This window comes from Pecten maximus, chromosome 11 (genome assembly GCF_902652985.1).
Source record: "Pecten maximus chromosome 11, xPecMax1.1, whole genome shotgun sequence".
Lineage (NCBI taxonomy): Eukaryota > Metazoa > Mollusca > Bivalvia > Pectinida > Pectinidae > Pecten > Pecten maximus.
Genome location: NC_047025.1, coordinates 11,053,538 through 11,197,716, shown reverse-complemented (window position 1 = coordinate 11,197,716; position 144,179 = coordinate 11,053,538). Strand labels below are relative to the sequence as shown.

Genomic DNA, 144,179 nt, shown 5'->3' with positions numbered 1-144,179 from the left:
AATACATTCTTCGACGTTAGTCACCAGAGAGGGGAGAATGGAATCGCAAAAGCTATATCACGGAAACTTTTTCTCAGAAAATGAAATGTACATGGGGGATAATAACTGCATCAGAAGGGTACATAGATACAACACACCTTCACGCATCAATAGCGTAGAAATGTACGGATAGTTTTTGAGTCAATATTGTTTTTTAAATTATTATAGACCTATGGTTACTGTTGGGAAAACATTAATGCAAATGCGCAAGACAAGGCCGATGCTAAATGCCATCCGAGTAACACGTCTTCACGGAAGGAGGAGACACACTTTCTTCGAATCTAATCTTTTTCGATGATGAAGACCCATCCTATAAGTTGACTTATGATAGAAACTAGAATACCAAATTTCCCTGTGATATGATTTTCGCTAATTACTTGCATTATACAACAACTGCATGATCCATGTCAATGTTGGACAAAGTTTAAATCCGTCTCTTCCAGATTACACAAAACAATCTATCCCAGACTGTATTGCAGACCCATGCATTAGATAGAGACTTTATCGGCATAACGCTTGCCTAAAGAATCACACGTAACATGGGAATGCTTCCACGGCTCCAAAATAGGATTTATTGCTAGAATATGTGTGTGAAAGAACTGGGAACTGTTAGGGTACTTGATAATCCACAGCTACTCCTCCCGAACAAAAGGCATGCTCCGTCATCTGAGAGACAGAGACCGTTTTCAACACTATTGACAAGCCACACCTTTCCGCTCTTTTTACATATGTTTACAAATATGAATAAAGATAGCGAGACCAAATTTCATAAAATGCTATTCAACAGGAGAATATTATACTAATTACATAGTTACTTTTATTCCTAAACTGATGATATATCAAGTCATTACAATAAAAATTTGTTGTAAAACACTTTCTTAGACTTTGATATAAAATATTGCAAATTTGCATCTGGACAAAAATGTCTTTCAAACAGTCATGAAAAAGATAAACTTGATCCGTGAACAAAGTAAATAGCTGTATAGCGGTACGTCAGGCCACAGTTTAATGAACGTTCCATCGTTCCATATCATTATGAAATTCCTTAACTTAAAAACTTTTCCTATGAAATCATAACAGAACTTAAGGAAAATATCTTAGCTAGGACACCTTCTTTAGATTAATGTAATGCTTTCTTATGGAAATTATTAAGTTAAAGAACGTTGATGAAACTGACCCTAGGTACCACTCATATTCCAAACATAATTAATGCAAATATATGTATCAGTTTTAGATAGAGAACAAAAACAAAACCAAACCAAACAAAAAAAAAACAAAAAAACTCTAATAGTAAAATTTATCACTTGCGCGTTAAAAGGAACAGGACATATAAGTTTAATTATAAAAGTCGAAAATGTTAGAAATAGTTTTACAAATTAGCATTTTCAAAGGGAAAAGTACATTTAAATGTAGTTGTATTTTAATGCTTTCCCGACAGCTGTCGATTCTACTGTCACATGTACGAAGGCTTTGTGGGTGAGAGTACGTCGTTATCAATATCATTGATAATAAAATATCAATAATTAGTCGAGTGTGGGGGGTGAGTTCACGCTTTTAGATGTCGCTTTTAGATGTGTGATAGATTGCTTTGATTTTTCAGACCACGCAACAGTTGTTTCAGGTCGGATATGACTGATGATGATATTAATATGTTAATACATAGAATTTATAATGACATGATAATGTCATATTAAGTTCAATATTTCCAACAAATGCATCATTATGAAGAAAAAAACGTGTGTAATGAACCATTCGATAATTTAGCCGAACGTAGGTACATCAAGCATCTGTCGTAAACTACAAGAATTTACTCGCGCGTGAACATAATAGGAATTCCTACGCATGCGAGGTAAAACGATCGCAACATATAAACAAAAATAGATACAAAATTAAACTCTTGGAAAAGAACAAAAATAATAGAAGTATGTGCTCATAAAGTACATACCGGAACCACTAGCCATATGAACGATCATCGAACACGCCTTAATACATACATACCGGAACCACTAACCATATCAACGATCATCGAACACGCCCAATAACATACTGTAACCACTAGACATATCAACGACTATCGATCTTGCCAAAGTATATGCAGGAACCGTAAGCCATATCAACGATCATCAAACACGCCCAAGTACATACCAGATTCACCGTCCATATCAACGATTATCGAACACGCCCAAATACACACCGAAATCACTAGCCATATCAACGATCATCGAACATCCCCAAGACATAGCGGAAACACTAGCCATATACGATCATCGAACACGCCCAAGTACATACCGGAACCACTAGTCATGTCAACGATCATCGAACAAGCCCAAGAACAGAGCGGAAACACTGGCCATATACGATCATCGAACACGCCCAAGTACATACCGGAACCACTTGTCATGTCAACGATCATCGAACACGCCCAAGACATAGCGGAAACACTAGCCATATACGATCATCAAACACGCCCAAGTACATACCGGAACCACTAGTCATGTCAACGATCATCGAACAAGCCTAAGTACATTCCGGAACTACTAGCCATATGAACGATCATCGAACACGCCCAAGTACGTACCGGAACCACTAGTCATGTCAAAGATCATCGAACACGCTCAAGCACATACCGGAACCACTAGCCATATCAACGATCATCGAATACATAAATCCTGAATCAACGATAATCGAACACGCCCAAGTTCATACTTGAACCACTAGACATATCAACGATAATCGAACACGCCCAAGTAAATCCCGGATCAACGATCATTGAACACGCCCAATTACATACAGCACAACAATCGGAAACCGTCGGCACTTTCCGTATTTTCGCGTTTACGGATATTGCCGACGGTTCCCGATTGACTGCACATGGAAATATAATAGCTGCCAATGAGATCAATATGTCAACCATAAAATTTTCCTTATGTCTTGATCAACCGGCCACTCTTTATTTACATGAAGAAATATACCCTGTGTAATGCATGGAGATAAATCTATGTTATACACCTAGCTGCAAGTCTGTATATCCTGGACAGTATTATACTCATCAGTGAATTACAATTTACACATTTCTCAAGCGTTTAAGATAATATTTTGAATTGAATTTCAAAAAATCCCCGTTTAAACATCAATAACAATGTTATACGTCTATCAAGAATCGCTGTATTGGCCAAAATAATCACGTGGTTCCACATCAATATAACATTCGTGGAGGCATCACTATTATGAGTTACATGACGTCATATCTATAATTGCAAAAAAAAATGGTAGTTTATAGATAATGATGGAACAAGCGACATGCAGGCATTCATTTATAAATAATGAAATCCAGGCGACTGGGTTGGACGCTCGATGATTGTCTTTTGTTGTTAATCACTACCAATTCATGGAAGCTTTTCACGTTTAACCTTTCTTTTATTTTTATCTAACAGACTCAATTTGACTGTTAGTGGGAGATAATATTGTGATATTACCCAACTTTTTATTTGTTATTGCGACCGCAACACGTATCTCTGATCGACTTTGGGCTTCTGATGCATGGAATTGATCGCCAGTCCTTATTCTTCAAAAAAACCTGTTTGCGCATGCGTGCATGACATATTTGAGTTCCATATACAGAGTGGAGCATTGTATTTGAGGTTCCCCTTATTCAGTGGGTAGTTTGAAGTTTCCCAGTTTTAATTGCAATTATAAAAAACTAGCGTATTGATTCTCAAATCATATCATCATTAGGATATATATTCTATCATTTGAACATACTTTTAATTTTGACATTATTGATATGTTTCGAAAACATACAGAGACTTTAAATATATTGCGATTCTGTTATTCAAAATATTATAAGTTATCAAAATTCTATCAGTGTTTTCGGAACATATCAATCATGACAAAATTACAACAAAATTTAACAAAAAAAAATGTAAATAAACCTTATACAAACGTGATAAAAGAGGTTGAGCACAGCCATACAATATCAATGTACAAAAAACAACTGTTTTAAAACAAATAAATCCTGATTAATACAAGCATTCCTGTTGGCTAAAAGATAAAGTATCATCCCATAACATAAAAATGGATGTCGCCTGTAGTAACGTCGACTTTTGATTGGCCAGAATAGCTGCGTAGTAATTTCTCATTGGAAATAGTTCGTTAAAGAAAGTAAAAAAAGCTTGCGTCATTATGTTAATTAACTTTAATTTGCGGTTTATTTCGAGATCACGTGGTTTCTTGTGTGCTTTCTACATCAATACAACATAAATACTACAAAACCTATATCTAAATGAAACATGGTAATGTATCATGCCTGGGTATCATACTTCAAACGCTATAATAACGTTCTTTTTAGAACGTGGATGTAGCACAGTGGTATAGGCTGAGAGTATTTCTGTCTAGGGGATTTAGTGCCGTACATCGTGAGTTAGAGCCCGGTCAGAGCACGGGTAATAAAATTGTCTCCTTCGTCATTTGTATTACTATGTTATATATACATTTATATGGAATAACAATTTCGACGACCAACTTACAGGCAGCTTTCGCCTTTTCCTGGGCTCTTCAGGTAATATTTTTCAGAGAACAACTCGATGACGTCATCAATGACGTGACCTCAAAATGTACGTGCGTTCATATATCAAGAATTCAAAATAGCGCATCTTTTTCAATTGCCTGTTGAGACTGGATTTTAAACATGGGTATTAATTAGTGTCAGATGACTCAATCATGAATATGCTTATTGACATGCAAATTTCGTAAAGAAGCTGTCTAAGTACACTTTGATTTACAATTCATATTTGCTTTTACTGTGAATTGTAGCCATTTTTAAACCCATACATACTACATTCTATAATCTTAGGGCATGTAACACACCTTGGGTGTCTTACATTTGGACACCCCTGTATTAACACCAGAATTTTCAAACTTAGAACATGTTAACTTTGTTTAAAATGTCTAGGTTATCGTCTATTGTGTGTACTACTAGTGTTGTTATCAAAAATGCTTCTCATACGGCTACTACTTCAACTCTTTACTTTTTTTGTTTTTATCACGGAATATACATTTAAATTTCGCGGGTTGAAGTAGAAACAATAGAAGTAGAAACAAAAGGAATGTAAAACCCGTGTTACATTTTTGTTAAGTTGTAAGTTGGTCGTCGAACTATATTTTGTTTCTACATTTACCAACTCCACGTGGACACAAACTTTTTTCTCACTATATATGTATATGGTTTGTTCTGTTAGGATTAAGTTGTTAATAACATTTTAGCTTTGAATTTTTTAAGCTCGAATCACTCCGGATACTTGCACCGGATTCATTTATTGACTCCAAACTTAATCTATTAAACAATGCTTCATATTATATTGATAACAATTAACAACAAGGGTACATGGCCCTGTGCCTTTTATGATATTCTAATTGTTTACACGTATAGGTGTGATAATGACCGCAGAGGTCAGCCAGTCGAGATAATAGAGTGTATCTCAAATATCCTCATAGGATTACTGGTATAACCAGTATTCTTACGGGGCTCACGTGTAGACTAGACAGGTGTCGATTGTCATTTAGCGATGATGACGTCATCATTGTCTGTGTAAGGTATACCTGTTCGGTGGTAAACCTACAGACGTAAGTATATTAGACCAACACAATGGATAAAGGTATAATGTTATATGGTTAATCAGCTGAATTGTCCAGGTAACATCGATCACCACAGGTGAACTTGTCAACTGCTAGAAAACCCTGATATATAAATTCATATTTTTTTCTGGATTTACACAATATCTATCTTATTAATTACATATATGCATTAGAACAGAAAAGGAGTGGCCTGTACGAGAGATGTTTTTTTTTTTTTTTTCACCAGCATTCGAGCAAGTAGGCGTTTTGTCTCACTACGATGCGAATTTAATTTACATTGATGTAAGAGATTCCATTGACCACATAAAATATTATGAATGATTTGATAGATAGAAAATAAGTTCTTTCCGATATTTTTCTTGAAATTGAAACAAGTTTTTTTTAATCTATTATTAGTTCATATTACGGTTGTATAAATCAAATAGTGGAAAGAAAACATCTACTTTTAATCTAGAAACTTTCCCTGACTTTTTCAGATATTTAGGAAATAACAATTATTCAAATCATGTCTAATCATTTAAAAAAAAAGAAGAAAATTATTTGTACAAGTAAAATATAAAAAGGATCATTCAATCACCGCACAAATGTTGAAAATGCTATGGTATACCAGCGCTCTTCAAAATGATGACATTTTTTCTGAATTGGAATCGCTTTCCCGTTTACTTTATCAAAAAACTATATACAAAAGAAATATATATCCACATCATTTCCTTTTTCGTAAAACACAAAACGACCCACATACTTTGATTTGCATCAAAATATGTAATCATCGTTGTATGCAGAACACATGTATTAAACACTGAAACATAACTGATGAATGCCTGAAGACAGTGGATGGGTACTCTACCTACCTTACTACAGCGTTTCGATATCTGATATAATTGTTAGAATTAGCATCGCCTGTAAAAACTTCATAAGACGGTAGATACAATATGTGTGTATCAGTATGAGATAGGAATACCGAGGTCCACTAGCTGATCTCGAGTTAAGAGAGAATATGCAATTCTCTACCCTACTGGGAACGTCGACAAAATTCTCCGTAGAAAACATGCTTCCTTCTTTCTTCTCATTCAGTGTGAGTAAACTGTTTTATTTTCGTCGTAACTTTTTTTTTTTTTTCTGTAAATGGATTATTTATTTTTTTTAGGAATATACCCGTATTCGCAAATAGCAAATTATATATCATATTATATAAGTCATATGTGGAATATTTCTAATAGTATGTATCTTCAAAGATATCTGGATGTTCTTAGAACCAATCATATATATGATGGTTTACGCAACACTGTCTTTTTTAGAATCAATTAGTTGTTATATATCGACAATTCTTTTTTTTTGTCTTCCCTATCCATAAGATTTACGAAATCATTTTCCCATATCCACATCAATTACACGGATCATTGAATTTGGACAGTGTTATTATTCAGACTTCCCAATTTCCAATTACTTTGGTGAACAAACCGCAACATGCTTAATTTATTTCTTTAAGATATAGCATACGTTTCATCACCGTCGAATCCTTTCTAATTCATTTCATCATACAATTTCGCATTTCAAAAGTGTTTTGGTTTTTTCCCCAATAAGCATATCTTTGAGAGTGCATAATAATAGATCTAGACAATCAACCAACATTTTAAAAGAGCTAAAAAGTAGCACTTATCTAAAAGTCAACATATGCTCAAATAAGTCAATAACATAAAAAAATACATTATTTATACATATGCATCGTTATATCATTGTGTGCAATACATCATCATTAAAGTAAACTTTACCTGAATCTTGCCCGCAGACGTCCAGGGAGAGATTATCAATCACCTTTGGTACTTCAGGGAATCTATCTTCCCATTTAAAGTAGGTACAACAAAATATGTTCACAATAAACCCCAAGGATATTATACATGTATGTTACCTCATTAAATCGGTATTGAGTATAATGTCCCTCGGGTGAAGCAATGCTGTCAGGGGAAGGGAGATGTAACATGTGTGTTCGTAATGAGAAGACAAGACATTATGCGTAAATAGAAGCGTGCATATCCTTAAAATATCCATACATTTAAAATTAAAGGAGCTGATACGGATGGGTAGATTGGCCCCCTGTCTTTAGAATATTAAAATCATAAATAAGATTGAGCTTTATGATTTTGGTTCCTAGGATATGTCTGACTCTAGATTTCAAAGTAGGGGCATATAATTTAGTATAAGAATTTAGCTTTAAAAAGTAATTTTTAGTAAGAAGAAAAAAAGGTCTGGTGGCCAGTCTAATGGATGGGAAAATTCTTCTGTTTCATTGACGAAACATGTCGTGCTGATTTAAGTCAAAGTCAAAATAATGTCATGTTCTCAAAAACAAATGGAGCAATGACGCGGGAAGGTGTAGCAGTAGGTCTACTTGTATCACTTGTTCACTCTTAACAAAAGTGCTAAGTTGTTAAATTGTTTGTGATCAGCAGAGGTCAAACTATATACGCTTTATTTAAGCATTGAACTGTTTTGTATGGAATTTATGATCTATTTGAATGCCAGAGCTTTGCAAGCAAACAACATAATGTGCGTTAGCACATTATCATTCAAATGGATCATAAATACCATACAAAAACAATTCAACGCTTACATTTACATTCCTTTAACTTTTTGTTTTATTATTATTTTGCTATAAATCATCTCTAAAATTCATAATCCCCTCCTTACCGACAGTCAGCAGATTTTTTGTCAGTCATTGGAACAGCCGGAACATGTTCGCGTGCTTTTTGGCAAACAAAATAGTACATGGGAAATTTAAAAAAGGAACTCAATTATGTTAATCATTTTATTATCAACGTAATGCGCAAATGGAATATTTATTGTAACAAATAATGTAGACAAAATAATCAGTCGTTAAACTTAATTATCTTGGATAATGTAGTTCCGGTTGGTGTTGTATTAATACGCTGATAAGTGTAGCGCGTGATGGATGGCATTTAAACGTACATCAATGTCAGAGCTCTCAAACAGACTATATAGTGACAATGCCAGACAAATGTAAATATTATTACATACATCCCCAATTAAAACGGTTCAAAATTCTGTATAATAAAGTCTTAAATAACAAAACGTTATGCTAAACAAAGATACATAAACATTTCTGAAATCAGGGTCGGCATAAAATACTCATGTAATATAAAAAAAAAATAATGAACAAAATAACACAGAACAAAACACATGTCATGAATTGGACTTGAATATACACTTGATCATATTTCAGATGTCTAGCTTTTAAGACATATTGCAAGAACACCAATGCAAATTTATAGCTTTGAAATGTTGCCTAGCTTTTAAACTTGAGATGGTGTAAGCAAATAATGTAAGGTGTGATATATAGCAGATTGCAAGAGCACAACTAGTAACCGGATCTTAGTTCAGGTTTTACCCACACTTAAACTGTCATACCTTAAAAGTAACAGTAAAAAAATGAAATATTTGCAAAAGAAATAATTAACCGGGCCACGTTCTTTTACGATGAGTTCTCATTCCAAATGTCAGAATGTACCGACAAACTGTTAAATCATACCATGTTTAACCACAATATGCATACATATTTGGTTTGTGTTCTAAACACAGTGTCAGAATTAATCGTAATTTCTTAGCCAGAGTTCATTATTCATAAAATATGGGTACATACATCTCTCGTCGCAGTTAAACTAACGCCCATTGTGTGCTCTTTCTAAGAGGATAAAATAGGGTATGAACAGCGATTATTATTAACTTAAAAGCTGAAATGTGTATTATCACAGATGATGGCCGTTGACAGCTAAGGTGTAGAGATGAATAATTTAGTTTCAGCGTTACAAACATTTTGTGAAAGTGTCCTATAGGAACACGAATAAAGATCTACGGTGAAGGTTTATTTATCTTAAGTTTAACAACCTTTTTCCTTTGTTAGTAGATTGTATATTAATGGTTATACATGTTATAATCAATGAGCAAAGAAATAAAAGCTAAGACTATACTACTGGAAACTATTAAAACACAGGGTTAAGGGAGTAAACTCCCGCGGAACACCTATCTGCTAATAGCGCGAACAAATGCAATAGTCATACACCTGTCAAAGGTTTATACATGGAAATAAAAACATGTAGGAAATTTCACGACATTTTAGGACAAACAATTGTTTACGTGATTTCCGTAACTGGAAAATTTCACTACAAATTAATAATAGATGTGTTATCCTAACATGATTGGTAGAATGGTGACTTCAATAGTGCTTCTTGAAAATTGCCATAAAAAGTCCAGGGTAGGCACAAGATGGTTTACATGCTAAGAAGAAACATATTTTTGCATTGTCATTGTATTGTCATTGTCTTTTCATTGTCAATGTATTGTCATTATCAACCTCCATACGAGTGGGGATGATGATGATGATGATGATGATGATGAAATTTTTCATGCAATATTTCGTCAATAGCTCATTTTTGACAACTTGCCCGTCACGTTCAGTTTTTGCATTACGGATATACTTTTTTATGTGAAACCAGGAAGGTTTTCGTGTACTTTTAATATTTATCACATTGCGTATTACATGTGCCGATCCAGGATGAACATTCTAAAGTGATGATTCATTAAGCGATATGAATAAAGATGAATTGCTAATCTTAAATGTTCATACAATTACTTGTAAACGAAACAATATTTCAGAAAAAAAATAACTTTACTCTCTATTTGACTGATTGTGCAGCACATACGTTTACCTTAGTTCCATTTCCGTATTTATCTTTGTACTTTTTCAAATATACTTTTAGCTGTTATATATTATACAGACGTTCCATATGTCAAGTAGAGTGATATTCATGTCAAATTTAATTGACAATCAATTATGGAATAAGTTTTTTAAAAACAATGCTAGGTACGGTTGATTTATTAAGTATAATGCATTAATGACTCAACAAGATTCGACAAAATTATCAAAATGCTTTATCCACAAATATGACGTATTTATATTTGAGAAATTAAATTAAATTGATCGCAATGATTACAAAATATCAGAAAAAAAAGGAAGGAAGATAAAAATGTGTGATGATTGGAGTTGGTTCATTTCTATTTACATGGTTTTATTCTTAATTCAACAAACAGAAAGTTTAGGTACTTGAAGCCCTGTGCAAGTCGCAACATTTCGGCCGATTCCACCAGGACTCTGAATTTATAGCCTTAATGGAATTCACCGAGAAGTTACGATAAGTCCAAGATATGAACATCTTTTGTTACAAAGAACGATATTGAAAACATCAAGACTGACAAAGTTATTGAAGTGAATTAGCACCTGTCTAACATATCCTACTATCATGTTCTATGATAAATAAACTAGCATATCATGATACACATTAATAAGTTTATAAAAGTTTAAGTAACGTAATTCTTATTGCACATTAAAGGGACTAAATGATTAGATTTTTACTAAAATGATATATAAAAAGGGGTATAAGACTTAAAATTATGCAAAACGTTATGCACTTTAAGTTAATTTTAAATTTTTAAAGGAGTCTATAATAATTTGTTTAACAATAAAGAAAAAAATAAAGATAATAAAATAAATATAAGTATTAAATGAATATTATGTAGCATATCATATAACACGTTATCTAGTCTATATAACATGTTATCTAGCATATCATAAAACGCATTAACTAATCTTTATAACATGTTAACTCGCATATCATATAACACATGAACTAACATATATAACATTTTAACTAGCATATCATAAAACGCATTAACTAGCATATATATCATTTTAACTAGTATATCATTTAACACATTAACTAGCCTATATAACTTTTAACTACTATATCCTCGTTTCTGCAGCATATTCTATAACAGCTTATCTAGCATATTCTTGGACACCTCAATTAATTATTACTAGTTACTCAATATTAATATCACAACAGTTTCATGTTGATATTGAATCCACAAGGGTGGGACATGGAAAAGTGCACCAAAGTGCATAAAGCATTTGACACAAAGAGTACGTAGATACCCTATATCCTATGGGTTACTAGGGGAGGAGTTATTTTCTATCAAATTCGTGTACTATTTATTTTCGTGTGGTATACCACAGGACGCTGTTCCTTCATGAAAAATTTGAAACCACTGAAAAAGATTCCAAATACTTAATAGTTTGTTATTAAGAGGTGGAATGGTACATCATCTTGTATACATACTGTAAACAGCCGTGTTGTCAGTGTAATATACATTTACAATAGCTATGTAATTGAGATTGATTTGCCTGGAATTTACTGCCAAGGTAATGTATCCATTGTGTATTACTAAATTATGTGCAGCTGTGCTGTATCCCGTTACAGATTAACAATTGGTATTTCATAAACAAACAATGAAAAAAACATCAAATGACCCTGGTTGTTTTGTTTTTGTTTTTTGTTTTTGTTTTTGTTTTTTGTTTTTGTTTTTTGGTTGTTGTTTTTTTTTAACATCTTGAGGTGAACGAAATCTTAACTCATCCCCCAACCCCAACCCCCCAACCTCAAACCTCAAACCCCCAGACATTTTGATAGTTTCATATGTATGACCATCCTCTGTACGTAATGGGTTTCTCTCACATACGCTTTCTTCAATATCGTCTTATGAAGAGAGCGTACGTGATCGTAACGCATGGAACATAGAGGATGATTTATGATTTCATTAATCTAAAATATAAACTACGATTTTTAACATTTTACTTCCTCAAACGGACCCTTTCCTTAAGAAAATCATTATGCAAATCGACTAACCAATCAAATGGGAGGTAGCATAAGTTAGTTGGGACGAAAAGTCTTTTGACCAATAAGATGCTTGTTCTTATCTGGCAACGTTACATACAATTGATTTTAACAATTTCATAACTTTTTTTACACTAATGTGAATGTATGGTGCATGAAGCCGTTGAATTTGTTATGATTAAATCCATTTTTCCTTGAACCATTAAAGTTTCAACAACAGAAACGATAACTTTAACTACTTTTGTCGGGTGTAGACGTTGCTGAGTCTCAGTTAACCAACGGTGAGAGTTCGATCCAAATGCCAACTTGTTTGGCTTAGAACCGGATCAACACCAGGACGACTCCGACGACGCAGCTGTCGGTCCTGCTGACCAAATGCATCCCGGCTTTAATCCGAACATTTGGCTTTCTACATACAATCAGAATGACGAAATAGACCAATATTTGGGCCATATTCGCGCATCCGGATTGTCGGGAAAGACGGTTTCTTGTCAAAAAGAAACAACAGGGCAAAGTAATTTTGACTACTTGCACAAAATAAAGTGTCATTTGATTTTAATCCGGGCAATCTTAATGCATACTTGATGTCAATGACAAAGGGCAAGTTTGGATCAAATCAGCAATCTAGCGCTGACAATACTACTGGGGAACAAGGCAACTGCAATAACACTGGAAAGGAATGTTTTGCCCCAAGTAAACTAAACGTCAAAACATTTTTCAATACTTGGCCTTTTTATTATTCCGAACGGAATGTACACTATGTCATCAATAAATCAACATTCTAGAGATAGGAAAATGCTATGCGGTTGATTCGGGCTCATGTCACGTGCATGAACATTGCAAAATAGCGTAACTTATTCTAAAATGCGACTTCATGGGTTATGTAATTTGGAAAAACCGATGGTGCTATGACTGAATAAGAACTTCCCTCTGGTTTTATCTATTCCCTAGGAGGCGAAGGTCTTGGAACGTCGGATGCAGTATCCACCGGAAAAGACCTTTTAGATTCCCAGAGCAGACTCACCACGCTTGAGAGTAACCAGGCTTTCAGCCCAGGCGACACTAGGGCCGTTTTCGTTTTTGCGGTCCAAACGGTTGGACTAGTTTGACGGGTGTTGTTCGTTTATAAATAAAGACGGACCTAGTGATTACATATTGTTTTTAAACGAGCCTTGAAAAAGACTTCCAAGGCCTGTATTAACATCTGCAGGTCCGTCAAGATATATGTTTAAAATATTACATTTAAAAACCGACGAACTGGTTTATTCGCATAAACGAAGAAGCCCTTGTACGTCTGCCAACCAGACATTTGTGGTTCCTGGTTCAATGGAAGCTATAAATACAGGTGAGCATGTTAATATTCTAGGGCCGGAAGGATTATCCGCTCTGGAAATGCACATAATGTACTTGAATATCATACAACATATATTGGAGGTGAAGGAGGGATTCCTGATTTGGCGTATATATCACTAGGGGGAAATCCATAACACATCAAGAGGTCGATGTTCTTTGTAAGCCTAACTTTGCTCATGAAAAATGGACTGGCAATCACGACCATTTATTCAAAACCTTCCATTTCGGGTGTCCCAGGTACGCACCGTACTTTTTTTTCAAAAATGAGATCAGTGGTGGAATAAAGACATCGAGTGGTCTTATTGACAATTATGTGTCTAAAAGTAGATTAGTGGCTCATGTCACCGGAAGTGATGTTGGAGAGCCTGACGGCCATGGAGTTGGAGGAAGCAAATGAATGTCAACAGGGGTTACCACACCAACAGGAGTTATTTGTCGAAATTGTTAGCGAATAGAGCAGTTTCTAATAAGAGAACAATTTACAAATGATTAAGATCTTGTAAAATTGGAGTATGGGTAAAAAAGTTTTTTTAAACGGAACATTATATGGCGCGGGAAGGATGTCATAATTAAATAATTTTGCCTAGGCATAATTCGATTTCTGCCTAGGCAATAATCGAAACAAAATTATTTTTGCCTAGGCAGAAATATTTCATTATGACATCCTTCCCGCGCCATAACATTAAACGTCACTGCAGCTAGGTTCCTCAGTTGAATTCAACATTTTGCACCAGTTTAATTTATTTGTAAATCATGATTTACCAGAAGTCTGGTGCAAATGTGTTCAAATCAAAAGTAGAAAAGATGATACTTTATCGACAATTTTTCCAGATTCTCAAATTGGAAAATATCGTGATCAATGGTGTCTAGAATTTGATATTTATTTTTGTATAAAAAACTCTTTCTAAAGGGAAGCATATTTTGATAGCTTCGACTTACGATTTTCCAGTCAGTATGAAAGCTCGGAATATCGAATCTGGAAAAAAAAACACACACAAATAAAATTAAATTAAATAAAAAATACAAACTTACCGCGAGCTGGCCCCTTCGTCCGCCATTATCGGACTTTTAGTGTTCTCATATCTGTTACAGGTCAAGTGTTTCCCCCATCTGAATAATAATGATAACAAGAGATCCCAGAGGGATCTTGGCGCCCACCATTGAATGATCTTTATAGGTTCCATGTCAGATTGATCTTTTCTCTACTTTTCCCTTCCTTTAAGTCTTATATTACTAATCTGTGTAAATTCAGAAACAGCCCTCTAGTACTTTTCAAACAAGGGGAACCTATATATAAAATATAAGATTTAGCGATAATGGCTGTCTGTCGGCCATGTTGTTTTCCGATTGGTCCCAAAATGCAATACCAGGGACCAAGGGGAACCTACATATGAAATTTGAGAAAAATCCCTTCAGTACCTTCTGTACAATAGCGATAACAAACTTCAATTTTCAAAATACAAGATGGCTGCCTGTAAGCCAGGTTGTTTTCTGACTGGTCTCAAAATCCAATATGCATAACTAGGCACAGAGGGCAACCTACAAATGAAATTCAGAAAGATCCTTTCAGCAATTTCTGATCAATAGCGATAACAATCTTCAATTGTCAAAATCCAAGATGGCTGCCTGTCGGCCATGTTGTTTTTCGATTGGTCTCAAAATGCAATATGCATAACTACGCACTGAGGGAAACCTACATATGAAATTTGAGAAAGATCCCTTCAGTACTTTCTGAGAAATAGCGATAACAAACTTCAATTGTCAAAATCCAAGATGGCTGCCTGTCGGCCATGTTGTTTTCAGATTAGTCTCAAAATGCAATATGCATAACTAAGCACCGAGGGAAACCTACATATGAAATTTCAGAAAGATCCCTTCATAAGTTTCTGAGAAATAGCGATAACAAACTTCAATTGTCAAAATCCAAGATGGCTGCCTGTCGGCCATGTTGTTTTCCGATTAGTCTCAAAATGCAATATGCATAACTAGGCACCAAGGGAAACCTACATATGAAATTTCAGAAAGATCCCCTCAATAGTTTCTGAGAAATAGCGATAACAAACTTCAATTGTCAAAATCCAAGATGGCTGCCTGTCGGCCATGTTGTTTTCAGATTGGTCTCAAAATGCAATATGCATAACTAGGCACCAAGGGGAACCTACATATGAAATTTCAGAAAGATCCCCTCAATAGTTTCTGAGAAATAGCGATAACAAACTTCAATTGTCAAAATCCAAGATGGCTGCCTGTCGGCCATGTTGTTTTCAGATTGGTCTCAAAATGCAATATGCATAACTAGGCACTGAGGGGGACCTACATATGAAATTTCAGAAAGATCCCCTTATTAGTTTCTGAGAAATAGCGATAACAAACTTCAATTGTCAAAATCCAAGATGGCTGCCTGTCGGCCATGTTGTTTTCAGATTGGTCTCAAAATGCAATATGCATAACTAGGCACCAAGGGGAACCTACATATGAAATTTCAGAAAGATCCCCTCAATAGTTTCTGAGAAATAGCGATAACAAACTTCAATTGTCAAAATCCAAGATGGCTGCCTGTCGGCCATGTTGTTTTCAGATTGGTCTCAAAATGCAATATGCATAACTAGGCACCAAGGGGAACCTACATATGAAATTTCAGAAAGATCCCCTCAATAGTTTCTGAGAAATAGCGATAACAAACTTCAATTGTCAAAATCCAAGATGGCTGCCTGTCGGCCATGTTGTTTTCCAATTGGTCTCAAAATGCAATATGCCTAACTAGGCACCAAGAGGAACTTTTATATGAAATTTGAGAAAGATCCCTTCAGTGCTTTCTCAGAAATAGCGATAACAAACTTCAATTGTCAAAATCCAAGATGGCTGCCTGTCGGCCATGTTGTTTTCAGATTGGTCTCAAAATGCAATATGCCTAACTAGGCACCAAGGGAAACCTACATATGAAATTTCAGAAAGATCCCCTCAATAGTTTCTGAGAAATAGCGATAACAAACTTCAATTGTCAAAATCCAAGATGGCTGCCTGTCGGCCATGTTGTTTTCAGATTGGTCTCAAAATGCAATATGCATAACTAGGCACCAAGGGAAACCTACATATGAAATTTCAGAAAGATCCCCTCAATAGTTTCTGAGAAATAGCGATAACAAACTTCAATTGTCAAAATCCAAGATGGCTGCCTGTCGGCCATGTTGTTTTCAGATTGGTCTCAAAATGCAATATGCATAACTAGGCACCAAGGGGAACCTACATATGAAATTTCAGAAAGATCCCCTCAATAGTTTCTGAGAAATAGCGATAACAAACTTCAATTGTCAAAATCCAAGATGGCTGCCTGTCGGCCATGTTGTTTTCAGATTGGTCTCAAAATGCAATATGCATAACTAGGCACCAAGGGGAACCTACATATGAAATTTCAGAAAGATCCCCTCAATAGTTTCTGAGAAATAGCGATAACAAACTTCAATTGTCAAAATCCAAGATGGCTGCCTGTCGGCCATGTTGTTTTCCAGATTGGTCTCAAAATGCAATATGCATAACTAGGCACCAAGAGGAACCTACATATGAAATTTCAGAAAGATCCCTTCAGTACTTTCTGAGAAATAGCGATAACAAACTTCAATTGTCAAAATCCAAGATGGCTGCCTGTCGGCCATGTTGTTTTCAGATTGGTCTCAAAATGCAATATGCATAACTAGGCACCAAGGGGAACCTACATATGAAATTTCAGAAAGATCCCCTCAATAGTTTCTGAGAAATAGCGATAACAAACTTCAATTGTCAAAATCCAAGATGGCTGCCTGTCGGCCATGTTGTTTTCAGATTGGTCTCAAAATGCAATATGCATAACTAGGCACCAAGGGGGACCTACATATGAAATTTCAGAAAGATCCCCTCAATAGTTTCTGAGAAATAGCGATAACAAACTTCAATTGTCAAAATCCAAGATGGCTGCCTGTCGGCCATGTTGTTTTCAGATTGGTCTCAAAATGCAATATGCATAACTAGGCACCAAGGGGAACCTACATATGAAATTTCAGAAAGATCCCCTCAATAGTTTCTGAGAAATAGCGATAACAAACTTCAATTGTCAAAATCCAAGATGGCTGCCTGTCGGCCATGTTGTTTTCCAGATTGGTCTCAAAATGCAATATGCATAACTAGGCACCAAGAGGGAACCTTACATATGAAATTTGAGAAAGATCCCTTCAGTACTTTCTGAGAAATAGCGATAACAAACTTCAATTGTCAAAATCCAAGATGGCTGCCTGTCGGCCATGTTGTTTTCCGATTAGTCTCAAAATTCAATATGCATAACTAGGCACCTGAGGGGAACCTACATATAAATTTCAGAAAGATCCCCTCAATTAGTTTCTGAGAAATAGCGATAACAAACTTCAATTGTCAAAATCCAAGATGGCTGCCTGTCGGCCATGTTGTTTTCAGATTGGTCTCAAAATGCAATATGCATAACTAGGCACCAAGGGAAACCTACATATGAAATTTCAGAAAGATCCCCTCAATAGTTTCTGAGAAATAGCGATAACAAACTTCAATTGTCAAAATCCAAGATGGCTGCCTGTCGGCCATGTTGTTTTCAGATTGGTCTCAAAATGCAATATGCATAACTAGGCACCAAGGGGAACCTACATATGAAATTTCAGAAAGATCCCCTCAATAGTTTCTGAGAAATAGCGATAACAAACTTCAATTGTCAAAATCCAAGATGGCTGCCTGTCGGCCATGTTGTTTTCAGATTGGTCTCAAAATGCAATATGCATAACTAGACACCAAGGGGAACCTACATATGAAATTTCAGAAAGATCCCTTCAGTACTTTCTGAGAAATAGCGATAACAAACTTCAATTGTCAAAATCCAAGATGGCTGCCTGTCGGCCATGTTGTTTTCCGATTAGTCTCAAAATTCAATATGCATAACTAGGCACTGAGGGGGACCTACATATAAAATTTCAGAAAGATCCCCTTATGAGTTTCTGAGAAATAGCGATAACAAACTTCAATTGTCAAAATCCAAGATGGCTGCCTGTCGGCCATGTTGTTTTCAGATTGGTCTCAAAATGCAATATGCATAACTAGGCACCAAGGGGAACCTACATATGAAATTTCAGAAAGATCCCCTCAATAGTTTCTGAGAAATAGCGATAACAAACTTCAATTGACAAAATCCAAGATGGCTGCCTGTCGGCCATGTTGTTTTCAGATTGGTCTCAAAATGCAATATGCATAACTAGGCACCAAGGGGAACCTACATATGAAATTTCAGAAAGATCCCCTCAATAGTTTCTGAGAAATAGCGATAACAAACTTCAATTGTCAAGATCCCCTTATGAGTTTCTGAGAAATAGCGATAACAAACTTCAATTGTCAAAATCCAAGATGGCTGCCTGTCGGCCATGTTGTTTTCAGATTGGTCTCAAAATGCAATATGCATAACTAGGCACCAAGGGGAACCTACATATGAAATTTCAGAAAGATCCCCTCAATAGTTTCTGAGAAATAGCGATAACAAACTTCAATTGACAAAATCCAAGATGGCTGCCTGTCGGCCATGTTGTTTTCAGATTGGTCTCAAAATGCAATATGCATAACTAGGCACCAAGGGGAACCTACATATGAAATTTCAGAAAGATCCCCTCAATAGTTTCTGAGAAATAGCGATAACAAACTTCAATTGTCAAAATCCAAGATGGCTGCCTGTCGGCCATGTTGTTTTCAGATTGGTCTCAAAATGCAATATGCATAACTAGGCACCTAGGGAAACCTAAAAATGAAATTTGAGAAAGATCCCTTCAGTACTTTCTGAGAAATAGCGATAACAAGAATTGTTTACGGACGGAGGGACGGAGGGACGGACGGACCACGGACCACGGACGCAGGGCGTCAAGGATTGATCAAATCGACCGTGCAAAAATTGCTCACTTAACTCCTTAAATATTTATTTATAATTTATTTATTTATTGATATATATATTTATCTAAATGAGTAACATTTTACTGGTTTAGATGGTTGCTTACCTCTGCCGACAAAGGCAGTACGAAATTATGTTGAGCTACAAATGTAGTTGTAAAGTCTTAATCCACATGTATATACACTGTATATAAATATCTGGGTATTTTTGGAGTCTGGTATAGAGGACTATAAAATGTCCTGAACCAGAAATAAACTTATCTTATCTTATCTTACAAAGGATACTGTAGTCCCCAGTAAGCCAGTATAGATCGGTGTTATCTTTTTAAGACGTTTAATATTATTATCATCATTTTTAATATTATCATCATCATTCTATACATAAACCTTGTGTAAAATAAATTGTCGACAGCTTGCCCGAAATAACATAAACCAGTTATTTACCTACTGGACATGTTAAAAAATGAATCACAGACGTTCAGCCCAAAGTATTAATTTATATAGTCTGATTATTATAGGACTCCAGGTAGACTCGGAGTCCACTCTGAGTGCACTCCAAGTTTACCTGGAGTCCAAACAGAGTGCACTCCAAGTCCAAATGGAGTACACTCGGAGTACACTTGGGTGTAACCTTTAGTCTACACTCAACTGTATATGGAAATGTAAAGTAATTATGGTACTTTACGACTACGCCAGACATGGTGTCAGGACCAGAGGAAACACGTGCCATAGGGGCCCTACATGTGTATATCTAATGCCAGATAAAACCTTATGAAATATCGTATTGTGTACTTCTTTCTTAAAATTTGTTTGATAACTACATCTTATCTTAGTAGAATGTGACGAATTTTAAAAATTGATGAAAATAAAACGTCAACTAACTGTATAGTTATTAACTAAAAATGCATTAAAGCGAAAGCGAAAGTAGCATCGATGTCATTCGGAATAAGCTTGACGGAACATCTCTGGTACTTTCCATACAATATCATGAATAAAACGTCTGTATGACCGCGATTAATGTAAACAAACCCATTGCACAACAAGCATAAAGTTATCAATCAGTCATCAGGGCCGACTAGAAGATTCTGGTCTCTATATTGCACGAACATTTCATCAGTTGATGACGTGTGATTCAAATAATATTTAGCATAGCTTGCATTTATTTAGGTACTTATATAGACTCAAGTGTTCCTTCTAGAAGAGCTGGAGTTGCGCCAGGCAGTTGCGTACGTACTGTGTACGTCTGTACGTTTATGCTGTGTTTTGGCAGCTTGAAATGGAATTTCCACAATTCTAGATAGAAGTATATATTTGTGTTTCTTCCTGAAAATGACATTTTGAGTCGATTGCTGCTGAATTTGTCGAGATTTATTCTAAAATGAAGTTGTGTGTTGTTTGTTTTTTTTGGTAAAAAAAATCAACTTTTTATCTTTGAACCTGCATACAACATGTCGCTAGAAAACAACTACTTAAAAGTCATCTTCTATATGGGAAGAAGACGATAAACGCTAGTCGTTGTACGTATGGCCTATGCAGAATAAATTGTCTTGGAAATGAAACAAAGCTAGTTGTGATTTTAAATACGAATACTCCATTATGGATTCCAATAACTTCTGTCTTTACCATAATGACAAGTTGAAGTTCCAACAGCTACATAAAGAAATCCAACATGCAAAGCTGGTCCCGCGGCCTTATGTATACAGAATGGGAATGGCAGTCTGTTCCTGCAGGAGACAAAGTGAGTATATATATATCATTGTACATAGTATTATTGGTCGAAATTTCCTCTTGACTTTCCACTACCTACATGTATATTGACAAAAATTCTGATGGCAGGGTATCATAAGCAAAAGTACAGAACATTGAAGTTTAATTGACAAAGCCCTTCAGACTGCATACATTTGTATGTAGCTTTGTATCTGAACATTAAAACATACTAAATTTAAGCTTTGTAACTCTGGTAAAATCTAGCTACAATATACTGCTTGGCTAGAAAGACATTCTCTTTAGTTTAATCGGTTGAGCATAGGACTAGTAAGCCAGAGGTCCCGGGTTTTATCCCTAGCTCTATTATATAATCATTGGCACCCATGTATAACATGTACACATGTACACAAGAAGAGGGAACTATATTCACTTGAATTATCTTACATGATCATCTATTTTACCTGATATATCTTGTCATGACCTACATGTACATATGTACCTTTAAACTAGAGGTCTGATTCAAAATGTAATTTTGTTTCACACACATGACATTTTACAGATACGGAAATTGTCATTTGGTATTGAGTTGAGTTCTTAATATTCTCTTAATGACATTTTAAGCCTGCTACTTTTACAATTCTGTAAATGATTTACAGAATTGTAAAAGTAGCAGGCTTATAAATACATTTACTATCTAATACAAATCAGGTCACCCCACAGGAAGGTATTTTTCCCTGTTCTAAAGGAAAACTAATTTGTCCAGGTAGAAACTATTTAAATCACAGCGAAAACAAGAAGAAACCATGTATTTTTGTTTACATTGAAATAAGTCTGAATCTTTTTTTTTTTATTTTTTTTTTATTTCAGACATATTCAGTTATTTGTTGCAAGACCTGTATTAAAAGACAGGTGAGGTTCAATTCCTGTAACCTATGTGAAAAGTAATATGGGGTCACTTGCCTGACATTTTTTTTTTTTTTTTTTTGGGAATGCTGGTTTTCTCTTGTGGCAGGTTTTGATTGTACATAGTGATATGGTCGCCTTCTAGCTTTGCACTAGGGGGAATTTCCCTTTAGCTCAGTCGGTAGAGCAGTGGACCAGTAAGCTGAGGGTTGCTGGTTGGATCCCCGGTGAAGGCACACTACTCTCTTTCCTGTTACACTCTAATAGTAAGACCCCTAGCATGATTTTGTCATTACAAGCATGATTGATATAAACTAGAATACTAATAACTTGTTTTGCATTTGCCGTCAATTGAATAAAATTTAATTTGATTTGATTTAATGATGTCTATAATAAACTTTTTATCTTTTTCAGAACCAGATCTACAGGGTCTTCTCCAATCATCAGACCTTAATACGATTGTTTCGTTCGCCCAACAAAAAATACATGACGAACAAAAATGTTTGAAGTCTTTTTTAAATTCTGAATTGGCAAAAGGCATTTCAACAAACAATTATAGTCTGTGTATGTTGTTATATGTACTTTATCAGTCATACCAGAACAGTTCTTACGAATTTCTACAAGGTACAAATGGGGCAGTAGAAAAACCACTGAAAACAAAGGTAGAAAAACCAAACAAACAAAAAGTGTATGAGATGGCTGTGAAAAGAAGATTGAAAAAGTTAAAATGGAAGAATTAGGAATCTACTATCCCGATTTTCCCAGGGAATTTGATGCAATTGAGAGAAAAAGAATTCTTCAAGAAATTGATCTATGAATATAGGAAAGATATTGTCTTGTTTTTCAATAAACGAGCCAATGAAAGGACCTATGCAGCCAAAACTGCTACTACACATGTTGTGATCCACTACAGTGACTTGGAAATGTTGCAGTCTTTTAAATCTAGACTAAGGTCAGCTGCTTTAGAAATACAGGATGAAATGGACAAGAAACGCAAGGGTACGTACAAACTGTGGAGTGAAATTTTGTTATTCTAACTAACTATAGTTAGCAGTATACCAAGGAATACATATAAAGGCATTATTTAAGAAATTTAGGGAAATGGGACATGATTTGAGATAACAATCAGGGTTTTGGCAAATTAACAATCTTTTTAGTTTGATCGTTTGCTAGGTTTATCACCTCATGAACATACAGAGTCATTTTGAGGCAGAGTTATGTTGTAGTAGTTAGTGGCTACCTCACCAAACATTATACAGGAGGTCTGTCACATGGTATCTAAAGCAATTGGTGTGAATTGTCCTGCTCATGGACACAACCATGACAGCACAAGATGATCTTTAATTTCAGCTTAAATAAGAAAAAAAACTGTCCTTTGGTATCAATGTCCAATGCTCTATTGACTGAGCTATGGCAATCCCTCAAAATAGGAACAAGTGGAATTATCTTATTTATTTTGTATTTAGCCCAGAGGGCCAATAAAGTCAAAGCTTGTCTTCTAGGGTTAGGCTTATTGCAGGACAAGGTATTAATATGTGTTAAAATTCTGTAATGCCCTCAAATGCAAAATACATCTTGGGTGGGTTTATTACCAGTTAAACTGTCAAAAACTGAAAAATACAAATATCATGAGCATATAAGAAAATAGAGTTTATTAAAAAAAAAAAAAAAAATCCAACAACTGTGAAGAAATGGATATTTTTAAGTAATTGTCCCTTTTCTTTTTCTATCTTATTTCAATTGCAGTAATTAAATATGAAATTATAAGGACCAATACAACAAAAGATATGAGAAAAGAGTAGGCGTAATAGAAAATTTATTGATGATATTGCAGCTCCTCAAAGATAAAATCAAACTTTGTACAAAAGAGGCATGATTGATGATAGATAGTTAGCATATATATTGAGCTACCGCGTAATCATATTAGTAAATGTGTACCTTGTATTTCAAGGGAGATAACTCTTACATATATCATAGAAGTACATAGCTATGTTTGGTTTGTTTTTGTTTAACGTCCTATTAACAGCCAGGGTCATTTAAGGACGTGCCAGGTATTGGAGATGTAGGAAAGCCAGAGTACCCGGAAAAAAACCACCGACCTACTCTCAGTACCTGGCAACTGCCCCACAGGTAGGTTTCGAACTCGCAACCCAGAGGTGAAGGGCTAGTGATAAAGTGTCGGGACACCTTAACAACTCGGTCACCGCGGCCCCTAGAAGAACATTGCAAAATATGATTGTCATATTAACATTTATATTATAGATGAAAAAAAAATGGTAAAAACTTTAGGAACAAATTAGGCCATAATATGAAAATTATGGTTGATTATTTTTGTTTCAGGAGCATCGCAGATTCAGGAGACGGATTTACAATGAAGGATCTGCCGAAATCATGGACCAAACAACTGCAGGTACACATTTTTAAAAAAGTGATGGGATGTTATCTTTGGAGTGGAATTGATAGCCAATATATCAATACTATTTCACAGTGAAATGTTATAATTGACTTGACAGAATGGATCAACTAATTAAAAAAAGGTCACATGAACAAGGGAATTTACAGTGTTAACTTTAAAAGGCTGCTTCTGTCAAGTAGGATGCAAGGGAGCTGCCTTAAATATTTCAAAAATTCCATTTCTTGCATTACAGAATTGATTTTTTTTATATCACAAACAATTTACATTATTCTTTTAAGCTTGTGCCGTGAAAGAAGAACGTCAGACTGATTTTACCAGGAAGTTAAAAAAGAGGTATGTATGTATTCTCACCCATTTACAAGGCTGGAGACTGATGCTGTTCATGATCATATTTCAAAATTCTAAAATAGATTTTTATCTTTATTTTGAATTCAAATTATATTACTCTACGTAGTCAAGTAAGAGGATTGTGTAAATGACACTTAAGATACATTTTGTATGAGCATTAATAAAAAAAAAAAAAGGGGAAAGGAAAAAAGAGGTATGAAAATACTGAAAATAGAGCAAAAAACATTAAACGATTGAGAACACTCAGAATCTGGATGGTGAAGAGTAATAGCCCCACGATTCGATAAATTTCACACCTTTCAATATCGGATTTTGTCTGACCTGTGCCACAGAATTATAAATTGTATCATCAGTTGAATTATTTATTTTGTGTGGTTTTAACAGAAGGGGGAGCCCACCGACATCATCCCCTTTGGCTGATGGTCAGTGTTTCAACTGCCTTGGGATCTTCGAAGGCTTAAGAGGTTCTGGTTCCTGTCAGCACCATCCTGGCTTTCTCAGTAAGTAAAACCTCAAATGAGATCCAATTGACAGTTTAGAGGAATTGACAGTGTTTAACATTGTCTTGTGTAAATGCATTTGACGTTTTTGACATCTTTTGACAACACTTGAAATGGTCATGGACAGGGTATGGTCATAATGTATTCATGGTTGCCATTTACTTAAACAATACAAGAGAAAGATTTTAAAGTTCCAACTGAAAACCATCAGTCCTAAAGTTCTTTTGTATCATGATAATTTTTCAAAGCATAATTTGGACTCGATGGGATTCATTTATATTCATTTATAACATTTCAACAGAAATGTATTGAGTAAATTTGACAAAACAATTATTGAATATGCTTTCAAGTCAGCTTTTACAGTAGGTTGGTTTTTTGTTTTTTTGTTCTTTCTTTTTTCAAGTTTTACACCAGAAATATGCATACCAGCTATCCGAGCAGTTAAGAATACAATAAATATAGTTGATATTATTTGGTGTTGTAGAAGATGTGGTTTGGACATGTTGTGGAAAAGAAGCAAATACAACCAAACCTTGCTACAAGGACCATCAGGAAACAGGGTAAGGTTATTTGATATCAAGTTCAAAAACAAGATAAGAACCATCAATGAATGCTCAGAACCACAAGTCAAACTTGTAAAAGATATTTCAGATGCTAACTTAAACCCCCATCCCACCCTTGCAAAAAATGGGCAAAACGCAATGTAACTTTGAAACTCTGTAGAAGTTTGCCAGCTATAAATCCATGTATATTGTTTTGAAATTCAAGATTATTGAGTTACCACACATAGGTGTCTGTTTTTATTCCACTTCAAAATTTCCATTTCTTTTTATATAGAACTTGAAAGAAACCATGCAAGGAACAGAGTTTTCATAAAAATAAAAAATTGGTGCTTTTATTTTTTTTAATTATGCAGACTCCTACAGACATTATCTGAGCATAAACAAAGAAATGATAAGATTGATAGATTTGGAACTCTGTGCATATGGATGTGTATCATATTAAATCTTTATTTTAAAAGCAATAATTTAATTTGCAGATGCAATGTAAGCATACACAATTGGAGGCAAAGGAAAAACAGTGGTCGGAAGTCGGACACTTATTCAAGGTGTACTGCCGCTGAAGATTACAAATTATCTCGTGCATGTGTGAAGCCTAATCTTCGCCATCGTACGCCTGGTCGTCATGTTGTGAACATGTGGGATAAACAGTATGGAACGAAATATTAAATTACAAAATCTTCGAGTTCAGTTGCAAAATATTTTATCTTGTATGTAATGCGACGATTGTATATATAATATGATGGTTGAGGAAGTGGCAAATGGCCTTGGATGACTGGATTATTAATGAAATATAAATAAAATGTACATGTTATATATATATATAACAGTAACATAACTGATGAAGGAAGTCAATTTGATGAGTAGTGCTCTGAGTGGGCCACAAACTCACCATCTTAGGGCAGTAATCACCTTGTCAGAAAAACCTGCAGCTTATACCACTGCGCCATATCCACGTTCTCGTATGTAAATGTAATGTATACACTTAATTGTTATTACTTAATAAAATTTAGAATTTGAATGTTCATTTGAATTCATTTTCTTCAACTCCAATTTCATACAAGTACCATATATTCTAGAGCGCAAATGTTAAATATAGATCATGATGAAAATTGAATTTACTCCAAAGAACATCGACAAATTTATGAACAATGACCATAATTATAATGAATTAGACCCTGTAAGCCAATGCTTAACTAATACCCTTTGCTACCCATCATTTTCGACCATGGCAACCAAATGACATCTATTGTTTTGTAAAATAGCATCATTGTTTTGCTACCCCTCAAAACCCTTGCATACCAATTTTCAGATTGAAAGGACAATATTTCAATTTTGACCATCCAGAAGCCTCCATGATGTTTTCATATTAACGGTTCTGGTTAGATTGTAAGCGTTTATCAGTCACAGCACTTAGCAAAATTTGAATTGAATTGATTAAAGTACTAATAGCTATTGACCATTACACAAAACCTGTGAATAGTGATCTAGTTACTATGGCAACCTAACCTAAACAAAAACAAAAACAACAAAAAAACCTCTATGCACATTTAAACATGGTCATTAACATTTCTTGAGTAATTTCATTGACATCTAATTATTAAACCTTTTTGAAGGAGTAGTTCGGACAACATATATATCATGATAGTGAGCTTTTGGTTACTATGGCAACCAAATCAAATAACATATTGTTTTGAAAATATTACCGTTGTATTTGCCATCGCTCACAACCCTTATATATATATACAAACATTCAACTTAATTGGTATACATCTCAGCTTCGGCGAATCAGAAGTCTACGTGTTGTTTCCATAGTAACGGTTCTGGTCGCCTGCTAGTATGGTCTGTTTCACTTAGTGGCTATAGCATTGTAATGCATCCGTGACCTTTGACCTTTGGATCCAGGACCTCTGAAGTTTCACCAATATGTATACATACTACATAATATTATTAACTGTTTCAAAGATAGTAAGTTATTACCACAAGAACTGTTTCATTTAGTGGCACCAAAGGTCCTAACAGGTCAAGGGTCATAAAACTGGTAAAAAATGTTTGAACTAAATGACATCAAGGAGACTCAAGGACTTGGCATGATCCATGCTGAATCCGAGGAGGGGATATGGAAGTGGTGTTTCCACTTTACCCCTAACAACCATAAATGAATTCTAAATAATGACGACATAAAGAACAAGAGATCCCAGAGGGATCTTGGCGCCCACCATTGAATGATCTTCATAGGTTCCATGTCAGATTGATCTTTTCTCTACTTTTCCCTTCTTACTAATCCTAATCTGTGTAAATACAGAAACAGCCCTCTATAGCTAGTACTTTTCAAACAAGGGGAAACTATATATAAAATTTAAGATCTGTCGACCATGTTTTTGGATTGGTCCCAATATGCAAAACTAGGCACTGAGGGGAACCTACATATGAAATTTGAGAAAGATCCCTTGAGTGCTTTCTGAGAAATAGCGATAACAAACTTCAATTGTCAAAATCCAAGATGGCTGCCTGTCGGCCATGTTGTTTTCTGATTAGTTTCAAAATGCAATATGCATAACTAGGCACCAAGGGGAACCTACATATGAAATTTGAGAAAGATCCCTTCTGTACTTTCTGAGAAATAGCGATAACAAACTTCAATTGTCAATATCCAAGATGGCTACCTGTCGGCCATGTTGTTTTCTGATTGGTCTCAAAATGCAATATGCATAACAAGGCACTGAGGGGAACGTATGTATGAAATTTGAGAAAGATCCCTTCATTACTTTCTGAGAAATAGCGATAACAAACTTCAATTGTCAAAATCCAAGATGGCTGCCTGTCGGCCATGTTGTTATCCGATTGGTCTCAAAATGCAATATGCATATAACTAGGCAACAAGAGGAACCTACATATGAAATTTGAGAAAGATCCCTTCAGTACTTTCTGAGAAATAGCGATAACAAACTTCAATTGTCAAAATCCAAGATGGCTGCCTGTCGGCCATATTGTTTTCCAATTGGTCTCAAAATGCAATACGCATAACTAAGCACCAAGGGGAACCTACATATGAAATTTGAGAAAGATCCCTTCAGTACTTTCTGAGAAATAGCGATAACAAACTTCAATTGTCAAAATCCAAGATGGCGGCCTGTCGGCCATGTTGTTTTCCGATTGGTCTCAAAATGCAATATGCATAACTAGGCACCAAGTGGAACCTACATATGAAATTTGAGAGTGATCCCTTCAGTACTTTCTGAGAAATAGCAATAACAAACTTCAATTGTCGAAATCCAAGATGGCTGCCTGTCGGCCATGTTGTTTTCTGATTGGTCTCAAAATGCAATATGCATAACTAGGCACCAAGAGGAACCTACATATGAAATTTGAGAAAGATCCCTTCAGTACTTTCTGAGAAATAGCGATAACAAACTTCAATTGTCAAAATCCAAGATGGCTGCCTGTCGGCCATGTTGTTTTCCGATTGGTCTCAAAATGCAATATGCATAACTAGGCACTGAGGGGAACCTACATATGAAATTTGAGAAAGATCCCTTCAGCACTTTCTGAGAAATAGCGATAACAAACTTCAATTGTCAAAATCCAAGATGGCTGCCTGTCGGCCATGTTGTTTTCCGATTGGTCTCAAAATGCAATATGCATAACTAGGCACCAAGGGAAACCTACATATGAAATTTGAGAAAGATCCCTTCAGTACTTTCTGAGGATTAGCGATAACAAGAATTGTTTACGGACGGACGGAGGGACGGACGGAGGGACGGACGGACGGACGGACGGAGGGACGGACGGACCACGGACGCAGGGCGATTTGAATAGCCCACCATCTGATGATGGTGGGCTAAAAATAGCAAGCAAAACTGGCAGACATCAATATTGTAAAACATTTATGGTGTCATACTGTTGGAAACTCGGCCCAACGCAAAATTTAAACAACATTCCATTCATGTCAAAAAAACGGTTAAACCCTTTTCCAATGACTGAACAGCAATGATATATAATTACAAAAGAAATCCCATGCCATTATCAGCATGGTCCATCTAATTAGTCAAGTCATTGTTAAACCATTGCTATCGAATATGACTGGACGGACGAAGGGTAATGTGGAAAGCCAAGTTGTCATTTATTCGTGGAGCAATATTGATCCAGTATTTTACTAAATTATATAAGATAGCTTTATGAGATAGCTGATATGTGTATGAGATATCGTATATAACGATATAAGATATCTTATTTAATTTGGTAAAATCCTGGATCAACGTTGCTCCGTGAATAAATGACAACTTGGCTTGCCATAGTAATGCTGCCTCTGTTTACGTCATGCGAGGAGTGCAAACTGTTCAACCACTCGTTGACTTGATTAGGGTTTCGAGTTCTAGATTATTGAATTTGTTAAATTTAGCATGGTATTAGAATGATTAAAAAGTGATCAATATTAATATAGTAATGCTACATGGCGAGGCATGCTAAATGGTTAATTAATCGAGCTCGTTAAACGTTGAGCAATAATTAGGGGTTTCTACATCAAGATTATCGAATTTGCTAAATTTAGCACGGAATTAAAATAATTCAAAAAGTGATCAATATTTAAAGCTGCATACTTGGTATTAAAATAGGTAAGTACAATGTATCTATTGATGGAAGAAGCATAACATTAGGACAAATAAATCGACAAGGTATAAAGAGACCTAATAACGGAGAGTTACTTTAACAAAAGGCATTATTAAATAGGATTGATATCGATTATTGGTTCTAGTTTAAATAATATCATAGAAATATGACGTCAAAAATAACCTGCGCGATTTCACTTTAATATTGTGTTTTGGTTTTTATTGCATTTGGAACATATGACGAAATTTTGTCGCCATTTCTTCACAGAGGGTTTTGTTTTGTCTTGAGTTTCGTTCTTATTAGCCAACATAATATAATATGACTTTTTTTCGGTAAACAATTCATTTACGATGGTAAATTAGTGAAATAGAGTAAAATTATGATAATTTAGTTTTCGTAGCACCCAACATAAAATGACGTTTTTATCACCTTTTTTTTGTTTTCGTAGCACGCAACATAAAATGACGTTTATATCAGCTTTTTTTGTTTCCGTAGCAGCCAACATGAAATGAAGTAAAACGGGGCTCGCCAAATTAGTCCAGGCGTTTTCAGACCATCTCAACGAGCCTTTTCAAGGGTTCATTATAACTAGTACACTGGATCTTGGCAGGTAAACATTCAATTTATTTTATGGACAATAGCGACGTACCTCAGACTAATTAAAGCTAAATTTATGTTAACTGTAAATCGAAGTTAGAAACGAAAAGAAGCATGGTTATTTCCGTGGTTTCCTCAGCGGGTTAAAGTAATGCAATCAGCAGTAGGGGAAAAAACAAGGTTGACTATATAGAATATAATGGACGACTAAAAGCCATGAACAGCGATAACAGCAAAGCGGTTTCAGCCTTTTTACTTTACGCAACAGCGGAAAACCACTTAAAATAGTGTTTTGGATTTTAATCAAACTTATTGTTATTGGCTGATTTCAGTGATTTCTTTAAATGGTTGGACAAAAGGCACACTAATGAATATTAACTATTAAGATTAGAAAATAACGAATACTCTATATCAAATTGTATCATACTCGGACTAGCGAGTGTTACCAGCAACATCTTACAGCCGTTTTGTCCTTCTAGGACTAGTCAGTGTTGCTAGGGACATCATACAGCTCTTTAGTTATTGTCAGACTAGGCAGTGTTGTAATAGACATCATACAGCCGTTTTGTCCTTCTTTGACTAGTCAGTGTTGCTAGGGACATCGCCCAGCTCTTTCGTTATTGTCAGACTAGGCAGTGTTGTAATAGACATCATACAGCCGTTTTGTCCTTCTAGGACTAGTCAGTGATTCTAGGGGACTAGTCAGTGATTCTAGGTGCCGAAAGTATATTTTTGCCAATTTTGTGATCCATGAAAATCCGCAAACGAAAGTAGCCTGCGAGCATATGTATTGACTTTTACCATAACCGCAACTTATGTCATAAAGGTTTTATCGGTTAAACATAATGTTTGCATTAGACATAACAATGACCCATTGGACTTACTCTCACCTTTCTCAGTTATACAATTACCTATTGGAGCTATGTTAGTGAAATAACTGTCAAAACATTATCAAGTTTAACCATGCATGTATGGCATTTGTATGTATAAACTATTGAATTCCATTTATGCCCCGTTGAGATGCATTAGGCCTGTTTTATACCTAGCGATGCCGTGTCAATATTTTAATTAGCGACCTTTTGTGCGTTATCTTCGTTTTCAGTACATCTAATGACTACTAACATTCTCCAAAACAAAACATTTCGATAAAATAGGATTCTAATTTTAAGTCATATGTACGAAACACCAAAAAAGATTTTTTTAAATAAATAATTTGTTGATCTAGCATATGAGTAAATGGCAATATAAAGCTTTTAAAGGAATTGTTTTAGTATTGTAAAAATTCGATATTCCCAAATGGCAAAATATATTGATTGGTTAGCGGCGAGAAAACAGATCTGTTATTGCTGACCGATTCGTACTGTATGTATATATATATATGTATCAATAATGCCAACAGACGATTCGTCACGTGGACTGTTTGTAGTATGTATGTGTCGTTACGAGTAAGCGGATATGTCTGAAGAGGAGATGGCGTCGACTCCGGTGAGTTTTCTTAATATCAGACATGCTTGCTAATAGTGTAAAGTAGTTTGTAATACTAAGTAGTTATGATATATCTGACGTGTATCACCTCAGGTGAGTTTTCTTTATAATACAAGAAGTGTAGTTTGTATCAGTTATGATATTTCTCTCTATATAAAAAGTGTATCGACTCCCATGAGTTTTCTTTATAATTTAAGAAGTGCTTAGCTGAAAGTGAAGGTTGTAACAATGATGATTTATATATAAAGTGTGTCGACTCCGTTAAGTTTTCTTTTACATTATAAGAAGTGCTTAGCTAAATATGTAGTTTGTAACAATGATGATATATAGTATATTTATATATAAAGTGTGTCGACTCCGGTAAGTTTTCTTTTATTTTATAAGAAGTGCTTAGCTAAATATGTAGTTTGTAACAATGGTGATATATATATAGTATATTATACATAGTATATTTATGAAGTGTGTCGACTCCGGTGAGTTTTCTTCTATATTGTAAGAAGCGCTTAGCTAAATATGTAGTTTGTAACAGTTTTGATATTTCTTGTATTCTATAGAGGAATTAAATGTCTTTAACATTTGTTTAAACCTTCGCTAAACGAGTTTCACTTCTATATAAATAATGATTGGATGACATGCATAAAAAAATATAGGATGAAAAACATTTGAATAGAATAAATACTGGACTAATTACTATGCTGTAATCACACCGATATAATGATATTATAGCATATAATTTTTACGCTTTGTTTTATTTTTGATCAATCTATATAGTTTGTTTTTTTCCTGAACTATATAAGTTAATGATTTAAGGAATTATAAATTATTTTTTATCTATATTTTATTTCTTTAGCATACAGAAATATAATGGTATTTCTGCTGTGCATGCTTGTGTGCATGACAAAATGTGAATAAAAACATGTTTCGTCTGGGGAAAATATACATATTAATTATATATTCTTGAAAATCATCAATGTACGAATTTCCGAAATGTGAAATAGATCAAAAACATTCAAGGCAATACAAATTCAATTAGAATACTTACTCTCTTTGTTCTTTATTTATGTTAGCGATTTTCTTGATAAATCGAAAATCACGAAGTCAGATTAATTTTAGAATGAGGGACTCATGAAAGTTTATACCACGAATATCTATCTTAATAGTACCCATGAATGCCCCATGTTATACTATAACATTTAATAGTTTTAATATCTCATAATTACCGAAGTACTTTCTCCACATTTGTATTCCGATAGATTTGTCCCCAACCATCTGATAAAAAAACTAAATCTGTAACAATTTTTTCATCTAAAAATGGTCAAGTGTGACCTTTGACCTTGACCGATGACCATCGATGTCTCCTGATATCGTGTGAATGTGAACTGTTTTGGAATTCATGCGATATTATTTTACAAAGTCATTTTTAATTTTAAAAATTGTCATATGTACCCTTTAACCTTTAACCTTGACCGATGACTACCAAAATTTAAACAGACGTAGACATAGGCAGTATGATGCTGTGGTGCGAGTTTGAACAAATTCTGTCCATGCGTTCGTGATCTATCGTGTTCACAAGCTTTATATCTTAGATGTGGTGAAGTGTCATATTTGGCCTTTAACTTTGACCGTTTCGTTAGTTTTCGACCTCAAACATAAACTTTCGATGATATCTAGCTGGGACGCAGAAAAGAACGATTTTTTCTATGCATCATATAGATACATTTATCAAGGTTAAATTTCAAGGTGGGCACTTACGTTATATTGCTAATAATCAACGTTATACCACAAAAACGGGACGTTCTAAAGTTGGCCAAATTCTTTCCAACTATGGCCTTGTACATAGAATCACAAGATATATGATAATTGAACTTACTTGAAGAGATTATGGGCCTAATTTTTTCAGGGAATAAATCCAAAGGGATACGGACGGTCCGGAAATAATGTAATGTAATGCTTGTCATATAAATGAAATCTTTTTCTAGGGAGAAAGATAGCATTTTAAGAGTGTTTCGTATGCCAATAAACCTTATGGATGTAAAAACACAACTGCGTAAGGACTTGATTACACAGTGCAGTATATGATAGCTGTTTGATGTTCGTATTTTCGATAAAAACAATTGAAATGCAATTGAAAAAAAAAAGAAGAAAAAAAAAGGTTCATGGAAGCTAGAGGGCTTTCATTCGCTGCTCTCAAATGACTCTATAGAGAATTGGTTGCAATGAAAAGTTGGAGTAAAGTACAACCGCCGGGAGGGAATTCGTTGTTGAGTTCTACATAAAACTATAGATTCTCTGGTTGTCGGTAATTGTAACTTGATATATTCACTACAATGATGATTGCTTGAGTAACACACACAGAGAAATGCTAGTTCTCAGCGGTAATCCATTTGTGTTGGTTGTTTTCTTGGGTCAGAGCTAAGCGTTGTAACAGCATCCAGAGTAAAATGTGTATGGTTGCCTAGGGGGATCGGACGGAATAAAATAAATCACAGGGAAGAAAGGGAAAGATTAAAAAAACAACGGGGACAACAATCAATTTGTGATTTTCATAATGTTCGTAAGTAAAATTGATGACAGTAAACATTTCTGCAGGGGCTCACATTAGTTGCCTCTTACGAGATATATATGCAATATGATGCAGTAGGGATTTGCATACTTGGTTTCGCCAATATTAATCAATATCGGACAGCAGAGAATTAAATCCCAGTCGATTCTCAGCCTGATAATGCTCACGCTGTGCTATAAAACCTGGATCAACTGCGCTTTCCATATCACTTACTTATATTTACCTTTTAAATGGACTGTATCAAAGGACATTTTCAATAATGAAAAATAGAAAGAATTAAATGTTACCAAGCATTCGATTTTTAGGTCACCTGAGACGAAGTTGATGGTATGTACATGTTGGCCCTAGTTGACCCCCAGGGGCTGGTGGGCGGGGCCAAAAAGGGTCAAATTAACAGAAATTTTAAAAATCTTCTTCTTACAGCCCAAATAAGGTAGAATTAAATACTCTTCACAGATCGAAGGGTCTTAAGGTGCTTTACCATAATTGTGAATTTCCTAGCCCTGGGGTCTTGCGTTTGCCCCATGGGAGGGGATAAACTTTACTATAGTTATAGGGAAATCACATTTTTGACTAGCATTTGTTTTATTTGTTTTGGATTCATTCTTTCATTCAAATTTACTGAAATATTTCAAAAATCAGGTGACCGTTAAGGCCCATGGGCCTCTTGTATTATTTTAAGTTTGGAAGTGATAACTAGTTTTGTAAGTACAAAGTTACACAGGAAATTATCATGGCCCTTTTTAGAATAGTAATAATACATGTTGACCCTATTGGATAATTCCTCTAAAATGTATTTGCTTATTTTAACAGGTTTCCAAGATCAATACATTCAGCAGATTCGATAATATTAAAGATGCCTTCTTGTCGATGACCCAAAAGCGCTCCCCCTTCTGGACCACCGGGTCTTAATCTCTCTATATTTTTCAAGTACAAATGTACCTCCATTTAAATATAAATCTTATGTATATTTCGTCATCGGTTCCTTGATTTTAAATAACAAGTAAGATTTAACACGTTGGCATTTAATATTTTCACCATACACAATCTTTCTTATTTTTTTTCGGCGATATTAATCAATTTCTTTCTTTCTTGTTCATTTGATATTTAATCGCATTACCATTATTTCGTTTCATCAAACAATAATTACCTACGACTTGTATTACCGAAAAAAAATCAGATTATAATCTGCGAACAATCGGCAACGAGTTTTCGACAAACTAGGATGTTAGCTCGATATTAATTGATTATGTTATTCCCTATAAAATATGAAAGAAAGCAGAAGAAACCAATTGATGACATGCTCTTCTGTGCCTAAAACGTATTTGCTGCTGATACTATATAATCTAAACAATTCCTCCTTACTGCCTCAAATGCCTTCTTTATATAAACAGGCCATTGTTGTTCTTTTTAACACTACACATAAATATATTAATGGGAGATTTCTGAACGGAAATTCAATCTGAGGTTAAGGTATGAATATACAATGCACAGCGACTGATTAGTGATATGTCTGTATAATGTGTTCCTGTTTATCATCTTTCAACAATAAGAACCCAGTGTGACTTGCTCCACCCTCTAAATAAAACCAATATTGATATCCGTGTGATACTAGATAGCTGTTATCATGATCTTATTGATCACTATTCGATTCCATTGTCCGATAAAAAAAGGTCGATGGTCATAAGTATGCCCTATTAGTTTTCCTTGTCAATTCATATTTGTCATGAAGAGAAAGTGACATACGTTCTAGGTTGTACCTATATTTACATTTGTCATGAAGAGAAGGTGACATACGTTCTAGGTTGTACCTATACTTACATTTGTCATGAAGGGAAGGTGACCTATTTTCTAGGTTGTACCTATATTTACATTTGTCATGAAGATAAGGTGACATATTTTCTAGGTTGTACCTATATTTACATTTGTGATGAAGATAAGGTGACATATTTTCTAGGTTGTACCTATATTTACATTCGGAGGTCGTCGACGAACCAAAGGCGCTCACCATTCCGGAACGCTGGATCTTTATCTTAATCGTTTTGCCGTTGTAAATAGATTTTTTTTTACATATTTTGGAATTGCAAGCAAGTGAAACAAATTTATTCATACAGATATGACGTCAGCCTACGGAAGTAATTGTTGAGTTGCCGCTTACATAAGTTATTTTAGTTTTAGTTTTAGGCGATTTTATTTAAGCCAAATGAATGTTTTGTTTTTTTAATGTTTAGTTTTATTCACGTAGTGGATATTTTCGTTAAGACGTGGGGAATTTTTGAAACCATTTTTATTTTACCCATATATCTGGTTCTTAATGTTACTATTAATGCTATTTTCGCGGTGTTGATATTTTTCTTAATACGTGAGGCATGCACTTGACCGCCAAAATACCATACCTTTAAACATTAAGACACGTGTTAATTACCTTGATACATGAATCTCATCATAGGGTTATCACCACCACCATGTACTCCCTGAAACAATTCAATGTTATCTGAAAAATGTTAATTTGGAAAAATGATTATTAAACGACTTTTGTAAATATAAAGTTATAAAGTGTATACCCGTTTTCTTTGTTTAGCGCTAGGTGTGGGAAATATGTTTGAATCGTTAAAGGACATTCGAGCAACACTGCACGCGATTAAAAACTTGTCAGCCGGAATAGTAATCACGAACATATTCTTGAAACTTGACTCTGGGGCAACAACTGCGAAAAGAATATAGTCTAGCTTGTTCGGGTCGTCGCGAAATTGTAATCACATTTAGTAACTCACGTAATTTTGTAGATAAAATTTTGAAAATGCAGACCCTTATATGAGACAAAATATAACTGGTCTACCTTTTGAAAAGGACCTTTCTGCAGTTTGAGATCAAAAATATCCTGTCATTTTGTTGGGTCATTTACATACTGCGACAGAAACCTTACCCAAAGAACATATAAGATGATCCATAGACGTATTGACATGCTAGTTGTCACAATTGTGGCATAACAACCAGTACAATTTATTTACAGCTTTACAAATAGGATGGCATTCAAAATTGTACATTCCAAGGCGACATTAGAATTGATTACGCTATTAGAATAAAAAAAATAAAAACCTAAGATTAAAATATTATAGATATCGCCAAACTAAACACTAAAATAAACCGAATTATTTTATATTCTTTACTTACAAAAGGGGGAAACGAGAAAACACATTCTCTATACAAGACAAATTGCATGTTAGAGAGCCCATGTGATACAATGCAATTGGCACGAGTACAAACCATTAGAATGTCGATAAAAATGAAGGACGAGCCAGTATATGACACCAGAAGTTATAATTATGTACCTATTCACCCTGTGAGCAGAAAAACAACTTGTAGTCAATATCATTTGACATTTTCGTATATGAGATATCCTTGATTACAATATTGACAATGAATGTAGATATTTGCTTAGAAAGTATTGACATTTTCAGAATACTCTCATCTATTGTAATGTCCTCAGCCCCTATTGATTTTCGTAAATGCTTTAGTTGTAGCTAATTGAAACTTCCTCTTCTACTTCAATTAATTTTCAGCAGCTTTGAGGTGGGTCCAGTTACAATAAACACCATGCAAGCAATGAAAGGACATAATCGAATATAAATAATTAGGGTAATTATGAATAATTAATCATGTACTATGGAAAATCGTCTCATTATTTGAATTTGAATCAACAAATTGTCAGCAAAATGATGTATCTTTAAGCAAAATACCTCTATAATTGTTCATAAATAAATTCCGGAATGATAACAAAATCGAACCCTTTGAGAAATTATAATTTATATACGCTTAAGTAAATAAAATATTGATTTCGTATCACTGTCAAACGATGATCTTTTAAAACCTATCATCCATTTGGCATACACTTTATTGACAAAATACTGCAGTAAAAATACGAAACTAGTATAAAAAGAAATCTAATACGGCATCGAGTTTGTGTAAATGATTTGTTGGTAGAAATAGCATTGAAATTATTTCTCATAAAGCTTTCAAGTTCGGAATAATTACTTAATTCATATTATTATTTGTAAATTGATTTTATTCAATTGGGATAATTTATTTTTGAAATACTAATTAAATCTGTCTATGTTATTTTAACAGTGACATTGATAAATTGTGTTTTGTATTATATACAGTAAACAGTTTTTCGTTTTCATTAGGTTTTTTAAAAGCTATCATAGGCGCGTTTTGTGAAATGTTACATTTTCATTGTTCTCATTGTATCGCTTTTGTTGTATTGTCTATTATCTTGTATTGTTATCTTGTCATATTGATAATTAATTTACCAATTGGTCTATGTTGAAAAACGACAATAGTTCTGTATCGTTATTTAAAACGAATCAGTTCATCGCAAATTTGTACAAGGCAATGAACAATGCTTCATTATCATCGAAACAAAAAGTAAGTAAAACTAATAGTGAAACCAAGTTATTTTCTGTAAAATAGATCGAAGTCAATCTTTTGTCGACAGTGTTAAACAATGCTGTTTAACATAAAACCTTTACTGAGTATAAACTTTCATTGTTTTCATGGTTGCTTTGGAACCACGAATATGAATACAACACATATTGTATGTATTGTTGCTACAATGGCTAACCACGAAAGTTTGTATCCGCGATACATTAACAAGTCCCAATGTTCCGGAAGGGTAAGCGGATTTTGCTTCATCGAACACGTCAAATTTAATATCGCATATATCTCATTGAGATCGTCATAACGACCCCAAAACTTTCCCATATTCTTCATCAACCTGCAGCATTTGAAATCTTATGTTGTAACGCTTATTTTTTGCCAGCCGACAACCTCTATAAGGGAAGTTGTAATAATTGGAACAAGTACCAGAATATCAAATGAACTGCGACAACATTCGAAAAGCGTAGGTTGGAGAAGTAGGAATGTTACTATCTAGAAATGGGAAATTAACAATAGAAAAAAAATTGCAATGTAAAATTATTTTTAGCAAAATCGTATGTGAAAGATATCGCCGGTCGAATTGCTAAACACTCTGATATATTCATCCACAAAAGAAGGGAAAATATTCTTTTTATAAGTATAGACAATATAGAAGGCCCAGATTTCCCTCCGTTGTATAATGTACTCATTTACCACACAGGGGTTATGTATCCAACCTCAAACATACACCGGACTTGGGGTTGGATTTATGCCAAATCCAGCCATTTATCTATCGTATCTGTATTGAAAGGAGCTCACATATAAATTATATGGATAGTTATTTACTATGTAAACCAATTAATAGCTAATTTCGATATTAATTAGTTGCTATTCATGTTGTTGTTGACTTGGGAAACAATTGCACTAATTAATTTGTAATTATATTGGAAATGTATTGAGAAATTATAAGACATCAATGGGTTGAATAGAAACATAATATGTCGATATTCATTCAACGATGTATGATATAATGTTTTCTGTCAAACTAGTTAATACTAAGGGTTCACAATATAGAGTCACAGTATGTGCAAAGTTACTTTGTAAATATAAATTAATAGGCCGTTGTATGGAGATGATTGTTTTTAATGATTTCAATACATCATTCACGCATATATCATGATATTGGCTTTTTTCCGTCTTACTATCTTACAATACTAACGAACATACATAAGTCGAAATTTACAATAAACACCATTGCAACTGTATTCGGACATTTGATATTGTTGTTTACACAAAAAAGGAGTTGTTAGAAATCAAACAATTATCAGTGATTATCAAGCTAGCAAAATATGTTTCTTTCATCGTGGGCGTAAATCTAGAAATATTACTGATAGTTCTAGGCCGATATTTGACAAAAGAATATACATGTATATTAAGTAAGCAAAACGACGATGTCTTACTAACGCAAGTTATACCATTATCTAATTCATGATTCTTTGAAAAAATTCTAGTTTAAATATGATTGAGTCCCTCAGTATCACATTTGAATGTAGGTAACAAGTTATGGAAGAAGTGCCTATGAATACTACATTGTGTTCGAAACGCAAGGAAATGCCCGTCACATTATCTATTTTAGATAAAGAACAAAACATTTCTTAAAAAAAAAAAAAATAAATAAATAAATAAGTAAAAACCATTTGACATTGACATAATATCCAATAATAACTTAAAACTATTGCCATAATACAGTTAACACAAGTGTATTTTTAATCAATATTATACTAATTGGTTTTGCTTTCAGATATTAACGTTCTTAATTAAGCCAAAACCATAATAAATTCCGTTTCATTTTACCTAAAGACAAAACTGAAAACACTGTATTTTTTGCGTCACATCTGTTATATGTTATTCTGAACAAAACAAAAGTCTTCAATAAAAGTTAATTATTAATTGTTTAGATATAATAAAGTCAAAATAATATTCATGAAAAAATAGAAACAGATAAATCTAAGCTTCTTCATCAAAGACAAGTGCTTTAAAATGAATATTTGCTTAAATATTAGATAGTTTATCAACATTATAACGTCTGAAAATAATTCCATCAAAAACATAAATGTTTAAAGCAAATAACAGAACGGGGAATGGGACACAATATTCTGCTACGTATTTACCTGAATGTTTATATAAACTTTAACATCAAAAGCAGCCAACATATACCAATACATTAACCATTAGAGTAGAATGCCTACAATATTTATGTTTATTCGCAACATTCAATTTATAACTGTATATAAGAATTGATTTTACACACGACAAAAATCCATTCTTACATCATCCTACCTACAGGCATTATTTAATAGTCTCCAGTAAATTGGTTCGTCTGTACTCTATGTACCTGGCATAGCGTGTTTGGTCACAAAGGCGTTAGTCAATAGTTCCCATGACGCTTATCTAAATACCATAGTTATACTGCAACCTGTTCTCTAACATACCATGATCATATTCATCATGCTTTATCAGTTTAACGGTAGATTAACTTTTACTTTAAATATGATTTTAAACACTTAATGTATATCGTGTTTAAGGATTCAAAGATATCAGCACTACATACAAAAGAAAGCATATATTTCTTAAGCCAACGCTTTTGAACGAAAATAGAATTTTCCCTTATCATGCCATTAAGTTGAAGTGGCTGTGTGAATCAGCTAGTCTGAATCAATACACCCAAAGTGCGACCTGTTGTTGTTATTGTTTCCTTTCACACACGTCACAACAGCAATCATTGACCCCGTGGGCTTACGACAAACAAAATATTTTTGAATATTGATATTTTTCTAAAGCTGGCAAAACGAAATCATTTCGGTGTTATATCTGGTAGTGAACATTTTGAATGTGTCCAGGTTGCTGTTTCTTACTTTTATTAAGAAATAATCATAAACGTAATGTACTGACGACATTTTCAGGGTTATATATGAATGTTTTATACATGTAGTTCTGGAATAATCTACACTATGCTGACATGTTTATGGCTACACCATGTATATCAACTTAAGAATATCGAGTGGCACATTGAAACACACTTACCTTTCACCTATACGGCCGTGGTTCGAATCCCCGTTCCGTTTTGTTCTTGCTTCGTAATTGTAACATAAATAAAGTATTCTAAGTAATATACGTGCAACAAACATCGGTTTATTTGAATCCCGTACCAGTTGATATCTAAAACCCAAAACGTCTTTCTGATGTGTTGTTTGATGTTGCTAACGAGAATCTCTGATGTCAAAGTACTTAGACTTGTCACCGTCATCTTGTGGCAAAGTGTAGTGAATTAAGGCGGAAATAAGTATAAATGAACATGCATGCACGAACCATTCCCTTGAAAAACAATACGTATACACCCAACTCTCTTGTTCTCACTTGCAACAAGGGAAAGCACTACATTGGTATCTATAACTGAGAAAAATGCGCACGAAGATATCTATGTTGGTAAAATATTACACAGCCAGTAACACTGACTGTGCCATTCTTATTAAATCAAAAGTCAATTAAATGTCCACAGTTGACATTAACATTTCGGTTAATTAACTTTTAACAATTAATTCTCAATTGATATGCAATTTGAAAAAATAAAATCCAAATGTTAACGTTTAATCAATTTTCAAAATTTCAATTCCATATTTTCAAGCTCTTACAATATGCTGAGCTCAAACTAGACAGTGTATATTTAAAGTATTTATATATACCATAGCTGTTTTATTGTTGGTTTTGAGAAATTTAATATATAGGCTGAAAACATTTTCAAAAATGTCATAATATATTAGTTTTAACCTAGGATGTTTTCTCCTTATGGTTCTATGGTATTCCTCATGCCAATCATTTTCGGACATATCTTACTTCGAAATTGACCTACATTTGTATGACTGGTGTAGTCGATAAGCAGAAGACGTTTAACGCCCCGGAACACCTAGTCTTATTCACGTTGTACTCTCACTATACAAATCTATATTCGTTCATATTTTGGCCACATTCTATCGATTTTTAGTTGGAATTACAGTTTCGTTTTCATGTAGGTATTTTCTGATATCTGTGTATATACATGTATGCAATACAGGATTTCATTAAAGGGTTGTAGTTTTACTATTTCTAGGACAGAACAAACTCGCGAAAAAGAAATCCCTTGAAAATAATTCTTGAAGAAACTATAGAAGAAAACAATATAACATTTCACAATTTCCGTGACAAAATATCACGCAAATTTTAAACATTCCTTAAAACCGCGAAAAGTTCAACCACCAAGAACGAAGCGTTTATCACAAGACTGGCCATCAGTGTTTAGCTTGTAAATTATTCATATACCTGACACTTTGACCAACAGTCATAACTAGTGTACTCGTGTGATTGCATTTTGAGCACAAAAATTAGAATACTCATTCTATTTGAAAACGATCATTTTGTCCTAGTTTTGATTTTTGTGACTCTCATTTAATGAAACCTCAATCCAAGATCTGTCTTGCAATAAACATGTAGGCAGGCACATCTTTACGTTAAATTAAAATGAAGTTGTTTTGTTTTGCAGGGGAGGATGTCAAAGGACGTTGCTGAGTCTCCTGTACGTCCTCGTAAAATCACATTAGCGGATTTTATTAGCGAAAAGCGCACAAATCCACATGTAAACTTCAACCTGAATTCCCGGACCCTGACACCCCATAGTTGTGTGACAAGTGTTCATGGTAGCACATACGATAATGACACGCATTCTTCCAATACAGACAAACCTACATCGACCACATCAAACCAACGAGACAGTTCTCGGACGTGTTCCTCTGGCGATGAAGACGAAGATGAAAAAGAAGACGACGGAAAGAAAACAAGACCAAAAAGGGCTGTGTTTGCATGTGATGGTCATGGCAAGCGAGAGTCGCGTTGGAAATCGGAAAGCATCAGAAGAATTCGCTTGAGTACACTCATCCAGAAGAGTCGTGAAAGTTCTGCCAAAACAGCTAGAGCATCTGAATTGGATTTATTCAATGATTCCCGATCCGGATATAGTTTGGACATGGTGTCGAGGCCATCTACAAGGTACCCTCCCACGTCTGGCGAGAGTAAACGGTCCAGACGAGACCGAGTTTCAAGGGGAGATAATAGACATACATCACATTCGCATCACTTACCGGATGTACACCGACAAACAAGGAAACGTAGACAGTCTTTAGGGGAAAGTAGGGGGTGTCAGACATCGCCAATTTTATATCACAAAATTAACGATAATAAACAGGTTACGGAAGAGGTCAAATCACAGCCAATTACAGAGGTTGATGACGAGTTCGATTACCCTTTGTCACAACTATTATTAGAATACCCCTATAATCCTAAAACCAAAGAGAAAGAAACAAAAACGTCAGAGACAGGTACGGAAATAGCGCTAACGGATCTCCAGGAGGTACGACGATCGCAGACAATTGGTATAGATATTCATAGCTCAAATGACGGCGGGAAAAGGATTTATGATGCAGACGGAACTATCATCATTGTAACAGCCTCTTCCGTTATCAATGCTGGGGAAACGGTAACACGCACGGACAAAAGGGATAATCGCCAAGGCATTGATGCCTCCGAACGGAGCAAACCTGATACTAGCTCTGAAACAAAGGATCAGAGCAACGTTAATGACAAACCCATTTCGAACAATACCAGCACGCCTAACACTGATTCACATAACAATAATCAATTTGAAAATACCTGCGAAACTCAGGAACCGGAAAAAGGTTTGAGTTGCAGCAATTTTGCAGCCACTTCAAACGCAAAAATTGACTCATCAACGGTTACAACTGCAAATAATGCGCTGTCGGATAGGGTTGACGAATCTACAGACTTATCAGTGCCACATGGTACGTTAAATTCACTTGAACAGGAGCACATATCTGATGGAACGACACAAATAGATAAATCTGAGGAAATGGACCCTACTGGTAACCTACCAGGAAAGGACTGTGAAAATTCGCCAAACATCGAAACAAGTAATGAAACATCGTCTAGCATTAATTCGAATGTTGCACCAACATCTGAAAAGGACACCAGTGTTGAGCTACAGCTTAAAACAGATAATAATGTTGACCGATCGCCACAGGACAAAGATGAAAGTGTTGAACCTTCTACCAACGAAAACGAAATAAATGAGTCGTCTTTGGAAAGTGATCAAGCATCGTCAGGGAACTCATTCACGCAAAAACAACAGTGCTGAAACATCTCCTGATGCAAACTTTATTGTTGAAACATTACCAGACAAAAATATAAGTGTTGAAACATCACAAAACAAAGACGACAATGTTGAAACGCTGACCAAAGTCTCGACCGATGAAACTTTACCAGGTATTGAAATGAGACCTGAACCCAGCGAAATCAGCACATCAGACCAAGACTGGCAAAATGCAAAATTGGAAGCACAAACTGAAGACGTTAAAAATGACCAACGACTTGATACGTCTAGTGTCGATGTAAGTACATTTTGCAGATTACAGTATCTAAACGGGATGCTTCAGCTCTCTTTGAGCTTATAGCAGGTAAAAATAGCAATGGATCTAAGCAAATACATCAACTTTACGTTTTCGCAATAATACTCATCACCATGATAACAATTAGGAAAAGATCTCGGATGTACAGACAACTAGTAGATAGGGGTATTAACGAGTGCACTAAACTATTTGCCTGTTTGGGAGATACAAACGTCTTTTGATTAGTAGAGACTAAGATATTACAAGTAGATAGGTAAATAGTGCACTGATAATAATAGGTTATTTGCAGGTACACTTGACTAGTTTGTGGGCTTTCGGGAGGTTTTGAGGTATAGTGGAGTCGTAAGTGGGTCTTCGGGAGGTTTGAGGTAGAGTTGAGTAGTTAATGGGCTTTCGGGAGGTTTAATAGATTGAATAACATATAAGAAATGTATGGAAATCAAAACTTGAGACTAGCTGTAGTTCAGATGTAAAGATACGGCTACATATAGCTGAGATTTTGTGAAGTAATGCTGTAGGCATCTGCTTTTATAAACCCTAACACTACCTGAATCTATAACTGATTGAAATTTTACAATTACGTTGGGTTTTAGTTAAATAAAATGGCATATATACGGCAGGTAGAAGTTTTAGTAGGTAAAATTAACTGGTAGGTGGAATATTATGATAAATGATAATGTTTAAAATGATTAGTCGGTTATTGCTAGATTAGAAGTGGCGTGTTGTTGATGTTTTTGGGTTGTTGTTTTTTTGTTTGGGTGGGGGGGGGGGGGGGGGGGGGGGGGGGGGAGTTGTCAATAGAGAACAACGTAAAGGTCCCTTGCAGCCCCCACATATTTTGCCTGCCACTTACTGGTCGGTCAGGGTAACTTCGCTTTAGCTCATTCTTTAGAGTATTAGTTTAAGAAACCAGAGGTCCTGGGTTCGATTCGCAGGAGAGACTTTACTTTAGTAAAATGAACCCTTGCACACTGATAAGACCTTCAATGTCATTCCTTTGAACAATCGTTATAGCCCTTTACCCATGAATGCTACAAACACAGTTTCAGGTCTCTGGGCCTCTTTGTTTAAATAGTTTATCCTTTGTATACCCCTGTGGCCTTGAGTGAAGGTCAAGGTCATCCGTTTGATCAAACTTGTTAACCCTTCATCCTAGCATGTTACAAACCAAATACCAGGCCTATGGGCGCTTGACTATCAAGAACAAATGTTTTAAAAAGAATTTAGCATATTTGACCCATGTGGCCTTGAATGAAGGTCAATGTCAATCATATGAACAATCGTTATAGACCTTCATCCCAGCAAGCTACAGACCCAATATTGGGTCTCCGGGCCGTTTGGTTATCAAGAAGAAGTCGTTTAAGGATTTTGGCATATTTTACCCTGTGACTTTGAATGAAGGTCAAAGTCATCCATTTGAACAAACTTGGTAGTCCTTTATCCCTGCATGCTACAGACCCAGTATCAGGTCTCTGGGCCTGTGGGTATTTGAGAAGAAGTGGAAAATGTAAATTGTTTACGACGGACGACTACGTCTCAGGTGACCTAAAAACATGATGAAATACAATGATGATCTGTATAAGATAACGTTTGTACATGTTGTTTAGGGTCGAGCACACAAGAAAGAGGTATTTGTAGAATTTTGGTAACTTTTTTTCATAACACCTCAAAATGTTTAGGAGATATAGCTTATTATTAATATGTTACGTCTGGTGAAACTGTAACACAAGTGAACACTACAGTTCCTTGGAGTATCGATTATGTTTTAGAGACATTTCATGGGGATAGGTAATGTCATTTAAAGCCTTTGTTCATTTTCTCGTATTTACACGGTCCATCAGGGTGGAATGGTGGGCGGGGACTATGTTGTTATTTACAGAATAATCTATACTATATCAAACACAGCTTATAATAGATTTCTTTTCTTCGAATGGTAATTAAGTCATGTACTATTTGCCTTGCATCGCCTTCACCGGGGTCATATTCCAGTACAACTGTGAAATTCCAATCAATTACTGAATAGGGTTTGGTAAACCAATTTATTATTATGTCAATTCGTGTTCGCAATTGTCCTGACATCGCTTAAATAAATTGCTCACAAGTATTTGTTGGTTTACAGCATTCTAAATTTGGAACGAATGTGATCATGTGATCAAAGTAATCATTCATTTAAGAACTGTCCTGTTATATGTACATTTATTTTCAGTATTGGTACTTACCACTTTTGACTCCTGTTGGCGTTTTAGCTTGTCTTGTTGAATTGATTTTTCGTGATTATCGGCATATATAATGTATTTAGTGAATTTCTTACCTTTTACAATTCTCGCCTTGTCCAATATCAAAACGTCACCCCATGTTTCTCGTTTCACACTCCCTAAAAGAATACTTCATTTATGCGTCTTGCCTTTTTGTGCCAACAGTCACGCCGAATTATGCTTCTTGCCTAGTCATTCTATAAAAAAAAACACAAACAAAAACTACACTTGTAACGAAAGGGGTCACGTGTCAGTAAAGGACTTGACTAAATGGGCATTAGAATGATCAGGGTATCTTAAATTAACGTTGAATTAATAAATAAAAACACTGAAGGGAACAGCTCGTATTCAGAACCAAATAAGCGTATTCATAATTGTAGTTCTAATCCGTTTCGCAAAAAAAAAAAAAAAAAAAACAATCGGGGAAATAATTAAAGATAAAACGTGTTGGTGATGAAACAACACATTGTTTGAACAATATTTTAACCCAAATACTTAATCAATAGTTATCACCAGACTTTTTAAAAGAGAACAAGGCTGAGATTTGTTGGCACGTTTTCAATATCTAAGATTCAAAACTGTTCATCTCGCATTTTTTTTTTTTAAGTTTCACTGACAGCATACATGTATTGAGCTTGCAATGTTAGAGCCAGTGTTTGTCAATGCAATTCAAATAAAAATTCCATGAAGTACTTCAAATTATGTCATGGCAGTTTTTAATTGCAAATCTGGAAAGTGGGTATTATTTGTTATGTACTTCATATTGTTGTTAAATGTTATCCATTGTGCCGTTTCAATCAACATAGTTTTACAATTAAGAGCTTATTCTCTCGTCAATATATAGTGTTATATATGTACATACATACTTACATCATATATTTGTATCCACTATAGGGCGCTTGATGAATGATCGATCGCAAGCTTGTCAAACAGTTTCCATTTAAACAGGGATGCTTAATGCATAGTCCATAAAAAGCTTAGACATTTTCATCAACTGGTTTTAAACATGAAAAATCAAGTTGTAATTTTAGTTTTTGGTATCGGTATTTAATTCGTTTTTATCTTGGACATCTGTTTTGAAGACCGCCACAAAATAACTATGAATCTTACTCAGCTAAACCTATCAATTTTGCAATCAATTTTTACCTTACATTATCATCAAGTTGAACAAGCTTTGGACGACCGAAATCAGATCCAATCTTTTTCCATGTATCAAATTATAATATAGATTGGTATTTGCATTTGAAATAAGTATTTATTTATTTATCAATTTGGTTTTGGAATCATAATCGTTTTATTGACTACCTTTCTCATGTTACGAAACAAACACCGAGTTTTATAATGAAGCCGTAACAATTGACTGTCAGGCAGATTTACTCTGTGGAAAGGTAGGTTTCATATTCAAGTTGTACTTGGTTTGTCTAGTCTGGTTTTAACTTCTTGTTTTCGGTTTGTTGTCTTGTATATTTCTGCTGTCATTTGGCAGCCGCTTAGACATCAGTGTGCGAACTAGCGTATTGAGGAAATGGTATTTTCCGATTTTGCTTCAAGTGATCTGTATGGAAGGACACTAATCGCCTGAATATCGTTTCTAATGATGACATTTCGATTTAGAACCAAGAATTACTGATCCACTGATGCGTGACTTTATTTATGTTTATTGCGATATAATTGTTTTTACCATTTAAAACTTACCTTTGTGAAATTTTGTTAAACAGGATCACAACAAACAGGAAATGAACCAAAAAATGAAATCAACGACGCGGAACGACGATGAAAAAGATGCTTCTAGACGCGATACCGTATTACTAGAGGCATGTAAAAAGGAGTTATCGGAAGAGGTCCAACTTGGCCAAGCTGTTCTCAACGTTATCCAAATGTGGAAAGACTCCGCTGTGGTACGTTCTATAAAGAACCATGAAAAGAAAAACGGCCGTGCTTCATCCTCCGCTTTTGAAGATGAAAGGGAGAACTGGAAGTCATCGTTGAATGGCCAGCGGTCTAGAAAATCTTCCGAGAGGGACAGAACTCCATGTGCTACAGAAAGACAGTACAAGCAACGTTTTAAAAGCGACAACGGCGGCAAAGTCCCAACAAAAGGAAATTCAAATTGTGATACGAAACCCTGGACGAAATGGCGTCTCTAATAAAGAATCTGCTGTTAAAATTGTGATAAAACTACCAAATGGTTCTAATCCAGCCGTCCCCTGTGAATATTCCTGATGCGACTGAGGCAAACGTCACTCAACCCAGCAACGAGACTGAAGAACCTGATCACCAAACAAACGTCCAGAGTCCAGATGTTCCTGAACAGGAACCAGAAGAGGTTCCAAATCAAGAACCGGAAAAACCTCCTGATCAGGAACCGTCACCGGATGTTGTTGAAATTCCCGTTAAGGAAATCAGTGAAACCCAAGTGATTCTACCACCTATAACAGAACCACTTGCAAGTGAACCTAACCGTGAATTTAAGAGATTAATACATGTGAACAATGGCAAACGAAGGGCGCCTTCTCTCATTTCCATCCGAAAGGCGACAGTAACTACGGCGTCAATACGCATGCGTGAAGTCGACGGAGTGTACTGTAGCAATAATGGCGTCTATATTGGTCACGACCGAAAATTATACAACACTTTTAAAGTAAGTATTTTAAAATGATATGCAAATGATCATAAAAAGATCATATACAAAATGTACTTTTAAAATGACATAGCAATTAATTTATTGTGAAATATCACAATTGTGTTTAATAATTATGCATAATATTTGCGAAAAAAATAGTTTTTGCGATTACTGTGTCATATGATATATTCATAAAATGATGATTTGTTGATTTGGAGGAGACTGAAACCATATTTTACGATATCATTTCTTCAATATTTCTTCAATATTCCTCGTTAATGAATTGAGACATGAATACATGTAGGTCTAAAGATAGCATATACAGCTTCATCTTGACAGGACATCTAATTAAAGTATAAAACAATGAAAATGAAGATGATCGCAATGCAATTAGGATATATAAGATTTCCTTAACTTTACATCACTGAAAATTATCATGGATATTGACAGCTTATCTTAAAAACTGACAAATTCTCATGGAAACTGCAAAAGGGCAGGTGAAAATATTCATACAGTTATGCAGAAACATAAAAGTGGGGTTAGGAAAATTCACTTAACTGTTTTTTAGAAAATATTTTAGAAGCTGTATGAATAAAATTGTATCAACTTAACATTGTAGGATGCATCACAGACATCCCGGGTTGATCAAATTCTTGAAAACTTCAAAGGAATGCGGAACGGGAACATTGGAAAACCAGAGTTTCTTTATGACCAAGCAAATGACGAAGTATTCCAGACTCACCTGGACACCTTCAGGCGAGGAAACTCCCGGAAATCAAGGATCAACGGAAGCGTTGTCTTGGCTGCAAGCAAATTGTACAGTCAAGCACGAACTCGCAAAGCAAAGGCTTATTCCAACCTCCACAAGAATCTAACAAGCGCCGTGAACTATTAATTACATTTATTTATACTTCAATATACTGTATATTTAAGTAAATAATGTTGTCATGGTTTCCGACATATTTGATGTCTAACATGCTGTATATGTTTTATTTGTTCAATATTTTCGCGGTTTGCAAAGTTTGGTGCAAAAAGGAAGACTTAAATTATGAAACGAAGCATAATCTTCATTATCAATTTCATTGCCTGTGATACATATATTTTAAACCTTTCTAAAATTTTTAAAAATCATATTCATTACGGGAAATATATGATTTATTTACTTATCAATTAATTTATATACCTATTTACTTATCTGTTAAGATCTATGTTTTACTCACATTTTATCGATTTTGGTGTAGTACTACGGTTTCGTTTACAAGTTTTTCTCGTTTTTTTGTTATTTTCTTTTTTTCGGTGGGAAATATTTATGTTCAAATATGTTGCAGATTTCTTCCAGAATGTAGTCGTGATCCAGTTTAAAATACATTATCATTATACTTTTCTTGCATCCGTGTCACCTTTTTCATTGTGAATACGTACCTGTAATCTTGAATATCATTGCCTTATAAAGAAAAGTTTCTCAAATTTCACATGAACTTTTTTTTAATGGGAATATCTATCTGTCTTTTACTACCTAGAGAAAATCATCTTGCATGTGTTTTTGCACAATAAACGTCAGAACTCAAATTTCAATGACGCCATTACGAGTGTTGACGGAAATGACCGATATGTTACGATTGCAATATAACTATATCATTTGGAGCGGTATTGTAATTGTTTGTTGTGCGATTTATTGGTTTCATAATTGCTGTAACTCATAGTATTTAACGATTGGTAGCGTGGAAGAAAAAAATACATGTACATATCACCAATTAAAGCGAGATGTAGACAGAAATATCAGCCAAGAAGAAAAGATTTATAAGTTAAGCTCATGGAAAAGACTCGTTGTAGACTTATTCAGGTTGAGATGTCACTGTCTATATCGCAGAAGGGGAAGTGCTTTAAGAACTATTGTTTTATATTTTCATACCATTTGTAAAACTAGCATAACAGATATAGTCTGTTTTGTAATTGTTATTTTTGTCGTGTTTGTTTTTGTATTAAATACAATAAATGAAATGGATGTCTGTTTCCTTTTGACAATAAAGCAAACGAAATAAAATTTATATACAAACATATCTTGATCTTTACTGCTTTGTCAAACAGTCTTAAGATGAAATCAGCCTGTGGAACAGAAACCGGCGTACCCTCGCAGTGCACATATTAGGCCCACACAGTTTAAACTTGTACTCATCATTGACTTGTTACGATTTTGGCTACGATTTCAAATTATACATTCCTTGATGTTTTTGTCTAAAACTGATCAGACTTTTAGAATTATACTTACTGCACATGCCCCCGTTGGATCATTTGTAAGAGATGACTGATTTCGGGATCTCAATTGTTCTCTTCTTTCTAAACAGCTTCCTTCTTCCTAATGTCTCCATTGGGACCGCCTCACTCTTGGTTTTAGTGTTCACTGTTCAGAGTTCGCCACTATGAGGGAGGCTTTGGGGTCTCTCTCGCGGCCACAGGAGGAAGACGCGGACATACGACTACGTCACAAAAAATAATTGTCCGGTGAAAAATTAGCCTGTGTCATACGGGTGGTCATACGGGTCATACGGGTTACGGGTCATACTTGGGAGAAACTAATTTTTCATCGGACAATTATTTATTTTTTTGTGACGTACGTCTGAGCCTACCCTATGTGCTCGCGGCCTCGTGACATATTGAAATGAAACTACTGTAAAGAAATCACAAGGAAACACCAGCAAAGTACTGGCGACATACTTCAGTGAATTGATACTTACGATGATTATGTTGGCCTCAAGATGTAGGCATCATCGTACTTTTGGTGATAGGACATACAATACAGCCAACTAGCATCGCTGTGTTGAACAGCACGCTGACCTCGAGCTTCTGTTACGCCGATAGGACCAGTTACGTTCGGAAATCCTGCCCTCGGATTTCCGTCGACTTTTTCTGTGGCGTTCAGACGTAAAACTACTTGACAAATAGTCGATTTATAAACTCTAGTCTAGCAAGCGGCCTCAAGTTATGAGCACGTTGGCCTTTTTCTGAACATTGGTTTGTGTTCAGACAAGGAGCCCCCCTCCTCCTCCCTGTTTTTTGTTTTATCTATGTACGTAACGCCAACGTTTGCCAGTTTTCTAGCGGCATCATTGGGAGATTTTGAATAAACTTGAACTTCACAGAATGATAAAAGACCATGAAATATCATACAAGTTTGAGTTTCAGGGTTTTGGGGTCAAAGTCACGGTCACTGTTACTATATTAGTTGGGACCGGTAGGGGACTTTAACAATACCCATTATGTTTTGTTTTTTTAATTTAAAAATAGATAACTATTTTAGATATTACGTATTATGTATTGGTATGGTTTATTAATTGGTATCAATTAATTCCAATTAAAAAGATGCTTTCCTCTCACTTTTGCATGTAATAATTTTGAGACATCTAGATGGTTTGTTAGTTAGTTTGTTTACTGGGTTTATCGCCCAGTGAACAGCCATGGCCATTTTGAGGCACGGTCTCCTTGTAGTAGTTGGTGACTACCTCAATAAACAGGAGGCCCGTCGCATACTATTCAGAGCAATAAGGGTAAAGTGTATTGCCCAAGGATACAACTACGACAGCATAGACTGGCCCTTTTCTCGGTACGATGGAATTGTTTTATTAATATGTGTTGTATCATTGTAACTGCTATACGATTTTTATTTAGATATATATATACATATAGTACAATCACAGCGATCGTTACAAATCCCTGTGGTAAAATACTTCTTTGTGATGAACATTAAACCAATGATGAATTTTTTATTTCCAAACTAGTCTGCATTACAACATGTGAAAACAACAACAACTTGAAGTATCAAAATATTTTATTATATAACAGTGCTTTCACACTTAAACAGTGAACAATGAAATATGCAACTTAGTAATGACAGAATAGTCAACCATGTCATATATTTATCTAACCAATACAAGATCCTAATTAAACCCACAGTACCTAAAATACATGATATTTTACATAAATACTATAGACCTTTATTGTTCTGACTTTGATGACATCATTTAAATAAATTTTTTTAAACACAATGCCATTTATATGTATATCTTTACAAAACTGACCATTCGGAAATATATAATTTTAGATAAGTGGACGGAAATAAAATTGAGATCACAGTCTTTTCAGCAGAATCAATGGTAGTTCATAGCCATAGGTCTTCCCTTTCATCTAGATTGTCTCCCTTTAATTATCTCCCCTGATAAAAAAATAAGGGAAGAAAAACACAAGCAAGTTTAATTCAATTAGACCCCTTGTTAGAATTCAGGCTGGTAAAGCATATTTGGCTGAGAAAACAATAAACAGTTCCACCTTTTAGGCGGTTAAACTTAATAGTAAAACATATCTGTTGCATTCCAATTTAATATCATTAACAATTTATGAGTGTCTAAGAATATTTTATATTTTTACAAGATGGCCAGCAAGAAGCTAAAACCATGCACTGAAAAATATATTCTTGGAGCAAAAAAAAATATTAAAAAAAAAAAAAAAGGAAAAAAATAACCCTGTTACAAAAAAAACAGCATTTCTTCAGATTATGAAAATACCTCTATATTTTATAGTAGGACAAAGACATTGACAAACGTATATAACAAGCTTTCTGATTGGTTATTCATTAATAATTTTGCATTCTGTGTTTTCATTGGCTTAAATCTAAGAAAGGTTTTTGGTGAAAAATATCATATGATATTTCAGTGCAGTGAATAAAAATGGTTTTAACTGTTAATAATTTCAACTGTTTTTAATCTAAGCAAGTTCTCACAAGTGAAATTATTTCATATTTTTAAGGAAGTTGATAAATAATGCTCATAAAACATTCACAATATTTCACTGGTAAAAATGTAATAAAGACAACAGTCACATTTATACAACAATTATATACATGTATAATCAAAATTATCATTTAAAATTAAAAATCATTTCTGATGCAATTGAAAAGATCACAGAATAGTTAATATCACAGTCAAAGGAATGTATTAAACATAGATCACAAAGAAAATGTTTGGCTTCAGAAAAGTTTATATGTAAAATAAATTTCTGATTAAAATGGAATTATATTATCATCAATAATTATTATATCTAATGCTTAGTCCTCTGCCTTCGTATTTTGGCATCAATGCTTTAGAAATAACCTCCATGTATAAACATATTCAGGCCACATGGTGTAAAGTTACCTGCAGGCTAGCTATGCCAGAATAAAAATTAATTTGATTCCGATATTGTAGAACTGAACTCTGATAAATATCATTTTATAAAACAGCGTTTTTCTTCTTCAAAAAACAGATTTCCATCTTGAATCAATTTGAATAATGTTTTCAAATGCATAGGACCCAAGGGTGATACAAACTACATTGAATTTGAGAACAAGAAAAATAATCTGTTGAAAACACATTTTAAAATTCATTCCACGAGAAATGAAAAATTTTGAAAAAGAGATATTTTTATGAATCAAAACATTAAATTATCAATAGAACCAGTATGCACTTATTGTATATATTATATAAGTATGTAAAATAATGATTTAAAGGCAAATATTTAAACAGCATAAGTTCAAAACAACAATTAATGCATTTTAATACATGTATCTACGAGTTAATGCTATAATGTACCAGCATTCTTTTAGATTATACATGTATTTCTCGCTTTTACTGTCTCTCTCTCAATTCTTCCCAAAATCAAATATTGGAAAAATGCTCCTGAATATTACTTAACGTGGTATATGTACATGCAGATACATGTATATGTTGCTTAGAATAAAAATAATAATTGAATTTATAACACACCAAAAGACATCTTGGCACCAAGAATATCAAAACAGTTAGAAATTCTATATTTTGGTTCTTATGGATTTTAGAAATTAAACAGAATACAAAAAAAACCTTTCAATATTCTATATGTATTTTCTCAATACTAAATTTCATACAGAATACATTATATAATAATTTTTAATATTCCATATATTTTCACAAAACCAATTTTTTCTCCTCATTAAATCTAACAAAAGGTTATAGAATTCAGTTTCTCCTGAAAATACTGTCAATACCTCAATATATTTGGCACTAGATACTGACATGTCTATATTATATATATATGTATATAGGGAACTTGTCCTGTTGGAAAATGACAGCACTGTGAAATTTCTTTGAAAAATAAGTCATTAATTATCTGGCAATAAGCACATTTCTCATAACAAGTCCATCCATGCTTATTGCTGTTCAGTGAAATTTTAACAAGATGCTATTTTTTTTGTCCCAAAAACAAGCCCCCATCCCAACCCTACTAACTTAAAGGCAAAGCGATCCCCCAACCCTACTAACTTAAAGGCAAAGTGTATGTATTGGCCCCTCGGTTAATAGCAAGATAAATGCAGCTTTACCTAGTACAGTCACTGTACCTTGATTCAGGCAGCATAGTATACATGCCATCTTCTTTTTTATCTGAAGATTTACATCTTGCATTTCAACAAAATCATGAAACATATGTCCGCACCTCAAATTTTGGTGGACCTTTTGAAAAATGACCTACATGCTAACAGCCTCTTCCCAGTAAGTAGTAATTTCTGGACATTAAAAAAAGTGGGTACGATTCCAAACTGACAAAACTTCTTCATCGAATTCAGTCTTTATAGATATTTGATGGCATTTTCTGATCCAAATTTTGAAAAAGTGGGCATGGCCCATAAAGGATGCAGTCTTGGTAAAGTAGGCGTGGCCTTTTTAGACATGGCAATGCGCTTCCTCTTCTGAACCTTAGTATGAACCTGTAGGCACGGTTTGGTAAATTAGGTGCGCAGTCGATCAAGTAGGGAGAACTCATATCTTTTGAATAAGAACCATCTCTGTATTTTGGTGACATTTTCTAGAAAACGAAACATGTCTTCCAGAAATAAGTATTGTATCAGTTTGCCAGTCAGTCGAACAGGAATTTTTACCTTCAGTGAGCAGGTGCTAATAATGGTTCCTCCAGCGTCGGCACCATCGACTGTGAGGGAATGAAATATTTCTGAGATGACTTGAGAGTAATTAAGACAGGTTCTTGGAAACGAGAATCAAACTCGTCAATATAGCTTGGGAACGGATTGATGTACAGTGTTTTCATTGGCAGGTTAATACTAGGACTGAAGCCCGTCAGTTGACCAGGAGGAGGCTGGTTTCCGCGATTCGTCGTGGCTAGTTGACGGTAATCTGAGAAAAGAAATAGAATTATAATCAATTAAATATCATGTTACAGTCATTTTCATTTTATTAATTCTTTTAGTCATTTTCATTTTAATTAATTCTATCAGAATTCAACAATACAAAATAATATTTAGTGGATAGAAGGTTAAGTCAATTTAGCATCAAATGTATTAGGAGGGTAAAAATCAATTGGCTAAATTAAAGTTATCACCTATGATCCACAATGTATAAAGGTAAGTGGATACTTAGTGAACGTGTGAATTAGGTCAATTTCATTACATCTATATCTTCTCTTTTCTCTAAATTCATGTAATCCAGACAATGTTTAAGCAAAGTTTGGATATTTTTTTGTCCTATAAGATGTTAAGTCAATGGGTTAAAAATCATAAAATCTGTGCTTTTGAGATATAGAAAAATAACATATGCAAACAACTGACACAAATTTTCAAGAAATAAGAAAAAAGAATTCTCTGAATGTGATATCTACATTTCCAATACTCACCAATATGAAGGTTGGTTTCACGGTGAGGACGACATTTACTGGTGTGGGTTTCACCAAGACGTACCAGAGCAGGTTTACTGCAATAAGATTGTATATTTGTGTAAAACCACTCCAATTTTTTGAAAATAAAATATTAATATTTTGAAAAAACATTTTTAATCAATGGCTACCTGTAGTTTATTTTTATATGATTTGAACAAGTTTGAGGTTAAAACGGTACAATTTCTTTTCTAAAAATGAGGAAACGACCATACGCTTTTATTTTCATTTTGATGATATTTATTTTTTCCAGATTTTGAATTATATATATTTTAAATAGAGCACCTTAAAATCAATTATTCTTCATCAACAGGTACAAATTTCTAAAGTTAAGGTAAATTTTAAAAATCTAAGCACAACTTACTGAGGGATTTTGGGTAGGACAAGAACAGTGTTCTTGGCCTGTACGACATTGTCCTGCGACCCAGCGCCACGCTTGCCTCCCTTTCTAACTCCATCCACTGCCTTCTCCATCATCATGTCACAGAAATAGTTCAAAGCATCCATGTAAGTCGCTGTCTCTACTACCGCTAAATCGGGCGGTTTGTCGAACGTCACTGACAACAAAAACACAAATTCTACTATAGGCTCTAGTTGTATTTATTAACGAACATACCGTAAACCTCCAGTTAGTTTGAACAAAATTAAAGAAATATTGACGAACCTGTTCGAATTATTCGAAATTATGCTTCAGAAAATAAGCGCGAGTTCGAACTATTCGAGTCAATATCGGCGAAAATCTCGGCAGAGTAAAATCATTAGACACAAACACATCCATCGTAAATCTGATACGTAATAACGGCGGCCTGAACAATGGCACATTTATAAGTAAGTAAAATGATAGTATTTCATTTAATTCAATGTTAATTGATCGTTAACGTTCTTCATTTCGTGATAACTACATGTATGATGGTTATTGCGCGAAGCCGCTCGGGCAATGCGTAGCTACAGTAGGCCCCAAAACAGTACCGTACACGTTTCATTTGTGACACAAAAGTTAAACATTTGTACAGTATAATCTTTGCATGGTTATATTTTTTTATCTGAATGAGAAACTATCGCTATATTATTATAATAAATGGTCTCTTAAATACATCAAAAGCAGTCTACATAACCTGTTGCGTTTACGAAAGCACTACTGTAAAAATAGGCGATATATGTTGGTAAAATTAGGTCAGAACATCAACATGTCTGCTTTTAACTATGCCCAGTCGTATTATCTACCAGACATAGTTGATACCTGCAAAATTATCCATCACTAATTGGGACACCTGTGGATTGTTTTGACAGGATATGAATGCTTTTCACGTCACTCAGCACGATCGGGCAGCCGATCCTTTCAACTATACAGTACCGCAAGCGACACCTCGCGTAGCATGCTTACCTAGTGTGAGGTCGCAGGTTTTCAGGTAATACTTTGATTGGCAGTACTTAAGAGATGTCCAGTCACAATTAAATAATCATAATGCTAAGTTAACACTAGTTATATGTGAAAATTCACGGACGATTTCTTAGTGTGCCATACACAGCACAAATACAAATATCGCATGTTATTTATACATTGTCGGGGCCTACATTTGCAATCAGCTGTCTCGGGCGTGGTGTATTTTGCAATGTAACAAAAACTAAATTAACGCTAAAATAATATGTGGCATATATTAAATCATAGACGCATTCTAATGATCACGCATGCAATCTAATAACCAAAACGTGCTTGTTGATCAAATTTAAATCTTGGCATTTTTTCTGGGCCGGTCATCGCGCCGGGTCGTCGCGAGCTTTCAATGGAGTTTGCCGGAAAAAATGTTACTTTACGTTCTTCATTTGACAAGTTCGAACTATTCGAAATGGTGTCTGTTATAAACAGCCAGAGTTCGAACTATTACTAGCTAAAAAATTATTGTTTTTCTAGAAAAAAATGTGTGTTCGAACTATCCGCGTGTTCGAATTAATCGGAGTTGACGGTAGTCTAAGAAAAAGAAATGGAATTATAATCAATTAAATATCATGTTACCGTCATTTTCATTTTATTAATTCTTTTAGTCATTTTCATTTTAATTATTCTATCAGAATTCAACAATACAAAATCATATTTAGTGGATAGAAGGCTAAGTCAAATTTAGCATCAAATGTATTAGGAGGGTAAAAATCAATTGGCTAAATTAAAGTTATCACCTATGATCCACAATGTATAAAGGTAAGTGGATACTTAGTGAACGTGTGAATTACGGTAGGTCAATTTCATTACATCTATATCTTCCCTTTTCTCTAAATTCATGTAATCCAGACAATGTTTAAGCAAAGTTTGGATATTTTTTTGTCCTATAAGATGTTAAGTCAATTGGTTAAAAATCATAAAATCTGTGCTTTTGAGATATAGAAAAATAATATATGCAAACAACTGACACAAATTTTCAAGAAATAAGAAAAATTCTCTTAATGTGTTATCTAGATTTCCAATACTCACCAATATGAAGGTTGGTTTCACGGTGAGGACGACATTTACTGGTGTGGGTTTCACCAAGACGTACCAAAGCAGGTTTACTGGAATAAAATTGTATATTTGTGAAATACTACTCCAAATTTTTTAAAATAAAATATTAATATTTTGTGAAAAAACATTTTCAATCAATGGCTACCTGTAGTTTATTTTTATGTGATTTGAACAAGTTTGAGGTTAAAACGGTACAATTTCTTTTCTAAAAATGAGGAAACGACCATACGCTTTTATTTTCATTTCGATGATATTTATTTTTTCCAGATTTTAAATTAGATATATTTTAAATAGAGCACCTTAAAATCAATTATTCTTTATCAACAGGTACACATTTTTAAAGTTAAGGAAAATTTTAAAAATCTAAGCACAACTTACTGAGGGATTTTGGGTAGGACAAGAACAGTGTTCTTGGCCTGTACGACATTGTCCTGCAACCCAGCACCACGCTTGCCTCCCTTTCTAACTCCATCCACTGCCTTCTCCATCATCATGTCACAGAAATAGTTCAAAGCATCCATGTAAGTCGCCGTCTCTACTACCGCTAAATCGGGCGGTTTGTCGAACGTCACTGACAACAAAAACACAAATTCTACTATAGGCTCTAGTTGTATATATTAACGAACATACTTAGTATTGCTAAAGCAATAAATGACCCCTACAAGCCCCCGCTAAAAATAGTAAAAATGACCTTGACATTACCATTATACCACTGTTTTACTGCAGGGGCATGTGGTGGGAAACAAATTTAATCTAATGTGTGAATTGTGTAATATGACTCTGAAACTAAACATCTGAGGATGCGTACCTGTGATACTTCGGCGACGATCCTCTCCGGGGACACGGGGTATAAACTCGGTCCCCTCCGGTAGTGTAGTTACGGTCTCCTGATCTTCTGAAATACCCTCTCCACCTCCCTGTAATATATATATTCATTTCATGTGAGGTTTTAATTATCTAACAAGTCTTAGAAGTTTTTATTTTGGGAGCCTTGAATAAGTTTTACAAATATTATACAAATACAGACTTTGGTTGAGGGCAATCCATGGTTTTAGGGACCTGACTTGGACAATATTCCCCGATGCCGAAGGCCGAGAGGAATAAAGTTCTGCTAAAAATATATCTCAGCACAGATGACATCATTTCTATTTTTAGCAGGAGTCAATATAAGATTCCTAGGACCTGACAAAACATTATATTGACTCCTCGGTGATGTCAGGAGGTATTTCCAAGGAAATAATTGATGTCATGTGATCTCATTAAGACCAATGAGTGATAGTGTTACATACCAATCATATAATAAAGACTAATACATACTCTGTACAAAAAAAACCAGATACAGTCGAACCTCTTTATTTTAAAGTCAGTGGGGTGACGTAGAGTCTACAACATATCATAGCATCTGAGGGAACTAAGTATGTTTTATACAGAATCTTTACTTGAACAACATACAGAAATCTGTCACATGCAATCAGGAATCCAGAGCAATTAGAGTAAAGTGTTTTTGCCAAAGGACATAACAACAGCACAGAATGGCCGCTTCTTGGCTTCCCGAGAAACACAAACCAATACCAGTTAGGAAGGTCGAACCCACACCTTGGATCTTCACCTAAGTTTACATGGCTGGTGCTCCAACTGACTGAGCTCTATGGGCCCCAGTTTGGTTTGAAGTGAATTGTTTAGTTTCTTCAGACTTACCACAGACTTTCTAAGGATGCTTTTGTTTCCTGCACCACGTTTCTTTCCCTCAGAACGAGAAAGCTTGCCGTGAATATTCTGTCCTTTCTTCATCCTCTCTATCGTGTCTGTCAGGTGGAGTTTGTACGACGTCATCCACCTGAAAAACAAATTTGTAAATTTTTACCATTCAAATATATATGGTTTTCTGCGATATCTTAGTTCAGTCAGATATAAACAAACCAAGATATTGCCCCCTAGTCCCATAAGTTTTTACTCTAGAACTTTTGGAATGAAAAAATAAAAGACCTTGAACTCTTTTTTTTACAAGGAAGCTGACACAACTGATGACAGTGAATATGATAAAAGCTGAGACTAAATGATGCACATACTGTATACATGAAATATTTGTGTGTACTTTTGTTAGTGGTTTGAAGCTTTCAAATTATTTCGTGGGTCCAAACTTTCATGGTTAGCCCATGCCAAAATAATATAAGAACAATATTTGTTGTATGTTTATTCCGGGTTCCTTAGCAACCATGGAAAACAACAAATATTTATACACAACAAAAATTTCAAGTTATACAGTACAGACGAACAGTTGGAGTACAAACCTAAGTCTCTAAATATGTTGACGTAAAATCTAGAAAATAATTTTTGTTCACAAAAACGTATGTTAAATTATAATGAAGTGCTTTGAATTCACAGGACAGGTCTGGTTATTGCCTGGGTAATTCTCCAAATATCAAAGAATTTTTTTTTCCAAATATCCCAATTACACTAGGAAGTAAGTCAATTATTTTATTTCTTCCACTCTGACCAAACTGACCAATGGTCAGTGCCTTTATAATTGTGCTGTACCTGTCCAGCCACTGCTGTGCCATTTTCCTGAGGTCAGCCTTGCGGTCATCTTCCTCCACATTCCAGATGTCCCAGGAGTCCAGCTCTTTCTGGATATGTTTGTGAGGATCCTGGAGACCGCTTGCTGCCAGACTCTCCACAATGGTCAGTCTGAAATACAACAGGTAATACAGATTTGGCAAAACAGATTTCCATTTCACTCAATCTACAGCACACAGACTTAATAGTTCACTAATTGTCTTACTATCTATCTTGTGAAATAAGTAGTTAGCCCACAAGCACCAAGACATATACTAGCCCGAGTTTCCTCTGGCCCTGACACCAGACTTGGACATTCTGACAGCTAGATGTCTACACTCAACGTCTGGCATTTAGAATGTTCAAGTATGTGTCAGAATGTTCAAGTTTGTGTCAGAATGTTCAAGTCTGAGTCAGAATGTTCAAGTCTGTGTCAGAATGTTCAAGTGTGAGTCAGAATGTTCAAGTCTGTGTCAGAATGTTCAAGTCTGTGTCAGAACGTTCAAGTCTGTGTCAGAATGTTCCAGTCCGAGTCAGAATGTTCAAGTCTGTGTCAGAATGTTCAAGTCTGAGTCAGAATGTTCAAGTATGTGTCAGAATGAACAAGTCTTGTATCAGAGTTGGAAGAAAATTGGGCCAAACATTATTGTGAATCTAAGTAAGGGGTGGACTTATTGCAGGACAATGTAACTCACCTCACTTCCTTATCGCCGTCCAGAAACTGTACCATCAATTCTGTGATGTATTCTTTATCATACAGACCAAACTTGGTCATCGCTTTTAGTGAGGACAGAATGAAGCTCTTCTGTGATGACACCATGCATGTAGGTGGCTCCTTGCTGTGGTTGAGGATTGCCACCAGGGTCTTGTCGATGGCCGCCACTGTGGATTCTGACATATCCTCCTGAGTAAACAGCATAGTGAGTGCATCGGTGATAGTCGTCTTCATTGGGTACTCGGCAAGACGAAGCACACGGCTCAGCATTGTGGCAAAGTTTTCTGGAGTCCAAGGTTTTGGTATACTCTGAGGAAAGATTAGACAATAATCATTTTTAAAATGTCATGAAAGTTGTTTTTTGGTCTTAAATCATCTGCATCCAAAATTCTCAGCTTAATTTCTACTTAAAAAATGACATCTATCTAATATATTATTATCAAGAGTATTTCAATTCTGATACATTTTGATGACATCAATGAAATAATCTTATAATAATGTGAAAAACACTAAATGATTTCTGTAGCAATGTAACTAACCCCCTCTTTCTCTGGTAATAAGTCTATGTCTGATAATAAGTCTATGTCTGGTAATAAGCCAATGTCTGGTAAATAAGCCCATGTCTGGTAATAAGCCAATTTATGTCTGATAATAAGTCTATGTCTGGTAATAAGCCAATGTCTGGTAAATAAGCCCATGTCTGGTAATAAGCCAATTTATGTCTGATAATAAGTCTATGTCTGGTAATAAGCCAATGTCTGGTAAATAAGCCCATGTCTGGTAATAAGCCAATTTATGTCCGATAATAAGTCCATGTCTGGTAATAAGACATGTCTGATAATGAACCAATGGCTGTTAATAAGCCCAATCTATGTCTATTGAAATTCAATGAAAAATTTTGATGAATGCTACTTCCTTGTTCTGCAATAAGCCCATCCCCTACTTTAAGTAAATGTTTATGTTGAATTTCTGGGCTTATATCATAAATATGGTAATACTTATTGATTTTAATGTCCTACAAAGATATTTTACCTAAACTATATGGAATTAGAAACATTCCTAAAATTACGATCAGTAGCATAAAACTCTATCATACTGAGCACAATTAGAAAGGGAGCTTACCTCCATACTGGGAAAGAATTTCTCGAACCAAGGTGTGCCATTGAACTGTGTAATGAAGTCTGGCACAGGTGTATCTGCTCGAGGAGGGGTCGGGGTCCTTGCCTTAGGGGGCGGGGCTGCTCTCGCCCTCTTCATTGGAGTTGACGGTGGGGTCTTTTCTACTACCTGTGGAGGGGGAGTTGGATCCTTCACTGGAGAGGGAGGGAGGGGCTTTTTCACAACAGGTGGAGGTAGCGGTTTGAATTCACGCTTGGGTAGAGGCGCCGTAGGTCTTTTGACTTCAGCAGGAGATGGCATTGGTTTGTCAAAGTCGAATTCTCTCGGAGACCTTGGAGTCGTGGTAATGGTTGAATCGTCATCATCCTGAGAAAAAATGAAACACAACTTGTCATAATTGAATTATTCAAAAAAAATTCTTAATACCTCAAATACTAATTAAGTTCTTAATATTTAAAGGCATGATTTTTAAGAATAGCACAAAAATTGAAACAATTGGGAATTTGAAAGAAAAAATAAACAGAGATAATTATAGTCTATTTCATAATTGCTACAAGAACAGACATTCCTTTTGTTAGAATTTTTTTTCATTTAACAGTTAAAATTTGAACCATTAAAAAAATGAAGTATCCATTCATTTCCACCATGAAACTAATGCTGTTGCAAACCAGCTGCTTTCATGGAACAATTTGTATAACTTATAATTAAAGATCATGTATATAAATAATTATATCAAATACAAAAAATGAGATAATCATACATATTGTTAATATAATTCACTGAATAAAATGTATAATTTAATCCACCATTCCATAAAGTATGATGAATGTTGTAACCAAACATGAAAACTCACCGCGGGTGGTTTAGCCATGGCACCTTGAAGTTTTGACAGAAGAGAGGTAGGCTCTCTAGATGTTATTGGTGGGGTGGCATCCTTATCTATCACATGGACAGTGTCCTTCCGGCTGAAGGTCACCTCCTTGGCATCTTTTGGCCGTATTGGGGGAGGTGATGGAGTTGGAGGTTCGGAAATGATGGGACTCTCCCGTATCGATTCTTCATCTTCCTTGGAGCCGTAGTCGAAGTACATAGGCTCTGGCGTGACTTCTCTTTCCTCCTCAACTTCCTCTGGGGGAGGCTAAAACAGTCGATAAAAGTATCAGAATTTTAAACTATACAACAAAATAAATATTATTACAGTACACTGTAGATTTGGTGAAAATCTATAAGAATTGAGCTAGAAGAACTGAGTCTGAACAATCCTGATTTTTGACTTACCCCATCAAATTTAACATCAATAAAAGTGACATAAATTATATGATTGTCTAAGCAAAAACTATTAAAAGTGTAAAACTGTTTCCTGATCCCAGAGCATGTGTATCAAAATTGGACCTTATAAATGATGGAAGCTAGTATGAATTTAAATGGTAACTACTTACCGATTCATAATGAGTGCCGCTAATCTCGGCCAGTTGCCGCGCGGTGAGAGCGGGAGGCTGCCACCGCTCCTCTTTTTTCGGTGGTGGTGGAGGTGGTGGTGGCCACAGAATTTTGACCATGACAGAATTCGGCACAAAGCCAGTAGCGCTGACAATAGGGTAGGCAGGCTGGAGAGGGGTAGATGTGGGCTCTCTAGAGATAGGAGGTAAGGAGGCAGAGTGCACACTGGACACTTTGGACGGTTCCCGTGAGAAGTGTACCACTTTTTCCTTCTTCGGTGGCGGTGATTCTGCTTGAACTTCTGGAGTTGCGGCCTTTGTTTCGGGTGTTTCTGGCTTTTTCTGTAAAATAGGGGGAGGTAACTCTGCCGGAGCAACAGGTGGCTGTTCCTCTGCTGGAACTGGTTTGACCTCCGCCTTGGCTTTGACCATGGATGCTTCTCTGGACATTCGTGCACTGACTGATCTGGACGCAGGGGGGAAGAATCCTGAGGGCTCTTTTTCTGGTTTATAGGGTTCTTCCACTAGAAATGATTTAGTATTTTAGTATAATTTATATCTCATAACAAGTATTCTTGCAAATAGATAGTTAATTCCTCAATGATAAGTCATTCATTATGGTTTCATTTAATTTTTTTTATTTAATATTTCTTTCTTTATTTTCAAGTCATTGCCTGAGAAATTTTTAAACACATATCTTTACTAATCATGAAAAAAATGTAAGTGTTCCAAAATAATGAAAAAAAGAGACATTTAAAAAAAAGGAAAACTTCTATTAAGCTAATTCAATTTTGTAAATTTTGTATTACCGCGGTAGCTCATTTCTGATATAACTGAGTGAATGAAATCTAATTACATTGTTTAATTTCATTTTTGAAACTGCAACACTTTCATAAACTTGCTCAGTTTTAACTTTTCAGTTTTTACAACCCTTTGCCTCACATATTTAAAATGTTTTGAAATAAATAAAGTTTACAAAATGTTTTCAAGTCTCCCAACTCTTAGAAAACAGAAAAACTGGCTTTGTATCTTATCCTATATCAATTTGTTAGAATGAATGATATTATAAAGCCAAGGTTTGATTATCAACAGAACGTTTACATGATTTAGGAGAAAAGTCTACATGTATATGAATCTATCCTCAAGGGAGATAACTTACCTTTCTCAATGGGACCTTTCAGTATAGCCTTGATTTTGTCTTCAGGGAACATCTCATCCTCAGGTATCTAAACAAGAACCATCATAGTAACAAAACAATTCTACAAATTACAGTCAGATGTGGGTCAAAGGTGAAAATGTAGGTCAGAGTGACCTACTTCCGATAATTAGTGACACACCACCTCATTTAGGTAAACTCATGCCCAAAGTATAAAGTTCCGAGTGACAGGCAGTATAGAAGATAGAGCCAAGAAAAGATTTGGGGCAGATGAATGGACAGACACAACACAATCCTATTATACCCTGCCCCTACCCAACCCCATTTTTTGTCAAACCTCCATTTCAAAAGTTAAAATACATATTGTATATATTAAACTATTAAAAGATGCGACTAAAACAAACTTTTGATTTCTGATATTATTATTTTCTTTTAAAAACTGTGACTAAAGTTATCAAAATATTCTGACAATTCAAATTTTACCTTGATGTGCCACAAAGCTGATATAATCACAAGTAAAAGAATCTTAAAGCGAATCAGTGTTAACATCTTGCAAATTTAAAGAATAATAATATTTAAATGTTTTACTGCGAGTCTTGGGCGATCGTAGTACATCTTCATGTAGTTCTTGAATCCATCTTCCTTCGTTTCTGGAGTTTTTCTGGGCTTCCTCTTAGCAGGTAACTGTGCATCTCTAATCTTGATCAGTTCTGCGTCCCTGGCAGCGATTTCAGCGAAGGCAGCCTGCTTCGATCTTAACTCTCGTGTGATTTCCTCCTCTTCTTCCTTGGTCAGAATATCCTCAAAGTGGTCATACCTGGGTCAAAGTAAAATCCCAAAAGTTTTCCAGGAGGGAAAAAAAAATTCAATTTGAGTTCTACTTACTTGAAGGCGAAATGGGATTTCTTGAGAAGAGTAAATTCAATTTTCAATTTGAGTTCAAAATGGAAGAAAACGCATTGACTGGGAATTGAATGGGATTTCTTGAGACAAGTAAATTCAATTTTCAATTTGAGTTCAAAATGGAAGAAAACGCATTGCCATTTCAATTGATGGAAATGTATGTAGTGCAAACTAATTCTGCCCCCAGGAAATATTCCAATATGTCTACGAAATTCCTCTATAAGAGTTCTACTTACTTGAATGCAGAATGGGATTTTTTGAGACGAGTAAATTCTCTCTTTGACAATTTTTTGACGCGCTTTTCATCAAGTTCAACGATTGGCTCAGGTTTGGGGTCCACAAACTTCATGGATACCATCTTGAACAAGTAGGTTTTTGGCAAATCTGATGTAAAATGATACAATTTTTAATAAGAAATAATTTTACAAAAGACCAAGTGGGCCTGTATCATTTGCTTGTTAAAACTCATATTACTGAAATTAATACGATCCAAGTGGGTCATTTTCAAATTCATTTTAATATTAGACATGATATTTCAAAGTAATACTTTTTTATGCAGTGATTTAAAGGAAATGTTGACATGAGACATGCGATGGACGAGATGGTCCACCTTCACTGGACAATCAATAATATACATTTTGTATTAGCAAAAACTCAAAAAAAATTCATAAGAAGTCAGAGGTCAGAGTCAGAGTATATATTTAAGCATTGAACTGTTACCAAATGGTAGTATACAGTCGATATGAATACAATTTGAGTGACAGATAAATAGAATGTCGCCCGTTAGGGCGACATGAAATATTTATCTGTTAAGCATTTCTGAAAATTCGGCAAAGAGCCCCTGTTGTGTGACGACATTGACAATTTGATTACATCGTATAGATCAAGAATAGCGCTTATAATAATTTTGTGTCCACTTCATTATTTTTATTATTAAATTACTCTCATAACTTGTGTTGCTTTATTTTTTTGTGGTGGTTTATGTAGATAAATGCCAGCATTCGAAAGCTCTCTAGACAAAATGTAACTGGCGGCCATTTTAACCTAACAGCTACAACACCTGGGGCTGTATTCCTACACTGACCGAATCACTGTAAATTGTAGTATACAGTCTCATGAATACAATTTGGTTTACTAACGACATATAGGCAAATGCAACACAGAATGTAAATATATACCCATAAACCTTATAATCACAGAATACTTACAAACTTGAAAGGGTACTCTATAGAGATGTGGTCCGATTCCAACAAGGAGGTCACCCCGCGAACTACAGAAACCAACACTATACGGCATCGTCTTCAGCTTCAGATGTCTGTATTGAGAGAAACATAGAGTAAATTATCATTCAGAAGAAGACACAAACACTTCACTGATCTGATTGTCCTACGATTCTCCCATCACTAACCTGGTTCTACAACTATATATATGTGTTAATATAATGGGACAACAAGATTAGTGGTGACTGGATATTGGTACAACCAGATTAGGGGTGACTGGATTGTGGTACAACCAGATTAGTGGTGACTGGATTGTGGTATGTCATGATTAGTGGTGACTGGATAGTGCTACAGCCAGATTAGTGGTGACTGGTAGTGGTACAGCCAGATTAGTGGTGACTGGATAGTGGTACAACCAGATTAGTGGTGACTGGTAGTGGTACAGCCAGATTAGTGGTGACTGGATAGTGGTACAACCAGATTAGTGGTGACTGGATAGTGGTACAGCCAGATTAGTGGTGACTGGATAGTGGTACAACCAGATTAGTGGTGACTGGATAGTGGTACAACCAGATTAGTGGTGACTGGATAGTGGTACAGCCAGATTAGTGGTGACTGGATAGTGGTACAACCAGATTAGTGGTGACTGGTAGTGGTACAGCCAGATTAGTAGTGGCTGGTAGTGGTACAACCAGATTAGTGGTGACTGGATTGTGGTACAACCAGATTAGTGGTGACTGGATAGTGGTACAGCCAGATTAGTGGTGACTGGATAGTGGTACAACCAGATTAGTGGTGACTGGATAGTGGTACAACCAGATTAGTGGTGACTGGATAGTGGTACAACCAGATTAGTGGTGACTGGATAGTGGTACAGCCAGATTAGTGGTGACTGGATAGTGGTACAACCAGATTAGTGGTGACTGGTAGTGGTACAACCAGATTAGTGGTGACTGGATAGTGGTACAACCATATTAGTGGTGACTGTGGTAGAGGTACAACCAGATTAGTGGTGACTGGATAGTGGTACAGCCAGATTAGTGGTGACTGGATAGTGGTACAGCCAGATTAGTGGTGACTGGATAGTGGTACAACCAGATTAGTGGTGACTGGATAGTGGTACAACCAGATTAGTGGTGACTGGATAGTGGTACAACCAGATTAGTGGTGACTGGTAGTGGTACAACTAGATTAGTGGTGGCTGGTAGAGGTACAGCCAGATAAGTGGTGACTGGATAGTGGTACAACCAGATTAGTGGTGACTCTGGTAGTGGTACAACCAGATTAGTGGTGACTGGATTGTGGTACAACAAGATTAGTGGTGACTGTGGATAGTGGTACATCAGATTAGTGGTGAGTGGATTGTGGATCAATCTATCAGCGGGCCTACAAGACTGATTTATACATGGTTGTAATTTGTTACATAATAGTTGTAAAAAAAAGTTTAATAAAATCTTAGCTCCTGCGAGAATGTAAGAACTGCAATCAAGAAAATAAATACACATGTCCAACGTCCAGTACCTTATAAGGTTATTCTGTTCATCCCAGATCCTGATTGACCCGTCCAGACTGGACGATGCATACAGCTTCATTCTCTGACAGCTGGTCAAGCCTGTTATTGTATCGATGTGGTCATCATCTGGTTTATGTTCGAACAGGTCTGAAAATCATACAGAAAGCCTCCTTCAGATTTGTTACAATGTATTATCTATTCAAGGTCTCATTTTTTCGCCATGTTACATTGTGGAATATTTCTGCTTCAGTCATGATAATAAATAAATAAATAAATACTGTGTAAATAAATTCATACAATGTAAATAAAATGCTAAAATGTAAATAAATAAATACAATTAGAATTAATAAACATATAAAAAGATAAATTTCTGCTTCAGTGACGATATAAGATCGATCACCAACAATTACATAAAACAATAGATTTTTAATGTTTCATCTCCATTCCATTGTTTTTCATAGGAATATATTACAAATACATTTATTAAAACACTTCTGTATAAACATAAAAACATATTTCCATACCATAAGTTTCAATTTTCATTTGCTGACTACAAACTATATTTTAATTACTTTATGTATCATATTTTCTTAATTTCAAATTTGAATAAATTTGATATTAAATCTAAATTAATTACAAGAAAATTTGATTATTGAATACTAAAACACAAACACCATCGGAAGGATTCTTGCTATATTTCTATTTGGTATTTAGCTGCCATACTGAAGCAGAAATAGTTTCAAAAATATTTCATTAGCTAAGAATGAGACCTATTTTTATTAGATTTATGCAATAGTTTTTTCATACATATATTTTTGCTTATTTCTTCAAAACTGAGTTTTTCCAAAATTAAAAATGTTTACAACAAAAATATGTATACAAGTCTATCATTTCACTTAAAACCCCCCCAAATTCCTCAGGATTAGATATCATCTAAAAATGTTTGTCAGTTTTTTTCATTGAATTTTATAAGGCCATAAGAAAGGTAGGTAGGTATTTTTTTGACTGTACATTTAAAATAAATATATGTTAATGAAATATATATATACATGTATGAGGATGTTCAGAACCTAAACTTAGCAGTGTTTCGGGTATGCACAAATATTAAGGTTTTGTTACAGAAACAGAAACTTTTTTTTGTCCTGTATATAAAAATATCTTAGTATACATGTAAATGTTGAAACATTTTCCACAAATAATTTCCAAATCACACTTTTTTCTGGACCAATTAATTCTATCCAAATAAACCCCAAATATTAAACAAATAGTAGTAGCTTTATAAAAGATTTGTCAAAGTATCTGACAGTACATGTATATACTTGTTATCAGCACAAATGTAATCCATAAATAAAAAAAAAAAACAAATCTAATAGAAATCAAAAAAAAATTTAAATAAAATTATAATAACACAGAGACATAAAAGATACACATATAACTGAAAAATATAATTAATGAAAATTCTGAAATTTTAAATCAAAATGATTTAAATACAAAGTTATAAAAAGAATTAAAATCTGAATAACGTATACTACAAAGGATATATTTATATATATATATATTTACATAACTAATGATCAACATTAAATTAATTATAATCATACATGTATTTCCATGGAGTTTTAAAATCAAAATAAGCAGTCGGTTTGGAAGGTTCTAAAGCTCAATTTTTAAAAAAAAATATGTTTAAATGATAAATCACAATACAGCCAAAACAATTCAAAGTTTGTCAGATTCAATATCATAATTATTTTTTTAAATATATTTTTCATTTCATTTACATGTTTATTTCATTATTTTTTCATGGATCTGATCTTTAATTTTTGTTGTTGTTGTTGTTGTTTGTTGGTACAATTCAAATACATGTACATGTATAAATATTGGTGAAAACATTTGTTTTAGTACATGTTCAAAAGCTACAACCAACCAAATGACCCCTTACAGCAGAATACAGTTAAATGATGTTAGGTAGGAATATTCCACAGAGAGATCAGTATGGAAGACGATCCATTGTTCAAATAAGTTTTGTTATTTGCAACACACAAGTAAGTCATTAAGTTTTTGACAATATGACTGAGGAATGACTGTAGAGCTAAAAAAGTCAATGTATTATAAATCTTCTGTCTCATAGACTGGGAAAATCAAGTTGTAGACCATACTACGAACAGAATAAAACTTGAAGGGATTATCAAGTTTCTTTGCTGAATACTCATGGCTTTTCACAGAAATTCTCAATTCTTGCAGAGTAACATGTTTTTCTATCAATTTTAAAGTTTACTCAGCTTTCTATCCACTGTCTAAAAATCAGATGTACTAGATCTTATTCATTCACAAGATTTTCGAATAAAAATTGTATATTAATATTGTTCTCAGAGTATGACAGATTTCAACATGACATATTTTAAAAGAGGACCATTAATGTAGGTAAAACATTTTAATTGACACGAGACACATATAAGCAAAAAGCAGAAAAGTTTATCATTATGCATTAATTTGTAATTTACGTTTTAATCTATGCTTCAAAATCCATTAATATGTATAATTATTGTTAATGAATCTACATGAATATAAAGGCTTATAATCATGGAGACTAATGTTTGTAGATATCACTCAAATAAAACCATTAATATTTCAATCACTCAAATACGTATCCATTCAGTTAAAATCACCCATGCATACACATTATCCAATACACTGCTATCATGTATATAGTATAAGCAGTTATTTTGATATGAAATATCATAAAGCTGTTATTTTTGTCACAGTTATACAAAACATTAATAAAAATATTTCTTTTAATTTTCAATTTTAAGCATGAGCATGTTTCAGCAACACATAGACACTTTACTTACATTCCTGCTTTTTATCACCATTTGTACCTACACAGGTATATATTGTGTTGAATTCTTGAAAATAACTGACATTAAAATGTATGCAGTGAAAACAAGAATTTCACAGAAATATGTCTCGCTGCCCTCGGTTTGACTTTCTTCAATGATTATGAAAATAAAGGATTTGGTGAGCAAAAAAAAAAAAAAAAAAAATGCATTATTACACTTAAATGGTAATATGCTAATATGTCAGTAGGTAACATATATATACATGTACATGTAAACTTCTTCTCAGGATTAAGTAATTCTGAAAATATGTCAGTAATTCTGTATATAAGTAGTGTAAATATGCAGACACATAAAGTGTGTTTCTGTGTGAATTGTATTTATTCTGTGTATTGAAATAAAGTGTTCTCCCCTTTTTCACCTAAGCGTTGACTTATGACCTATTTTATTACAATTCCTTTGTTCATATTAATTAGCATCAAAGAATAAATTATCAATGCAGTTAACGATTTGATGAAAAAAAACAAAAGCAAAAAAACAAGGAAAAAAATGAAAAAAAAATGTAAAAACTGAAAAGATAACAATAATAAAAAAAAAAATAAAAAAAGGGGTATAGGAACAAAAAAAAGCAAAAAAAAAATAAAAAAAAAAAACAAAAAAAAAACAAACAAAAAAAGCACATCAATGAAAAGAAAACATAAAGAAGAAAAAAACAGCCTCATTCCCACACATTTAAAAAAAATATATCATAGAATCAAGAATGACTTGTTATTGTATTAATCCATAGTAACATGAGATGAACAAGCAAAAAATACACATCCATAATTATATATACAAATATAGATACTGAAAAGATAAGTGTTAATATTGTATTCCATAAGGCTACAAAGTGAGGATACATTTTATGATTCCTGAAAGCCAGTATTAATAGTACCGTAAAATGGGTTTTTCATTTTTTTTTTTTTTTTTTACAACAAATCAAATCATACCATTTTGATCAAACATGAGATATCTTTTAGCTGTGTCATTTTTTTGCATTAAATGAAGTATTAAAATACATAAATCATATTAGCATCAAAGACACATGTTTTTTTTCTTATGCATATTACCACAGAGCTGTACATGAAATGGCACCACATGTACATGTACAGTAGGAAGTACGAACTGAAGCATTATCAGTTCTAGCAGATTTTGAAAGAACTCTTACTCTATTAAGATTTTTTTAGTTTTTGTCATGTATACTGCCCCTGTCCAAAATATCTAAATCATTAATAAAGTGAGATTTACAACTTTTGTGTCTTCTATATCTCTGATTTGAGCTGAAGTTTCAAACCAAGGGGAGATAAGCATGGAAGAACTGAGCTGTGCAATTCTTTACAAAAATTAAGGGGCAGGTAGCCAGTGAATTTGCCATATAAAATTACGTTGAATGTTAGAAAAATTGGCAACAGACCCATTTTACAGCATTTTAATTTGAAATAATATAAAAATACAGAACATTGAATGTCTGTATACTATCATAATATTGCATTGTGCTTGTTAGAATATTAATAGAAACTCGAACATCCTTATGAAAATAATACTGGATGTTCCAATAACTGATAGAATACTAGTAGAAATTTTAATATTCGTTGTATATATGAAATAAAATATTGAATGTGCTTGTTAGAAAATTAAAAGAATCTCAAAAAACTGTAGCATGGATATTATTTTGTAGTAGAACTAATTGTGTCTGGCAATACTAAGATATAGATTCTTTATTAATATTTTATTTTTTCACAGTAAAGATGTGCAGAAAGTTCCACCTGTTTCTTTCTTGGGCATACTGAATACTGCAAAAGTTATACATATAATGATAAAATCATGGTATTTCTGGATTAAAAACTTGTGTCGCTGAAATATGAAACATCAATCTTTTCATTAATGATTAATATTTTTTTTATCTTTTGTCTTTAATTATTCTTTTCATTTTTCTTACTTTTTTTCAATATTTTAAAATATTTTTAATGATGATGTTACTATTCCATGTTCTGCATGACAAGTACATTTAATTTAACATCCTCGCAGTATTTTCCATATGCTGCTATGTAACAAACTACTCATGTACATTAACAGAAAAATGATAGAGCTACTTTATGATTTTATCTTTTTATGTCATTTTTCAAAAAATATATATAAATCAACAAACAAATATGTTTCTTTCATATTACTTATATACAATATTCTTTTATCAAGTCATGATTTTTTTTTATCAAAATCTATATTTTCACCCAGGAAATGTGAATTATCCAGTTCAAATTTCAAGGATTGAAACTTTTTTATAGGGAAATCTTCATAAGAAAATCATCATTATTTTCAATAATTATGCATGAAGGTTGCATCTGTAAGTCCTTATATCAATCAAAGAAGTTCCTGAAGACAAAAATCTCAAAAAGATGGAGGCATGTGAAAACCATTCACTTGACATATAAAAACTGTGTATTGCAACCAACCACCATATGCTGTGTGCCATTGTCACAGGTGATACAGGGGAGGTAATCAAACAAAAGGGAGATAATTGCTATACAGGGGAAGTAATTCAAGTTTTACATGGTGAAAAGTCACATAAACTGTGTATATAAAACAGTGTGTTATCCTTCCTTGACAAGTGTCACTTACTAGAGTGAATAAGTTTGGTCGATTCCGAACTGTTATCTAAAAAAGTATTCAAAACACACTTCAGCATCTCTGGCATTGAAGCATGAATCTTTTTTAGAATTAGCTCCAAGACTTCAGAATCTTGTGTCAATAATTGTCCAGATTGAGAATATCATGATTAATAATTTCAGTAAAGTCTCATGTAAAAATATTCCTTGATATTAGAAACAACGACTGCTAGCCAATACAATTTCTAAATCTGTCTTCATAACTTTAAAACAAAGAGTTAAAATAAATGTCTTTATAAGACAAATGCATTTATTAGGTTAATTATGGCATGTATAGAATTTAGAGGAGGCTTATCAAAGGAAAAAAAATGAAAGCTGTATTTTCAAAGTTTCTTTGAAACATTTCAACTAAACACCAAAACAATTTGTAATGCTTTAAACTTACAGCTATTTTCTAAAGCTTGTTTTATAAGTATTAAGACACATGTACCCAAGTGCATAAATAAATGTTTTCAGAAGACCGAGATTCTAAAATTTTCTCAATGAACCTCTAATGATTTCTAGCTAGTACACTACATATTCATTATAAAACCAATATCCAAAAATAGAAATACTAAAAAAAAAGGTTCAATAAAACATTTAATCTATTAAAAACCAACAAATCTATAAACCAAGCTAAATTACTACATAAAAATTTCTAAGAAAAAAAAAAAAAAAAAATACTGAAATGTTGTTAAAAAAGATTTGTCTCCATCTCATACTTACTTCTATCCTTGAGATTGTATATAACGATACTGTACGTGGCAGTAGAGTGATCCTGAAATGCTACGCATAGATTTGTCTTCAGCATCGTCATGTGGACGGGCGTGTGTTTACAGTAGAACAGTAATAGCGGAGCTAGTGCCTCCTGGGCATACGGATATAGGCGCCAAACTTTTATGATGTTATCTGAGAGAAAAATGTTACATAAATAAAAGTAAAAAATAACTACATGAAAGAACACAAAAATTACTGTATATTATGACTTTCTTATGATGGCTGGGAATGGACTTCATAAAAAACAAATATTGCATTAAAACAAAATACCTATTGCAAGTGTACGAAATATTATTGTGTCAGAACAAAAAATTATTGTGTCAGAACAAATTATCATTGTGTTCCGAAGAAATATTATTGTATTCAAAGGAAATATGATGATTATATCAAATATACAATAGTATTTTTGCTCAAATACAATAATTTTCTTACACCATACCTTCTTGGAAAAGCTGATAAGATTTTTTTAGACTTTCCTTAATAAAAACTATCACCGGAGTTACTATCAAAGTTCATCTTCTAATATAAAATTTTTCACTAATATCAATGTACTATTTTGATAATTTCTGGATCATACTGTAATGACCCAAGTGATTTTATTATGAATATACTCATTGGTTCATTAAAAGTTGATGTGTATATTTCAGCCAATAGCTACATAGCTATAATGATTGACACCTGTAGTGATAAAAGACTTACCCTTCCCTGCAGAAATAAGCTGATCCTCCTTGGAGTTGGCTATCATGCTCAGCACACCCTTCACACCGTGGGCCTAGACACACAATGAGATTTTATAGACACATATGACTTACCTGTATATATATTATATAACATCAAAAATAATTTTATGAAGATCTATGTTTTACAGAAACAGCAAAATAGATATTAATGAGTAAACCAAACAATAAATACAACTAGGAATTGATAAAACTGTGAAAATATGAATGAAAGATCTTTGGATAAGTATACAAAGACAATAGGACCAGGCGTTCCAAAATCAAAAGCATATAATTAGCATCTTCATTGTCAAAACAAATCATACAAATCTAGGTCATATCCAGGTAAAAGTTCCAAGTCTTAGAGGAACTAAAATTTAGAAGGAATAATTTGTTTACCTCAGAAAAATTATTTCCCCCCTTTCTTTTGGCTCAGAAATATCAGCTGTCAGTTGATAAACATACTCTTTCTCAGAGCAACTTAGCTTGCATTAGTCTGAAATTATTTGTGTTTTATTTTTTATTCTAGTGTTCAATAAAGTTGGTTTGTTATAATAATACAATCAAATGATGGCCATGCACTCACATCAATTTGGAATTCCACATCACCCGTCTCAAAGTTGAAGACACAGATGTAGCCGTCCTTCCGACCCCCGAGGAGGATGGTGCGATTGTTAGAGACGGGCTCCTCTGAGTCAGTAGCTTGGTTGATGCTCTTCGTGGCAAGGCCACGACGAAATGCTGCCCACGCATCACTCTTGAAGTCAGGCACGTACTCGTAGATCAGGAGGTAATTACATGCTTCTGTTGGGTCAAAGGTCAAGAGTCATAAATGAAACAGTTTGAAAACATCAGAGGTCAAGTTTGAAAAAATAATTGTTTATTATCATATTACCACTTCAGGAGGAGGAGGCTTTTAAAATCTTAAATACTTCCTCTTAGGTTACTCACATGGTGATTAGAAGATTTTTTTTTTAAAAAGCAACTGATTTCCAACTTTAAAACAAAAAAAATAACCACACATCTTAAAACAGGGATAGTTTTGGAGTGAAATTGGGGGATTAATCTGATTTTTACCCATAGTTTTGCTGAAATCTCTTTATAATTTTTGAATTGTTCCAGATTATACAGGAAGATCCCATCCAATCAGAATCTTCGAAACTCTAATATCCTCCCATAGCACAGATAGAAATCTGAGTTCTTCTGTCAGAGAAAGACAATCTTGAAATTAAAAGTATAAAAGTACCTCTGGGGTTTGAACATTTCCATACAGCCTCCACCTGAGCGGGATTGACGTCGGTCCGACATTTATAGATGTCCCCATTCCCAACAACTGTAAATAACTTCTCTGTAAATGAAATAAAAAATGTTAATTAAGACACTGAAATCAATGATATATTTAATCATTTCCTGATTTGGTTCAGAATACATGTACTGTAAACTCTGTTTAAACTGGATTCTGTCAATCTGGAAATCTGTATACACAGACATGTATAAGATTTTAATTCCAACCAAGATCATTTTGACTGGCTACAATTTGGAATTCTCTACAGAGACCATCCACACATATGTTTGTTCCCTGGGGATGAATTTTGAACTGATATAGAATGCTATTTATTCATTCTATAAAAGTGATATTTTTCACTAGTGAAAAATATCACTTTTGCTGATTTGACCAATCAAACTAATTATTATGTGGCTAATATTTTGATATTTTTCACTCGTGCTGCGCACTCGTGAAAAATATCAAAATATTAGCCCTACTCGTGAAATATATTTGGTATTACTGAAGACACTGTTAGATATCCTCTATATATCTACACTACTGCATTACCCCCTAATCCTATAATAAATCTATTTGTTGACTATGAAAACACCTATTGGAACACCTGTATTTATAAAGAAATTTGGTGGTTCAAATAATATATTGTTCAAATTTATCTTTTTTTTTCCCATGTTACTAAGTGTATAAATACTTTTTTCATGATTTTGAATATGTCATTGTCACCTGGGCTCCGAGGATGACACATTGTGTGTGGACTTATATAATATCAGTACTTGAAGGAAACACATTAATTGTGTAGTATTATGGGATACATTTTATACAATTTTACCTTCAGCGACGGCATAGGCAGCATCAACAATCCCAACCGATGGATCCAACAAGAGTGTCGTCATCACATCTCCACTAGGTGGCGTTATCAACCTGATACTACAGTCTCGGCTCACAACAAGAGAACGGATCGGGTAAAATGGATGTGTCGTCTGCTTGATGCTATTTACTCTTTGGCTGCAAAATATCAAGTACATAGATTATGGTAATTTTTCTTTAAGAAATATTACCTGATTTTGATTGGACAGTGTATACACAGATAGCATGCTCAAGTTGGGCCAGATATTAATTGAGATATCATAACTCATAACATCACAATGGTGTTATTTCCTTCGTGTCTTACAATTTTTAAGATGCATAAGGATAGTTGTTTTACATGTCACAGGTCAGCTATGTGGGAAAACCTGATGTAACTTGGTTTGCAATTATTGAAAAAATCAATGAAGATGAAATTTAAACTATTTTTAGAAATCACTCACCCAATGGCTGTAAAGATGTTGTAGAGATGCTGGATCTTCCACAAGTCCACTTGTTTATTGGCATAGGTAAAGAACACATCGTAGTTCAGCTCTGCAACTAACCCATCAACAGCAGTTTCCAATGTTGCTCTGAAAAGATAACAGTCAGTTATTTAACGTGACGTTTCTTAAAGTCTTGAAATATACATTATGTTCAAAAAGCTCTTTAACACATTTTCAAATTTTGTCAACTTTCAGGGTTTTCTGAGGGCTTTTTTTGGCCAATCAAGGGCCCTGTTGAAATTATTTCATATAAAGACAAATTCACAAAATCTGCAGTCAATACTCCTGAAAATTTCATCCAAATTCACCAAATTAGAATGTTCTTCCAAAAATGAGACAAAAAAGCCATAATCCACACAAGTGAAAAAAAACAAATTTATAATCATTAACTGATAATATGTAAGGTATTTTAGGTCATATTAAATAAATCTATTGTCCTTTCATTGAAGATTTGGTGTTTTAAAAAATTGGATGATAAACAAATAATTTGGTGATTGTTGCTTATCTTAATTGATCATTTAGAAAATTTATAAAAAAGAATACCTGTCCATCTCATCACATGAGTCGAGGTTCCACACACGGATTGTGCAGTCGTAGCTGGCTGAGATCACCGCCGGACCCTCCGGATAGATGGTGAGGATGTTCACACACTGAGTATGTCCAACAAAAACCATCTTCAGAAACCACTCGCCGTCCCAAACTTTAACTGGGGAAAAAACAGCAAAAATGCCAATAATTTTCAAAACACTATGAATTTGACTAACAGTTCTAAAGAGGAAGTTTTTAAAGGCATACAGGGTTGCCACCTCTCGCGTCCTCGATGGGAGACTCGTGATATTGAAAGCTTTCTCCCAAGCAGACCTGTCTCACGTGACTAGAGACAAAATCTCACGGTTTTCAAAATATTCTCCCTCTAAATCACGCTAAACCATTATTGAAAATCACTACACAAAACTAGTTTTATGTCATTAAAATGTCGCCGCGCTAAATCTCCCACTTTAAATAATCCCTTGGTGGGAGATCTCCCACTTCGGCATCTCAAGAGGATGGCAACCCTGAGCAGAACATGTATCTTTTGTAACCAGTTAAACTACTGGTAGTAAAGTAACCATTTTGGCTCACTAGGTTCTGATGTTGGATAATTTGAATTTACATTGAAGTTTTTGAAATCTCAATAATATCATTATCCAATAAGTCTCACAGAAAATGTACAATTTTTTTTTATAGATATATACCCTCTCCAGCTAGTTTTTTTAGCCCTGTACATTACAATATGAGACCTATTAGAAGTTTAATAGCGTAGACTTACTCGTTCCGTCCAGGGCTCCTGTTATTAGATATTTGAGGGGGTTGAAGTAGGTCAATGCCGTAATGAGTCTTTCGTGTAGGTCTCTTTTATGGATGAGCTCTTTACCCTCAAACACATTGTAGCACTAAAAACAAACAGGACAAACATCTGATTACATACATTCCAAGGTTTTGCCAGACAGAAAACAAAAAATTAATAAATCACATTAATAATTTTGCCAACTCTATTTCTACTTTCCATGTTTTTATTTTGTTTTTTGTTTTCTTCCTGAAAGGGCAAAGTCAAGGTGAAATTTGCAATTATTTTTACAGAAAATTTCTGACAAGTGATTCACTAGTTTATTTCTATGATAAAATCTACAATATACTTTGTTAACTGTTTCAGGAAGATATCTCTGAATAATTATTTAGTAATTGATACATTTCATCAAGCTGCCTGATAATTAACAATCATTTTCATGTTGTTTAGAGTTTTTTACAGCAACAACGTACCACTATGCCTGTGTTTTTCGAGAGATAACATTTCTGCATTCGACTGGCCGTCTCTTCAAGGACTATATGACGAAACGTTTTGTCATCGTTGTATCTGATCTTCGTCATTTTGCGGGGAATCAGATGCCTTGCTCCATACCTGAATGCCCAACACTGTAAAAAAGAAAGTAATTTACATCTATATATAATATCTAATTTTACCATGTACATGTAGTAACAGTAATTTTAATTTTTAATCTTTAAGAATTGAAGTAGCAGAAGCCCCTTCTAAATGACAATATTGAAGTAGATAAGACACCTACAATCTGAAATCATAATTTGTGACAATTTGATTTCTAAAATTAGAGGGAAAAAACTTGTTGCTGAAAAGGATGTGACTAAACCCTAGGTTGCTGCATAGCAGTATTTGTTTGTTATAGAATTGAATTAAATGCATTTTTTTTTTTTTCATTTGTGATCAATTTTTGTTTACTCGATTTTATAGTCGGATGGCATGTAATGTTTAATACCCTTGGTGGTCCTTCTGTCATAATTACATTTCCACTCATTAACTCTTTAACAGATACAAATATAGAATCCTAGTTTGGTATGTGGTTAGATAATGATAATATGCAGGTCAAGTTCTGTAAATGGTAGATTAATTTTTTTTTTCCCCAGAATTATGGCTATTTAACTTTAAGACCTTTAAGTAAAATTTTCACAAACACCGCAGAACCAAAACGGGAGATCCTTGAATAACCCCAGTCTCTTTGGTTAATGGTGAGGCATTTGTGTTGTTCTGACATCTCTATATTGTTAATCTTTATATACTGGTATTGATAAAATCTTTACATCACGTAACAACACCTTACCACCATAAACCCGGGCCCTATGGTGATAAATTCTTGGGTACTCTGGTTGTACGTGGCCAGGTTGATTTTACACGGTACTCTTGCTTGGGATATAATCTCAAACTCAGAGTTCATCAGCTGCAAAATCAAACAAGAAATATAAAATAAAATATTAATAATTGTTCACTTCAGATTTTCAGACAAAATGGCTAAGACATTCCTTTCATCGGAAATTATGACAAAAAGGAATAAAATGTATAAGATTGATACCAGTGGGCCATTTATAGAAGTAAACAATTAATTTCATATTAAAGATTTCTTCTCTAAATGAAGAAAAAAAAGTTCTAATATTTTGACTATATCTGACCAAAATTTACTTTTAGCCTTTATCATTCAATACACGTTGTCAGATGTTTCATCAAAAGACAGTGGAGATCAAGTCAGTGCAAACATGGACTCTAAAAGATAGCATTATAATTAAGGGGATTTGAAAATAGTTTGATCTGAATGCAAATCTCCAAATTTCTGAAAGCCTGACCTGCAAGCTGGTTTGTGCTGTTCACAAATGACCAATTCTAGAAATTTTAAAAATATGGTTACAATTTTTTTTTATTGGTTTGGATGAGGCCCTTATGCCTTATTTTCGAAAAGAAAATTTGTGAAACAGGGTGGAAATTTTGTATGCACTGCAATTGTTTTGGGGGTGTGGCTTAAATATGAAATAATTTCAATTGGAAATGATGGCCATTATCAGCCTAAAATTCACAAAGAAAAAGCCCATGGGTTATACTTACAAAAAGTTCATCTTGTTCACTGATCCATCCAACATATTGTTTTGTGTGTTTACAATGAACAAGATTATCAATGGGTTCTTCTGGGATGTAAGATTCCTTTTTACGACCATCTTCTAAGAACACTCGGATGTTTTTTCCATCTGTCGTGACATATTCCTATATAACGAAGACAAAAGTAAAACCATAATTTAAATTTGAGTTGAAACAATTGGATATTTTCAAACTTGGATAGACTATCCTACAAAATAATATAACATAACTCTACCAAATACTCAAAATTTTGAACAATTAAGATATATATCTAACACAAATTATCGATAGTTCTAAATATGGTCCCTATGGAAACACAGGCTTATTTTTACAAATGTGATGTATTAACTAAAGAGAAATTCTTCCTAAAAGAGAAAGTAGAAAATTACTAGCATTTTACAAGGATGACATCCCTTGCAGGAAAATACTCACTTCAAATGTTTCATGGATAACATATGGGTAAGATATTTGTAAATGTAACACTAATAATTAGTATTTCTGTCAATATTTCTCAGGTCCATACTGGACCAGGCCATGGCCACCATTGAACATAAGTCTTCATTTTTTAACTTCATCACCATAGGAATTTAACCCTGCCATGGTTTCATCAACGTTTCTAAAATTCAGGAAATTCTGTAACTTTTTTCATAGGAATGCATTATTCTATCTTAAAGGTGAAAGTTTAGTTAAGGAGTTTTCCATAAAGATCTGTAATATGATTTCCTACGGAAAATTTCAAGTTAGTTGATGAAACAGTCAAACTGGGCCAGAGACCTCTTAGGTTTTAGATAAGCTAATGTTTTACTGAATACAATAGTCACAAAAAATAGGCTATTTTCATTTTACCTTGGTATCAGCTATGTAAAGAACAGATTTGATAACTCCCGGATGGTTCATTTTCCTCATATGATGGATCCCATGTGAAATGACCCGATCTTTATTGTCAGCCTGAGTGACCGCTACAATTGTCCTACGGATGGAGTTCCTCAGAATGGACCAATGTGCCAAGGCTTTGTTTTTCTCTTCTTCTTTCTTACGATCCAAAAGGATCTTCATTTGTTTGCTCATTGGTTCATCTTCATCCAGAGAGATGGACCCTTTCTTGCTACTCCTTTTGGAGGAATCACTCAACATTCTCATTAATTCCATGTTGTTCTGTTTTTTTGGTTTTTGTTTTTATCTTATTGCAGCAGAAATAAATTAACAATTCCCTCAGAGACTCCACATGGTTCTACATGGCGGCAGACTAAAAGAAAGGATGAAGAATGGTCATGATTACTGGGTGTGTATAATTATGAAACATAAATAAAATCCTTAAATGTTCAACAACAGAAGCACAAATACCAATGAAGATCAATCAAAAATGACCCTCAGGAATTTTAAGTGATCTAGCCGCAGCAAAGACAGCAACTTAACATAAATATAAATTTGAAAGCATTTACTTTTTTTTTTTATAGGAACCTTTGTTAAAAAATATGGTTCTATATATATTAGTAGACAAGGCACCATATAATAAAATGTGTAGATTAATATATCATAAAAGGTTACTGTATTTGACCTAATAAGGGCGCCCCTACCTTTTTTCCAAGAAAAAATCTTTGACCGAGTGTCAAAATGGTGTTCAAATGTAATAATTCATGTGAAATGTTTGGCTACTTTATGTGTTCAATTTTCTTCAGCAAATTAAGTCATTGGAACAGAAGTTTTCGCCACATTTTGTCTATTCCTACGGATGTCAGTGCAAAGTGCACCCGAAACTAACCACACATACAAATAGCATAAGAGCCCATGTCTATAGTCTAATTTGAACAACATGCCCTCCTCAAAGAGATTTTATAATTAAAAGATCGAGCCTAGGCCTTCACTTGAAGAACAGAATTGGGTAATCTGAGATATTCAGTGAATTAATCATCAGTAAACAGCTTAACGTAAATACAATCGCAATAAATATTAGTAAGATCTTCCATGTTTTAACCACACTGATACCAATGGAAAGTTAATTAGGAAACCAAAAGCCTGATAAAAGTGCACCAGTGACTTTTAAAATTTGTAAAAATATACCTGTACGAAGTTTAAAATAGTGTCAATCAACTACCCACCTGACTTCTTACGATGACCCAGCGGAGAATCTGAGTGTGTTTTCAATGAGCAACATCAAAGATATTTGACTAGAATTCTATGTATACAAAGATATTTGACTAGAACTATGTATAAATGCCATCTCCCGAAATCGTCTGCAATATATGTATCTGTTATTGATAAGCCTAACAGTTTTGATCACGGTATCACAAATGTACATAATGATAAGCTATATTGCAGTGTTTTATTTCGTTTTCCTAAACTGACATTGTTTGTCAACAAATGTTTTTGGTAGGTAACTATTTTGAGTCTTGCCCGTGTTTGGATAGTGATCACAACTTAATTTGTGGACATATTCAAATCTATTAGGTTCAGATTATTGACAAGGATATCGACAAAAATGCATATTCATAATTACCGACGACGTGCAAGAATTATCCCATTTTTATGTCGTTCGCCGCCATATTGTATATAAATCTCCATGGATGTTGAAATCTCGTATGTGGCGAGAACTCGCGCGAGTCCATTATCTTAAGGCATCCTGCATCATCACTCGATACCAATATTGTAATCGATAAAATGTATTTTGTATAATTGAATATTTATAATGATATATTGGTTTTCTTATTCCATAATCAATTCTGAAAAAAATAATGACCACTCGATGTTTTTTTATCTCACATATCTTTTTTTAGACTCCTAAACACAAATATCTTTCCCAAACGTCCGGTATAGAGACTTTAAAAAAATTATGAATTTTGATTCGGAAGACCTCGCGTTTCATTAATAAATTTTGAGATACACCAAAAAGCCCGGGACAGTTGAGAGTGTGCATGGAACGAATAATAAAGAAGAATGGGAGGTTTTCGGTTTGAAAACGTCTACAATTTTCCTCGCTGCTCTGGAAAAGTAAGTGGACCGTTGTTTTCGAAGAATTGAATGCTTCTGAAGACATACTGATGGCCACAGAGTCCCGTACACCCGTAAACATCCCAAACATGTTCATACTATCCCTGGTGGTCAAAGTTCATTTTGCAAGTTCTTGCAGAGAACTCGATAATGCTGTTTTGATGAACAATTAACTAAAAGGTCTCGAGATTTCCCAAATTTGAAAAATATTGAAAGGTCGTTATTATAGGATTGACACATTCTTGATATAATTCGGGAAACATTTTTAGCTGTCGTTATCCAATTATAAGTCTAACGCAATATGCAGGGGCTGGGTAAAACCATTAACTTGCGTTTGATACGCAAGCTTGGCTGTTAGGCCTATGCACCACTGAGGTATAGATTTTTTACTTAAAATAGCCGAAATAATTTTGAACTGGTCTTTAAAACATTTTTCTTCAGAGTTGCATTTATTTACTAATTTAGTCATGAAGAATCATAAAAATTTGCAGGTAGAAATTAAAGTACCCAAACTTAATGCTATACTTCCATTAGAGTAACATAACATTTCTAAGCAGCCACCGCTTTCAGTAAACATCTTTTGATGAAATATCCTTTAGCTTTAATGTTGTAAATTAAAGGTGCTACACCTTCGACAGATAGTATTTTTTATCAATTAAATGACACATTTGAGTTTTTGTTGGAGAGACATGCGTTGTGAACAGGTGTATTAAAGCTATATATATATATAGGATGCATATTATAATAGAACATCTCAAGTTAGCCACAATGGATCCAAAATTGCTTTATGAAAATAACGGAATGATATTTAAACAAAAAAAACACTAATTTTTTTTCTGCTGAATGATTAAATTTTTCTGCTAAATGATTTTGGCTTATTAGGACAGGTACATGTACCATCTTTTACGCGGTAACATGTATCATGCCGTGGCTTGATGTACATTGCATCATCATAAGGCTTTGTATTAAGGATCTGGCTGAACTTATCTTACTAAAATGAATTTAGATCTAAGTTGGATCCCTTCAAACATATGAATACAGAACTGTCATTGTCACATATACTTGAGGTGCTAATTAACTTATCTATCATTAATAATAATTTAAAGAAAATCAAATACCTGGATAACACTTATTAAATAATGAATACAGAGATTAAGGAGAGACTCTGAGATTATTTATATTATTGGTCGTTTTGAGAATGTTTTCTCTGATGTCCCAACTGAAACCATACAATCACATCTCCCGTTCACATGTTCAAAACAGTAAACCTTCTATTATTAATTAATTATTACCAGCGATAGGTGCCATCAAGAGGTCAGTCGACCATATCAAAACATAATGGTAAGGCACCTTACCGAGGTCATGATTCGTCAATTAGGCCTAATTCACCTGTATCAGTTTTCCGCTTGAAATTGATACAAAATAGGGATGTATTTCTTTGTATGGTAACAATTACATGCGTGGCGGATCGAGTGAATTAGGCTGTGTAAGGGTGGCGGGTTGCCACGCTAAAACAGGCAATGGTGATCACTGGTGAAGGCTAGGAAGTTTGTTCAAATAAATGACCTTGACCCTGATTTAAGTTTGAAAAAAAAATAGATTGGACAAAATATTTAAAAGAGACACCTTAAATCCTCAAATAACCTTGAGGCCCAGAAATCTATACACTTGTTCCTTATTATGTTTATGTGTAAAACTGGAATCACTGGATAGCAGGTGAGAGATTCGGGCCCTTTGGGCCCTTGTATTAAAATTTCAAGTTATAGTTCATGTTGTTAACATATAAATTAACATATTCTAAGGGAAGTGTTTAAATTAAATAAACGAAACTGAAGCTTTGATTTTCATTTCTGAACAGGATGAGATTCCAGAAGGAACGTCACCAAAATGGAGATGCAGGAAGAAAGCAAAGGTAGGACAATGCAAAATATATACGTATATAGAATATCTTAAGATATATCCAAATTTCCTTGAAATGACTTCCTCTTTAGAACCAGATCCCATCAAACAGACACTTTAAAGGAAGACTTCTCACTAGCATAGACTGCCCAGAGTAATGATATTTGGCTGAAAGGAAATCCTTGAATGAGATCGAACATAGTGTTCGAAAATGAACTTGTCCCATATTAAAGGTCACAGGGGTAAAATTCCTTAAAACCTTTAAATAACTTTTTCTAGTTAACCAAAAGGTCAAGATTGGTGATATTTGGTTGAAAGATTCCTTTGATGGAGTATATAGGGAAAACATATTTTTAAATTGTACATACTTGGTTAGGATTATCAGGATGGGATGTCTATTGAATATTATGTTCATATTGCCACTGTCTGACCACTAGGGACTGAGGCGCGGGGCCAAAAAGGGTCATATTAACTTAAATTTCAAAAATCTAATTCTCAAGACCCAAATAGGGTAGAATTAAATACTCTTCATAGATGGAAGGGTCTAAAGGTGCTTTACCAAAATTGTGAATTTTATGACCCTGGGATCTCATGTTTGCCCCTTGAGAGTTTAAATAGGGAAGTCACATTTTTGAATATCATTTGTTGGATTTCTATTGAAATTCATTCTAACTTGTTTCAAATTAGCTATAAAACAAAACAAGACCATTATCATTAAAATTTACTACTTAATTCAGCAGTGGTGGAACATTTCGTTAGAAATAAGAATATAACTTTAAGGCCAAATTAATCAGTTTTTCGTCAGGAATCCCGCTCCTAAAATTTATGTCCATGTCCAGAAAAAATAAAAGCAAATTTTGTGCGTACATCCGGAAAATTGGCAAATGCGGATTTTTTTCTCTCTGTCATTTATAACACACATAGATGCTTGAAACATGAGTCGTGTAAGCGTCTCATTGATTCCGATGAATAATAACAAAAAATGGATGACAGAAACCATGAGGGAAGACGAGATATATATGAATAGGCCAACAACAAAATAAATGATACAAGAAACCGACTTCACTGAAAAGACTGAAGTCTTCGGGCGTACTTTTAGAATTAATATATGGGTGCTTTGATAGTAAGAGAACATAGGGGCGCAGCTGCACAAATGTCTAAACACGGCCATTGATGCTAACAAATCTACGATGATGAAACATTTTGCCATTTATTCATCAAGGCGATTAACACACGCAGCATCTGACATGTCACTCGATAATCTGGAGAAGATTAAAATATCAGCTACGCCTTTGAATCTTGAATCGATAGAAATATCTTATAAAACCACGGCTCTGTCTGTGTGTCCAGTATTAATATGTAAATTTGTTATATAATAATCAGTATTATCTTCCAGGATGTATACAATTTCACTTTGAGATCTAGTTAGCTCACCTGGTCCGAAGGACCAAGGTGAGCTTATGCCATACCGTGGCGTCTGTCGTCCGTCGTCCGTCCGTCCGTCCGTCCGTCAACAATTGACTTATTTGACTTCTTCTTCATAACCGCTGATCGGAATTTGAACAAATTTGGTCAGAAGCACCCCTATGGGTAGGGGACTCAAAATTGTATAAATGATAGGGCTGACCCCCTGGGGGCCTCTGGGGCGGGGCCATAAGGGGTCAATTTGGCGCTATTTATATAAACGACTTCTTCTCTGAAACCAAGCAATGGCTATCGCTCATATTTGCCTGGTAGCATATATATATATCACTATGGGGTGGGGATTCAAAATTGTACAAATGATGGGGCTGACCCCCCAGGGACCTGAGGGGCGGGGCCGAATGTGGTCAATCCGGCTATATTCATATAAACGACTTCTTCTCTGAAACCAAGCAATAGCTATTGCTCATATTTGCCTGGTAGCATCACTATGGGGTGGGGATTCAAAATTGTACAAATGATGGGGCTGACCCCCCAGGGGCCTGAGGGGCGGGCTGAATGTGGTAAATCCGGCTATATTCACATAAACGACTTCTTCTCTGAAACCAAGCAATAGCTATAGCTCATATTTGCCTGGTAGCATCACTATGGGGTGGGGATTCAAAATTGTACAAATGATGGGGCCGACCCCCCTGGAGGCTGAGGGGCGGGTCCAAAAGGGGTCAGTTTGCAGAATTGATATAAACGACTTCTCCTCTAAAACTAAGCAATGGATATCGCTCATATTTTACTGGTAGCATCCCTATGGGGTGGGGATTAAAAATTGTACAAATGGTGGGGCTGACCCCCCAGGGGTCTGAGGGGCGGGGCCAAAGTTGGTCAATTTGTTTAAACAACTTCTCTGAAACTAAGCAATGGATATCACTCACATTTGTGTGGTAGGATCCCTAGGGGGTAGCACCAAAAGTCAATTTCATTTCATGGATTAATGCACTTTTGGCATTTTTAGTATTAAAATAAAACCAATGTACTTGTTCCCATATAAAATGCTTATGATATATATTGACATAGCAATACCAGCAACAAATATACTTAAGCATCATTCTTGTTTCATATCTCATGAAACCAGGTGAGCGATACAGGCCCTCTGGGCCTCTTGTATTGCAATTTATTGTAATGTAGACACTAGTCAAGAGTAATTATTACAGTTCATTTACTTCCTCTGTTCTGTTTAGGTATGATACCGTATTTGACCTAATAAGGGTGCAGGGCGCGGGTAATTGACAGTGGGGGCGCCCTTATTAAGATTAGTTATTCTGAAGTTTTATGAAACAGACTAAACCTTATAGCAGAATACCCAAGGCTGTGGAAACGGTAAAATATTCTTTGGTTTGGTTTGTTTTTGTTTAACGTCCTATCAACAGCCAGGGTCATGTAAGGACGTGCCAGGTTTTTGAGGTGGAGGAAAGCCGGAATACCCGGAGAAAACCCACGACCTACGGTCAGTACCTGGCAACTGCCCCACGTAGGTTTCCAACTCACAACCCAGAGGTGGAGAGCTAGTGATAAAGTGTCGGGACACCTTAGTAAAATATTCAGTCATGAAAATATTCCAGATGAAGATATCTATTCATTATCATATATTAAGCTTAAACATCACTTGAATATTTCTGTAAACTTGTAAACCATGCCAGCTGATCTTTAGACCAGAGAACGTGTGTTCCACCATTTATGTTCAAATGGAACTCTTTTGTGTTCTATTTATAGACATAGGTGATTTCCCAGATCATATCAGACATCTCGTTTTCTTGGATTTAATAATTGATTTACAATGTCTTTTACTAGCTTTCTGTTCTGAACAAAAGTTATTTATCAACAAGAATGAAGTCTTTTACTTTATCTTCAAATAAAGTTATTATTTGTATGTGTGTTTAGTTTCGGATGCTCTATGCACTGACATGTCATCTGTAGGAATAGACAAAATGTGGCGAAAACTTGTGTTCCAGTTACTTAATTTGCTGAAGAAATTGAACACATAAAGTAGCAAAACATTTCAAATGATTGAAAAATGTAGCTCGATGATATTTTGTTATAACTATTTTATATACAATGTATAAGTAAACATTGCTGGGTGGATGGAAAATGGGTTGTTTGGGTCAACTATTTAATATTTTATATTTTTTGTGAATTCTTCAAAAACATTCCTCTCATTCACCAATATTCTGCTTTTTTACATGTTTTTTTTTTTTTTTTTTACAAATGACAAGTATTATTTTATCAAGGAATAGCATGTCAATAGATAGTTGTTGGATTTTGTAAAATGCAAATTATTGTTTTAGTTTAGTTATATGTGCATGAAATCTGGATTAATATACAAGTTAACTTTAAAAAATGGGTGAAAAAATATCGCTCGCACGACATCAGGACGGTCCTTCGCCTCTTAAAATCTCTAATGGAAATTTCTGGGGTGGGGGGGGGATTCCGCTCGCTCGATTGCTCCCTTTAATTTTTTCCAATTTCCCAAAGAACAACTTATTTATTTGGCGTGCCCTAAGTGTTAATACCAATAAAATTATTGATGGCTTCATGAAAACATGTTGCAGGTGTAGGTTGACTAAGGTACATTGACATTGGCTGCATCTGTTCTCAAGTCCATTTTGATGGTGTAATCTCAGTTAATTAATACAATATGGCAGTGTTAATTTGATGGAAAAACAAAACCATATCCTGTAATAACTACTGTTATGCTGCGGTCATTATGATAATGTGAAGGCGTATATGATAATAGTACTTTCTATATTCGTTGTCTCTCATCGTGTCACATCCCGTCTTGTCCTGTGCCGTCCCATCCCGATTCAATTTAAACACCTAGAAATTTCTTTCTTTGACAGATTTTCATCAAACTTTGTACACAGGTCATGAACAAGTATGAGTATATATGACCCATACATTGTACCAAAGCGTCCCATACATTGTACCAAGGTGTCCCATACATTGTACCATAGTGTCCCATACATTGTACCAAGGTGTCCCATACATTGTACCAAAGCGTCCCATACATTGTACCAAAGCGTCCCATACATTGTACCATAGTGTCCCATACATTGTACCAAGTTGTCCCATACATTGTACCTAGGTGTCCCATACATTGTACCAAGGTGTCCCATACATTGTACCAAGGTGTCCCATACATTGTACCAAGGTGTCCCATACATTGTACCAAAGCGTCCCATACATTGTACCAAGTTGTCCCATACATTGTACCTAGGTGTCCCATACATTGTACCAAGTTGTCCCATACATTGTACCAAGTTGTCCCATACATTGTACCAAGGTGTCCCATACATTGTACCAAGGCGTCCCATACATTGTACCAAGGTGTCCCATACATTGTACCAAGGTGTCCCATACATTGTACCAAGGTGTCCTATACATTATACCATGGTGTCCAATACATTGTACCAAGGTGTCCGATACATTGTGCCAAGGTGACGGTACAAAATAGTGCGTTAAATATAACTGTTGTTTGACTCATACACTGAAAGCTCTGAGACTATCGTACAATAATGTATTCCCTAAGATCCCGGTTATGAAATTTAAATATTTGAAATGACTGCAAATCAATGAATCCTAAAGTCAAGATATAATTATTCTGATCACCTACCAAAGAATCAGATCATGTATTAAAGCAATACATGAACCCTCAAGGTGAGACCGAACATGATCAATTATTTGAAATTTAAATGGATGTTTTAGGTAGAATTTTCAGCACATCTTTCATGCCAAAACTTTCAAATTTGTGAATTGCTGTTTATCATTTATATATTCCTTATGAATGAAATAAATCAATGTTATTTAATTAAAAATATATCAATATCTTGGATGATCGAAGACGAGGGTTGTTGACTGGTATTTGATTATCTAAGATGCATGAACTAGTACATTTCCAGTCATTAATTATGAGAGATATAAACCAGTGTACAGTATCTGGTGAGAGACCAAGGGTGTTAGAAACAAATAAAGATATTACATGTGTCACATAAAAGTTCTAGCTAATACTATCTTGGCTCCACAGAGAGGTTGCTTGTTCTCCACATGGAATTCCAGGAATGCCCTAATAAACAAACACAGGGCCAGAAACCCCATAGTTTTGGCCACCCTGCCGCAAATCTCCTCTTAGATGTGTCGCCTGTTTATAAACAGATACAGCTGATTTATATACTTGCTGGATATTACCTTGAAGCAAAGGCAACCTTCAAAAGACCAATTTCAAAGATCGAAACTAGAAGAGTATAAGAGGCCACACCATCCACTGGGACCTTATATTAGCTGAATTGCTATTATTGATGTGAAAGACTTGCTGAGTGGGATGTTTAATGGTAAACGTTAAATCTTGATGGTCGTGTCGCTTCAATATCGTTCTTGATTCTTCCGATTTTGATTTGAAGAAAAAAAGATCAGGAAAATTAAGTAAGAAGATTTTATATTATCCAGACACTTCCAGGAGATTAAATTGAAATAACTTGTGTCAAAAAGTCAAATTAATTCTTTCATTTTCTGCAGATCATATTTTTATGATACTGTAAACGTGGTTATTTTTGCAGGGGGTTAATTTCGCCATTTCGACACATATACTATACGCATGGGGGTAATTTTCGCGATCAACCCATCTTCGTTTGTAGTTTGAGTATACTCAAATTAATATCAAAATAATACACACGGGGGAAATTTTCGCAATCAAAAGGGATCTGCGTAATTAGCGTAAATTTCCATGTTTACAGTAATTGTAAATTGATATATAAATACATGTATAATCATCCCTCTGGTGAATAACCTGCTAAATGCTGATGATAATTTTGAATGAAGGCAATATTCTAGAATTGAATGTCTTTCTTTTTGTGTTCTATTTGATCCTGTTAATACGTATACCATATATATCTTTTCCATGCATGTGATTTCTGTAAATGTGACATAATTACTGTTGATTTGATAATTAATCTAGTTCATTATAAATTCTTGTTTATTGATTTAATTTTATTGTTAATATGAATATAATGCATTTCTGTATGATAATTAGATTCGTGTTGATATATTGTTTCATTGTGTCTGACTTCTGTTAAAATGATATTCCTCTTTATGTGATATTCTTTGCTGTTAATATGAATTTTTCACTCTCGTGTGATAATCCTGTTTTTATGCTCCCGCCATGAAATGCCACCATTATGTAGGGCATATAGTGTTACCGTGTTACCCATATCAGTCCCATCTCATCCCGTCCTGCCCTGTCCCGATGTACCGTGTTACCCATATCCGTCCCATCTCATCCCGTCCTGCCCTGTCCCGATGTACCGTGTTACCCATATCCGTCCCATCTCCTCCCGTCCTGCCCTGTCCCGATGTACCGTGTTACCCATATCCGTCCCATCTCATCCCGTCCTGCCCTGTCCCGATGTACCGTGTTACCCATATCCGTCCCATCTCCTCCCGTCCTGCTCTGTCCCGATGTACCGTGTTACCCATATCCGTCCCATCTCATCCCGTCCTGCCCTGTCCCGATGTACCGTGTTACCCATATCCGTCCCATCTCATCCCGCCCTGCCCTGTCCCGATGTACCGTGTTACCCATATCCGTCCCATCTCATCCCGTCCTGCCCTGTCCCGATGTACCGTGTTACCCATATCCGTCCCATCTCATCCCGTCCTGCCCTGTCCCGATGTACCGTGTTACCCATATCCGTCCCATCTCCTCCCGTCCTGCCCTGTCCCGATGTACCGTGTTACCCATATCCGTCCCATCTCCTCACGTCCTGCCCTGTCCCGATGTACCGTGTTACCCATATCCGTCCCATCTCATCCCATCCTGCCCTATCCCGATGTACCGTGTTACCCATATCCGTCCCATCTCTTCCCATCCTGCCCTGTCCCGATGTACCGTGTTACCCATATCCGTCCCATCTCCTCCCGTCCTGCCCTGTCCCAATGTACCGTGTTACCCATATCCGTCCCATCTCCTCCCGTCCTGCCCTGTCCCGATGTACCGTGTTACCCATATCCGTCCCATCTCCCCTCCGTCCTGCCCTGTCCCGATGTACCGTGTTACCCATATCCGTCCCATCTCCTCCCGTCCTGCCCTGTCCCGATGTACCGTGTTACCCATATCCGTCCCATCTCATCCCGTCCTGCCCTGTCCCGATGTACCGTGTTACCCATATCCGTCCCATCTCATCCCGTCCTGCCCTGTCCCGATGTACCGTGTTACCCATATCCGTCCCATCTCCTCCCGTCCTGCCCTGTCCCGATGTACCGTGTTACCCATATCCGTCCCATCTCATCCCGTCCTGCCCTGTCCCGATGTACCGTGTTACCCATATCCGTCCCATCTCCTCCCGTCCTGCCCTGTCCCGATGTACCGTGTTACCCATATCCGTCCCATCTCATCCCGTCCTGCCCTGTCCCGATGTACCGTGTTACCCATATCCGTCCCATCTCATCCCGTCCTGCCCTGTCCCGATGTACCGTGTTACCCATATCCGTCCCATCTCCTCCCGTCCTGCCCTGTCCCGATGTACCGTGTTACCCATATCCGTCCCATCTCCTCACGTCCTGCCCTGTCCCGATGTACCGTGTTACCCATATCCGTCCCATCTCATCCCATCCTGCCCTATCCCGATGTACCGTGTTACCCATATCCGTCCCATCTCTTCCCATCCTGCCCTGTCCCGATGTACCGTGTTACCCATATCCGTCCCATCTCCTCCCGTCCTGCCCTGTCCCGATGTACCGTGTTACCCATATCCGTCCCATCTCCCCTCCGTCCTGCCCTGTCCCGATGTACCGTGTTACCCATATCCGTCCCATCTCATCCCATCCTGCCCTATCCCGATGTACCGTGTTACCCATATCCGTCCCATCTCTTCCCATCCTGCCCTGTCCCGATGTACCGTGTTACCCATATCCGTCCCATCTCCTCCCGTCCTGCCCTGTCCCAATGTACCGTGTTACCCATATCCGTCCCATCTCCTCCCGTCCTGCCCTGTCCCGATGTACCGTGTTACCCATATCCGTCCCATCTCCCCTCCGTCCTGCCCTGTCCCGATGTACCGTGTTACCCATATCCGTCCCATCTCCTCCCGTCCTGCCCTGTCCCGATGTACCGTGTTACCCATATCCGTCCCATCTCATCCCGTCCTGCCCTGTCCCGATGTACCGTGTTACCCATATCCGTCCCATCTCCTCCCGTCCTGCCCTGTCCCGATGTACCGTGTTACCCATATCCGTCCCATCTCCTCCCGTCCTGCCCTTTCCGATGTACCGTGTTACCCATATCCGTCCCATCTCCTCCCGTCCTGCCCTGTCCCGATGTACCGTGTTACCCATATCCGTCCCATCTCCTCCCGTCCTGCCCTGTCCCGATGTACCGTGTTACCCATATCCGTCCCATCTCCTCCCGTCCTGCCCTGTCCCGATGTACCGTGTTACCCATATCCGTCCCATCTCCTCCCGTCCTGCCCTGTCCCGATGTACCGTGTTACCCATATCCGTCCCATCTCCTCCCGTCCTGCCCTGTCCCGATGTACCGTGTTACCCATATCCGTCCCATCTCCTCCCGTCCTGCCCTGTCCCGATGTACCGTGTTACCCATATCCATCCCATCTCCTCCCGTCCTGCCCTGTCCCGATGTACCGTGTTACCCATATCCGTCCCATCTCCTCCCGCCCTGCCCTGTCCCGATGTACCGTGTTACCCATATCCGTCCCATCTCCTCCCGCCCTGCCCTGTCCCGATGTACCGTGTTACCCATATCCGTCCCATCTCCTCCCGTCCTGCCCTGTCCCGATGTACCGTGTTACCCATATCCGTCCCATCTCCTCCCGTCCTGCCCTGTCCCGATGTAACTAGCTAAACTCATGATCAGGAACTGTTGATGTGGTCCTTACACCAAACTGTGTTTCAGGGTGTCAAGTGACAGTGGGGGCATTTATATCTTACAGATATTTTCTAGTTTTGATTGTGTACAGGACTTTTTCTGGGGTCATCTTAGGGCCAATAATAAGTCCCATTCACAACAGAAATTATTCTATGTTTAAGCAAAATTGCAAAATCTGCAGTTTCCTCCGAAAAATTTCCCGTTCATTTCATCACTTTTATTCTCCATATGAGACAAAAAGGCCACAAACCAAACAAGTGAAAAATATTAGTGAGAGTCCAGTTAATGAATATGTATATATTATTAAGTGCTTTGTAAATTCCTACCAAACTAGTTTGGGAAGGGAAGGGAAGAACACTATATAATAATAAATATGCATTGTGTTTGTCCATCTTTTTGTCTTTCCATCCTTTCAGACTTTATCTCACACCTGGCTTTATGACTACATGTCAAGGGAACCACACCTGTGGGATTCAGGATTTCACCAACCTATGTATTGAAAGTAGGTCACTCTGACCTACATCTTTAACCTTGACCTAATTCAAACAAAAAGTGCTTGGCATATCATGATCATTGCACATTCAACAAGGGACTGTAATTCGATGAATTGTCTTGTTACACTATTTTTCCCTCCGCCTAATAGCTAAGTCTATGAAATGCAGTAAGATTCTTTGCTGTCTTTTAGCATGTTCTCACTATAAGCTAACACACTCTAGTAACACTTTGCATTTCAAGCTACATTAGACTGGAACATTATGAGGTACTGTTTGGGTAGAGATAAGTCACCCTGTCATGATGAAAGATAAAAGAGAGCTAAGGGAACAGTATAAGAACCCTGACGTGTCATTTACTGCATTCTTGACCAGAGAAGTTTACGGCTTTTCACCATGTTCTGACAGTGCTGTGTAGATCTACAGCCGCGGTAGTACGTTACCAGGTCTGTACATCAGACCTTCCAGACGTCAGGTTATCTAAGTTTATCTGGCCATGGGATTGGTTCAATGTCCAGGCACATGCAGATGTTCACATTTTCTTGAGACACCAAGATGTTCTTTACAGACAATGCCCACAAAGGCTTTTCAGGTCATACAAGTAATTGAATTAGTATCGACAGCCAATAAGCTGTTTTCATGAGAAAATCTACATGTACAGAACCTGTGGTTCAGGCCAAATAAGTGGATAACTTCATTTTGAAGTACTATTCTGGATCTTGCTTGCGTTTGAATGTAAGGTGAAAATAACAGAAAATATTCAAGAAAATTACATCATAATTCTAATTCAAAATCCATAAAACAGTCAGGCCATTTAGAACATAACAAAGATTCAAACTGTTTTCCATGCTTAATGTTTATGTTTAGGTTAAAATCCACAGGGTAATTGAAGATACAAAAATAGCAAGATAATGATTAGCTATTGTTAATACAACAGCTGTTGAAAAATATCCCCTTTAAATATCATTACATACATTTGAATCTTATTAAGGATGAAATTGAAAGACAGCTGTAAAAAATATACTAATTATCTGTTATTAATTCAAAAATTGTCCAGTTGAAGAATTATATTTCTTTGGTATATGGTGCTTATGTAAACATGAACAGGACTGTTAAACAATCTGGTTGGATGAATGACATTTGATATTCACATATTGCAGTGTCATGCACACGTAATGTGAAATTCAAACTGAAGTGGCGACAGTTGCAGTTGGTTGGAGTATGTATGAGGTTAACAGTACTACTAACTCGGATTACGCCCATATATGGACATGGAAGAAAACACTTGCAGATACACAATTAAGGTCTTGTTTGCTTGATATCAGGGTTTTAGCTTAGTTTTTAGCAGTTTTAGAAGAAAAATGCTATTTCTCAGAAATCTGTAGAGTTGATCATGTCAAACAGACCAGTCCCTTTAAACTAAAGAGTAAAATCCCATATTTGGAAGTCTCTCAAATGTCTACATGAAGTCCTGAATGTGTATTGAAACAGTCACCATAAAAGGCCAATATAAAAGGGATTCAAGAAATCTGTAGATTGGTACGTTCTTTATTGAGTATATTGTCCTAGAAACAGCCACGGGTCTCTGTGTAGTAGCTGGTGGCTACCTCACTGAACATTAAATAGGATACCAGTCATACATGCTATCCAGATAAAATATCTAAAAAAAATGGGGGTCAAAAGGGTCATTTTGAGACAGGGTGTCTGTGTAGTAGCTGGTGGCTACCTAATTGAACATTGAACATTATAGAGAGGCCTGTCACACATGCTATCCAGATAAAATATTTAAAAATTGATTATATTATATAGGTGCACAGAATCATACCAATTCTTGATAAGTACCTGCATGGATTAGAACCACAAAATATGTTATTTAAAACTTTCAAGAAAGAGACTGATAATTTGAAAATTAATATTTAGGTGAATATTTTGTGATTTAAAAAAAAATTGTGATGTGTGGGTGCTGTAAATTTCAAACTATCACTTTATTAAGATAAAGATTTGTCTGGTTCTTATAGGAAAAATACAGAAATTCTCCTGAATTTTGGACCTTAAGATTATGATTACTAAGAAAATGGGACAGGTGAGAAGTATGAATACACATAATTCTGGTTTATTAATGCATATTTTACGTAAAATTTTAAGAGCCTGAAAAAGTTTCAAAATCTCTAAAGTATGTAAAGATTATAGTAAGGTGGTAAGCTGTGTTGTAATGTTCTCTATCATAAAAGTTTGGGAGAGGGGGGGGGGGTTGCTGCAAATCATGCTGGCTTCTCAGAGTTCTGACTGTTGGAGAATGAATGACTGCCGGAGGTGTTATGTCATCGCCATGGTTTCTGCTGATGGTACTGCACATGAATGTATGTATCTGTCAGACCAAATCACTGTCCTGTCAGATAGTATTTATTTGTTCCTTGATCGGGTGAGTGGTCTGTGACCCTATACACTAGAAGTTGATTATACATCCATATTACTGAAGGATGATAATTATATAACTAGGCCAACAGCTCGATATATATAGACAATATGAATAGCTATGTCACCACTGCAGCTAAGCATTAAACTTGACTTAAGTTCAAATCTTGCCAAAGCATTAGAACAATAAAGCTATTTTAATTTTCAAATTATCTATGGTATTATGATGTTTTGAGTTCTCATGCTTCGACAGAAAGTGACTGAAGCACAAAATTTGTCCTAGTTCAAAAGATTGCAAAAATTTAGAAGAAAATTACCTACTTGAATTTTCAGATTTGACCATACAGCAGTGAATTGTTCAATTCTAAATATAATCATGTCAAATCTCTTTAAAAAAACTTGATGTATATTATTGCCATTCACAATCTACAGATATCACTGTTCAGGTTGTAAAAGTAGTCACCGGCAAATAAATTCTTCAATATATGTTTGAAAACTTTTTAGTAGCTGCCTATAGCAAATATGCATTTGCCTATATATCGTTTAAAAAAAAGATATTTATGATGATATTTATATTTGTTTAATGATCAACATTTGAATATTGTCTTGAAATTATTGTCAAACAGAATAATTAATATTATTTGTCATGGTGTGGCAGGGAATGCATTGTAACCATTCAAACCTTAAGTTTGTTTCGTTAAAAGAGGCCAAAGAAAAAATCGAAAATTCCTTGAAAGAAATTTTAATTTGCCCCCTGCAAGGATCATCAGGTAGCCCAATGCAAAATGGTTACGCTAACAATTTAGAATCATTCAGGACATTAACATCAATGCCAAATTAATGAATTTTTATATACACAATTTTTAAGATACATGTTTGCATGAGAAATTCCCAAAATAACTAAAACACATTTGGTTTGAAATTGATGGCCAGTTGTTAAACCAAATACACTTATATGGGAAATATTTGGAAATATTTGGGAAATATTTTTAGAATTCCAAATAAATTCAACAATCAGTTGTTATTTTATATTTAGAAATCTAATATACTTAGAAACTTTAACTTCAACAATTTGATACAAAACGTTAAATCCTAAAGATGGTAAAATTAAAAGAAAAGAATATAATAGAGTTCGGTATATTTGTCGTAACTTTACCCCTAGACCACTAATGATTATATGTAATAAAAAGGAAGGTGGGGGGGGGGATGTATACTTGTGGAATTTTGCCCCTTCACCCCCTAGGTTACTGGGACGTCGCCCCTGAACCCAGAGTAGGTGGCCATACTGCCCCCTACACCCAATTTCAGTTCTATCTGCATATTAATACAAATTCACTTGGCTACACATCTGACTGATGATAATGAAACATTTTTATATTACCAGTATTTAACTATAAATGTTTAGGGTTGTATAACAGTGAGTATATGTAAGTCTTTTATGTATTTACAGTAAGAAAAATTCTATCTGCAGTAATCAAACAGATGTGCAAGTGTTTGAATAATTTGTTATACATGTATATATATATATAAACAAGTACACTAGATTTGTACCATAGCTGAATGACATCAGTGGTACTGACTGATGCCGGGGCAGGCCATACTGTACTTGCTACAGTAGATCTTGTGCATACAGCTTTTCTCAGTAGTAAGTCTGTGCAGGCTTTTGTTTCTATAAACACCGGCTTTATACTATATTAAACGCTTCCAGCCAAGGTATGTACTATCATTATTTTTGTCCTAATTTATTTTTTATTTGCTGGAAATTTTTAAAATTCGACATTTAATTTGACATGCAGAAGGAAGCAGTCAACTGGACATGTGTTTCAAATTTTTAATGTTTTTTCCACAGAATATTTTTAAATATCAAATTCTGTTTAATACAATTATCTAAATTCATAGTCTATTAAAGTAATATTTCCAATACACTGGGGGATATATGTGTATAATGGTTACCTAATTTTCAGTACTATGTAAACACAGATGTGTGAACTGTGTTATGGCAGTACAGAAAACTGTTTAAACAATATGTCTAAAAAAATTAAATACTAGAGTGAAAATAATGGTTGAAAATAAAATTTGATGTTCAAGTGCATTACATGAAAAATGTATGCTTGATTTTGAATTGTGATGTTATATATTATATGAGTAGAACTTTGATCTGTTTACACACATACGCACTCACAACACGCATGCATGTCGCACACACGGGAGACCGTCCTTAAATGACCTTATATTAGCTGTTAATAGGACGTTAAACAAAATAAACCAAACCAATCTATTTAGAATGACATTTGATTGGTAGTGACTGTTGTCCCACGCCAGACTGGCCCTCTGTCTCTAGAATATATAAATTATAGATAAAATTGAGCTTTATAATTTTGGTCGCTCACAATATGTCCAGATTCCTAATAAGTTTCACACTACAGGGAGATAATCTGGTGCGAAGATTTTCCTGGGCCATTCTGTACAAAAACTTACTGCTGGTGGCCTGAATCTACTGAGGAACTTGTGGACAACTCTTCTCTGTATTAGTCAGAACTATAGGGTGCAGATATTTACTTTCCATGATCCTTGGAGGTCAGCGACTTTATATATACTTAATGGTCTAGTAGTGGAAAAATGCAGCATACATATTGTGGTAGAAATGTCTCTATGTTACACCAAGTTGGTTTCAAATGCCCTGTAATGCTAAAATGCAGCTAATATGCTGAGATTAACAGTTTTGATTATCAAATTAACCTGTAATATAAGCAATCAACTAAGATAGTTGAATTCAAAGTTTTATTCATTTCCGTTGAATTCACTCCAAATCTTTCCCTTATTTCCCCTTTTATCATAAAAGTATCACAACTTTTGATTGCATTCCCAATTCTTTCCATAAAAAAAGGATATTCATGACACTTTTTGAAAGAATGAGTGAAATTATTTTAAACTTATTGAAATGGAGCATCCTTTGGGAAAGGTAATTCATTATTGTGTTATTGAAAGTTGTATGTAAAACATGAAGATAGTTTTCTTACAAACATTTTATCATATTTGTTTGAGAAATATTGAAAAAATCTGTAATGTATTCGTTAATAGTGGTAAAGGGTCATTGTATTTTCTATTAAAGTTCTATGCAGCTCAAAGATCTATGTTTTGAAGTCAAATTGGGCTTTAATTAGGTCACCTGAGACGAAGTGATACTTTAATCACCTTTCTATCTCCATCGTCTCTCCACAAACAATTAGTGACTTTTTCTCTAAAACCGAATGGCCAAGGGTCAGATTTGCTTCTGCCTTTGAACCCTATCTGTGGCCGATGAAAGTACTTCACTACCTTGACGAGTGGTGATAGCATTGAATGTACTGACACAGTTGGTCAGCTGTATCTCACTAATGTTACGGTGGCTGGGATTGGCTGTACTTGAAGTATAGGCAGAGATTGAATCAAATTTTGACAACACCAGAAAATGAAACATAAATTTGGCACATGATTTTGTATACACACATATCCACATTGATCAAAATAACAACACAAATAGGGATTTGAAATATCAAGTGGAACAATGATATTGACAGCGTATCCTGTTTGTATTTCAGTGGATCGAGTTCAAATTGTAGATAGAACTTTATCTGTGTTGCCATTTAACTGAAGTTTGATTTAAGATTGCGGTTTGTAACCTTGCACCCAGGGCTGTTCAGATGTTTTTATATGTTCAAAGCAGGGACACACATATTTGAAAAACACATCTAGTTCTGTGTGTGTGTATTAAAGGTTGCTAGCATAGTAACATTGGTTTAAATGTCAAATATACACAGACTTTTTAGCCTATCTTACTAAACTAGAATGTAGCTTTGTGACCTTCCTGTTCTAAAATAGCAACAACCAACCCATATGCCGTAAAAATATGACTGGCTGTGTGGCACAATCAGAAATTCTGGTGCTGTAGGTATGTACAGAGTACATTGGTATTACTGACACCAATAATGAATTATATCATCGACATGTGTACGAGGTATCAACCTACTCTATATAAACTAGCCTGGCCAAACATTACCATCACTAATTCTTTCTATCAGTAGTAATTATAATGACATGTATAGTTGTAGTAATTATTCATACATGTATAATTACCATACATCATTAGTAACCATGTTTTTAGTTCACTAAATGGCCCGAAGGGCCGGTTAGCTTATGCCATGGTGCAGCGTCCGGCAACATTTCCTTTAAATCCCTACTAGTCCTGAACGCCTGAATGGATTTTGATGAAATTTAGTCTAGAGCATGATTGGGCAAAGGGGATGAAACATTGTATAAACAGAGGGTGTGGCTCCCATGGGGCCGGAGGAGCAGGGCCCAATAGGGGAAATTGAAGTAAATCCTTTAAATTGCTACTAGTTTAAACCCTTGAGATCCCCAACCCATAATCATATATAGCATTGCTGGACATCAAGAGATAAACACAATCCTGTTATAGATATAGGCCCTGGGGTCTAACCCCACCTCTAGGGACTTAGTTTCTTTAATATATCTTTGAAACCATTGGGATCCCCACCCTCTAACCACATATAGCATTGTTTGACATCAACAAGGTATACGTATTAACAAATAGAAATTGAACATTGTTTTGATGTTTGGTCAAATCGACCAGGTGAGCGATACATGTCCTATGGGCCTCTTGTTTTGTTGTTTTTTTTAGCTCACATGCCCGAAGGGCAAGTGAGCTTATGCTGTGGTGCGGCGTCCGTCGTCCGTCCGTCTGTCCGGCCGTCTGGCGTAAATTTTTTCATTCAAACAACTTCTTCTCAATAACCAAGAGGCCCAGGGACATGATATTGGGCCTGTAGCATGCTGGGGTGAAGGGCTACAAAGCTTGTTCAAATAAATGACCTTGACCTTCATTCAAGGTCACATGGGTCAAATAAGCTATAATCTTCAAACAACTTCTTCTCAATAACCAAGAGGCCCAGGGACTTGATATTGGGCCTGTAGCATGCTGGGGTGAAGGGCTACAAAGTTTGTTCAATTAATGACCTTGACCTTCACTAAAGGTCACATTGGTCAAATAGGCTATAATCTTCAAACAACTTCTTCTCAATAACCAAGAGGCTATAATCTTCAAACGACTTCTTCTCAATAACCAAGAGGCCCAGGGACTTGATATTGGGCCTGTAGCATGCTGGGGTAAAGGGCTACAAAGTGTGTTCAAATAAATGACCTTGACCTTCACTAAAGGTCACATTGGTCAAATAGGCTATAATCTTCAAACGACTTCTTCTCAATAACCAAGAGGCCCAGGGACTTGGTATTGGGTCTGTAGCATGCTAGGGTAAAGGGCTACAAAGTTTGTTCAAATAAATGACCTTCATTCAAGGTCACTAAAGGTCACATTGTTCAAATAGGCTATAATCTTCAATGGACTTCTCCTTATAATAACCAAGAGGCCCAGGGACTTGATATTAGGCTTTTAGCATGCTGGGGTGAAGGGCTACCAATTTTGTTCAAATAAGTGACCTTGACCTACATTCAAGGTCAAAGGGGGTGAAATCGGCTTAAACCTGTAAACAATAATTTTGTGATAGCCAAGAGCCTCCGAGACCTGATATTAGGCCAAAAGAATGCTGGAAGGAAGGACTAGAAAATTTATTAATATGAATAAACCTAGCTTACTATGATATTTGAATAAAGAGGTAATCAGCATAGTATCTGTAGAAATGACCTCAATCAACTTCAAAGTTGCTGTAGAGCCAGGTGAGCGATACAGGCCCATTGGGCCTCTTGTTTTTTATCTAGACTGGTAGCTCTAATACATTTTTAAAGATGATTTTGTCAATAACAATACATGTTCCTGGGTATTTTGCATTCAAACTTTCACATTTGTAAATCCTACACTCGCTTTAATGTTTCAGAACACAACTAAATTGGCCCTTAAGAGTTTAAAACTGATGATAGGCAGTGCTTCAAATTACTTATCAATTGGAAAGTATGAAAAAAATTGTAATTCCAAAAAGAGGTTTAATCGGAACGTTTTGAAAATTGGGAATATCTTGATAAATACATCAAATTATAGAAGGGGTATTTCAGCTGTGGTCCATCTTCAATTTGGGCATTTTACATCATTTGTAATTCGTAAGTCCCCCAAGAATTCGTTTATATCTACTAATAAGTTCACTCGACTCAGTTACATGGCCTGGCCAACAGGAACAGCTTTTCTATATATATAGCTACATATACAGTCTACGCTAGCTTAAATTCAGTTTTAGTGTAAATGTATCTATTATAATTATATTGGCCAGGTCATCTACAAGAGAGAGTTAAGCACCACAGCTGTTATAGCCCTTTAGCCCAATGTATTAGTATAATAAATAGTCGTATAACTTCAGTCTGTGTTTGAGTTCTTTGTTCATAAATATAAATTTATGTGTTATACATAAATGCTGTTTATGAACTAAGACGATCTGTTGCTAATATCTACGATCCTTGTATCATGTATGTATAGTAGTAAGATAGTTAGTAGTAATAGCAGAGGATACATAGTGATTGGTCAGCTTGATAGCAAGTACGTGATTGGTCAGTCCAGTCACGTGATTGGTCATTCTCTTCAGCAGTTTTTTCGGTGAAGATAGAAGTTTTGCGAAAAAATTATTACCGCCACCTCCCCACCACACGACCATTTCAGGTGATGCCTGGGGTTATAGCAGCTGTTTTTTTATTCGAAATTCATAAGGCAGTCTAAGTGAGTAAACACTTGCCAGCTGTTTCCGAGCATGGACAAATCGTACCGTTTTTCCCCCTTCCTTATTAAGGGAGTTAGGGTTTATGGCACCCCGCTCTGCAGCAATTAATGATTACCGAGTGGGGCATTTTACATCATTTGTAATTCGTAAGTCCCCCAAGAATTCGTTTATATCTACTAATAAGTTCACTTGACTCAGTTACATGGCCTGGCCAACAGGAACAGCTTTTCTATATATATAGCTACATATACAGTCTACGCTAGCTTAAATTCAGTTTTAGTGTAAATGTATCTATTATAATTATATTGGCCAGGTCATCTACAAGAGAGAGTTAAGCACCACAGCTGTTATAGCCCTTTAGCCCAATGTATTAGTATAATAAATAGTCGTATAACTTCAGTCTGTGTTTGAGTTCTTTGTTCATAAAACCTTATTTATCCTGTAATAAATTCAGGGGCCACAAAGCTTTAAAAAGGGAGGGGTGGGCTTACTGCAGGAAAATTAAATAAGAGTTATTAGCATTTACTGTTAAATTCAATTGATATCGATTGGCTTATTACCAGACATGGATGGGCTAATTACCTGATGTATATAATGTGTTTGACGAAGGATCTTTCATTATCACTACGTAGTTGGATGATACATGCATGTACATAGGTTCTTGTTGTGTGTGTCTTTGAGTGACAGAAGTAAGTCAGGTCTAGATCTTCCGAGTGAGAGTAACTAGCACTAACATCACATGGTGAAACAATCAGACACAGAATCACGTGAAATAACTAAGGTACAGGAAGCTCTGAGACAGAAACAAGAACATAAATATTCTAAAGGCTAGAAGGATATACAATATAATACTTTAAAGAAGTCCTGTTTAAAATTGTGGAAAGTTCTGTAGATTAATAGTGATTTATTTTGTGTGTTTAGGCAATGGCTCAACAGCAAGAAGAAGAGGTTGAGAAATTGAGGTTGTCAAGTGCCGAAGAGCTAGATAACCATGACGACTCGCAGGATTATCACCGTGGCACGTGGACGAGGAAATGTGACTTTCTTCTGTCAATAGTGGGCTACTCCGTTGGCGTGTCAAACATCTGGCGTTTTCCCTACCTCTGTATGAGGAATGGAGGAGGTAAGTTTCCTCAGGGTCATTTTAAGGTCAACTCAAGGTCATCTCAAGGTCACATTATGTACACTGCATTTATATAAATTATTTATTTGCAGAAATCATATCTGAATTACTGTAACCTCTGAGGCATTGGTGGAAAATGTAAAAGTTGTGATTGTGTTATCACATCTCAAGGTCGTATTATGTTCGATCACTTTCGTTAAAGGTGTAGAAGTTTCCATGCAGATATTTTCACACTTTTAGTACTGAAATGTAAAAATTTTCTTTTGAAGTCACTTCATTTTTGGAATTTTCACATTTTGACTTTAAATGGTACTTGCAACTTGGAATATTTCACATTTTGTAAAATACCAATACGAATGTCCACATATTGACTTTCCATGCTACTTAAAGTTTAGAATATTCATATATATATATATTAAACTTTTAAAACTTTTACTTGAATTTTAGTGGTGATTGTTCCACTGTTTTTCTTATGTGTTGATATCTATACAGTTTTAACTTGATATTTTTATGGCTGATTTAATTGATACAGACATAAAACAGAATTTCCAGTTTTACCATGGTTTCCAAACAACCTTCTCTCTTAAATTTTAAAATGTTAATCATAATGCAGAATTTTCCCCAAGGTCTCAAGGTCTACCATGTTTCTCAAAGTCAACTATAAATCCCAAGGTCATCTTTGTATCTCAAAGTCAACTATGAATCCCAAGGTCAACTATGAATCCCAAGGTCAACTATGTATCTCAAAGTCAACTATGAATCCCAAGGTCATCTTTATATCTCATAGTCAACTATGAATCCCAAGGTCATCTTTATATCTTAAAGTCAACTATGAATCCCAAGGTCAACTGTGAATCCCAAGGTCATCTTTGTATCTCAAAGTCAACTATGAATCCAAGGTCAACTATGTATCTCAAAGTCAACTATGAATCCCAAGGTCATCTTTATATCTTAAAGTCAACTATGAATCCCAAGGTCAACTGTGAATCCCAAGGTCACTTTTGTATCTGAAAGTCAACTATGAATCCCAAGGTCATCTTTGTATCTCAAAGTCAACTATGAATCCCAAGGACAACTATTGTATCTCAAAGTCAACTATGAATCCCAAGGTCATCTTTATATCTGAAAGTCAACTATGAATTCCAAGGTCAAATGTGAATCCCAAGGTCACTTATGTGTCTCAAAGTCAACAATAAATCCCAAGGTAAACTATGAATCCCAAGGTCAACTATGTATCTCAAAGTCAGCTATGAATCCCAAGGTCATCTTTATATCTCATAGTCAACTATGAATCCCAAGGTCATCTTTATATCTTAAAGTCAACTATGAATCCCAAGGTCAGCTATGAATCCCAAGGTCATCTTTATATCTCATAGTCAACTATGAATCCCAAGGTCATCTTTATATCTTAAAGTCAACTATGAATCCCAAGGTCAACTGTGAATCCCAAGGTCACTTTTGTATCTGAAAGTCAACTATGAATCCCAAGGTCATCTTTGTATCTCAAAGTCAACTATGAATCCCAAGGTCAACTATGTATCTCAAAGTCAACTATGAATCCCGAGGTCATCTTTATCCAGAAATGATCCTGAGATAGTCTTGATCAAGTGTTGTTATTTTTCGGGTTGGTCTAAATTCCAAGATGGCCACCATGGCAAACATTGCCACTATACTTGCTACAGAGAATGCATACTACAATAGTATAAGGGTCTTTAATTTAGAGTCAGATGACCGTTAAGGCCCTTGGGCCTCTTGTTATACAGTATTATCGTATCAAATACCGCAGTAAGATTACTTCATTAAAATGTTACAGAATATACTTGACTGTTACATAATCTTACACAAAAGCTAGTATATATGAATATCATATACGACTAATGAGATTCTATATATGAAACGATTATCTATAATGTATTCAAGGGTAGTAAGATATTATATATTATTGCCATACTCCAATCAATGATCACCTAAACCTCAGAAGTCAACTTTGAATCCTAAGGTCATTGATGTATCACAAGGTCAACTATATATCTTCAGGTCATATTGAGGTCAACCATTTCCATGTCGTCTACTGTAAACATGCTAATATTGGCATGGTCAAAGAAGGATAGGGATATTATATTAGCACCTTTCAAAGTAAATTGAAATTTCTAGTTCTCTGTTAACCTAGAGTATTCAGACTTATCAGTTTAAAGCAAAAAAGAATTAAACCACACTGTACAGCTGCTTGGTCCAATCATCACTGATGCTAACAGCCTGAAGTGTTGATGATAGGACTAATAAGGTCATAGGTCAATCTCAAAATCACACCACATGTCTGGGTAAATTTTCACCCCAATGCTGTCTGTATAAATAATTGTACATATAAGAGCTAATCAATTTTCTTTTCTTTCAGGTGCATTTCTCATTCCATTTTTCTTCTTCCTGATCTTCTGTGGGATTCCATTGTTCTTCATGGAGCTATGTCTTGGTCAGTTTTCTGGGGTCAGTTCCCTATTTGTGTGGTCACTTTGTCCTCTCTTCAAAGGTAAGTCCTTTGTCTACATACTAGATTTAGTTTAGAAGTCCCACAGATTTTGTACTGGTGTAAAAATATAGTATACATGTATTTGTTTTAGCAATTTTTCAAATTGATCAGTAATAGATACTGCAGAGGATAATTAAATTCAAAATTAAAGTGAAAACAAGTTATGGTGAATAGTTAATGGTACACTATCACAATTATCTTAGTAAAATTAAGCCACTTTCAATGAAGCATCTATGATGAAATAACTGAAATTATTAAGATAAAAGGTGAGGCAGGTGTGTTACCGGGGGGGGGGGGATGTGTCTGTAGGTCACTGACCTACATTTTTACCTACATCAAAGAAAAATTTGGCCAAGCTCTATCACATATTCACACTGACCTATATTTTGACCTTTGACCAACATCGAAGAAAAAGATTGTTTGGCTGTATTTCATGGAACAAGTTTGTATTCTTGGCAAATCATTTCACAATCAGTAAAGTGTCTTGTTTATACAGCTAATGTAAATGTTATATATAAGATTACACACAAAAAAGTCAGAACTCTACCAAACAATAGATGACTGATGAAATGATTTTAAGAAAGTCTTTGGCTGATGATGATACAAATAAACATTCAGTATCAGTCATTATAATAATGTAAAGGCTGTTTTTTCTAGGGGTTGTATAAGGTATTCACTTAAAGATAAAATTTATTTAAAGTGAAAATGATGAATTAAATACCGGGTATATTCATAATATCTGCAAAACAAAATTTTTTTATGGAAACCTTTTTGTGAAACCACAAAAAATTTGAACCATCAAAAAAACACCACCTTTATAGTACCTGACGACATGTCACTGTATCAACAATACACGTCCCTTTAACCCTACATTTCTGATGTTATCCAGGTCTCGACTACCTAGTACCTGACGACATATCACTGTGTGTATCAACAATAACTTTAACCCTACATTTCTGATGTTATCCAGGTCTCGGCTATCTCATGGTCATCGTATCTTTTATGATGTCCTGGTATTACATCATGGTACTAGTCTGGGTCATCTACTACCTTGTCAACTCGTTCTACGACCCACTTCCCTGGTCTGTCTGCACCAATTCATGGAACACACCATTTTGTATCGAGGATCGAGGCAAGATCAACGCCAGCAAGTCATTCCTGAATAATTTTACCTCAGTTGAAGCCAATTCTTCTATGTTTATGGCATCAAATTATTCATTAAATGCCTCGGCAGCCAACTTTACACCAGCCACAGCAGCAAAGGAATTTTGGCAGTAAGTTTGAAAATTAGTCCAAGACACTTGATTAGATTTTACGTACATGTACTTCAAAACTTTTGGAAATTCTATTTTGGGAGATCAAATGGGTATGAAATTTCAAGTAGTGTTGGGAAACGCTTCATAATTCATTATCAATCATCACAATTTCTTAAACAATTGATGATCGATCATGACCAGAAAGGGAACAATCTGCAAAAATATTAGTCATACTGGGGGGAAATGTTGCAGATATTATGTTCTAAGATATCTAGTTACGTTTTAAAATGTTTTTTTAATGTATTTTGATCTAAATTTAACAGTAATTTTGTTCATTTAGTAATTTTTGAAGTTGTCTGTGAATGGATATCATTAACTCCTGAAAATGTTGATGTTAAATATATTCAAACCATGATTGATCACAATAAATCAATATTGATTTGTCATAGTCAGGGTTAAAACAACTATCACTGACAACCCCCCTGATTGTTCATGGGGCAGTAGACTCAGCTAACAAACCAACCACTTCAGTTTCTCTTTATTTGAAGGTAAATCAATTTCAGCTTTACAATGTGATGTTGTATTGAATAGTTTATCGTGTTGTGTTACAGATTAAATGTCCTACAGATTTCGTCAGGCTTCGGCGATCTCGGTGGAATACGATGGCACTTGGTATTAGCCCTGGCAGCGGCCTGGGTCCTCGTCTTCCTCTGCCTGATGAAGGGTGTGAAATCCGTTGGAAAGGTAACTGTTCAAAATTCTCTAATATAGTACAGTGGAACTTCGTTAACTCGAAGTCGACGGGACCACGAAAAAACTCGAATTAAGCGAGTTATCGTTTTTGGTGAAAAGTTTGGTCAATATTTGTCAACATTATATAATCATAATAACTCCGCTCTGTCGTTCATCAGTTAAGTGTAAAGACGGGTCAATACATGTAAATATATATGTAATGTTTAGTTATGTCACTTGTAATTTGGTGTAGTTTTGCCGATATACAGTCACGATAAAGTTTCTTTCACTTAATCACTTCAATAACGATCTGATGTGCAAGTCATGTTTGCAAAAGGTAAACGATAAAACGGAATTCGACAAAATAACAAGTTATTAATGTCAAAACAAATAACCGTTTAAGTTTAACACAGATTGCATACAAAACTTAACAGAACCATTACCTTTTATTGGACATATATAAAATACTGTTTGATCGGCCTACTTACTTTTTATTCATAACCACGCCATTTCCATGTGTATTAGCACCGGAAGTTGGGCTGCGCATGTGCGTATAAAATGTTACTGTAACTGAGTTGGCGTTTTATCCGATTTAATAGACAGCACTGACCGTTACAGTTGTACTCTGAACACCTCGGCAGTAATTACGCTATTGTTTCAGCAGTTTAAAGATTTAATAGGCGCCGGTGACTGTGTCATTTCTACACCTGTAAAAACATCAGCCGGGTAGATCTACCGGTGTGTCAGAGATTAGTTCCGCTTGAGCGAACGGGTAGATGAGTTGTTGACTATCGTGTGTACTGATATCGGCGACCGCCTTGGAAAATTACCTGATGTAAGTAAAGCAGTACTTTTTATCACCAAGACTTGTTGTTATAAGATTCAACCGACAATTTCTTTTATGAATTTATGAAACACTTATAATAGCATGTAGGTTAATAGTGCCGATATGTTCAGTATTACAAACGGAACTTAGCTCTTAAAAAAATGTCGGCGTTTGCCACCGATCGACGAAAATTATACTTTGAGTTATTCGAACATTTCAAGTAGGATTTTTATTGTTGGGACCAAATTTTTACTTCGTATTATCCGAGTTTTTCGAGTTATCCGAATTCGAATTATCCGAGTTTTTTTTTACTAAGATAAAGAGAGAATTCGGCCGGGACCGGCGAGGTACTTCGAGTTAAGCGGGGTATTCGAGTTATCCGAGTTCGAGTTAACGAAGTTCCACTGTACCAATTTTTGCCAACATACAGCTTATGCTCTTATCCGAGCTTCTCCCGACTCTCATTGGCCTATAGATGTGTGAAGTGAATTTTATCCTCAGATCTTCTTCCGACTTACATTGGCCTATAGATGTATGAAGTGAATTTTACCCTCGGAGCTTCTTCCGACTCACATTGGCCTATAGATGTATTAAGTGAATTTTACCCTCGGAGCTTCTTCTAACTCTCATTGGCCTATAGATGTATGAAGTGAATTTTATCCTCGGAGCTTCTTCCAACTCACATTGGCCTATAGATGTATGAAGTGAATTTTACCCTCGGAGCTTCTTCTGACTTTCATTGGCCTATAGATGTATTAAGTGAATGTTGCACTTTTTCTAATTGCTCATAACATCAGTGCACTGAACCAAGGGGAAATTTGATTAGGGGCTTGTTCCAAATTGATACCTAATGTTGGAAAGGAAATCAGCTTCCAACTTGGTTATTATGAGCGAGTTCAATCAGAAACCATAATGACACTATGGAAGAAATATTGAAGGAACGGACTCACTTTGGTGACATATAATGGACGTGTAGAGAGACAGGAAGTTATTATTTAAATGTCTAGTCGACTATGGCTCAACCAATGGGTTCATTTGAAAGCTCGGCAGTGATTGGTTGTTATTTATTCGCATATGTAAACACATTTGATGGAACAGCCTTACTATAGTAAAAGGTGGATCAGGACAATCAAACTCACCCAGTAATACACCAGTTTTTGAAGGTTTTGTATCCTGGAATGAGTAATTGACATTGTCAATCTGAAAAATTACAATGGACTAATTGTATTGTATATGTATATGTGTTAAAAGCTAAATCATATTTGACAGTTCACATTTCCAACATCTGAATCCAAGGTCATAGTTGCTAAAAATAGAATTTTACCTTTTTATATGTAAAACATGTGATTCTGTTCTTTGTAAGTAAAGACATTTTATATCTTTGATGGTTTTCTTTCCTAGGTTGTATATGTCCCTGCCCTCCTGACGTAGTTTATACCTTAAATGATTTTCTTTCCTAGGTTGTATATGTCACTGCCGTCCTGACGTAGTTTATATATTTGATGGTTTTCTTTCCTAGGTTGTATATGTCACTGCCGTCCTGGCGTAGTTTATATATTTGATGATTTTCTTTCCTAGGTTGTATATGTCACTGCCCTCCTACCGTATTTATTGTTGACCATATTCCTGATCCGTGGACTACTGTTACCAGGGGCAGTCGATGGTATCCTCTTCTATCTCACCCCAGACTTCAGAAGACTCCTCGACTTCCAAGTAAGCTACTATAAACTAGTTTATTCACATTTCATTTTCTGATCTTACAATGATTTTAAAGAATTTTTGATAATTTTGTGTCTGCACCATGAAGGAGTGTAAACATTAATAAAGCGTTAAAACATTAAGTAGCCACTCCATTTCTTAGAAAGTGTATGGCAGCAAAATTTGGTCTGTCGGTAGATCATGTATTATGTAACTTAAGATCAGTTCAAAAAAGAGATTTTTAGAAGTTTCGGAGGAAAATTTTAAATTTTGATGAAGTTTGTAAAGGCCTTCAATAATTGTACTTTAAAAAAATAAACTGATTTTTTGTGCATTCACTCCTGAGTTGCTAAAGTTTAGAAATCACAGCAGAGACATGTAATGTTCCATGGAATTCTTGTATATACAGGTAAATGCTTTTGTGTAGTAGATCAATCAAAGATTGAGATTTGTTTCTATGGTAACATGTGATTTTGTTTCTCACAGGTGTGGTTGGAGGCTGGAATACAAGTGTTTTACTCCCTCGGTCCGGCCTGGGGCGGACTTATAACTATGTCTAGTTATAACAAATTCACAAATAACTGTCTCAGGTAATATCATTAATCACAGTACTACTCATGTTATAAATTAGTGTGACAACACCTTTTATCACCATTCTGATGATGGTGGGCTAAAAACAGACTTTGTTATATGGATAGTCAATAATTGCATTTAAAACCGTATTAATTTGAAAATGAAAATGACTAAGATGTGAAATTTGGTTTTGTGAGAAATGAGAGCATGGAGAACCTTGAACCTACCATAAATTATATAGATTTTATTGTTTTACAACAATTGCGAAACAAATTATATTAACTGATATTAATCAGGCTTGTTGCCCCGGATGGAAGCGAGCGAGGGGTCTTACTGTGAGAGGAAATCAGAGTACCCGGGGAAAACCCACGTGGTCGGTCATGTGATCCAAAACCTTTTCACGTCCGATCGGGGAATCGAACCCTGGCCGCCTAGGTGAAAGGCAAGTGTGTTACCACTGTGCCACCCGACCACCTATAGATTGACATCATCATGCTATGAAAATTGTTTGTTACAGAGATGCCATCATTGGGAGTTTGGCTGATGCTCTTACAAGTTTCTACGGAGGATTTGTGATTTTCTCCGTACTAGGCTACATGGCGTACGAGTCTAAACTGCCGATCAAGGAAGTGGCCACCTCAGGTTTGTTTGTATCATGATCTACGACCCTGTTCTTTACAGAGTTAAGGCCCTTTGTTCTCTATGTGTCCATCAATATATTTGTTCTTTACAGAGTTAAGGCCCTTTGTTCTCTATGTGTCCATCAATACATACCTTAGACTTTGTATTTCATTCGCATTGTATAACCTCTACGTTATATGGAGTTGTTGCCCTTTGTTCACTAAATGTTTGTTGTATACTTCACACACTTTGTTACTCATTACTAATTGATATTTGATTAATAGATGATTTTTTTGAAATCTTGCTAAATGCTCCACTATATAGTTATGGTACTACTTTCATGTTGATTCATAATTGTCCATAACATATATAACTTTGTGTTACCAACATGTATTCATACCATGTGTATCTAGTACTCCCTAGGAATGTTGCATACTGCAATAGAGTAACACACAGGGTGTACAGTTCCACTAGCCAGACTCCCGAGGTGATTGGTTTTCAGGTCAGGGCTTGCTGCTCCATGGCACTGACTAGTCCATGGCTAGTGGGAAATTTTCTCAAAATTGTTTACCCCTGAACAAAGTTGTCCCTGTGTTATTTTTACTTAACATAAGCCGTAGATGGATGAATTGTTAACAATATATTTGTATTGTAGGACCTGGCCTGGCACCTGTACAGGGGCCGCGGTGGCCGAGTGGTTAAGGTGTCCCGACACTTTAACACTAGCCCTCCACCTCTGGGTTGCGAGTTCGAAACCTACGTGGGGCAGTTGCCAGGTACTGACTGTAGGCCGGTGGTTTTTCTCCGGGTACTCCGGCTTTCCTCCACCTTCAAAACCTGGCACGTCCTTAAATGACCCTGGCTGTTAATAGGACGTTAAACAAAAACAAACCAAATGGCACTGGCGTTGCCGGGAAGGGTGACATGATACATATTGTATATTGCATAATTATGGCCTTCTGTGTTGGGATCCATCCAGAATTGTCTCCCTGGGCAGGGTTATTTTTAAGGGATCACCCGGAGATTGTTGCCCTTGTACTGAAGTTCTATGACGTCATAATGGGACCCAAGAAGGGTTTTCACAGGGTTGTTGCCCTCATACTGTAGTTTCAGGGAAATGAATGTCTCAGTTATAGCATATGTCACATGGTAAAATCATATCAGTGTAAATATAAGTATAAGATAGTGTGATGTTGCTTTACTTACTAATATACATAACGTTAACTGTATGTAGACAATAACGAGTTGTACTCTGACTTGTAGGACCTGGCCTGGCACTGGTGGCCTACCCCGAGGCTATAACAAAGTTACCACTCCCCCAACTCTGGGCAGTGCTGTTCTTCCTCATGTTACTAGCCCTTGGCATTGACAGTCAGGTATGTGAAATGAAACTGTGATATGTCGGTTTCAAATAAAATTTACTAAATCTAGAATTAGAGAAATTTTAAGCTTGAAATTATGTGTTTTTATTCAAATGTATTTTAAAATTTTCCAAAAAATGTAAGATGGTCAAAAATGTTCAATGCAATTAAAGAAAAATTGTGTCTATGTGATCAAGACGACATGTTTTAGCCATTAAGCTGAATTTTGCAATGAGCAATATATATTATAATATAATCATAAAATCTTTGATTAAACTTGCAAATCAGGATAATCGGGAAGGTTAGACTGCTTCAGATGTGAAGTTTGATTTTCTAATTGTAAAAGAAGATAACCTGAGATTCATATATTCCTTCAGTTTGGTACATTTGAGACGGTGTCCAGTGGGCTGGTGGATGCTTTTCCTCGTCTGCTCGGCAAGCGAAAGGTCCTACTGACGGCCGCACTTTCCCTGGTGCTGTTTATACTAGGGTTACCATTTACCACAAATGTAGGTACAACATACACACACTTACTGTTCACTTTAAATCTACACAATTTTTATGCAAAGAACTTATGGTCTTCACCATTATATCCTGCCCTACTGTTCACCCCAGATCTAGAGGATTTATGCTTGTCTTACTGTTCACCCCAGATCTACAGGATTTATGCTTGTCTTACTGTTCACCCCAGATCTAGAGGGTTTATGCTTGTCTTACTGTTCATCCCAGACCTACAGAGTTTATGCTTGTCTTACTGTTCACCCCAGATCTAGAGGACTTATGCTTGTCTTACTGTTCACCCCAGATCTAGAGGATTTACGCTTGTCTTACTGTTCACCCCAGATCTACAGAGTTTATGCTTGTCTTACTGTTCACCCCAGATCTACAGGATTTATGCTTGTCTTACTGTTCACCCCAGATCTACAGGATTTATGCTTGTCTTACTGTTCACCCCAGATTTACAGGATTTATGCTTGTCTTACTGTTCACCCCAGATTTACAGGATTTATGCTTGTCTTACTGTTCACCCCAGATCTACAGAGTTTATGCTTGTCTTACTGTTCACCTCAGATCTACAGGGATTTATGCTTGTCTTACTGTTCACCCGAGATCTAGAAGATTTATGCTTGTCTTACTGTCCACCCCAGATCTAGAGTTTATGCTCATCTTACTGTTCACCCCAGATCTACAGAGTTTCTGCATGTCTTACTGTTCACCCCAGATCTAGAGGATTTATGCTTGTCTTACTGTTCACCCCAGATCTACAGGGATTTATGCTTGTCTTACTGTTCACCCCAGATCTACAGGATTTATGCTTGTCTTACTGTTCACCCCAGATCTACAGAGTTTATGCTTGTCTTACTGTTCACCTCAGATCTACAGGATTTATGCTTGTCTTACTGTTCACCTCAGATCTACAGGGATTTATGCTTGTCTTACTGTTCACCTCAGATCTACAGAGTTTATGCTTGTCTTACTGTTCACCCCAGATCTACAGAGTTTATGCCTGTCTTACTTTTTAGAGCATTCACCATGAATACAGGAATGATACCAGAGGATACTTCAACAAGATTTATAATAAGATTACTGCTCAATGTTTTTGTATGTTTGATATGTGAATGGTAAATCCTAACAATGTATACAGTACTTTCGATGACCATTCAGTTAACTTATTAATTTATGTTTTCCTCGTCTTTGTATCCTATACAGGGTGGGATGTACATCTTCCAGCTAGTCGACTGGTATGCTGCCTCACTGTGTGTCATGCTCACCTGTTTCCTGGAGTGTATCATCGTAGGATGGCTTTATGGTAAATCATTATTCACCTCTTAATCAAACTATCCAATAACTATCGTTGTATTTCTCTATTTCATTTCCTTTTCACATAAATAAATGATTTTCTTTTTGCTATAAACTCTTTCATGAAAATTCCAGATATTTTGTGATCAAACAAATTATATTAAACTACATGTATAACTTTATACAGGAAGGGGATGAATGATCTCCCTTTGAGTGTACAAATTATCTCCCTTTGAGTATACAAGTTATCTCCCTTTGGGTATAAAAATTATCTCCCTTTAGATGTATAGGTGTTTATAATCTATAAATGATTGTTATATATAACTTGTTGTTGTATATAATTGGTTAATTTATATCATTACGTGTTCATTTGTGTAGTAAGGAAAAGAACTTTAGTTTTCTTGCTTTCTACCTTTATAGATTCATTTCGAAACCAAAGGGTTCGACTCTTGATTCACCTATCCACTCTACATGCTAGGAACAATGGTCAGTCTGGTATAATCCTGACCTACATGTGTTTTGTTTTGTAGGGGCTGACCGTTTCAGTAGAGATGTAGAACTTATGATGGGTCGTCCCGTTCCTGTTATAATCCGAATATGTTGGTGTGTCATTACACCCCTCATAATGCTGGTAAGTTCTCCTAGATAAAAATGTGGCATGTCTAGATACTGGCATATAGGTGGCATGCCTAGATACTGGTATATAGGTGGCATGCCTAGATACTGGAATATAGGTGGTATACCTAGATACTGGTATAAAGGTGGTATACCTAGACACTGATATAAAGGTGGTATACCTAGATACTGGTATATAGGTGGCATGCCTAGATACTGGAATATAGGTGGTATACCTAGATACTGGTATAAAGGTGGTATACCTAGACACTGATATAAAGGTGGTATACCTAGATACTGATATATAGGTGGTATACCTAGATACTGGTATATGGGTGGTATACCTAGATACTGATATAAAGGTGGCATGCCTAGATACTGATATGTAGGTGGTATACCTAGATACTGGTATATAGGTGGTATACCTAGATACTGGTATATAGGTGGTATACCTAGATACTGATATATAGGTGGTATACCTAGATACTGGTATATAGGTGGTATACCTAGATACTGGTATATAGGTGGTATACCTAGATACTGATATATAGGTGGTATACCTAGATACTGGTATATAGGTGGTATACCTAGATACTGATATATAGGTGGTATACCTAGATACTGATATAAAGGTGGTATACCTAGATACTGATATATAGGTGGTATACCTAGATATTGGTATATAGGTGGTATACCTAGATACTGATATATAGGTGGTATACCTAGATATTGGTATATAGGTGGTATACCTAGATACTGATATAAAGGTGGTATACCTAGATACTGATATAAAGGTGGTATACCAAGATACTGATATATAGGTGGTATACCTAGATACTGATATATAGGTGGTATACCTAGATACTGGTATAAAGGTGGTATACCTAGATACTGGTATATAGGTGGTATACCTAGATACTGATATATAGGTGGTATGCCTAGATACTGATATATAGGTGGTATACCTAGATACTGGTATAAAGGTGGTATACCTAGATACTGATATATAGGTGGTATGCCTAGATACTGGTATAAAGGTGGTATACCTAGATACTGATATATAGGTGGTATGCCTAGATATTGGTATATAGGTGGTATACCTAGATACTGGTATATAGGTGGTATACCTAGATACTGGTATAAAGGTGGTATACCTAGATACTGGTATATAGGTGGTATACCTAGATACTGGTATATAGGTGGTATACCTAGATACTGATATATAGGTGGTATACCTAGATACTGGTATAAAGGTGGTATACCTAGATACTGGTATAAAGGTGGCATGCCTAGATACTGGTATATAGATGGTATATATATTATCATGCAGTTGTATTTAGTTTCATCAAAAAGGGGCGCGGTGGACGAGTGGTTAATGTGTCCCGACACTTAAGTGGGGCAGTTGCCAAGTACTGACCGTAGGTCTGTGGTTTTTCTTTGGTTCTACAGCCTTTCCTCCACCTCCAAAATGTGGCACGTCCTTAAATGACCCTGGCTGTTAATAGGACGTTAAACAAAATAAACCAAACCAAAGTTTCATCAAAATGATAAACACTTCAGGGCATTGTTCTCATAATTTGCTTCACCCACTATCAGTTTTCAATTGAACGCTCTTATTCATATGTACACAGTATATGGAAGGAATTAAGGATTAATACGAGTGGTAAATCGTTGAATGGAACTAAAAATACTGACTCTAGATTTTGAAAATATTCCTAGACTGACCCAGTCTCCTGATTATACAGATATGTGTGTACATTTTGTATTTAATTCAAAAATTTTATATATTAAATTTATTTTTTTCAGATCGCATTCACAGCAACGATGATAAACTACCAGCCCCCTACTTACGAAGGTTATAGTTACCCGGGATTCGCTCGAGCAATTGGCCTTTTAATGTCTGTCATTCCCATAATTCCAGTTCCTGTTCTCATGGCAACACAAATAGCCCAGGCTAAAGGGCCAATAATAAATGTAAGTATGTTTACGACGGATTGTGCCTGAATTAATGATAACTTTGGCCAAGTGGTGGGGCCCCTAAAGGAGAACTTTGGTGAATTTTTGCCTACTCCTCCTTAACTGTTGGATGCACTACATCCAAATAACATCTTTGGAGGAGACCAATCATATTTCATATAAATGAGGCTGGTGTGATCCATGAGGCCCCAAGTGGTTTGGCCCCTAAAAGGGAACTTTACTGTAATTTTGCTTTCAATATACTAATGACTCAATTGTCAAATGACTGTTAAGGGCCTTAGCCCCCTTGTTATTTTTTCAATTTTCGAGAGAGAGTTATGGCCCCTGATTAATTTATCCTAACAATTTTCCAAGCTTTTTACTGTCATATTTGAGTGTGCTACATTTACCTTTTAGTTATCAACTAAAGTTTGAGATATATGCCAATGAAACTTTGCTATCAGAAGTATTTTCTCTCATCTGATATCTGATTCCTTGTAGTTCTTCTAGATATTGAATCTGTTCTGCATTTATTATGATTCACACCTCCTCAGACAGTAAAGAAAGTTGTGTGGATGACAGTTGTCTGTGTAGTTTTATTGTTAATTACAGGGCAGCAACTATATATTGAATTAAATTAGATGAAATAATGTAAAGTCAATTACATATATACACATACCAAACAACTGTGTATGTGTTTTCAAAGAAAATTTGCAATTTTTTCAAATTTTATATCTAAAGTGATATATTTTCTGATATTTGATTAAATTTATTTCGTTTACAATTTGGTATGATTTATCTTCCAGCGTATATGGAAATTAACACAGCCGACATTGGAGTGGGGACCACACATCAGTAAATACAGAAAAGTGTATCAAACTACAGCTAAACAAAGTCTACAGGGTCGTGAACTTTTACAGGCTAATCTGTTCGGTGGGAAGCGATAACCAGTCTACTCTACCATGTGTCCGGTCTTGCCATGCTGTGTTAGGTTTTATTAGTGTCTGGCTACAGTTGTAAATGATTTTTCGCTTCAGTAGTGACCAGGTCACACAGCGGTAGTGACCAGTGTGTGAGTGGCTTGTCAGTGTATGGCAATAGTGATGACCAGTGTCCGACAGCATTGGTGACCTGTCTGTGACCAGAGTGTAACAGACTTGGTGACCTGTGATCGGCAGTCGTCGTGACTGTTGTCTGCCAGTAATGGTGACAGACACCTACTTAAAATGGTGACTGATCAGGATATCTGCTAACAATGGTGACCAACATCCGCCAATGATAGAGACTGATGTCTGTCCACAGTGGTGACCGGTGTCTGTCCACAGTGGTGACTGATGTCTCCTAAGCGGTGGTGACCAATGTCCACCAACAGTGTTGACTGGTGACCTGCAGTGGTGGAGACCGATGACCAACAGCTGTATGTGTCTGGACCGATGCTGACAGCCGTGGTGATCAATGTCCGACAGCTATGGTGACCAATGTATGACTGATTTGTGTCGAGCAACAACTATATGTGATTTGTTTAACTGCAGCACCCAAACCAAACATTCGGCATTTGACATTGATAATGACACAGTATTTGGACTATAATTTGCTGATTATGACTATATCAGCTCATTATGAAAAATGTCTCATGAAATGAATCTCTTATTCCCTCCCGATATGTTAGAATCTCGTAGTTCTTCTGATAATGCTGGAATCGATCCCTTATTTCCTCTGATCATTTTAGAATCTCTTATATCCCTGATTATTTTGAATCTCTTATATCCCTGATTATTTAGAATCTCTTATATCCCTGATTATGTTGAATCTCTTATATTCTCTTATATATACCCTCCTATTATGTTCAGTATAACAATTCTTTTTAAAAATCAAATCCAAAAATTGTTCACAATATTAAAAGTTTACGCTTTGAGAAAAAGAAAAACATTGTCTTGTGATAGTTGGTACATTTTGTAGCAATAGTTGATGATGCAAGGTGTTTGTGAATTGTCATATTACAGGTACTTCAAGTACTGTTTATATACACACATGCAAATGTCATCTTTTCCTCCATGCTTCGATCTCATATTTAGCAATATACTGATCAGCATGTATGTAGACAGCTATACCGTGGTACTAAGTCAAGCATCTGTAGGTACTTTGTATTTGTTAGATTTCATGGAGCTAATATTTTGCGGTTGGTTGTCTGTGTCAGACCGAGTTCACGGGTATTACATACATAAAATTTGTGCAACCACACCTTATCAACATATTGCATTAAACACTTATATTTATTTTTTTGGACATGTATCATATATATTAACTCATTTATTTTTCACACTATATTTACTGTTATGGCCGTAAATATAACAACAATAAATCCTCCACTAATATTACCAAACAAACAGTATGTGAATGTAGAAAATCTACAACCAACAGTAACATTGTTTACCTTCTTACCATATTTATTCTCAAATAAGACCCCTTTCTTAATATAAAATTTTTGTATGGTATTTATCCTCAAATAAGCCCCCTCGCCTAGTGTAAAGTTTTAGTATAGTTTTTATCCTCAAATAAGCCCCCTCGCCTAGTGTAAGATTTTAGTAAGCCCCCTCGCCTAGTGTTAAGTTTTAGTATGGATTTATCCTTAAATAAGCCCCCTCCCTTAGTGGAAAACTTTAGTATAGTTTTTATCCTCAAATAAGCCCCCTCGCAAAATGTAAAACTTAAGTATGGTATTTATCCTCAAATAAGCCCCCTCGCCACGTGTAAAGTTTTAGTATAGTTTTTATCCTCATATAAGCCCCCTCGCCACGTGTAAAAGTTAGTTCTGTATTTATTTAAGCATTAAAGTTTGAGGAAGCCTTATTAAAATTATTGATTCTGTAAAAATGAAGAAGGGACTTGTTTGTGTGCAGATGCTTATTTGTGATATGGGCTTATTTGTGAGTAGGGTCTTTTTTGTGGGTACAGACTTATTTTGTGGGTAGGGGCTTATTTGTGAATAGATACAGTAATGTAAAACACCTTTTTCCCAATTCATGATTGTAATTTAAAAGTACTTATTCTCAGTCAGAACACATTGCCTTATTGCTCCATCAAACCTGTTTCAATGATCTCTGCCACAATTTTTTTTCTCTCACAAGAATTAGTCATAAAACAGTATTAACTTAACTTATTAGTATTTATATCTTGTTTGAAGATATCAAATAAATGTTGTATTCATTTGTTCAACACATATCAGCTTACCAGGTATTCATACCAGGTATTAGAATTTAAACTGACGAGTTATGCATTGTTCTAGTCGTATTTGCTGACTATATATACTTATTTACATGTCAGAGGATGTTCATTATTAGCTCGCCCAAAAGCAGTCTAGGGGAGCTATTGATATACCGCTGGTGCCGGCTTTGTCTGTAGACAGCTGGGTTAAAGTTTATATGTGTATCAAACCAGAACAGTGTCAGGAGTAATGAGAATAAAGTTTAGGTATTTCACATTTGTGTTCCTTTTAATAGGACCTTTCTATTGGTACTACATTTGTAGACCTGCTCAAATTTACCTGTGACCTTTTGAAAAAGATGAATTCTGAATTTCAACAAACTCTGCGAGCTGTTGTCTTCTGGCAACTTGTTTCTGTCATTTTAATATTTTGTTACTAAGAATGTAATGTGACTGTTCATTTATTCTTGATAATGTAATGTTTCTGATAATGTAACTTACTGTTTATGTAATGTTTCTGATAATGTATTTTCCTGTTAATGTAATGTTCCTGATAATGTAATTTACTGTTAATGTAAGTTACTGTTAATGTAATGTTTCTAATAATGTAACTTACTGTTAATGTAATGTTCCTGATAATGTAATTTACTGTTAATGTAATGTTTCTGATAATGTAATGTTACTGTTAATGTAATTATCCTGATAATGTCATTTTGTTCTTTGTGTAATGTTTCTGTTATGTAATGTTCCTAATAATCATTATGTATTGGTGTTGTACTTTATTTAAGGCAAAGCAATTAGCATGGCATAATGTTAATGTATTACATGTAATACTATTGGGTTTTTTATTGAGTGTGTGATATAACATGTTTTTATTTTGAGTAAGTACATTGTGCAAAGTTTTAGTACCGGTGTGGTATGGTATTTTGAAGCATGGTGAAATGAAACGGGGTCAAAATACCATAATTCATTTTCAAAACAACAGAAATTCAGTATGCCGATCTACATATATCCACTGTCAATTGGATTACTATAGCTATATTTTATCTAGTATTTTTAGTAGTTTTTCTTTTTTGTATTGAAACAAAAGATAAATACTCATGTGAAGTACTTGTTTAATACTAAATTAAAAAAAAAAACTTTAAATTGGTTTATTTGGAAAAAACAACAACTTTAAATTGCTTTATCTTAATAAAAATTCAGAATGTTAATAATTATGAACAGGACATAGCACAAATTTTCTACCTGCTGTCTATAGCTATGTACACTTGTATATGTGTATATAGACTGATGTCCATGTACACATAATTATACATGTGAAATGTATATATATTATACATGTGTACATACTGTGTATTTGGATTCCTTACAAAGTCCATGCGGCTTGGCTGATAACTGAAGTCATTCTTCTGATATATGTTTTCCATCGTCGGAAACCCACGGTTGATTGCACTACGCTACGCTTCACTTGTCACTCGGTGATAAGTGTAGCGTAGTGCAATCAACCGTGGGTTTCCGACGATGTATATTTTCTAATTCAACCAATACTGCCAGTGGTGTCAGTTGTTTTATAGACTTTAAGATTTTCTTTATTCAGCCTGCTTGTTGTAGATTTTTACACCTGAGAGACTTTCCTTCAAGTTGGTATATATTCTCAATGCCATTTTTAAATTCTGCAATTTTTGCATGTAGTAAACATATCAACTGCGACTTAGCTTTATTTTTGCAGCGTTACAATGAAATATGAAGTTAAATTTGCAGCTTCCAAATTCTTATACACATGTTATTGCAGTTTTATTTATAAGTGATAGCTTTATGGAATTACTTATGTTACCATGGAAATCTCAAAAGTTTCCAAAGTAAACATGTAGATTGTTGTAAATATTATCAGTGTATAACAATCTAGAATTATCTTTATTCAAAATACTGAACATGTGCAAAATTCTTGGATTTGCCTAGATTGTTTTGGCCTTCATGAAGTAAAGAATTGGACAACATAACAAATCATCCAATCACAATTCTCTGAAGCATCCATCTTCAATATGAGTATCTTTTATAGAAATGAAATCCTGTTGAACTAGAAGCATAAATATACCAGATATATGTACATGTATAAACAGGTTTAAGTCCTGTCTACTTCATAGTTGTTGATATCAAGTAAAACTTGTGGTATGTACTAGAAGTCAGAAATGTATTGTTTACAAAATATGACACATATGATAAGAGAAAATAAAGTGCTATTTTGTGTAAACTTTGGTGTTTTTTATTATAGAATTCCATCTACCAGGGCCCTTTATTATCAATTGAACCCCAGTGTAGAACAATGTATGTTGTCTAATAACATTCAAATGAATCTCGAGTTAGAGGTCCAATAGAATGGCTTTTAAACACGTCTTCTCTTTAATTGGTTTGGTTTTGTATTAACATCCTATCAACAGCTATGTTTGTTTATGGTAATTGATTATATAAGATTCTTTTAAAGTTTGCTGTTAATCTGTAGGGGTGTAAAAATCTAATCGCCCGACACCAGGGGCTACTGAATGTTCAGCTTGGGCCAATGTCATACACATACTAGCCCTGGGCTTGTGACTTGCCCATGACGTTAAGGGGTGACCAAAATACTCCTTAAAAGCTTAAAAGTATCAGCAATAACCTTACCTAGGTATAAATGAGAATAATATGGAGCAAAATTGACCATACAAGTTCCCTGTTGTCACAATATTAATGATTATCAAAGTTTTTCACATGTAATGGTTGCTAATTATAAGTTTAAGTATTTGCAACATAATTATAAATTACTGTACTTAGAAAGTTTATACAAAAATGTCACACCACAGAATAGGCAGTTTTCGTTACCGAAATATTAAGTTTTTACATAATAATGCTGGATAAGAACTGTAATCCATCTCCCAAAAAGTCCATAACAAATTAAAGCCATGCATGCTGGCAGACATATTTGTTTTGAATCTGTACAGATTTTCAGATGCGAGACACTGGGGTTTGGGAAATATTATGGACAAAAGAAAATTCTTTCTTCAAATGGAAACTGGTAGACATGCCAAATGTATGAAAATTTATCATACAGAGCCTTTCTGAATATGTTTAATATTTTTTTTGTTAATTCGGGCCAGTAGATTGTGGGCGTCTACTAGCCCTTGGCTTGTGATAAGGAAAATGTTTTAACACCCCTGATCTGTCAGTAGTTCTTGATAATTTTCTAATATCAGCAATATATAAATGTAATTATTATTAAAATATTAAGTGTACACTGTACACTATATATATACCTAAAGGGACATAACTCCAAAAATACTGGTTGAATAATAATTTTTTATCAAATTTAAGCTTCTAATTCTGGTTAAGTTAGTTGGTCCATCAGTATATTTACTCGGGATGTTGAACAGATAGTGTGGTCCTGCCCTCCTCTATAACCGATATGTCGGTTCGACGGGGCATGAAACCTAATAACCACACTTGCATAAACAGCACATGCACTTTTCATTTTCATTCATGATTTGAACAATTGTTGTGCTAAAGCCAAATCATTTTTGAAAATAGAAAATAATTTTATAATATATTTGATGTCCCTTCATGAATCATTTTGTAATGGGTGAAAGGTCAGAAGTGTATTTGGCCAGCAGGGGATTTGCTCTTGATGTATCAAACATGTATGGAAGCAAGCATATATACCGGACTTGTGATTACTTTGACAGGAGTTTAGGTCTGTAACCAACAAAATGAATGAAACTGATGACCTACAATTTTGTAAGGATGCTGAAAGCCAGGACTAGGTACCTTAGAGTCCTAGGAAAGATCTTTAGACTCAACAGATTTAAGATATATTTCAAGATAGTCAAAAACAAGAGGCCCAATGGGCCTGTATCGCTCACCTGGCTCTACAGCAAATTTGCAGTTGATTGAGGTCATTTCTACAGATACTATGCTGATTCAGATAACAACTTTATTCAAATATCAGAGTAAGCTAGGTTTATTCATGTCAATATATTTTCTAGTCCTTCATTCCAGTATTCTATTGGCCTAAGATCGGATCTTGGTGACTCTTAGCTCTGAGCATGCTACAAACAGGCCAAATATCAAGTCCCTTGGCTTCTTGGTTATTGAGAAGAAGTGATTTGAAGATTATAGCCTATTTGACCCCTGTGACCTTGAATGAAGGTCAAGGTCATCTATTTGAACAAACTTGGTAGTCCTTCATCCCAGCATGCTACAAGCCCAATATCAAGTCCCTGGGCCTCTTGGTTATTCAGAAGAAGTTGTTTGAAGATTATAGCCTATTTGACCAATGTGACCTTGAATGAAGGTCAAGGTCATTTATTTGAACAAACTTGGTAGCCCTTCACCCCAGCATGCTACAGGCCCAATATCAAGTCCCTGTGCCTCTTGGTTATTCAGAAGAAGTTGTTTGAAGAGTATAGCCTATTTGACCCCTGTGACCTTGAATGAAGGTCAAGGTCATTTATTTGAACAAACTTGGTAGCCCTTCACCCAAGCATACTACAGGCCCAATATCAAGTCCCTTGGCCTCTTGGTTATTGAGAAGTCGTTTGAAGATTATAGCCTATTTGACCCCTGTGACCTTGAATAAGGTCAAGGTCATTTATTTGAACAAACTTTGTAGCCCTTCACCCCAGCATGCTAAAGGCCCAATATCAAGTCCCTGGGCCTCTTGGTTATTGAGAAGAAGTCGTTTGAAGATTATAGCCTATTTGACCCCTGTGACCTTGAATGAAGGTCAAGGTCATTCATTTGAACAAACTTGGTAGCCCTTCACCCCAGCATGCTGCAGGCCCAATATCAAGTCCTTGGGCCTCTTGGTTATTGAGAAAAAGTTGTTTAAATGAAAAAGTTGACGCCAGACGGCCGGACGACGGACGCCGCACCACGGCATAAGCTCACTTGCCCTTCGGGTGAGCTAAAAACCATGTACATGTGTGTTGAAAAACATGTCTAGATCTACAGCCACAATACTTGGTACACATGTACACTGGCAATGCAAATTTTTTAAATGCCTTGTTTAAGTGAAGGGTCAATCACCAGAGGGTACTTAAAGTGTATTCTTAGTTCAACTAGTCAACGTCTACCTTAAAGCAAGTACGTACTGTATACCCAACCAGATGAACCTTGATCATCTTTCAAGGTCAATAGAATATCTTGCACGATATATATTTTTAATTTTCAAGAAATTGCATCCACTATATTGCCATTGGTGTAAAGAAATGATCTTTAATTTGCCAACTTTAAAGTTACAGAAACTTGTTTTATCCATCTAATCTTAAAACAAGAATCTATGCTCATAGTTTGAAAGCTTTTTGCATTGGGACTCGTTCACTTGTGTACCATTATAATTACCAATGAACTATTTATGGTATTGACAGATGAAAAACACTGAAATTAACTTTGAAATTTATATGATTTATTATCATGAAACAATGACATTAAGATGAAGATGAACTGAAAAACATGATACATGTGGATGTAGAATGTTTAACGTGATTCCAATCACAGTCTGTACTGTCACTGGGATTTCTGAAGTCACTATAAAATCTTCGGGTCTACATTAAACCCACTGATCACTGATCCATCTGAAAATTATTCTGAATTTGACTCGGCTGTTACAGATGGTTCACCTTTTTTGCCTCCAGACATCACTTCAGTTCCATCCGTAATCCAAAACATTTTGAATTCACAGATAGTCAATGCTGTTGTGCTTTCCGTTTATCAACCTGCGGGTTTTTTATTGTTAATTAATCAAAATATCTATGGTGTACTTTAAATGAGGTTCTACCCCCAGAACTTGATCTCATAATTAAAAGTTGTATATCTTTTTTTTTCAAAAACGTAATCGGATACAAGAATGAAGTTATGCATTAAAGCCCTCAAAGCCTACACAAATTTGTTATTCTGCCATCCAGTATAATGCACAACAACTAACCTGGATAGAAACCCTAACAAGTAAACAGTTCCATTAGAAATGTTGTCAAGCTTTTCCCAGATTAGTAGCACCTTGACAAACTATAACATTTTTCCTGTGGAGATTTGTATAATCTAGTCAATAGTCTGTCCATCTCCACAAAGATCACATACAACACATATTGCAATGAAGTGATGACATTCTCCAGTTGGAAAACACTGATGGAATGCCGTCGTCTACCTGCGACCACGCCCCCTGCCTCCACGGCCACCGCCTCCCCTTCCACGGCCGCCTCCACGTCCACGACCACGTCCACGGCTCATGCCACCTAAAACACAATGTAGAATTTTAATAAGCCACTCATATTACACTATTACATATATGGCATTTTCATTATTTTTTTGCAGTCCCACAAAATTTTGTCAAAACGGTCCAATCATGTTTCAATTACTGTATATAACTATTCAGCTAAAATGTTCAAGGTATCATTCAACTGAAGAAAACAATTTAAAACTTTAGCTTCAACATTTGTCCACCTTTTAAATTAATTTAAAAAGTCTCCTTTGAACTATGAAGTGATCAGAACAAACATAATCTGCAACAGCCAAATTTGTTCTATGTAGAATAGCTTCCAGCTGGAAATGATGAATTTCCTTACCAGCTTCCCTGCTCTTCTTTGCCTTGGTCTTGGGTGTGTCGTCAATGAGAAGAGTGTCTAAGGGAAGGCTGTCGGGGAGGATGAAGTAACGCACATTGTTTCCACGAATACTCAGAGAGTCGATCTGTACTGGGTCTTTGTTCTTGAGTGTCATTTTCACAGCTTTTAAATGTGTGTTCATACTGATGTCTACACCTGGAACCAGCAGTATAAAGATTAGATGCATGTATCAGATTGTATCTCAGGTTAAATTGACACAATATTCATTAGTGTTCATTAACATGTCATCATGATAACTTATGAGAAAGGAATTAACGAATTAATATAAACACTAAGCTTGTACAATGATTGAAAAGGGAATAAAATATTGCTGGTATCTGAAAAAATTCAAAATTTTCGAAAATTTGCTGAATAAAGTACTTCTGAAAATTTGCTTCTAATGGATGATCAAATTTACCAAAAATACCCTCTATCTAAAATTGACATCTCGTGCATACTACGTATATACATCCCTTTCAGATTTTGTATGATGGACATAAAAAATGGTTAAATCTAAATGCAAACTATACACAGTAACGATCAGTTGGTAAAGTGCATGTTTGAAATGTCAACTAATAATGAATCTTTATGAACCGATATCGCATCATTATAAGAACAGGTAACCACTACATATTGACATTGTGAACCTGCCTGTTATGGTGCCGTGGACTTGTGTTCCATTTTTCAGCTCTATCGTCACCGTTTCATGACTGAGTTTCATCAAAAATCTGAAAATATACAAAATAAATATTTGTTATCAGTCACATTGAAAACATCTTTAGGTAAGCACTATGTACTCATTGTAGCTTTTTGAAAAAGAAAAAAAAAGAATTTAGCATGGAGTCAAAAGTGTCATGCTTCATTTTCTGCTACCATATATATCTATAGTAGACAAACTCGCTGTTGTACATGCACATGTTTAGTTATTTTCAACATTATGTACAGGATGCTATCGAGTCTAGCCTTGTATTATAGTACATAATTTAAGTGGACATTTCTTTTCACATTTATAATTGAAGACCTCTTGTATACATTCATGTACATCTGAAATTGATCCTGTTTATATGATCATTATATACATATCACAGCATGCCCCATTAATTTTTCTTATCAGGGGTAAAGTGTACCCCTCTACAGAAAATTTCAGGGGTACAGGCTGAAATCAACGGGTACAGGCAAAAATGCATAAATAAATAGTTGAAAAGATCGATGTTTTGATGTAGCCATGTTAACTTTAGCGTAAACGGGAATGATGTCACGCTGTACGATCGTAACATATGATTGCGAAAGATTGCGACCTAGATGTGATGCAGCGTAACATTATTCAGGTTAGGAAATAACCGAGATATGTGGGTCGCCATATATATATCAGCCAATCGAAATGCAGGATTCGCCGGAACCGGAAGCAATTGTGGCTGATAAAACATTGCGAGAATGATCGAAAACAATTCATAATGTGTTGTACTGTATCTTATCGTACTTTCTTCTGTCGACTGTTTATAATTTTAGTTTTTATACCTGATATTACGTGCGTGCATTGTACCCCTGTTATCAAAACTTTGTATGTGCATACTAATTTTGATGCGTACGTGATGGGGCATGCTGATATCAGTATTGGCCGGTCTTCCTTTTTGATTAATGAATTGTTATATAATTAACTGTAGTTCAAGGTGTTTGTACAAGTTGCCCATCGAACCTGGGTTGGTGGTCCAAAAGGGCGAGTCTGGTGCAGTTTGACGTATGCAAACTGGGCCCGACATGCTCCTGTTACACAAACAAGACTCGAACTATTTTATAAAACCATTCACAAACATGCAGCCATATATAGACTACGGTAAAAAAAAACCTCCCCACCACGGACTCCAGAAAAAGATGAGACGAAGCACTGTCCTATACATTCAAGCACATATCTGCTACTAAAGACATATTAATTCGCCTTCTTCCAACACACAATCAATTATGAACCTCCTCCCGGTAGCGGCAGTACAATACACCAAACCAGAGGACTTCATGATCAGGGCACAGATACCACATCCAGTCCTTGAATTCGAAGTCCTCGTAATATAAACAAACACTATGTCAAACACACCCTTATATTATTTTAACTGCTAATAATAATAAAAAAAAACATTTGAACTGTTTTTAACTCTTATATTACTTGCGCCCATAGGCGTGCATCCCCATATAAACTTGAACCCCGTATACGTATAACTACCAACATTCAATGAGGAAGCTACTTTATTTCTGATTTTAATTTCTCTTTTATCATTTTCACAAATAATCGCATGCAGTCTCTCGGATCACAAAATGTCATTCCTTCTAAAATCAACGTTTACATGTAGACTAAAGAACATTTTAAACGAATCACAGTATAGGAAGCGTGATTTTTTAAAAGACATTGTGGTGATTGTTACGACAAATCACATATCGGATACGATTCTACGTACATTGTACGTTATATGCAGCCGGTAACGTAAACAAAAACATTAAATCTGTACAATTTCAAGAATTAAAGTAATCCACATGAAGAAATACATTGATCTAGTCAACAACATACTGCGTAAAGCGACAACAAAATTACAAAGAATATAACTTGAATATGAAAACTGCTACCTGGTCCTATATCGTCAACGAAATGTAAACAACGGACACCGGCTTGATTAAAATGACGTTTACAAAATAAATGTCGTTCTAACATATAAAATAATCATCTGGATATAATCATCAAACATTACATTTGTTGTTAAAATGTTGCAATTTTGCATTCATACCTTACTAAATTCATGATTACATGGATTGTTTCACCATGTAAGATTCCCAAAAATGGCGCATACAATGCGTTTCAAATACGCTTCAAAAGCTATCGTTTCCTAGACGCTTGACCTCACGCTACTTGCCATTCAAACGCATATATGATTAAGATTGTGAAGTTTTACTATTTGCAGTCCCGAAAGTCAGGAAAAGGACCGCCTGATATATTATACACATCCGTGCTGTACTATTGCAATATGGAATGATTCAAAGATAATAGTTCGAAAGCATTTTTGTAGTCACTAAAATCTTATAAAGGATTTCGCGAAATTTGTCGTTTAAACGCAAAGTAAACCAACATAAAGTATGTTTAAATTAAGTTTATTTCCAGCACAGGAATCAGGATAAATGATAAATAATTCTTTTTACGGGACTTGAAATCATACAATCGTACATTTTCTACATGATACAGAGACATATATACTAAATTGATATAGGTCTCTGATGATATATCAAATAGAAATTATCTTAAATACAAGATATTCATGTTATTGAAATTACAAAATTATTAAAAAAAAAACAACCTGATATCTCATGACATAAACACAGAGAATTAATAAAATGTTTGATACATGTAGATGTCTATATGATATTTCATCAATATTTGAATAAGATGTGTCTTATTTTTATAATATACTTTAAGATCCACATTATAACGTGAATCGGCTTGTCATCGTAGCATTTTATCTAATTAAATTAAGTTTAGGTTGCCTAAATTATAATTAGTCACCCTAATTCGGCACGTTCAGTTTCTGCAATCATATGTTGTTGTTTTATCTAGGAATTGAATACATTTATATAAAAGATTTAAACTCATACTGGACGATCCTGCTTGCCGAAAAAACTATGATTTTATCCGGACCTTAGTGCGAAAAAAATTGCATGTGCGAAAAGTTATACATCGGGATGAATAGATCTTGATATGTATTCTTATACTCTTTCTTGCATACCTGTGTCTATGTAAAATAATCTATATATCTACTTTATGTTTATGCCAATGATGCTATCTCAATGATTTCATGTAATATATTTGTAGGTTGGGAGAGGGCGTCCATAGGTTGAAAAAAAACTTGTGCCTAATCCTTTGTCACAATTGAATTGGCAATACAATATGTTTAAAGTCAAAGCGGAATGAAAAATGGTTTTAATCAAATTCGGGTACGTTAATTTTCATTGAATTTCATTTTAATTGATGAAGAGTCCCCTATTGATAAAGCTAGACATATCTGCCGCAATAACGATAAACAAGTATACACCACGCTGACGTAAATTCTGATACATTTCATATCAATTTCAACATCGTTTGCTATGCAACATGCCATATATAAAAACGTAAACCACGCCCGGAATGGATTTCACATGTCAGTTAAAATTAGTGTGTCATGGTTCAACACCCAATCAGTTGTTCATTGCCAGCGAGCATGAGTGAAATTATAAAGTTGCCATTCAAAATTAGTCTCATATGTACACATTTTGGAAAGAATTAAGATGGTAACAAATGACGTTCTGACGACCCAAAAGAGTTCTGATAATGGTTAAATCATCCAAATGAATGAAGAATGCAATATATTTTATTGTGAACAATACGAGTCAAAATTCGGAACGTCCTTCAAATATTTCAAGACGACCCCTCACGAGTTGAGCTGGTTCCATATCCGAAAAAAATGTTTCACAAAATTGTTATCCCCAAATCCAACATAAATATGTGTTCACATAAGTAATACACGTAATCCGGACGGTTTGGACTGGGGACGAAGGTGTTCGGATTATCGAGGGTCCACTGTACATGTCTCGTGACTCAAAGCTCACTTTCATGATACTACTGGCGTCCAATTCTGTTTTGATTTTGGTAAGTCTTTTTCCATGTCCATGAAAAAAGTTAAAAGTGCATTTTCGGGCTAAATGTCGATTACTTATAATCTCTCGGCTAGAAAATAGAATAGTATTTATACATAGATATTACAAAGACTTGGTAAAATGATTAACAATATTTATTAACAAGCAAATAATTATCAACATATCAATGTATATAAGTAGATAAAGTCCTGTGGTGTCTGTGTCACGCTTTTAAATACAATCGATCGCCATTGTCTTTGAGCATTTGATAATTTCCTTATGGTAGGTAGCCTGTTTCACAACGGTCATTTCCTGGGCGGGTTCCGACATCTTGCTTTTTGCCAGTTGATGATCTTCCATTGTTAAAACCATGGTCCATGAAAGTATATGTCATATTTTGAATAATAATATTATTAAATCTTTAGTTTTCGCCAATCCATCGGTAAACAGATTCTCCATTTTTTTACTGAGACCTGAAGCTTCCAGACACAGGTTCCTGTTGCTGGGTTTAAAGTCGAGTGTCCATGGAGAAGATTAAAAAAATATATCAGATTATTTCGAAGAAGTGGTGGCTCTAGCAGATGCAGGCTTAATAGGCGGAAGCAGAGGATACAAAGGTCTGTTTTGAGGCGGAAGTGATGACAGCGCGGGAAGCTTTGGGTTGGCTTTTTTCGGAAGTGGCGACGGGGGTGGTGGCGGCGGACACGGGTAAATTGGATCATTGTCTCGAATCCAGCAAATGCCTCTTTTGCCCCGTGTGAGGATCGGGTATGTGAATAATATCTTCAGTCCACGTGGTGACGGAGCAAGTCCCAGACGGAAATACTTCTTGCCACATGGTTCCTGTGGTGGCACGCCTTCCATTTCTTCCTCGGTCATATAAGGATGTATTTTTGGCTTTCGCTGACGCCTCAGACACTTAAAGAAATCAAAACAGCCCATTCTTTTTCTTGAGATATATATCGTGTCAGTGTTTGTTGATGTTCAGGATATCAATTATGACGTCATGCGTATCTACGGATAGTCTATTGTGACGTCGTCAGCTAATTGTAATCTCGTCTTGGCGTGATTTGATGTATTGACAGCAGTATAGTAAAAGAGACGAATTCTGAATGAAATAAGGCCGTGTTTTAGGTATGTAAACATAGCTAGTTAACCCTACATATTACTTATACAAAATTCTATATGTGATATATATTTGTAATCAGTACAACATTTGCAAATGTAATCAAGTTTTGCAGACCTGTGAAAATCATGATAATCACATCAAAAACCCTTAATTGTTTTTGAAAATATTATGATTTTCACGGGTCCAAAATGACACAAGTTCCTATACATTTTTTTCTGAGGCCTATTAAAATAAAACATCTCTATTCCAATGAAAGAATTATTTACTCTTGTTTCGACATATGTATGCCAGGTACCAGGCGTTGCTGCAAAGAACGCTATCTTTTCCTTCCCTCGTATGTGTGTACACTTGCAAAAAATAACCTAAGAAATAACGGTGATTATCGAGTTCCTCGATTTGGGCTTTCTCAAACGAATCGCTCGTTTACACCTTCCACTATTCGTAGTTGGAACTATCGTTGCCTTCCCTCTTTAAACTCAAATGTACAACCATCTCCACATATCTACTACAGTTATGGTGAAAGAAAGTTCAATGTTTTACATACTAGATTTGCGGCACTGTGCACGTGCTTGTTTCTTTGATGTGTCAATCAAATTAGACTTATTGCGGGTTGCGATTAAATAAATAATATTTAAAAATGAGGTTTTAATATCACTTTTCAGCGTTTTATAAGGAAAATAAAATGAAAAACTCAACAATTCCAACAATCTGTCATGTGTAAAAAATCTTTTTCTATTAGCCAATTTTTCTGATCTCTCTGCGGGCAAGCCTCTTTAACAAATCATTTCTAAATCATAATATTGGACTTGAAAACGACAATAACTGTAATTACCGTAGCAGATATCATATTAAAGTGTAAAAACAAAATTGCGGTCTCCAGATAATTAAGTGGCGGCCGCCAGATAAATATGTGGCGGCCGCCAGATAAAATATTTTCGCATGCCATGAAAAACATACTCCAATGTGAGCCTAATACGCTTCCGTAGTAAAACGACCAATCAGTATCTGTATAATCATTGATTTAAACTTTCTGAAATCTGTGTATGTGTACATCCACATCTTACGATTGCATAGTTTAGCCGTGTATTTGGTGACGTTAAGTATACTGTATATACCGTATATATATATTAGGACAATGGTATCGTAAAGGTTGGTCCAGAAAAGACTCGCCGACAAAACGTAGTATTAAAGAGTTACTGACGATAATAAAATCTAACATAGAGGATGTGGTTTCTGTAAAATGGGTACATTCTTTTACAAGTTGTGTAAGATTGTATATATCAAGGTAGCCCGAGTTTTCTCTGGTCCTGTCACCACATCACATGGTGACAGGGCCAGAGAAAACTTGGGCTAATATCAAGAATATTACGTAAAGAAGCTTTACGTTAAAATCTCCTGTTATTACAATATTGGAGATTCCGGTGTTAAAGGCTCGACCGATGGATTGCTCAATTTCACTCCAGAGTTGGACATTGGGATTAGGGAGGTCTGTAAAAATTTCAAACAGAACATGTTTTTTTTTTTTAAGTTATTGCAATGCAGACACTTTCTACTCCATCAACATTAAGATCGTTACGAGTTGAAATATTATTTTCAAATGAACAAATGAAAATTTATTGTAACATCTTCAGTTAGATCTGACGTGGAGGTCGTGTCGGAATCGGATATTGGCCCAGGATTATATTCGCCATCTCCACATAAAAACGATAACAATACGATAACTAAAAAGATAAAATCAACAGCTAAGATACAGATAAGGACTCTACCTAAATTCAATTTTTTATTTTGAGACGTTTTGGGGGGCTAGATTAAAATTCGGTAAAAATGACACCCCCTGTGTTCATATATACGGCAAAAACGTCTCAAAATGTTCTATACACACTAGGGAAGATCCAAATACATGTAGACTGTAACTAATTCTCAAGTCCCTATGGTATACACTAGGGAAGGTCCAAATACATGTAGACTGTAACTTATTATCAAGTCCCTGTGTTTCATAGTGATGTATTGTACTAGTAATTGATAGTTCCGAAATCAACACATAGACGTATGAGAAGCTTGATTATTATTCAAACTCAGAAAATACAGATTTGAAGAGAGTATGACAAAATCTAACTCGTACGTACATCATACGTTACGTTTATGATAAGGTTTACAAATGATGTTATTTTGTTAACTTATATACCTCAGTTTGAAATGTTGAGACTTTGTTATAATTTAATTATTGATATGACTAATACATATATCATTTCAAATGTACACTTTGTTTGACGGTAGTTGTATTCACGTTTCAAACATCACAGTTATTGAAATCAATATAGGACTTGTATTCAATGCTTGAATTTGTGACGTCATATTACATGTACACTGTACATACACGTCTTTAGTTATGTGCATGGATATATTGACGAGAGAAATGGAATATGACATGTTAAGGATATATAATATTGAGATCTGATGGGTTTAGTTAGACTGGCCACCAGACCCTAAGTTCTTTTTCATTAAGAATTGCCAAGCTAAATTCTAATATTAGATTATCTGTCCCTAGTTTCAAAATCTAAATCATGAAGCTCAATTTTATTTAAATTTCAATATTCTATAGACAGGAGGCCAGTCTAGGGTTTAATATGCAGAGATGGGTATAGTTAAACAAATTATACTTATTGTGATTATACTGGTAAGTTTATACGCTTAGCCATGGTCAGGTTGGTCAGTATGTGACGAACGGCGCAATGATGCTGGGGTGGTCAGGACAATGACAATGCCAACATTTTATTATCATAAACATATAAAGTGTAGAGAATTATATACATACAAAAAAGACCAAGCCTACACAAGTCCTTCTCCTGGACACTTTGACGAATCCGATCATACCAATTCTTCACCATGACTTTACCATTCCATGTCCTGGTCTGGACCACCGAACTTGACCGGTTCTTGACCAACTGTCGACAATGAAAAGTAAGAGTGTCACGATGTTTTGTAGGATCCTCGTTAACAGAAACTGACTTGGTAGTTAGGGAATTCTTAAATTTGGTTGCGTGATTTTAAGTAATGTATGCTTTGCCCCAATCGTCCTAAGTCACATTATGATTTGACGTAGTTTATACCTCGTTTTAGTCTGACCTTTCAATATCGTCTGAGAAGACGGAAATATCGGCCTTTCTTATGACATCAAGGACCAGTGCAATGGTGTCTTCTGAGGGGGATTCAGGGATTCCTGCCATTCTGACCAAAGGCCTACAGCTGTATTGATCGACACCGTCCAGTCTTACCGTAGTTCTTGGTCAATTGCTTCAATTTCGGCCCTTAATGGTGCCATTTCCTTTTGAATTAAACCCCTTATTTCACCCATGAGCATATCACGGACGGCCACAGATATGTTCCTTATGTTGTCCGGCGAAAGGTTAACATTGGACGCTGGAGCGATATGACCCGGAGGATAGCTGGGTGAGGGTAGTAGGTACCAGGTGGAACAATATTACCAGGAGAGGTTTCGACGTGGTCATCAGGAGGTATAGACCACGTTGACCAGGGTACGAGGGGGTTAATTTGTGGGAGGGCTTTCCTCAGAGAAATAACCCCGTCTGGCCATCTTATGCTATGGTCAAAAGGATCGACCGGTATCCGGGGATAGAGGGTAATCGGGAGTACGCCGCTGGTTTTGGCCATTTTTCCGACATCGGACAACACCGGTCAACAAATTTGTCATACATCATTTACATATATGGCACCGTCCGGAGGCCGTCTGGTAATCGTACGGACACCCCCCCCCCCCCCCCCCCCCCCCCCCCCCCCCCCCCCCCCCACCCCTTTTTTCGGATGAGGAATTTTTTTATAGCCTTAAAAAACGCCAAGGCCAAAGCCCCTCCCCCAGCTTATCGAAAATCTTGTCCCCGAAAGATTGCAAAATTTGCTATAATCATTTCATTTTCCGAAATTTTGGCCCCCAGACTCCTGCCAAAAAAAAAATTCGGCCTACGGCCTACGGCGCTCGCATTACCACTAAATTACTGGAACCCCCTTTCAAATTCCTGGATCCGCGCCTGTATAATGGTACTGTCTGGTAGCATTGGAGACAAATTGTTCAAAAATGTTTATTGGAAGAAGCGGATAAGTCCATTGTGGTGAACCCGAAAGCCAATGAACATGTATAATTCAAAAAGTGTAAACAATCAGGTAGGTGAAGGTGTGAGACAGCAAGTCTATATGTTCGCACAGGTAAGGCACACAAGCGTCTTCAACAGGTGTGACAGGCACTGGCGTATACATATGAAGAAGTAAGTTCGCAAAATAAAGTATTCGCGAAATCTAAGTGATTTACAGTATACAACGAGACATTGTTCGATGCACACTCTTTCCTATATTATTTCCATTGACTTGTAATAAGGAAAAAAAGTTTCATTAAAAACATTTTAAAATCAATTCCTAGCGCACATATAGTGTCTGAGGTCTTCGTGGGTGGGGTAATTGGAACTAA

At 35.4% G+C, this 144,179-nt stretch overlaps 5 protein-coding genes across 8 annotated transcripts; 3 read left to right on the top strand and 2 right to left on the bottom strand.

Annotated features, from left to right (window-relative positions):
• Positions 1-20,597: 20,597 nt before the first annotated feature.
• LOC117338175 lies at positions 20,598-27,152 on the top strand. Of its 2 annotated transcripts, XM_033899404.1 has the most exons (7): positions 20,598-21,435; positions 22,722-23,306; positions 24,649-24,717; positions 25,002-25,056; positions 25,456-25,571; positions 26,056-26,131; positions 26,611-27,152. In XM_033899404.1, the coding sequence occupies exons 2-7, from the start codon at positions 23,081-23,083 to the stop codon at positions 26,798-26,800; spliced, it is 732 nt and encodes a 243-aa protein (XP_033755295.1). In that variant the 5' UTR covers positions 20,598-21,435; positions 22,722-23,080; the 3' UTR covers positions 26,801-27,152. The 2 variants fall into 2 exon arrangements, with proteins under 2 accessions (XP_033755295.1, XP_033755296.1); XM_033899405.1 differs by lacking the exon at positions 20,598-21,435 and having other exon boundaries at positions 23,158-23,306; positions 24,648-24,717.
• A 5,599-nt stretch (positions 27,153-32,751) lies between these two features.
• LOC117338308 (serine-rich adhesin for platelets-like) lies at positions 32,752-53,247 on the top strand. Its single transcript, XM_033899600.1, has 4 exons — positions 32,752-32,824; positions 44,383-46,300; positions 50,292-51,214; positions 51,816-53,247. Exons 1-2 carry the CDS (start codon positions 32,795-32,797, stop codon positions 46,045-46,047), a joined length of 1,695 nt encoding a protein of 564 aa, XP_033755491.1. The 5' UTR covers positions 32,752-32,794; the 3' UTR covers positions 46,048-46,300; positions 50,292-51,214; positions 51,816-53,247.
• Positions 53,248-57,506: 4,259 nt separating this feature from the next.
• Positions 57,507-87,719, bottom strand: LOC117337644 (WD repeat-containing protein 97-like). 3 transcript variants are annotated; one of them, XM_033898729.1, is made up of 29 exons: positions 87,639-87,719; positions 85,988-86,387; positions 85,112-85,267; positions 84,339-84,455; positions 83,488-83,640; positions 82,997-83,120; positions 82,231-82,393; positions 81,646-81,774; positions 81,168-81,343; positions 80,300-80,401; positions 79,640-79,857; positions 79,037-79,109; positions 78,287-78,469; positions 77,535-77,570; positions 72,051-72,189; positions 70,518-70,624; positions 69,546-69,693; positions 68,995-69,223; positions 68,410-68,476; positions 67,251-67,774; positions 66,665-66,949; positions 65,815-66,177; positions 64,673-65,001; positions 63,960-64,109; positions 63,120-63,258; positions 62,230-62,338; positions 61,800-61,992; positions 61,395-61,471; positions 57,507-58,392 (listed from the first exon to the last, which is right to left on the bottom strand). In XM_033898729.1, exons 2-29 carry the CDS (start codon positions 86,288-86,290, stop codon positions 58,142-58,144), a joined length of 5,043 nt encoding a protein of 1,680 aa, XP_033754620.1. In that variant the 5' UTR covers positions 86,291-86,387; positions 87,639-87,719; the 3' UTR covers positions 57,507-58,141. The 3 variants fall into 3 exon arrangements, with proteins under 3 accessions (XP_033754620.1, XP_033754622.1, XP_033754623.1); XM_033898731.1 differs by lacking the exon at positions 77,535-77,570 and adding an exon at positions 76,682-76,708; XM_033898732.1 differs by lacking the exon at positions 77,535-77,570.
• Positions 87,720-88,027: 308 nt separating this feature from the next.
• LOC117338354 (sodium- and chloride-dependent GABA transporter 1-like) lies at positions 88,028-129,545 on the top strand. The gene is made up of 15 exons (XM_033899679.1): positions 88,028-88,129; positions 89,988-90,041; positions 109,924-110,125; positions 112,521-112,652; positions 113,623-113,926; positions 114,520-114,652; positions 117,045-117,179; positions 117,651-117,754; positions 118,255-118,379; positions 119,622-119,734; positions 120,097-120,228; positions 121,430-121,529; positions 122,050-122,150; positions 123,941-124,108; positions 124,897-129,545. Exons 1-15 carry the CDS (start codon positions 88,076-88,078, stop codon positions 125,035-125,037), a joined length of 1,998 nt encoding a protein of 665 aa, XP_033755570.1. The 5' UTR covers positions 88,028-88,075; the 3' UTR covers positions 125,038-129,545.
• A 3,161-nt stretch (positions 129,546-132,706) lies between these two features.
• LOC117338353 (small nuclear ribonucleoprotein Sm D1-like) lies at positions 132,707-136,785 on the bottom strand. The gene is made up of 4 exons (XM_033899678.1): positions 136,695-136,785; positions 134,575-134,651; positions 133,885-134,079; positions 132,707-133,554 (listed from the first exon to the last, which is right to left on the bottom strand). Exons 1-4 carry the CDS (start codon positions 136,706-136,708, stop codon positions 133,463-133,465), a joined length of 378 nt encoding a protein of 125 aa, XP_033755569.1. The 5' UTR covers positions 136,709-136,785; the 3' UTR covers positions 132,707-133,462.
• Between the last annotated feature and the right edge of the window lie 7,394 nt (positions 136,786-144,179).

Coding starts and splice junctions, on each gene's coding strand:
- LOC117338175 (XM_033899404.1), top strand. CDS start 23,081: ATGCAATTGAGAGAAAAAGAATTCTTCAAGAAATTGATCTATGAATAT. Junction 25,057..25,455: donor ACCAGGAAGTTAAAAAAGAG/GTATGTATGTAT, acceptor TGGTTTTAACAG/AAGGGGGAGCCCACCGACAT. Junction 25,572..26,055: donor GCACCATCCTGGCTTTCTCA/GTAAGTAAAACC, acceptor TTGGTGTTGTAG/AAGATGTGGTTTGGACATGT.
- LOC117338308 (XM_033899600.1), top strand. CDS start 32,795: ATGTCTGAAGAGGAGATGGCGTCGACTCCG. Junction 32,825..44,382: donor AGGAGATGGCGTCGACTCCG/GTGAGTTTTCTT, acceptor TTTGTTTTGCAG/GGGAGGATGTCAAAGGACGT.
- LOC117337644 (XM_033898729.1), bottom strand. CDS start 86,290: ATGGAATTAATGAGAATGTTGAGTGATTCCTCCAAAAGGAGTAGCAAG. Junction 61,993..62,229: donor TCGTCGCCGAAGTATCACAG/GTACGCATCCTC, acceptor TTTTGTTGTCAG/TGACGTTCGACAAACCGCCC. Junction 61,472..61,799: donor GTCCTACCCAAAATCCCTCA/GTAAGTTGTGCT, acceptor ATTTTATTCCAG/TAAACCTGCTTTGGTACGTC.
- LOC117338354 (XM_033899679.1), top strand. CDS start 88,076: ATGGGAGGTTTTCGGTTTGAAAACGTCTACAATTTTCCTCGCTGCTCT. Junction 117,180..117,650: donor GAAGACTCCTCGACTTCCAA/GTAAGCTACTAT, acceptor TGTTTCTCACAG/GTGTGGTTGGAGGCTGGAAT. Junction 119,735..120,096: donor CCCTTGGCATTGACAGTCAG/GTATGTGAAATG, acceptor ATATTCCTTCAG/TTTGGTACATTTGAGACGGT.
- LOC117338353 (XM_033899678.1), bottom strand. Junction 134,080..134,574: donor AGTCCACGGCACCATAACAG/GCAGGTTCACAA, acceptor TGCTGGTTCCAG/GTGTAGACATCAGTATGAAC. Junction 133,555..133,884: donor AAAGAAGAGCAGGGAAGCTG/GTAAGGAAATTC, acceptor ATTGTGTTTTAG/GTGGCATGAGCCGTGGACGT.